We start from the raw sequence: 121,896 nt of genomic DNA, 5'->3' as shown, positions 1-121,896 counted from the left end.
AAAGTACAGATCAATGAATCATTTATAAGAGAATGTCAGTTACTCTATTTTGATTTGTTGTACTATGTAATAAAATTAAAACTAATATATGTAGCTGATACTAAGACTCTGAAAATTAAATAATTAGTTTGTAAGTAATTTAAAACTCTTATTTAAATAATGATCAATTTACAAGGGATGTAACTACATTGTTGAAATACCTAAGGTGGTGATATGTAACAACTGAATGCAATGAGTGAACCTTAAGTAGATCCTGATTAAACTTAAAACACTCTTGGCTGTTTAACCTCAAGGCAGTCAATAGGATGAAGGAAGTTATATCCCAAGTATGTGACTATCTCTTTTGTTGTTCTTCTCTTGTGACTCTGAGTCTGAATTCCCCAAAGAACAAATTCCTAGGGAGGACTGGATTATATCCATTTTGGGAAATCTCTATAATTTTCGACTTGTAAGACCTATCTGCATTTTATGTGTGTGTGATTTGAGGGTGTTATCAATGTTAAAAAAAATACTTACATTAACACTTACATTAACACTATTATGCCCATTTTACAGGTGATAATGAAGCATGGTAGCAATCACCTCTGGTAAAAACTGCTGTTTAATTTTTAACCCTGCTGTTCTGGCTTCTGTACTTATTTGCTTGCTAAAATAACAGAGAAGTTATTTTGATTTTCTGAACTTATATAAATCATCTCATTCAACTGAATACCCCATTGATTGTGGTTTTACTGGTCTTTCAAAACACTTTCCTCTGCACCTCGAGACCAGGACAGCACAATTGCTTTAATTGCTTCTGGGGCTCCAGAAAATGTGTTTCCATTGACTCAGTGGCCCCAAGACCTGAAACTATAATTAATCTTTGTACATAACTAACTTGCTTATTTTAGCTTCTGTAACAAACTGCTTTTGCAAACCAGGTTCCTCATTCCAAACCTCAAGATGTAATCAATACCTTTGTGATATTTGCCTTTATAAGCCTGATGTTATGGCCAGTTGGGGCTTCGAGATTTGGAGAGCATTTGCCCCCTCGTAGCCGCTGGCTCTGAAATAAATGTGGCTCCTTAATTCGACTTCTTGAGGCGTCCTTGTGTGATACGAGGGGTACAATACAACAACACAACTGAGGCTTAGAGGGGTTAATCAATTTGCTTAAAGTCACATAACTAATAAGTGGCAGAGCATTTCGATTTAAATCCAGGCAGTTTAGCTCCACAGGTGGTCTTAAACATTAAATAACACACATTTCAAAGGAGTATGTCTAAAGCACAAAAAGCAGAGGTAAGATATAAAAAAACAAAACGAGCTCTCTAAGGTGATGGAATTTGATACATTCTCTTTTTTTTTTTCATCAAAAATTATTTCGCCATAGTTGTTTCAGACCATACATGCAGGTACAAAATAAAACTGTTGATGGTCAAAACCATCCCGTTTGCTTCCCGTATCTCTGTGTTCTCCAGTCTTCTTGGAGTGGCTTCACTCACTTCTTGGTTTCAGTTCATGTCCTCACCCCTGTTGTCTCTCTCCCTGTTTTTCTTCCCAGCAGGGATCCCCTTTCCCCGGAGCCCTCCACGTTCTCCTGGCCACACTCAGCCTCCCAGCCTAGCTCGCCGGAGCTTTTTACTTCGCTTGCCTCCCCTTCCCCTTGGAAACTCCCCCCTCGGGGGACCCAGACCGAAACGCGGGAGCTGGGGAACCGGCCAGGAAAGCTGCCTCCGCAGTGTTTACCAGGCCGCCAACGCGTCCCCCGAGCCCTGCCCCCAGCTCCGCAAAGCTTCCTGGAAATGTCCGCGTTATCACTTCCCCCCTGCGGCTGGGGGCTGGGAGCGGGCGGGCCTCTCCGCCCCCGGCTCCCGGGGCGCCGCCGCCCGCAGTCCTCGCGCAGCCCGGCCATGAGAGTCCTCGGCGGGAGCTGCGGGGCGCTGCTGGCGTGCCTCGCCCTCGCCTTCCCCGTCTCGGAGGCAAACTGTGAGTAATCAATAGCGTCTTGTCTGCTTCTGTCCCCAGCGATGCCAGCCGAGCCGCCAGCCTTGCTCGAGTTTGTTTTCCAGGGCTGCAGCCTCCTAGAAACTTTCCAAGCCCCGACAGCCCCGGCGGATGGAAGCAGCCGTGGGTCTAGCGGGCAGCGGAATGGTGGGGCAGGGTCGGTATTTGCTCTGCGCTGGGAACCCCGTGTTGCTGCCCAAAGGACCGAGGGAAGGAGCCGAGTCACGCCAAGTGTTAAAGAAGAAGTTAGAACATCTACCCATTTGCCCCCAGCAGCTGAATTCCCGGTCAGAGGACAGGGATGAGCACAGTCCAGCATAAAAGTAGGGGAAAAGGCATCCCACTGTCTTCCCTTTGTACCCGCGCCTGTCCCCAACTCGCACCCCCTGCTGCAGCCTTACCCCACTTTTGCAATTTCTGGACTTTGAGCTTGGTTTGCTTATTTCAACATCGACAAACGAATTGTTGTAGGTGAGTTAAATTTTGCATAGCAGTTGGCACATATTATCTGACCTTGAAATCAAAAGGACTGTTAAACATCGCATTTCTTAGATCATTTTGTACTGGGGATATTTGACACTGAGTGCCACTGATCTGAAGTCCTGGCAGGAGTTTTTCGTCTTTATCTTTGTATGTCTAGTTCTTTAGGTTCCCGTGCCTGGACTCAAGGCACAATATTGAGTTTTCTCTGAAAAATATATGAGGTGTATTAAGGCATTTAGAACATTTCCGGTGTCACTTAACTCATTTCTTTTCTAAAGTGTAAGCATGTTCATTGATTAAAAATGCTTACTTGTACTGTTTTTATTCTCAGGAAATGACATGGGAGAGATAAACTATGAATTAAAAATAACTTTTAGGTTGCGTAAAGCTCTAATATAAAAACTTCAAAGAAGTAATTTCAGGAGAATTAAATAGGAATTTACTAACATTCCACTAGTTTTTATTACTGCTCGTGATGAATGGAATATTTTAACGTTCTAATTTAGAGGCTAAAACATTATTTGTTGATTTTATATTAAAGAGCTACAATAGCAGAACTTCAACACTCATACCCCTATCATCACTACTAGTAAGCCTGCCTGTGGACCATAGGCACTTCCTTATTACCTATGTAGGCCGTTAGGACAATCAGATATTCGTTTGTTAATTAGTGCTTTGGAGAAGAGAAAGAGGCAAAATGACTAGCCACACTACCTGCTTGTCATCACAGGAATTTTCTCAGCCCTTTCTTTTTATAGAGATTGTTATATTTTCACTGAATCTAGGCAGAGTTAAAAGTGTGTGTGTGCGTGTGTGTGCGCGCACATTATATGTAGGTATTCAAACCATATGTATGGAGAAATACAAGTGTTATGTATAGATACTGTTAGATAAATTCTACCAGGTTACATATAAAGGCCCTATAATCTCTTAATTTAAAAAAATAGGATAGTTTTCCCTGGCCAAGTAGCTCAGTTGGTTAGAGCATCAGCCAGATACATCAAGATTGTGTGTTCAATCCCTGATCAGGGAACATACATGAATCAATCAATGAATGCATACATAAGTGGAATAATAAATCAATGTTTCTCTCTCTCTTCCTCTGCCCCCTCCCTCCTTTCCTCTCTCTGTAAATTTCGATCAATAAAAAATTGTTTAAAAGTTTAATTGGATTGAAAATTATCTCGGTTTACTGATGAGAAAACTGTGATACAGGTGGAATTATTTTACTCTTTAAGATTTTAAATTTGAAATAGAATTAGAACTCTAAATATTTGATTTATAATTCATGTTTAGTCCATAGAACTATAGTTGATATTTAAAGAAAATCAAATCACAGGTTTAGTTTTGAGAGAGTGAGAAATCATCCAGTTCAACCTCTTTGTTTTAACAATAAATTGTTCAGAGATGTTAACTGACTTTCCAGACATTTCTAGACCATATGCAGAGAGAGAGATTTAAAAGATATACTGTATACATATTTTGTCATTTCTCCGTAAGGGTTGTGGTGAAGAGAACTAGAAGAAAGGGGAGTCCCGTTTTGGCTGTGCTAATTTGGCCCTACGGAGACTTCCACTTCTGGATGGATGCAGTCCACCCTAGACATTATGGACTCATATTTTCCTTCTCTGTTTTACTCTTTACTAACTATTACTTTCATTGTTTATCCATCTTTGTCTTTACTTGAAGTCCCTTTATTTCAGAGTCCAAAATGTTGCACTGATGGAGAGATTTTATCAAGGTTAGGTTAGAGTTGGGGTTGGTGCTAGAAAACTTAGAAGCAATTTCTGGTATGCAACAGCACCCTATGCCATATTCTCTTACCACTAATTATATGTAAGGAAACATAGTAATATTTTTCATAATAGACCTTTTCTGTCCACCAAGTTATAGATAAACTAGATAAACTAGAGGCCCGGTGCATGAAATTCATGAACTTGTTGGGGGGTCCCCTCAGCCCGGCCTGTGCCCTCTTGCAGTCCCAGACCCCTTGCTCCTTACTGCCTGCCTGCTCGCTGCTCCTTAGCACTGCTGTGGAGGTGGGAGAGGCTGGCTTCTGGCTGAGCAGCGCTCCCACTGTGGGAGTGCACTGACCACCAGGGGGCAGCTCCTGTGTTGAGCATCTGCGCTCTGGTGGTCAGTGCGCATCATAGCAACCAGTCATTCCACAGTTCGGTTGATTTGCATATTAAGTTTTTATTATATAGGATGTTCTTTATGCATAGGTAATTTTCAAAATATTATGAGAAAAAATGTAAGAAGCCTGGTAATACATATATCAGTATTCTTTATTTACAAGTAACAGCAATGATAAGGGAAGAAGAAAGAAATGGAGGGAGGAGGGGAGGAAGAGAAGGGAAGGAAGGGAAAGAAGGAAGGGGAGGGAAGAAAATATAAGGGGAAGGAAGGGGGAAAGAAAAGAGAAGAAAGAGAAAGGAAAAAGGAAGGAAGGAAAAAAGGAGCCAAATGGATTTATTGGAAGGTTACTGAATGGCATGCTGAATAAACAGGTTTAGGGAAGCCAGGGACTGGGCATTTAGGTGTTCCATACAGTGGGAACTCCCGTGCTCACTATGTTAGGATCTGCCACCATATGACTCCTAACTGCCTTCTAGTCCTGTGTGTCTCTACTCATGATTGAAATTCCTACTCATGATTGAGAGTCTCATCATTTGGGCTTAGCTTATTTCTGGAATCCTGTGATTGACACCTCACTAGAATCAGGTAGAGCCTGGACAGCTCCCACAATGCTGGGAAGGAAGCAGAAACAGGAGAAGTCTACACGTTCTAATTATACCCTGTGCAACATACACATATGACCTTCTTTCTATTAACACTATCTGAAAGTATTTCAAATACTTGCACATATTTATAATATCATGTAAATAAGTAATGTACAACAAAGTACCTCCTGTTGAATAGGTTTTAGTCATCATAACCAGAGAGGAAGGTTCAAGACTGCCACTTCCTACTTTAGTATCCTTGGGTGATGTCCGTGCCTCCTCTAGTTCTGTCACAATCCCCTATCAATGTGGTCTGCTTTATGGACAAAATGATACATTGTAGTATACCGACACATATTATATGCCAAAATGTAATAATAAAAAAGAGGGGAATACAGGTACTGGCTTTAGGGATTGGCTGTCTCTCTTGGTTATAAGCTTGAATTGATATTTATGAGGGACTTCATCCTTCACTACTCAATTCATATCTCTCTTCCTCTCAGGGAATTCCTCATGCTTGGGCTTTTGTCTGCTCCATGACCCTTCAGGAAGAATCTGAGCCCTGTTGTTCCTACCTGTGGAAGGCTGTATTCATCTCTTCTTTTAGAATTTCTACTGTTTACCATAGTTATCCTGGAGGAGTAGCACTCTTAACCCTGATTTATATGTGGTAACAACACTATTTTGCCTCGATTACTGTCACTCCAGAACAATCCTCTTTTCTTTTTTTTCAATGAGAGTAAGGAATTTTAACTGGCCATAACGCAGGTTCAGCTTCTAATTCAGTAGAAAATATATTAAGTCCCTCGTGAATGTATTCCTCCCTGGTTCGCCAACTTCTAGATGAACAGAACCCAGTTATGAAGGAAGAAAGAAAGAAATTCAAGAATAGGTCTTTGAATTAGTTTCTTAGGTCTGTTGGAACAAAGTACACAACCCTCACCCTAGCTGGTTTGGCTCAATGGGTAGAGCGTCAGCCTGCAGACTGAAGGGTCCCAGGTTCAATTCCAGTCCAGGACACATGCCGGGTTGCGGGCTCAATCCCCAGTAGGGGTCATGGAGGAGGCAGCCGATCAATGATTCTCTCTCATCATTGATGTTTCTATCTCTTCTCCCTTCCTCTCTCTGAAATCAATAATCTTACCTAATAATAGACAAACATGTAAATCGACCGTCCCTCCACCACGCTCACAGCCAATCAGGAGAGTATGCAAATTAACCCAACAAAGATGGCGGTTAATTTGCATACATAGGCACGAAGCAGCAGAGTGAAGGTTGAAGGCTCCAGCCGGAGCAGCGAAGGCCTGGGTCCCGGGTGCTGGAGGAAAACCGGTGCCGGCAGCCAGGGGAAGGGAAGGCCTATTGCACGAATCTCTTCATGCAACAGGCCTCTAGTAATAATAATAATAAAAAGTACCACAACCTGGGTAACTTAAACAACAGAATTCATTCTCTCACAGTTTTGGAGGCTAGAAATCTAACATCAAGATTTTATCGGAAAGGGGACCTGGCCCTGAGCTGGTCTGCTGGTAGTGTGTGGGTTTTTGACTTCATGCAGGAAAAATTTCACAATATGGGTCCAGGTGATTTTTAGAGAACATTTATTAAAGCTGGGGACAGTGAAACAAGGAAGGGCCTAGGATAGAAGAAACAACAGGAGAGAGACTAGGCGGGGAAATGAGCCTCGGCTGGGCTTCTTTGCTCACTAAGAAGTCAGAAAAGGGGATGGTGGGGACAGGTTCAGGGGGTTAGCCTGGAATGAGCTGAGGACTAGGAGGGAGAATCTGTTCCATGCTTCTCTTCTACCTTCTGGTTTCAAAAGACATTCCCCCTATCGTCACATCATCTTTGCTCTGCACATGTCTGTCTCTGTTCCACATTTCCTCTCTTGATTAACAACACAGTCATAGTAGATTAGCAACTACCCTTATGACCTTGTCTTTCCTTGTCATCTGCATAGTTCCTATTTCAGATACGGTCAGGTTCACAAGTACTGGGGAATTAGGACTTCACTGTCTTTATAGGGGACACAGTTGAAACCATAATAGTCAGTAATCATGACAAGAACCATATTTTTCCATGTATAAGATGCCCCTCCCCCCCAATTTTCCAACCCAAATTAAGAAATCAATATTTTAAACATAAAACAGAACACATTTTTATTTATTTATCTTCTTATTTTTTGACATCTTTATGGGCTCAGAATGCTCAGGTCCCTGTTGCATCTGCACACTCTCCACCTCCACCTCCAATTGTGGCATCAGCTGACGTCAGTAACAATAAGGCTTGCGATTAGAGGAAGTCTGTTTGACCAGTTATGGGCAGCTACGCACCTGTGTGGCTCCCTCCTTGGCTGACTTCCGTGTATAAGATGCCCCTCGATTTTCAGTCTAACTATTTTAGAAAAAAAATAGCATCTTATACACGGAAAATTATGGTACTTATGTCTTTCTACCTTCATTTCTGACCTGTGTATTTTGGCTTACGGGAAAAGAGCACCATATATGAATGATTGCTAGTATTGAGAAGGTACTACATTTTTTTTCTTTTCTTTTTTTTTTTTTAGCCACAGTGGAAGATAGTGTTGTATCACAAAAGGCAGTGACTGAGTCCTCACTAATTGGTCAGTCTCTCATTCCCTGAGGCTACCTCCTTTAAGGTATTAGAGTATACAATAATGAAAACCACCATAATCATCCCATTCACTTATTTCTTTAATAAGTTAATTCCTTAGTTAAAGGTAATTTTGTGTGGTTTAGCATAAAGCATTGAATTAGTCTACCAATAGTGGTACTGATAGAAAAATTTAACCCAAATACAGAATAAATGCCTCTATCTCTGAGCACAAATTGCTGTTCCTTCCTGACAGAAAAGCCCTAACTAATCAACCATCCACTAGGTACCTGGTTGGATTTTATAATACATCCAGGGCTGAGTCTCATCTGAAGCTCTTCTAGGCTCACTGGCTGTTGGCAGAACTCATTTCTGGCAGCTGTAGGACAGACACCCTCAGACCCGGAGGCCTCCCCCCATCTGACCATCTCTTTAAGGCAGGTTGCTTCTGAAAGGTAAACCAGAGGCTCTGCTGCTACTCCTTGACTCTCACTTCTCTTTCTGATGTGGCATATGAGGCTCATGATCAGGAGGATTCCAGAGGATTTCCTCCAACGGACCTTTCCCTGCCTCTCTTCTCAAAGGGGGTCACTCTCTATCCTCTCTTCCCTGTGGTCTTTCCCCATACAAGTCCTCCTGTTTGGAAGACTTCCCTTTTACAGTCCTCCCCCAAGCATCCCACGTGATCTGTCTAAAGGCTTCTCATACTTTAGGATACTTTATGAGATTTTGTTCTTTTTTTAAAGAATCATGGATTGGCATGTGATCCAGCTTTCTAGGATAATTATCTCCCTATTTATATTAAAGGATGATTTAGAAAATTGACCGTTTTCTTGATTGCTATTTTTGAATACTGTATTTCAAATATATTTGGGGCATTTATTTATTTATTTATTTATTTTACTCTTGCTTTAATGGTAATTTTATTCAAGGAATAAACAGAAGTACTCTGTCTCTATCTACTATCTATCTATCTATCTATCTATCATCTATCTATCTATTTATACATTTTTGCTTTCTTTAGAGTCCTCTGATTCTTAGAATTAACAAAGGAGCAAATTAGCACTTAGTAAATAATATCTGTTACAAGCATTAAACTATTTTAAAATTTTCATAATCTTTTATTACTTTGGATAAGATATGCTATAATATTTTTAATAACACTTTAGTAACACTTTAATCTCCAAATCTTCAAATCTCCAAATCCTAGTAGTTTAGCAAAATAAGAGTTAATTTCTTTCTTTTTTAAAAAATTAATATATTTTTATTGCTTTCTGAGAGGAAGGGTGAGAGAGATAGAAACATCATCATGAGAGTAGATCATTGCTTGGCTACCTCCTGCATGCCCCCTTCTGGGGATTGAGCCTGAAACCCAGGTATATGCCCTTGACCAGAATGCCCCTGCAACCGGGGCATGGGCCTTTGACCGGAATCAAACCTGGGACCCTTCAATCCACAGACCGACGCTCTATCCACTGAGCCAAACAGGCTAGGGCAAGAGTTTATTTCTTAATTGTGTAAAGTCCAATTTGGTTTTTGTAAATCTCTTCCATCTTTAGTTATACTGTCTGGTACACATGACCTCGAATGTCCCTGCAAGAAAAGAGAGCAATAGAGGAGATGTATGTGTTCTTTACGGTCTTAGCATGGAAGTGACAAAACTCACTCCTGCTTAGAGTTCAGATAGCCACATCCCAAGGCAGAACATGGAGTATTTGGTCAGCATTGTTTCTGTTACAAACATTTTTCTTCTAAGGTTAAGATGTTAAGATTATGGTTTCTTTATCTAAGAGAGGTGCAGATACTTATTGCCTATTTAAATTTGGTCATATATATTCCAAAGTGTGAGGTTGTTGCAACTACATGAAAAAAAATTTGTGATAGAGGGCACAATTCACTATGCCTATTTTGACATAACACCTGGGGACTTAGTAAAATGATATTGAGTTGGTTGCTATTGTAGCAGGATGAAAAATAATATGGTAATAGCTGGCATTGAAATTAGTCCTCTGGTAAGAACTGCTATTATTTTAGAAATTACCTTCAACAATGGCTTTACATTTAGAAAGTGAAGTTCTGAAAACACGATCTATAACTTTGCTACTCAAGCGGAGCCCATGGACCAGCAGCAGCAGCATTTCCTAGGAGCTTATTGGAAATGTATCTCTGGCCCCACTCCAGACCTGCTGATTCAGAATATGCATTTTAACAAGACCCTCAGGCAACTCCTCCCCACACTTAAAGTTTGAATCATGTGGTCTGTAAGGGGATAGCAGGGCAGATAGATAAATGGTTCTGTGTAAGAAGTGAACAGATTGCATGGGTGGCAGTAGCGGGCAACCAGGGAGCGAGAAGGGGAAGGGATGTCAGAGAAGGGAGGAAAGAAGCTGAGCCACAGAGAATGCAGCTGGCGTGGAAGGTCTCCCGTCAGAGATTATTCGATGCCAGGTGGACAAAGGATTTTAGGAACTGGCATTTCTAGGTCTCAACTTTAAGTGTCAAAAGTTGCTTTAAATGTAAACTGCAACTCTTCCCACCTGCCGCCTGCCTCCAGGGCTTCTTCAGAAGAGGTTGATTTTGCCCTAGCTGGTTTGACTCAGCGGATAGAGTGTCGGTCTGCGGACTGGAGGGTCCTGGGTTCGATTCTGGTCAAGGGCACATACCTTGATTGCAGGCTCCTCCCGAGCCTGGGCCCTGTGTTTCTCTCACATCGATATTTCTCTCTGTCTTTCCCTCTTCCACTCTCTGTAAAAATCAATGGAAAAATACACTTGGGTGAGGATTAAAAAAAAAAAAGAGGTTGATTTCCACATCTAGGTTGATTAAGAATAAAGAGAAGAGAGTAGTGAGATGAAGGGCTTAGGGAAGGCTAACACACAAAGCCAACAGTGACCATAAAAAAACCACAGCTCCAAAAGATTGCAGATGTCTTGAGAGAAATTGTATCAAGTAGGGAATTCTTGTTTTATGTTACCATTCAGTGAATTAAAACAGGCAGGATGATATCTGACATTAGCAAAACTAAATTATCTTCTTAAAAAATATACTTTTATTGATTCCACAGAGGAAGAGAGAGGGAGAGCGAGATAGAAACATCAATGATGAGAGAATCATTGATCGGCTGCTTCCTGCATGCCCCCCACTGGGGATTGAGCCTGAAACCAGGGTATGTGCCCTTATCAGGAATTCAAAGGTGACCTTCTCGTTCATAGGTTGATGTTCAACCACTGAGCCATGCTGGCCAGGAAGTAAAACTAAAGTATCTTTAAATTTGCCACATTCTGTATACATATATATACATATATATCAAGTCATGTTGTACATCTGAAATTAGAAAATGTTATATGTCAATTATATCTCAAAAAAAGGAATAATCTCTGCATAACAAAAAAAGATTCCAAGGAAATGGCTAATATTTTAATAGTAGAAAGTAGAGTTATAATGCTTTTTTAATTACTGGCTTCCTTTTTTAAAGAGATTTTTTAACTTATTTTTTTAGAGAGAGAAGAAAGGAGAGGGAGAGAGAGAAACACTGATGTGCGTGCCATCCCCACCCTCCAACTTCACATCACCCCACCTCCTGGGGAAGTGCCCTGATCAGGAATCAAACCAGCAACCTTTCTGTGCATGGGACAACTCTCAAGCAACTGAGCCACACTGGCCAGGGCTATTACTTGTTTACTTAAAAAAAATATAATAAATTGTTATTAACTCTAGTATGGGGACAACCCCTTTATTTAAGAGGTTTATTCATATTATACTAGATGCCGGGTACACGAAATTTGTGCACGGTGGGGAGGGGTCCCTCAGCCCGGCCTGCACTCTCTCCAATCCTGGACCCCTTGGGGGATGTCTGACTGCTGGTGTAGGCCTGATCCTGTAGTCAGACATTCTTCTTGCAATCCGGGACCACTGGCTCCTAACCGCTCGCCTGCCAGCCTGATTGCCCCCAACTGCCCTCCCCTGCAGGCCTGGTCGCCCCCAACTGCCCTCCCCTGCAGGCCTGGTCACCTGCAACTGCACTCCCCTGCTGGCCATCTTGTGACCATATGGGGGCGGCCATCTTGTGCGAGGGTGTGATGGTCAATTTGCATATTACCTCTTTATTATATAGAATAATAAAAGCATAGTATGCAAATTGCCCTCTAGACCGGGAGTTCTTCTGAGAGTTTGATCAGGGGGTGGGGCTGGCCAGGGGAAGGGAAGAAGGCACAGGCAGGTGGCCGGGGGAAGGGAGGGAGTACTTGGCCGGCTGCTGCTAGCCACTAGGGACCCTACCAGTGCATGAATTTTGTATACTGGACCTCTAATTATTAATAAATGCTTTACAACATTTGACATTGTTGAAATTTATCTTTTTGAAATTAACCTCCTTTTATATCTATAAGCATTATATTTTTCAAATTTTCTTTCTCTACATATGTAATACTAAATCTGTTTCTATTGTTTGTTTTCTTAAAAATATATTTTATTGACTTTTTACAGAAAGGATGGGAGAAGGATAGAGAGTTAGAAACATTGATGAGAGAGAAACATCTATCAGCTGCCTCCTGCACGTCCCCTACTGGGGATGTGCCCGCAACCAAGGTACATGCCCTTGACTGGAATCGAACCCGGGATCCTTCAGTCCGTAGGCCGATGCTCTATCCACTGAGCCAAACTGATCAGGGCTGCTTCTGTTGTTTTGATGATCTCTGCTTCTCCTTAAATATTAGTTTCCTGAGGTTCTATTTTGACATTCTGTTCTCATTGGTCAGTAGCTTAAACTACTAACTACTAGTATATTCTACTGATTCCTAACATTTTTATTATTTATTTATTTATTTATTAGGGTAATTTATTTTTAAATTCTGCAAGACTTTTGTCTTTATTTTATTTTATTTTTTTAAAATATATTTTATTGATTTTTTACAGAGAGGAAGGGAGAGGGATAGAGAGTTAGAAACATCGATGAGAGAGAAACATCGTTCAGCTGCCTCTTGCACACTCCCCACTGGGGATGTGCCCGCAACCCAGGTACATGCCTTTGACTGGAATTGAACCCGGGACCCTTCAGTCCGCAGGCCGACCCTCTATCCACTGAGCCAAACTGGTCAGACTGTTGTCTTTATTTTAATCTTTCATTCCAGTAATCCTTGCTTAATATAATCTTACTTGGGAACTCTCTGATGCTATGGTTCTCAACCTGTGGGTCGCGGCCCTTTCACAGGGGTCGCCTAAGACCATCCTGCATATCAGATATTTACATTACGATTCATAACAGTAGCAACATTACAGTTATAAAGTAGCAACGAAAATAATTTTATGGTTGGGTCACAACATGAGGAATTGTATTTAAAGGGCCAGAACGTTGAGAACCACTGCTCTAATGTATCTTATAAGGACACTAATTCATTAGAATCTGGGCCCCACCTTTATGATCTCATTTAACCTTAATTACTTCTTTAGAGTCCCATCTCCAAATATAGCCACACTGGGGATTATGGCTTCCACATATGAATTTCTGGAAGAAGCAAACATTCAGTTCATAATGACCATCAAGTAGAACACAAATGCTTATTTTCTTATTTCATTACTATGGAAGAAAACAAGTACATTTTATATTTTGTCTGGGTGGTTGTTTTTTTTTAAGTGGCCCTGAGTTTCTATATGTTACATGCATCTTTCCTTATAACTTGTTTTATTTTCCTTGACTCCTTATCCCAGTCATTTTCTCTCCTTTTCTTAATAGGTTATCATTTTATTCCATTGTTATTTAGACTGTCTCATATTCCATTGTTATTTAGCCTTTTGGAATGTCAACAAGGAATTCTGAGAGGCTGACAGAAATTGTATTGAATTATAAACACTTACTCAATGATATACCAATATGCCAAGTAATCTCACATTCACATCTGCACTTACAAATATATATATATATATATCCTAAGAGTCAGAAGGGAAGCCATTGAGATCTACAGTCTTTCTAAGCCTGTAAGTATACTTCAGATTTGCTTATTGTGGAGATCTGGGAGGTATTGCAAGAAGTGGGATATTGTAGCACTAGGCCAAAAATTTCATTGTTGCCTTAAAAAAATGTCCAAAAACAATTTGCCTGTTGCTTCATAAATACACACACAGGCCAGTGAACTAATGATATAATTGATGGCATCCTAAAAAAATAGGTCAAATAGAACAAAAAACAAAACATTTCCTGTGCTGTAAACTCTTGGTACATGACATCAAAATCACATGGTATTTTGGTCTCCCAGAGTGTAGCAAATAGAAAAGACATGAGGACTGCCTGCCGGAATATCTTACTGCACGTCATAAAAGAGACCTCCCACGACAGCCTCAGAAAGTATAGCCAGTTGGCAATGTAGTAGTTGAGAGAAGAAAAGACAAGGCTATAGAAAATTCCTCTTCATACCTTGCAATAATCTGACCTCTTACGAAGTACAGTAATTTATCATTTACTGAGAGCAAACAGATCAAATAAAAAAGATGGTCCATAGAATTACTTCCTGAGTAATAAAAAGCTACCTGTTCTGTCTTCTGAGTAAAATGTACTGCTTCCTCTCTTTGTGGCTAAATGAAAGGTAATAATCTTGAGGAAACAATGGCAGAATGTTTGATTTATTCTTTTTTCCCCCCTTAGACTGAGGCAGTAAATTAAACATTTAATTAAATCTTGGAGTAAGGAGAGGTCCATTTCACTTCTGTTGTGACTGAACAGTTTAGGCATTGTTTCCCTATTCATCCATTGATCTGACCCAGAATGGAGGTCAATGGCCACAGGTTTGTTTGTGTGTTTGTTTTTTAATGTCAGCAATGGCTTTCCTATTTCTAAATAAACGACAGCCCTCACTCCTTCCAATCCAAATGTTTTAGAACTCACCTTTATGAGTGAAGCATATAATTCCTAGATTATTTCATCTTCTTTTCCAGCTTTATATCCGTATCTTTTATGATCTTTGAATACCTTAAAGTGAGCCTATTTATTGCTCACGCCTTTTGAAGGACAGAGGCATAGTTCACCTTTTCTTACATTTTTCTTACCATTAGCATAATAACATTTGGGGAATCAGTGTTCAGCAACATAGTGCTCAGTATGAAAAAAAAGGTGAAATTTAGAGAAAAGCAAGGGTAATACCTTTCTTTAAATTTTTTAAAATTGATGTATATTGTACATACAGACATAGCATTTCTTTCTGAAGGCTAATAAAAGTTTTTCTGAAAGTTCACAATAATTATATAGGCTGATGAATGCCCAAGTAAAAATCTGTCTTTGGAGTTTTCTTAATATTTGCAACCTTCACTTTTATAAATATCCCCTCAATTGAAAATCTTCTGTAGTAGTTTATTTATTTAAAAAATTAAATTATAGTTAATTAATATGTGATAACTTAAAATTTGTAATACTAGGTATATTGTCACATGTTTTCCTATCACTATTAACTAAAGGTTTTTCTATATTAACATGCAATTATATATTTTTTCAGGCTTTAACTAAGGAAAACATGCCATTTTAACAGTTGAGACATTAGAGGTACAATTATATCTCAAATTATTATCTAGTTGTTCTGTTTGTACTTTGAAAGCCATTTTCCCTGAACCCATCCCACACTGAAGCAGAAACAAAGATTCAAAGATTTTGATAACTCAAATGCTAGGCAAAGATTCTCTTCTCAAAACAAACACACAGAAAAACAATAACAAAAAACAAAGATTCTCTTCTCAGACACATTATTTTAGGGGCAGTTTTTAATTTTTGGGATGCCAGATAATGAGGGCCTGGGGAAAGGAATGACAGAAGCAAAACTAAAAAAGAGATGACCTTTTGGAGGGAGGAATGTACAAATAGTCGTTTCAAGGACAAGAGAGCAGAATGGAAGTGATTCAGAGGATGAGCTATCCTCCATCTGCTACCTCCTCTTCTTCTGACTGATCAGTTTTGGGCAACCTGCAGACTTATGGTCCTGACCCACCTGAACACAGGGTAGCAAACTTGGACAACCAAGTGCGAAAGGGGCCTGAAGAAAGGAGCTCCCCTTGACCAAGGTTCAACTGAATTGAACAGTGAGGAATTTTCCTGTGAGTAAAGGCATTACTAACTCCACTATCCTTATTACGGATGCTTAAGTGACGCATCTGTAATATGCTTAATGATAAATTACTTTTTTGGAGATAAACTTGTGCTGGAAAAAACACACAAAGATTTGTTCCCACAGAAAATATTGAACCTGTGAAGGCTGTGACCATTTCAAAAGAGAATTCCGGTTAGTGTTTGAACAATGATTATGTTATTGACATAGTTGTTCAACTGGCTGTGGTCATTTTTTGGAGAAGGGGTGACCCAGATAAGTTAAAAAAAGAAGCTTATTCAGTTATGCTTCTAATCTTGAAAGACTCATAACTAAACATTACAACCTAAAAGTTTGAATCTCAATGTCGCACTTTTCAAGCAACATAGTTGGTTTTAACAAGGATTTTCTTGAAAAACTTCTGCATTTAAAGAAGTGAAGCAAACGATTTAAGACCGTGTGGTAATGCAAAAAGAGAACAGGTTTTGGAGGCAGGCTTGGCTTTGTTCTCAGCTCTGTGAACTTGATAAAATTAAACTCAACTTCAGTTGATTTTTAGTTCCTGTGTAATATGGGAAAATTATTAGTTGTGATTAGGATTAAAGGAGATTAAAACAAAACAGCATTTATCTGCTTATATGCCATGGCTATCATGATGATATTTAATGGAACTTTTTGGACATTACTGCAGGCCAGTAGGTTGGGTGTTTTGGGGCTTATAGATTGAACCAGCTGTTAAAAGCATGTCTAACCACATATTATTCTCATCCTACAGTTTTGTAGTTTTTAGTTTGGATCTGTGATATCATATTTATACCTTTTGACAAGGAATAGTAGACTCCTTTACAAACACACTCTGTTGGAGGGGTTTATTTTATAAAGGACAGTAAATGTCTTATTTACCGTAAGCTATCAAACGTGTCCACTCCACAACCACATAATTTCTTTTCCTTTTTTAAATTAAGTACATTGTGGGTGTTTGAGTGACAGCATGCATAGAAGAAAGAGCACTGGACTAGGAGGATGGGGATAACTTCATTTATTTATTTATTTTTAAAATATGTATTGTTGAGAGTATTAAAGATGTTCCCTCTTCACCTGGTTCCAACCCTGCCCCAGGCCTTCACCACCCTATTGTTTGTGTCCATAGGTAATCCATATATGCACACAAGATCCTTGGTTAATCCCTCCTGCCCCCCCCTCCCTTCCCTCTGAGATTCCTTAGCCTGCTCTGTGCTTCCATGCCCCTGATTCTATTTTATTCACCAGTTTATTTGTTCATTACATTTCTTGTTCATTTATTTTGATTTTTAGATTCAAATGTTGATAAATATGTATTTATTGCCATTTTATTGTTCATATTTTTTTATCTTCTTCTTCTTCCACTTCTTAAAGAATACCCTTCAACATTTCACATAATACTGGTTTGGTGATGATGAACTTCTTTAGCTCTCTCTTGTCCATGAAGCTCTTTATCTGACTTTCAATTCTTTTTTTTTTTTTTACATTTATTTTTAAATGTGTTTTTTTTTATTATTGATAGTATTACAGATATCTCCCATTTCCCTCCCCCCTTATCCCCTTCCCCCGAGCCCTTACCTACCCCCCAAGTCTTCACCACCGTATTGCCCATGTCCATGGGCTATGTATATAACTATATAAGTTCTTTGGTTTGTCTCTTCTTATCCTCCTAATCCCACATTGAGATATGTCAGTCTGTTCCATGCCTCCCTGCTTGGGGTCTTATTTTGTTGGTCAATTCCTTTTGTTCATTAGATTCCACAAATAAGTGAGATCATGTGATATTTGTCTTTCTCAGTTTGGTTTATTTCGCTTAGCATAATATTTTCCTGGTCCATCCATGCTGTCCCAAAGGGTAAGAGATTCCTCTTTTTTTTACAGCTGCATAGTATTCCATAGTATAAATGTCCCATAAGCTTTTTTATTCATTCATCCACTGATGGGCACTTGGGCTGTTTCCAAATCTTAGCTATTGTAGATAATCCAATTTTTTTGATTGGTGTTTTAGGGTTTTTAGGAAATATTCCCAGAAGTGGGATTGCTGGGTCAAACAAAAGTTTAATTTGACCTTCAATTCTAAATGATAGCTCTGCTGGGTAGAGTAATCTTGGTTGAAGTTCTTTGCTATCCATCAATTTGAATATTTCTTGCCAATTTCTTTTGGCCTGCAAAGTTTCTATTGAGAATTCAGATGACAGTCATATGGGTGCTTCCTTATAGGTAACTAACTGCTTTTCTCTTGCTGCTTTTTAAAAAAATATGTTATTATTGATTTCAGAGAAGAAGGGAGAGAGAGAGAGAGAGAGAGAGAGCGAGAAACATCAATGATGAGAGAGAATCATTGATCAGCTGCCTCCTGCACGCCCCCTACTGGGCTTTGAGCCCGCAACTGGGTATGTGCCCTTGATCAGAATCGAACCCGGGACCCTTCAGTCTGCAGGCCGATGCTCTATCCACTGAGCCTGCTAGGGCTTCTCGTGCTTCTTTTAAGATTCTCTCTTTGTCTTTAACCTTTGGCATTTTAAATATGATGTGTCTTGGTGTAGGCCTCTTTGGGTTCTTCTTGTTTGGGACTCTGTGCTTCCTGGACTTGAAAGTCTATTTCTTTCACCAGGGGAAGTTTTCTGTTATTATTTCTTCAAATAGGTTGTCAATATCTTGCTCTCTCTCTTCTCCTTTTGGCATCCCTATAATTTGAATGTTGGTATACTTGAAGTTGTCCCAGAGGCTCCTTATATTCACTTCAATTTTTGGATTATTTTTTCTTTTTGCTCTTCTGATTGTGTGTTTTTTGCGTCTTCATATTCCAAATTGTTTATTTGATTCTCAGAATCCTCTACTCTACTGTTGAATCCCTGTAAATTATTCTTTATTTCAGTTAGTGTATGCTTAATTTCTGAGTGGTTCTTTGTCATGTCTTTGAAATTCTCACTAAGATTCTTGAAAATCTCACTAAGTCCCATAAAGCTCTCATTAAGATCCTTGAGCAACCTTATAACCGTTGTTTTGAATTCTGTACTAGTAGTTTGCTTGCTTCCATTTCTTTCATTTGTGACGTGTTTCTTTGTCTCCACATTTTGGCTGATTTTCTGTGTCTTTCTATGTATTGGGTAGAGCTACTATGTCTCCTGGAATTGGTAGAGTTGGCCCTGTGTAGTAGGGGGCCCAGTAGGGTCCAGTAGCTCAGTCTCCCCAGTCATCTGAGCTGGGCCCTCTAGTTGCACCCCTGTGTGGGTGTGTGTACATTCTTGTTGTAGTTGAGCCTTGATTGTTGTTGGCATCACTGGGATGAATTGACCTCCAGGCCAATTGGCTGTGAGAACCAGCTGCAACTACAGCAGAAGAGCTGCTGTGCAGAAGACACCCATATGGGGCAGGACTTTCTTCAGTGGGGCTTTGGTGCTCACTGAATCTGCCTATAGAGTATGTCACGTGTGGATGTGTAGAGTTGTAATCTGGTATTGTCTGAAGCTGTCCACCGGGTGCATTGTCTCTTGTGTCTTCAGGGAGGTGCAAAGTCAACCACTGCCTGGGGCATCTAGCAGGAGCTACAGAGAGATCTGCAGATTCCTCCTATTTGTATTGGGTTTGGAAGTGGCCAGGTGAAGCCCAGCTGTGAAGCAAGGCAGGCTGGTGCTGGTGCTGGGTCTTGGGCCTCTTATTGATAGGTTTGGGGCATGCTGAAGCCAGCTGCTGCTTGTTTGAGAGGTTTTTTAAAAGAGTGAAGGCTGAGCTGAGACAGGCCACTCATATGGAAAAGACTCTGCAAACAGCTTGGGTGGGCTGCAAATTGGATGGGGCAGGGTCTCAGGGAATCACCAGGGTGGAGTGAACAGTGTGGGCCATGCTTCTGGAAACTCAGATATAGCTGTCAGTCAGCTCTGCAATGGGGAGGTCCCAGCACAGGAACAATAACTCCTGTGAGTACCCCAATCTGGGAGAATGCTTCCCCCAAGTTCCTTCCCCGATGCCAGACAATCCAGTTCCTCCCCATATGTCCCTGGACTCCCCAATGCAACCCCCCAGTGCTGGAGGAATCAGGACCCTGTAAGTTTATGCGCCAACCCTTTAAGAGGAACTCTGTGAGGCTCTATAGCCTCAGCTTCACTCAGCGTCCCAAACCCTGATGGTTTTTACAGCCTGGCTCCCAGGCACTGAGGCAGCCAGGCAGGGGGCCCAGTCCCAATCGATCGATCCACAGGCGGGATGGTGGAGCAGATTTTTGTGTAACAGATTTTGTTTCTTGAAGTGGAGTTTGAGGTCTTCGATGGGCTTACAAAAATAGGTCTTAGGTTGTAGTTCCTGTGGGGACTCACAAGAATCAGGTTAAATTTGAGATAAGTGAGCCCAACTGGCTATCACTGTGAGCTTTACTGGAGTTGGGGTGCTTAGTAGGATCTGATGTGGGCCCTTCTGTCTGGTTGTAGTTGGGATCAAGACAATTGTATTTCATTTTGTAAGGTCCAAGAGACGTCCTCTGTGGTGTAGGAGGGAGTTTAGGGGCTGAGGGAGGTTGGGGAACAGGTTTTTCTCTAATTATAAGACTCCAGTGAGTGCTATTAGTTCAGCTTTTTGGGCCCAAGTAGTGGGAGACAGGGGTTTTGCCTCTTGTTTCCTGAAGACTGTTAATGGCATACCTAGCCCTTCTGACCCCATCCTTTATAATAAAAGGCTAATATGCAAATTGTTCGACTGGGAGTTCAACTGCTCGCTATGACATCTGCTGACCCCCGGGGGCAGCATGGAACATGGTGGGCATCGGCGATGTGACACTGGCAATGGGCGGCAGTAGAGGCACTGCCAGCCCCAAAGGGCCACAACAAGAGTGGGATCGTGGCGGGATGGTGGAGCAGATGAGCGGGCAGCACCAGGCCAAGGTGGGTGCAGGTGGGGGCCCAATCGCCCCTCCAATTGCCCCGCAGATGGTGACCAGCGGCAGCAGTTGGGGACGGGGTCACCTCCCGGCTCCAAGGCGCTGAGGCAGCCAGGAAGGGAGCCCAGCCGCAATTGATCGACCCACAGGCGGGATGGTGGAGCAGGTGAGGGGGTGGCACCAGGCCATGGTGGAGTGCCAGGCAGGGCTGCAAGGCTGGGGGTGCAAGCTTGGGCTGTGAGCTTGGGGGCACGACCTGGGGCCCGATCCCCGCAGGCCACCCCAAGGGATCCCACCGTGCACAAATTCGTGTACCAGGCCTCTAGTCTTGTATAAAACTTCTGCCATCTATAAACTATTCTGCTTCAAGATGAGGTAAAAGTTCATCTTTTATGTCAAGCCTGCTTGAATGTAATTGTTCAATAGTTTCTATGGATTGGGGTGTGACTTGTTTTTCTGTATTTATTGGTAGGAGGGTGGCAGGACTAAAAGTTTGGAAGACCTTCAAGTTAATGCAAGAGATTTGAGGAGGAAAGCCTGACATTTACTTAGCCTTCCCCTGTGAGCTATTGAGAGCCCTTTATTTCTGCTGTGGGTAGTGAGATTGGCACCAGGTGTTAGCCCCATGGGGTCAGACTGGACCTGGGTTCAGCAACCTTGTCCTTGAGTTCTGGCTAGGAAAGTACTATTCACAATCGAGATTCAAACCATAAGAGAACATTTATTTGGAAAATCACAAGAGGTAAAAGAAGTAATTTGTAGAAGAAATGAGCTTAAACAAGTTATAGAGGCAAAGGAAGGGCCCTTGGAGCTTAGAAGTCAGCTATATGATGCAGATAGTTCCCTCCAATCTGTTGCTTGATGTTGAATTTTGTTATGTAATTTTTGTTGTTATTCAACTATTTAAAAATTTTTTTCTTTGCCTTCTGTTTTTTTCTTGCATAGTCTTTATATGATGCCATTAAATATTTTTAAACAATAAAATAAGTGTTATAATACCAAATAGGAAAATGTAATACATTAGTCATTTTAATTATATTAATTAATGAGATTAGCCAAAGTATAATCTATACTAATAAAAGGGTAATATGCTAATTAGACTGGGAGACCTTCTGGGAGACCGGCCAGGGAGAGCAGTTGGGGGCCATCAGGCCAGCCAGGGAGGGCAGTTGGGAGCCATGAGGTCGGCAGGGGAGGGCAATTGGGAGCCATGAGGTTGGCAAGGTAGGGCAGTTGGGGGCGATCAGGCTGGCGGGGGGGGGCAGTTGGGGGCGAGCAGGCTGGCGGGGGGGGGGTAGTTGGGGGTGAGCAGGCTGGCAGGCAGAGTGGTTAGGGGCAATTGGGCAGGCAGGCAGGTGAGTGGTTAGGAGCCAGCGGTCCCAGATTGTGAGAGGAATGTAACCAGAGTCAGATATCCCCTGAGGGGTCCCAGATTAGAGAGGGTGCAGGCCAGGCTGAGGGATGCACCCCCCCCCCCCCCCCCCGCCCCATGCACTAGTAAACCTACTGATTACTAGTACTATATATATATATATATATATATATATATATATATATATATATTAGTTATATATAATGAAATAAAACATGTACCTAAAACTAATACAGTGTTATATATCAATCATATCTCAAACTGGAAATGACAACTAAAGAAATTCCCAACATTTTAAATAACTTTGTAAAAATTAATCTTTTTCACATATTCAAGTGTCACAGATAGTGTTGCCTGATTTTATAAAATCTTGACTCATAGTTGGTTAAAGAACATGTTTTATTAATTTAATTATGGAAGTTTTAAAATGAAAATATAAACCAGTAATGACTGCTGAGGTGGTGAGAAGTGATCATATGTTTTATAAGTATTTATTTATTTACTTATTTTTAATCCTCAGCTGAGGATATTTTTCCATTGATTTTTAGAGAGAGTGGAAAAGAGAGGGAAGACAGAAGTATCAGTGTGAGAGAAACACATTGGTTGCCTCCTGCACACACCCCAACCAGGGCCCAGGTCAGGGAGGAGCCTGCAACCAAGATGTGCCCTTGACCAGAATCGAAACTAGGACCCTTCAGTTCAGGCTGATGCTCCATCCATTGAGCCAAACTGGCTAGGGCTGTTTTATAAGTCCGAAAGAGAAAGCTGAGAGGATTTTGTGATGATGTAGAATTGGGTTTTGAGGTAGGGGGAGAGGGGAAGGGGGAATGAAGGATTATTTCAAGATATTTTGTCTGAGCTCTAGAAATTACCATCAATTGAGAGGTCAAGTGGAGGCAGTCAGATGGAGTGTGGAAATTAGAAGTTCACTTTTATGATGCCATATTTGAGATTTTTGGTCATCCAAGAGATGTCCAGTAGCCAATTGGACATATGATCTGAAGTGAGGAGGGAGGCTCTAGCTAGAGATATAATGTATCATTAGGATAGAGCCATGAAACCTCAGATAACCAATATTTACAGATCAGTAAAAGGGGTCTGGGTCTGGTCAATGAGATACAAGAATAATGAAAACTACCTTATGACCTGTAAGTTAGGTTTAAATATTGTACCCACGAAGCACTAATCAAGGCTGTCAAATAATACTTGTAGGTCATGGAAGATGAGGACTGATAATTAACCTTTAGAGTTCGTATCAGGATCTTGATAAAAGCAGCATGGTTAGAGTCACACAGAAAAGCCCGATTGGTGTGAGTGTGAAAGAATGGGAGGACAGCTGTGTCAAGTGGAGCAAAGAAATGGGAGCATTTCTGATATGATTGAAATGCCTGTCATTAGAGGATGAAGAAGGCCATAGAGGGCATGCTAGGATTAGTCTCTGTGGATTCTAGAGTCTTCTGTATGGGCTTGCTTTTACCATGAATTTTTATCTTCCTGTTTGTATGAATAATTGTGTTAGCCTGTTAAATATATTTTAAGTAGCTGATTGGACTATACTTCTGCTTTAGTGATCATGTGAGTTTTTCATTAAAATTAAGAAAGTGGCTTTCAAGATGAGATATGGGATAGCTATGACTTTTTACATAGTCATTTCAGCAGGATGCTATTTCCAATGTAGTTATAAGATAAACAGAAGTATCATCTGGTATGTATGACCTCCAGCATGAGCATGAAAAATTTGTGTAGATCATTATACTAATGCTATAGTTGGACACCAAACCTATTCTTTGAGTTGTTATCAAAGTGCTATATATCTGCACTTTTTTTTCAGTTCAACCGTACTGATTTTAAATGTCATACAATTCGAAGGCAGAAAATGATTCTAATTATCAGTAGAGGCCTGCTGCATGGATTTGTGCACCAGTGGGGTTCTTCGGCCTGGCCTATAGGGATTGGGCCAAAACTGGCTCTTTAACATCTCCAAAGGGGTCCTGGATTTCGAGAGGGCACAGGCCAGGACGAGGGACCCCACTGGGGAGAGACCACAGGAGGGCTCCAGGACATTTCTGGCCCGTCTCGCCCAGTCCCAATCGGCTGGACCCCAGCAGCAAGTTAACTTACTGGTTGGAGCATCTGCCCCCTGGTGGTCAGTGCATGTTATAACGACTGGTCCAATGATTGAATGTATGGTCGAACACTTAGCATATTAGGCTTTTATTATATAGGATTGTTTAAAAAATAATGTATTTTAGGTGGAGAAATGAAATATTTCTTTATATAAACTTATTTTTTTTCCTTCAGTTTTGTCAAAGCAACATGCTTCACAAGTTCTGGTTAGGAAACGCCGAGCAAATCATCCCTTTGAAGAAGTCAAACCGGGTAATCTTGAAAGAGAGTGCATTGAAGAACTGTGCAATAAAGAAGAAGCCAGGGAGATCTTTGAAAATTACCCTGAAACGGTAAGAGCTCATGACAACATTAGCACAGCTAGTCATACAATTATAGACAGAACAGTTCCAGCTTGAGTCTGTGTTCCTCTGTTCCTTTTTAATGTTAAGTGATTGTGTATATATCACATTTCACATGTAACCATTGAAGTATTTCAGAAGGAAATACCTTCAAAGGAAGGTGGACTAGTCAGGAAGACACTATTGCCAAAAGCAATGTGCTCTAACCAATCTATAATTTAATTATAAATTAAATACTACCAGCAAATAGTATCAACCTCATGGTTTGTAAATACTTTCTTCCAACCATAACTTGGTAATATGGGGTAGGGAGGGAAGACATCTTAAATATAATGTGTGTGCCTGTTTGTGTGCGCACATGTACAGACATGGGTGGGTACCAACATGTGATTGCATTGTTATCACTATACTTAATTAAATATCTCCAGGCATTTTTAACCAGCCTTTAATCTAGAGCTGGTCAGAGTACATAATAGGTACTCTGTGAAACCTTACTGAAGAATTCACTCAGGTCCTAGCCGGTTTGGCTTGGTGGATAGAGCGTCGGCTTGTGGACTGAAGGGTCCCAGGTTCGATTCCAGTCAAGAGCATGTACCTTGGTTGTGGGCACATCTCCAGTGGGGGGTGTGTAGGAGGCAGCCGATCGATGTTTCTCTCTCATTTATGTTTCTAACTCTCTGTCTCTCTCCCTCTCAGTAAAAAATCAATAAAATATATTTAAAAAAAGAAAAAAAAAAAAGAATTCTCTCAACACTGTATTTCCTGAGTATATTTTGATTTATTCCATAAATCCTTGAGAACTTTCCTGAGCCATTTTATATCATCAGTCATTCCTAGGGTTAGAATTTACATCTTAGTGTATTAATTTTTCCAAGTTAGTTTACAAAAATCTAACCATAGACATCCCTAAATATGCAGAAATACAACCTTATCTTTAGTCCTCTTATTTCCCAGGCCAGGATATTCTCCAAAATATACTGCAGGTGGCAGTATAAATAGTGCCTCTAAGAATTCAAGTTTGATAACCTTCATGGTCACCTCAGATATTTTCTTTTCTGAGATGAACTATATAACCAAAAGGAAATGAGGAAGAACATATATACAAAGGCCCTCCTTTACCTCTCCCATGGCTCTTAGGACCATGAGATAATGAGGAAGAATCATCTCTACAGTTGGAGAACTTGTCCAAGACAGTAATAAGTTGTGTTCTCTTTAATTCTTTTACCTCCACCTACCTTTATAGGTTCAAAAGGAATTTTTTCCAAGGTACCTAAAGATTCAATTTTAATACTCTCTGGGATTGAAGCAAAATGTTTCTCTTAATTCTGTTGCTTTTGTGGATAAGCACTTGGCAAGAGAAAAATATTTTCTTCCACACAATATATAGAGTATTCTTATTTTTTAGGAAATAGATACACACACCTTTATTTTTATTATAGAAATTTAAAATATATACCAAAATACAGAAAACAATATAATAAACCCCAATATACCTTCCCTTCACTTCAACAATGATCAGTAATCTACCATACTTGTTTTACCCGTTTTCTACTATGCCCACTCTAATTTTGTTTTGTTTGCTGGAACGTTTTAAAGCAAGTGTGCATGGCTGAGATATCACATTGCATCACTCATACATAAATACTTGATTATGTTAGCATCTGAGTAGCAAATAGGGAGTGAGGCCAAAGACCATAATGGAGTGAAGGAAAGATAGTGGGGAAGGGAACTCATGAATGTTTTTTCTCTCCTCCACTCATTCTGATGGAGGTCTCATTGACAAAAGAGAAAGATATGACAGACAAAAGAAGAAATGGGAGAAATAAAAGGAAAGAAAAACATTTGTTACTGCTTCTCACTTCCATCCCGCCTCATCCACTCACTGTCCACGTCCCTAATACCCTAATTCACATTCCCAATCTCTACCCCATTGTTTACCTCCCCATTATCCCTAATACGTTCCTTTCAGCAATCACATAATCTCCTTTTGAACCCATTCATTGTTGCTTATCCTCCTGGCTTCTGTTCTGTAGAAGACACTGCTGTCTGAAATACTTGATGGGAGATCCTATCCTTATAAACTAGTAGATGTGTTGTGTAGGTTTATATGTGAGAGAAAGAAACAGTGAAGACTTTTGACTCTGTGTTGGATGCAGTTATAGTTTGCACTTCCTTACGTTTTTGTGTAGAAACACTGATTTCTCATGGGGTGTTCTTGTGCTTCTAATGTTACACATTAGATATATTATGGCTTAAGAAGGCTTTTGTGAACCAGCCTGAGAACCTTACCATTAGAAATCATTTTTAAAATTTTCTCTCTCTGGTGAAGTATATTTCTTAGTCCAAATTACTGATTTACAGACAAACTTTTGGTACATAGCCAATTAATAAGTAAGGTATTACTTGTACTCATGATGCTAAAAGATAAATGTCCACTTCAATTCAGTTCAGATGATGTCAGTGTTATTCAACATTGGATCTGGTATGTGAAATCGGCATGGCATGAAATGTGTCAAATGGTTATCTGATCTCTATGGGAACAATAAAGGACTTAGAAAAAGGGGACATATATGATTATATTTGATAGCTTCAATAGAACCTGTTTTCAGATTAGAAATTTTTGAAGCGTAATTTAATAGATCAATATTGCCTTAAGACTCAGCATCTGATTAGCTGAATGTTATTAGTTATCTACTCCTAGTATGTTTTGCTATAGAAAAAAATCTTATAATGTGGAGAGGACAATTGTATGTAACTTATTTGCATCTTTAAAAAGATATATATTTAAAGTTTTTCGCCTTCACCATTTATTCCCCCTATACCCTCCTCCACATTCACCTACACCCCTCCCCTCCTCTCTCTACATATTTGCATCTTTAAAGTAAAAACACATTTCAAAATTGTTTTAACTCTATAGTGAAATTTAACTTTCTAAGATAACTTATTTATTTTTCTTTCTTTCTAGGAGTATTTTTATCCAAAATATTTAGGTAAGTTCAAAGGCTTTTATTCACGTAATTCTAGAAATGGAAGGGAGTTAGATATGATCAAGTCTAGTCCTCTACTTGTATATGTCATCCAATACAATTTCATTGGCCTTGGGAGGAAGATTCCATTCTACATGCAATATTGCTGTTCTTTTATTAAAGTTATGTAGAAAAATTTTAGAATTGTCCTTTAATTACCATGTGGAATTTGACTTTTAGTTTTTTCAACTTCCTGTCTTTCTCATAGAGTCATTGGGCTAATACTAAGTTATATTTAGGTCCTGGGTTATCTTTTAATGACAGAAAATATCTCTGAAAGAAAAACTCCCCAGAGCTGTGGCATAAATAATTATTGAAATGATTAACAACGTCTCTCTTGGCAACATCACTTTATCATTTCCTCCAGCATCTCTCTCCATGTTTTGCTTTGGTACACAATTCTGGACTTCCCAGGAGTGAGGTCATTTCCGTACCCAAACAGTTGAGATGATTTCAACTAAATATCAATTACAGATAACTAGGTTTCGGTTTGCTTTAAGGAAATATGAGAACATGTGTATTAATATTACTTGGGATAGTTGTTAGCATTTCTCAGCAATGAAAGTCGAGTATAATTTTCTCACCTCTTTCTGATGGGATTCTCTGTAGGTCGAGCCCACAAAGGTGAGCTCTTGTCCTCTTTAGACTCAGATTACTCCCCATTGGTGCCTCTTTCCAACCCACTCTCATCCCCGCCAACGTGAGCTTTGAGCCCTGTGAAAAAGAAAAATGAATCTTCCTTAAAAAAAAAAAAAAAGGTAGAAATGTACTCTGGTACACATGAATTACTATGTAGCTTAAAATTTATTGATATAATTTTGCGAATAACTTTCTATTACTCTATTTGAGGGTTTAATTGTAGTTTAGAGCTTTACTTTTTGTTTGTTTTTGAATACCCATGCACAGACTCCAGAGACCATGTTTAGAATGGGTATATATCTTCTTTTCCCCCTTTGCTCGGGAGCCTGATATTGAAATGATGGTATGTGCTTATATCTTCCCTTCAGGACAATTAACAATTAGGAGCCTAAGACCACTGTGTAGAAGACCCTTTTAGGACCAAGCGCTCTTTTTCATAGTCCTGAAGCAGTTACTCTTTCATTTATGAGTGTCCACAATGGTCTGACTCACTTTCTTTTTTTTTTTGGTAATCCTCACCCAAGGATATTTTTCCTTTGGTTTTTAGAGAGACTGGAAAGGGCAGAGAAAGGCACAGAGAGAGAAACATCACTGTGAGAGAATCACATCAATTGGTTGCTTCCTGTATACGTGATAGAGCCTGCAACCGAGGTACATGCCCTTGACCAGAATTGAACCCGGTACCCTTCAGTCCGTGGGCCGAAGCTCTATTCACTGAGCCAAACCGGCTAGGGCTATACATGACTCACTTTCTAAAGCAAAAACTACAGGTTTGTACTGTTAAAGTGGAGAAAAGATAGAATAATAAGACTATTTCAGCTTCTCAATTTTATGTAGAAATTTGATTATGTTATAATTAAAACAGATAATATTTGAATATTAAAAAGTTACAAGCTTGCATTAAAAAACATAGTGTTAATCTCTATTTCTTAAGTCTGTGTATTGAAACTGTTTCTGTAGGTGTCTAAACTCTAGAAAATATATACATTTGATCACAGAGTATATTTTGATAAAGATAAATAAGATTTTAATAGAATATTATGTGTTTTGGAGGAGTTCCTTAGGTAAAACATTTTTCCTTTATTTTCCTTTTATTTTTCTCAACTTCCTCTTTGCTGGCTCAACCCAACTTTCTCTTCTCTTTACCTGTCTTATTTGGCAGCATGGTGGAAAAGCTAAGTATCAAATAAAAAAATAAGTAAGTAAGATGTAGGCTCTAGTTAAAGACCTAAATCATTTCTACTGTGTTAGGTTATGCAAGTTACTTAACTTTTTAGCTTCTGTATTTAAATGTACACTATATTTTTTAACTTCAGAGCTGTTGGGAATACCAAATAAGTACATTTATGGAGATACACTTTTTATTTTGTTAATTTTTTTAAATGTAAAGTATTATCATTTAACCAACCCATATATGAAATAAAATATATTCTTATTATGGTTTATTTTTTTAATTCAAATTTCATATTTTGGACCTTATTTATACACAGGCATATGTGATTAATTCCACTGTTGAAGACAGAAAAGAAATGCTCTAAGTTTAACTTTTCTGTCATTTGATTTATATATTTTGTAGGCCAGATTTTTCTACTTGATAAAAAAACTTTAAAATCCTATCCATGGTAATCCTAACAGTAATTTTACTAATTACCTCAGTCCATGCATAGAGCTCCTTACCGTGAGGTAAGAACACCCAAGAGATCAGATCACTAATAACCCAGACTCTTTGGGCAGTGTTTAGATTTGCAGTTTCAGGGGTTCAGAAAGCACTTCAATCTATCCACATATCCCATTACTGCATTTAAAACATAGAATTTGGACAGAAATGCTCTGTTTGTTGTTTTTATATTTATTTTTTTCTCAGGTTATTTTTTAGATTTTTTAAAATTAATTTTTAGAGAGAGGAGGGGAGAGGGAGAGAGAGATAGAAATATCCATGAGAGAGAAACATCATGGATCGGCTGCCTCCTGCACACCCCCTACTGGGGACTGAGCCCCAAACCCGAGCATGTGCCCTGACCCGGAATGGAACATGACCTCTTGGTTCCTGGGTTGGTGCTCAACCACTGAGTCACAGCAGCTGGGCAATGCTCTGGGTTTTCAAGTTGTGTTCTTTTCCTTAGAAAATAGAATAAATAACTCTACCAGATATATTGACCTTTAAAATATCACCTGATAGAGTGGAAGATTCTATTAATGGGAGAGAAACTTTTTGGGAAGAATGCTAAATTCTGAGGCTAAATATAAACATTAGAAATTATTTTTAATTTCTAGTTCTTACCAAGTTGGTGAATTAGCCCAGACTGCCGACTTCCCTTAAAATCATCTCAAGGGAAACATTAGCATTCCAGGCACTAATAATCTACACTAATAAAAGAGAAACATGGTAATTGGCGTACTACCACTACCCTTTTCATTGGCTAATCAGTGAGTATATGCAAATTAACTGTCAGCCAAGATGGTGGCCGGCAGCCAGGCAGCTGGAAGCGAACATGAGGCTTGCTTGCTGCAGACTCAAACATTCCCCGCCTCACTTGCTGGCCTCTGAGCTACAACTCTAAGTAACTATGTACTATGTTGCAAATAAGAAGGTAAACAAAACCCCAGAGACCAGCTTTCATTCAGCCGGGCTTTAGCAACATTGTATCGATGTTTTCAGCGGCGAGGACTCAGAGCTAAAGCTGGCCCAGAATTAAAAAAAAAAAAAAAAAAGAAAACAAGGAGCAGTTGGAAGCTTTAGTCACTCGCTTCCGGAAAACAGCCCTCAGCCCCTCACCCAGCCTGGCCAGGCACCCCAGTGGGGACCCCCACCCTGATCCAGGACACCCTTCAGGGCAAACCAGCCAGCCCCCACCCGTGCACCAGGCCTCTATCCTATATAGTAAAAGGGTAATATGCCTCCCGGCACCGGGATCAGTGGAGCAGCGAGGCTCCCGGCACCGGGATCAGAGTGACAGAGGGCAGCGCCCAAACCCCCTGATCGCCCTGCAGCTCTGTGTGTGACAGGGGGCGGGGCCACAACCTCCCTATCCACCCTGCTCTGTTCGTGACAGGGGAAGGCGCCCCAACCCCCTGATCAGCCCTGCTCTGTGCCTGATAGGGGGAGCTCCCCAATCCCCTGATTGCCCTGCGGCTCTGTGTTTGACAGGGTGCAGCGCACCAAACCCCTGATTGGCCCTGCTCTTTGCGTGACAGGGGGCAACGTCCCAACCCCCTGATCGGCCCTGCTCTGTGCATGACAGGGGGTGGCGCCGCAACCTCCCCATCGACCCTGCCTTGAGTGTGACAGGGGGCGGTGCCCCAACCCCCCAATCGGCCCTACCCTGAGTGTGACTAAGGGTGGCATCGCAACCTCCCAATCCGCCCTGCTCTGTGCATGACGGGGCGGCGCCTCAACTCCCCAGTCGGCCCTGCTCTGAGCCTGACCAAGGGCTGCACCTAGGGATTGGGCCTGCCCTCTGCCACCTGGGAGCAGGCCTAAGCCAGCAGGTCATTATCTCCCGAGGGGTCCCAGACTGCGAGAGGGCACTGGCCGAGCTGCCCCGCCCCCCCCCCCCCCAAGTGCACAAATTTTTGTGCACCGGGCCTCTAGTAACACAATAAAACTTTAAAACAAAAACAAGAAATATGAGAAACCCATGGGTAGACTAAAGACTGGTTTGACCTAGCATGGGGATCAGGGTGCTGACTGCTGATGCAGCAGTTGGAGGACAGATCAGAATACTTAAAATAATGATCTAAACATTCCAATCAAGAAAAGCTTTTGAAGGTAAACCCTGAGTAACAAGGAATAAGGAAATAATAAAAATAGGGACAGAAATAAGTTAAATGGAAAACAAAAGAGAGATTAACAAAAACAGTATATCTTTCTTTGAAAAGTATAAATTAGACTGACCTCTTGTAAGAATAATCAAAGAAAAAGAAAGAGGGCATGCCAAAACAAAGTGGAGGATAAAAATGGGAAATACTGGAAACTCCCAATATAGATGAGATTTATAATAAAATAAAGATCATCATAAAATAAAATATTACAAATAGCTATACCAAAATATATTTAGAAACTGGATAAAATGGACACATTCTTAGAAATATATAAACATCTATAATTTTACATGAAGAAATAGAGAACTTAATTTTATAAATGAGAACTAAATAAGTTAACCTCCTCCCCACTTAAAGCTTTCTCCTTTGTATTCCCCCAAATCCAAACCCAGATGTTATATGAGTGAGTTCTTCTACATTTAAAATTGTCCTAGAAGCTGAAACCAGTTTGGCTCAGTGGATAGAGTGTCGGCCTGCGGACTGAAAGGTCCCAGGTTCGATTCCGGTCAAGGGCATGTACCTGGGTTGAGGGCACATCCCCAGTGGAAGATGTGCAGGAGGCAGCTGATCGATGTTTCTCTCTCATCGACGTTTCTAACTCTCTATCTCTCTCCCTTCCTCTCTGTAAAAAATCAATAAAATATATAAAAAAATAAAATAAAAAAATAAAATAAAATAAAATAAAATTGTCCTAGAAAATAGAAAAATAGAAAAAGATCTATGTTGTGAGTTTATTCTAAAGGACTGGTGCGGATCTTGATTCCAAAATCAGATCAGGACAACACAAGAAAATAAAAATATAATTCCTTTTCATTTATGAATTAATTCTAAGTAAAATTACATCCAATCTGATGTAAACTATATTAAAAATAATGTCATGGTAAAGTAGATTTTATTCCAGAAATTCAAGGAGGTTTAACATCAGAAAATCCATTAATGTAATTCTCCACATAAATAGTTTATTAGTACCTCAATTCATACAGAAAAAGTAGTTGATAAACTTCAACACTTAATTATGATAAAAAAAACTTTTGGCAAACTACAATTACTAGTATAGGAGAACTTTCTGAGCTTTGTAAAGGTTATATATAGAATAACCATGTAATTTATCTTTCAAATTTTGATATTTTGTTTAGTTCTAATATTACACTAGATAAATGCCAAGTAAAAAAGAATAAATAGGACTCTCCTGGGTAAATTGGCATGTACAGTAATGCTAATGATATACACACAACATGAGAGAAAGAAAGAATGGAAGGATGGAAGGATGGAATAAGAGAAGGAAGAAGCCGAAACCGGTTTGGCTCGGTGGATAGAGTGTCGGCCTGTGGACTGAAAGGTCCCGGGTTCGATTCCGGTCAAAGGGCATGTACCTTGGTTGCGGGCATATCCCCAGTGGGAGATGTGCAGGAGGCAGCTGGTCGATGTTTCTCTCTCATCGATGTTTCTAACTCTCTATCTCTCTCCCTTCCTCTCTGTAAAAAATCAATAAAATATATTTAAAAAAAAAAAAAAAAAAAAAAGAGAAGGAAGAAAAGGAAGGAAAAATAAGAACAAAACATTATACTTAATGGGTAAACTTTAGATATAGTCTCTTTATGATTGATAGCAAAAATAGAAGCACTTCAGGTTACAGATAACTCAAGGAAAGAAAAGTAAGAATAGTATAGATCATGAGGCAAAATCTATGACTATCATTATTTGTAATTGATATGATGATATATTGCTAGGAAAAAACATTATCCACAGACAAAATGTTAGAACATATAAGACATATTAGATAGTTCTGAGTCTACCCCATAAAAAATCAGTAGTTGTTCTTCATACAAACAACTAGTAGCCCTGCACACGAATCTGTGCCCCCCTCATAGCTTGCTGCCCTGTCCCCTCCTGTAGTTCTCTGCTGCCCGTTTGTAGCCAATAGCTCGCTGCTGCCCTCCTGTAGCTCTCCGCCAGCTGCCCTGCCCTCCTGTAGCTCCCCCTGCCCCCCCACACCCCCCTCATAGCTTGCTGCCCTGCCCCCTCCTGTAGCTCTCCTCCACCTGCTTGTAGCTCGCTGCCCCACCCTCCTGCTGATTTGTGATCTGGTCGTATGTAACGGCCATTTGCATATTACATCTTTATTATATAGGATAGTCCAGTAAAAAATAAAAAGTTGATACCATTCACAATAGCAGAAAATCCAATAGAATATCTACAAATATCTTAAGAATATATAAAACCGCTAGAGGGAAAATTTTAACTCAACTTAAGGTCATAGAAGATGAACTGAAATCATAGAAAAATATTTCATGTTCTTGAATTGAGTGATGCAGCAGCAGTGGGGTGATGGGGGCGGCACCTTCCCCTGATCAGCCAGGTCGCCTCTGGCAGAGGGAGGCTTAGGCTGCGGGCCGAGGTAGAGATGGTTAGGGGCAATCCAGCTGGCAGGGGCCAAGGTAGGGGTGATCAGGTCGGCAGGGGGCAAGGTTGGGGCAATCAGGCTGGCAGGGGGGCAAGGTAGGGGTGATCAGGCCGGCAGGGGGGCAGTTAGGGGCAGTCAAACTGGCAGGCAGGCAGAGGCAGTTAGGGGCGATCAGGCAGGCAGGCAGGCAAGAGTTTAGGAGCCAGTGGTCCTAGATTGCTAGAGGGATGTCCATCTGCCAGTTTAGGCCCGATCCCTGCAGGCAGTCGAACATCCCCTGAGGGGTCCCAGGGATTGGAGAGGGTGCAGCCGGGCTGAGGGACCCCCCCCCATGCATGAATTTTGTGCACCAGGCCTCTAGTTAATAATACAATGCTATAGAAACAAAACCACTTGCTATTGTCAAAGGAACATGTAGACTAATGAACTTAAAGAGTTTAGAAACATCCATTTATATATGGAACCTAATATTTGGTAAAGATGATACCATATGTCACCTTGAATTGTTTAGAAGATCATGTTGGAAAGACTGGCTAACTATAATCAGAAAAATAAATCTGGGTTCCTAACTATCACCAAATGAAAAGATGGATCATAGGTGAAATAAAAATACACACTAATGTTAAAATAAAGTAAAACAATTGAAACGAAACAAAAACTATATGAGAATATCTTTATGATCAATGGCATGGAACAAAAAAACCTCAAATGCACAAACCATAAGGCAAAATAATTGGTAAATTTGATTATAATAAAATTAAGGACTTCTCTTAAAAGACAAAAGGGATATGATTAAGAGACAGGTAAGAGAATGAGATGATATTATAAATGTTTAAAGTTTTGCAAACCTACATGAACAATGGATAAGTGCCAAAAGAAAAATGGTTACAAAATAATAAAAAATTTTTATTTATTTTTTAAATATTTACTTATTTATTTAGTGTTAATCCTCACCTGAGGATATTTTTCCATTAATTTTTAGAGAGAGTGGAAGGGTGAGGGACACATCAATTGGTTGCCTCCCACATGTGCTGGACAAGGGCTGGAGATCGAGCCTGCAACCGGGGTCTGTGCCCTTGACTGGAATCAAACGAGGACCCTTCAGTCCACAAGACAATGCTCTGTCCATTGAGCCAAACCAGCTAGGGAAGAAACCCCAATTAAAAAAAAAAATGAGATATGCTCTATCTCACTGGAAATCAGAAAAACAATGAGATGTCACTTTATTACCCACTAGAGGCCTGGTGCACAAAATTCAGGCATGGATAGGGTCCCTAGGCCTGGTCAGTGATCAGGGCTGATCGGGGCCTTCTGGCTGCCAGCTGGAGCCTCCCTTCCCCCGCTGCTGGCCAGGGCCTTCATTTGTTCTGTGCTGCCCCCTGGTGGTGAGCACACATCATAGTGAGCGATTGAATTCCCAGTTGAACTCCCAAGGGGACACTTTACATATTAGCCATTATATATATATATATATATATATATATATATATATATATATGTATTAGAGACCCGATGCACAATATTTGTGGAAGAGTAGGCCTTCCTTCCTTCCCCCGGCTGCTGGCACCAGCTTCCCTCTGGCACCCGGGTGTGGGCATCCGTTGCAGCCCTGGCTTTGTCTGGAAGTTCATTCAGAAGGACGTTGGTCTAATTAGCATATTACAATTTTATTATTATAGATATATATTCTGGCTATAATTAGAAAGCCAGAATATGAAAATTCTTATGCTATGATGGTGGGAGTGCACCTCTGGAGAGCCCCTAAGTTCATGCCTAGCTAATGATCCTGCAATTCCAGAAACCCTTTGGAATCTATTTCATAGAAATTTCTTATTCATGTGCTAACGAGACATGCATGAAGACATACCCATTGCAGTGCTGCTTATAGTGGTGGGAAATTGGAAGCAATCTGAGTATTGCAGATAGAAAGGATTTTTAAAATGGTGATTGCATGCCATGAGTAATATTTAGTAGTTAGGAGCAATAAATTATATATAATAGCGTGGATAGATCATCTACATAATAAAAGAGAAACATGGTAATTAGCGTACTACCGCTACCCTTTTTATTGGCTAATCAGTGAGTATATGCAAATTAACGGTCAGCCAAGATGGCGGCCGGCAGCCAGGCAGCTGGAAGCGAACATGAGGCTTGCTTGCTGCGGACTCCAACATTCCCCGCCTGTCTTGCCGGCCTCTGAGCTGGCAGTTTGAAACATTCTAACAAATATAGAAGCTAAACAAAACCCCAGAAAGCAGCTTTCAGATCTCAGAGCTGGAGTTATACATTGTTTCGATTATAGAACACAAACAAACCAGTGGAAGCCTCAGAGCTAGAGCCAGAGTTAAAGCTGGCCCAGAATAAAATTAAAAAAAGAGAAAAAAAAGGAGTGGTTGGGAGCTTCAGTCAACAACTGCCAGCCTGAAAGCAGCCCTCAGCCCCTCACCCAGGCTGGCCAGGCACCCCAGTGGGGACCCCCACCCTGAAGGGTGTGTGACCAGCTGCAAACAGCCATCATCCCCTCATCCAGGCTGGCCAGGCACCCCAGTGGGGACCCCCACCCTGACCCAGGACACCCTTCAGGGCAAACCAGCCAGCCCCCACCCATGCACCAGGCCTCTATCCTATATAGTAAAAGGGTAATATGCCAGCACTGGGATCAGGGGAGCTGCGAGGCCTTCTGGCACCAGATCAGCATGAGAGGGGGCAGCACCCAAACCCCCTGATCGCCCTGTGGCTCTGTGTGTGACAGGGTGCGGCGCCCCAACCCCCCACCCCCCCAAAGGCCCCGCTGTGTGTGTCACAGGGTAGAGCCATAACCTCCCCATCGGCCCTGCCCTGAGTGTGACAGTGGCGGCGCCCCAAAACCCTGATTGGCCCTGCTCTGTGGGTGACAGGGGGCGGTGCCCTAACTCCCCTATCGGCCCTACTCTGTGTGTGACAGGGGGGAGCTCCCCAAACCCCTGATGGGCCCTGCTCTGTGCGTGACAGGGGGGAGCTCCTCAACCCCCTGATGGGCCCTGCTCTGTGCATGACAGGGGGGAGCGCCCAACCCCCTGATGGGCCCTGCTCTGTGCATGACAGGGGGCAGCGCCCCAACCCCCTGATTGGCCCTGCTCTGTGCGTGACAGGGGGTGGTGCCGCAACCTCCCCATTGACCCTGCCTTGAGTGTGACGGGGGCAGTGCCCCAACCCCCCAATCGGCCCTACCCTGAGCGTGACTGAGGGTGGCATTGCAACTTCCCAATCCGCCCTGCTCTGTGCATGACAGGGGGCGGCGCCCCAACTCCCCAATCAGCCCTGCTCTGAGCCCTACCAGGGGCTGCACCTAGGGATTGGGCCTGCCCTTTGCCACCCAGGAGCAGGCCTAAGCCAGCAGGTTGTTATCTCCTGAGGGGTCCCAGACTGCGAGAGGACACAGGCCGGGCTGAGGGACCACCCCCCCCCCCCCCCCAGTGCACAAATTTTTGTGCACCGGGCCTCTAGTAAAAATATAATGCTAAAGAAGAAATATCAGAAAACATGATACATATTACACAACCATTTATAGAAATGAAAATTCATGTACATAAAATTATAAATCTATATTTTATAAGAACACATACAAATAAAAAATGCATGTTAATTAATTAGAATGATTGCATAAGGAGTGATTGGGAGTGGAAATGGAGATAAAAAGCTGCAAGCAACAGGCTTTTTAAAGACAAATAATAGTAATGTATCATCAAGAGGGGAGTATGAATAACAGTTTTCCACTTAATAAACACTTAGATTTTTATGTGATGGCATCTTCTGTGATATAAAGACAGAAAGATGCAAACGTAGTTTCTCAAAAGAAAAATTTGCCAGACTCTGGTTCCACTACAATCCCAATAAAACTTTTGTTTAGGGAAGTTTGAACTATTTTTTAAAATTGACCATTTCAGACAAGTAGTTCAGTGGTGCCTATATCAGGTGGTAAAAGAGAATCAAATAATTTGGTCCCTAATAATATTAATGAGGAAAAAGGTGAATAGAGGGTGTGTGTAGGAATTTTTATAGTCTAGACCAGTGTTTGGCAAACTGCGGCTCGGCAAACCGTGGCTCGAGAGCCACATGTGGCTCTTTGGCCCCTTGAGTGTGGCTCTTCCACAAAATACTGGCTCTTCCACAAAATACCGACTTCTGCGCATGGGCCACAAAGTTTCAATCGCACTGTACCTGTGCACCCGCACGTGGCATTTTGTGGAAGAGCCACACTCAAGGGGCCAAAGAGCCGCATGTGGCTCGCAAGCCGCGGTTTGCCGACCACGGGTCTAGACCAAGTGTAATCATCAGGGTCCTTATACAGGGAGGCAGGAGATTAGAGTAGGTAGCAGATTACATAACAATGAAGCAAAAGTTGGTAGTGATGTGAAGGTAGGCCTACTGGTACAAGCCAAGGAATGCAGGTGGCTTCTAAAATCTGAAAAAAGGCAAGGAAATCAATTCTCCCTTGAAGTCTCCGGAAGGGATGCAGCCCGGCTGAGACTGTAATTTTAGACTTCTGGTTCCTATAGCTGTAAGAGAATAAACTTACGTTGATTTAAGCACTAAGGTTATGGTAATTTGTCACAGCAGCAGTAAGATACTAATGTACATATTGACTTCAAATGGAGCCTCTGAATCAATCTGTTATACATTGTACCTTCCACAAATGGCTGCAGAAATATCTCCCATCACACATACTCTTCTGCAATACCTCTTGCCACTTCCCATTCACTACATGGAGCCCATGCTTGCCACCTCTCCCCCTTGAATCTGTGTGGAACCTGGGACTGCTTCGATCAATAGAATGGTGGAAGTGACAAAATCCCTCCTAGTTGGCCTGGCAACTTCCACTTTTTCCTCTTGAAAAGCTAGCTACCCTGAAAGAAGTGCCATGTTAGAACCAGCATGCTAAGAGAAACTCAACCACATGGAGCAGCCCTGCAGCATGATATGCCATATGGAGAGAGAGAGAGCGATGCCAAGGAGCCTGAGCTGTCGGACATGTGAATGAAAAGCTATCTGGGAGGTGGATCCTCCAGGATGTGCAGCAGAGACAAACAACCCAACACTTTCTAAATATTTGACCCACAAATTCATGACTAAAGTAGAATAATTATTTTAAGCTACCAATTTTAGGGTTTGTTTCTCAGCAAAAGATAATCAAATCCACCTTTTTAGTAAGTTGATGACTATCCGCAGTGAAGTGATATACTGTTGTTTTCGGTGGCTATTAAAGAACGTGTTGTTGGCACAAAGTGACCCCTAGTTACTTTAAAGACTGTAAGTATTTTATCTCTATTTTTTCAGCTGTTATTTCTGCCAGATTGCCATATGTAATTTCATAGAGTTATAGTGAGGAACAAAATGAATGCTTTGCTTTGTACTATTGAGGCATTAGGCAAATACTATTAGGTTAGTCTCTATGCAACATTGGAACAATTGGAAGTTGTTGACAGCAACCAGAAACACTAACTAATTCTATTGACTTAATTACAGACACTTTCTAAATCAGGCTCTGATCTACAGATTTGAGGATAACTGTATAGGTCTTTGCTATAGAGATTTTTGTGTGACAATAAATCTCTTTGAAAATCCAAGAACGTTTTCACTTCTGGCTTTAAGGTTCTTTTCCAAAGAGAACTTTCATAAACCTACTAGAGGCCTGGTGCACAGATTCGTGCACCAGTGGGGTCCCTCAGCCTGGCCTGTGCCCTCTCACAATCTGGGACTCCTCAGGGGATGTTGAACTGCTGGTTTCAGCCTGATCCCCACAGGCCAGGCTGAGGGACCCCACTGCACCGGGGCCTCTAGTATGCATATAAGATCTTTGGTTAATCTCTTCCTGCCCTCCCTCCTTCCCACTTCCCTCTGAGATTCATCAGCCTGTTTCATGTTTCCATGCCTGTTTATTGAGCGTCTGCCCCCTGGTGGTCATTGCACATCACAGGTAATGATCAAATGGTCAAATGGTCGCTTAGGCTTTTATATGTATAGATTTGTCGTGAATCTGTATTTTTGCAATCTTGCTTTGAATGCTGAATCTGTAAGTCCACAGGAATATAAATATTGTGCCTCTTTGCATAATTTCTACCATGATTTCAGATCATGTGAGCATGCCCACTCTAAAAAGATTACATTTGTTTGTATTTACAGCCTGTCTTGGCTCCTTCCGAGCTGGATTATTCACTGCTGTACGTCAGTCAACTAATGCCTACTCTGATCTAAGGAGCTGTGTCAAGGGTAAATACCTCTATAACCAATTTAAAAACAAAACCAAACAAAAACCTGCGAAAAGTACACCCATGTAAATATGTTTAAAAATTAACAAATGAACCCTTGAAGGTTATGCCCAACAAGGAGGTTGGCTCAAAATGCATTTGAAAGCATGCTTGTCTTATGTAAATGCTACTGTTTTATTAAAAATGAATTTTTCACCTGATGTTTATTGAACTGTCTGCCTTGTTTACTAAGCTTTAGGTCATGGATTTCAGAATTTTATTCCCAACAGCTTTATTTTGTCTGTCGTTGCATAATCATGTAATATGACCAAATGTTACAGTTGATTAATAGATCAAAATTGAGCCAAGTTATTCTCCTAACTATTGGCATCAATAACATAAGTGTGGAAAATGTTATGATCCCAAATTAGCTTTCTCCCTCTGAAGTTCACATAGAGTCTAGTGATAATCCTGGTACTTTATCTATCTCTGATTTACCAGTTTCCTGAGAGTCATAGAGAAAAAGGTGAAATTGCAAGAAGTTGAAAATGCAAGATTGGAATGTTTGTCCAATGAATATTTTACATGCAGCATTGACAATATCAAGATATTTATCTGCATTTTCTCTAATATAAAGTTAGTTATAGTTACATAAGTATAAAACTGTTTGAATACATATATTTAATTCACACTTTATCTGTTTTTTAATTTACCAAAGGACAGGAAAGTAATTTGATAACAATTTCTGATTGGTCTTTCTATTATTTTAATTCCTAATTTATTACTATTTTACAAAACAACTTGAACTTATGAGTACATTTAAAAAAATGTGGTAATTAAGTTTCAGCTAGGTTTAAAGTGTTTTTCTTTGCAAGAAACAGAATTTTCCTCTAGCTAACCTGAGCAGAGGGGGCTGTTTGGGAAGTATGGAAGGAACTCGCTGAGTTGACTAGGAAGGCTGGAGAAGCAGGCGTGGAAATGTGTAGGAACCTAGGGACCCTGCCGTGTCCCGTGAGGAGAGAGAAACCACAAATGACTAAAGAAACAAATGGGCATGTCATTAAGATGGTGATAAAGTGCTCTGACATTTTATGAAGAAAATTCCTTCCCCTAAGGATCACAGTACTCTGCTACCTTTTCTTAAATGTCTGAAAACCATTATTTCATGTATTTTGACAGAGTTCTATTTATCTAAGGCAGGAGGATAAATCTGGTCTCTGTTATTCCATTTTAGCCCAAATTGGAAGTCCCCAATTTTTTTTCTATTAATATTGAGAGTAGTTTTATGTGTCCTGTATATCTCATGGAACTGTTTTAATGGTCAAGTATGGTAATATATATGAAAAAATATCTAAATTACAGTTATAAAATACTGCATATATTTGCAAATATAAGAGTAGTTTCCTTTTGCAAAATAAAAAGATTGTCTAATCGACTCAATATTTTATGAAAAAGTATTATTTGAAAGAAGGATTTACAATTTTTTGTTTATTTATTATAGGCTTTATGCACAGGACTTCTTTTTTAAAATTTTTTCTTTATTGATTAAGGTATTACATATGTGTCCTTATCCTCCCATTGTTCCCCCACCCCCCAGCTCATGCCCTCACCCCCCTGGTGTCTGTGTCCATTGGTTAGGCTTATATGCATGCATACAGGTCCTTTGGTTGATCTCTCCCCCTTACCCCACCCTCCCCTGCCTTCCCTCTGAGGTTTGATGGTCTGATCGATGCTTCTCTGTGTCTGGATCTGTTTTTGTTCATCAGTTTATGTTGTTCATTATATTCCACAAATGAGTGAGATCATGTGATATTTATCTTTCTCTGAATGGCTTATTTCGCTTAGCATAATGCTCTCCAGTTCTATCCATGCTGTTGCAAATGGTAAGAATTCCTTCTTTTTTATCACAGCGTAGTATTCCATTGTGTAAATGAACCACAATTTTTTAATCCATTCATCTGCTGATGGGCACTTAGGCTGTTTCCTAATCTTAGTTATGGTAAATTGCATGCACAGGATTTTTATCAAAAGGTATATCATTTTATTTACTATGGCATGTGGTAAAAATTAACTAGATGTCTATTTCCTTTAGCCATTCCAGACCAGTGCAACCCTCTTCCATGCAATGAAGATGGATACCTGAGCTGCAAAGATGGCCAGGCTACATTCACTTGCAAGTGTAAATCAGGTTGGCAAGGAGAGAAGTGTGAATTTGGTATGTATGATATACCCATTTGGCTTATCTGGATCAACCCCTGAGAAATTTTCTGAAGGCTCTATCACTTTAATAATAATTTATGTTCTGGTTTTTAGATATAAATGAATGCAAAAATCCCTCAAACATAAATGGAGGTTGCAGTCAGATTTGTGATAATACACCTGGAAGTTACCAATGTTCTTGTAAAAGTGGTTTTGTTCTACTTTCAAATAAAAAGGACTGCAAAGGTAAGAGAAAGAAGGTAGAATAAGAAGATATTTACCATGTGAGAGCAAAATTCAGTTAGAGAAATTTCCCCAGGAAATTCTTGGAAAACTCTCTGGTTATAAGCTGTTATAATAAATATACATTACTATGCACTTTGAAGCCTTTCGATATTATGGGACTACCTTTTAATTTTTTATAGGCTATTTATTGTTTTCCTATTGTATTTAATATTTATAGAATATTTTTTATTGCATATGTATGTGTGCACACACATGATCACATTTTAAAAATAATTTCATTATGCCCTGGTCAGGTGGTTCAGTTGGTTGGAGCATTGTCCTGTACATCAAAAGATTTCGGGTTCAACCCCCTATCAGGGTGTGTACGGGAAGCAACTGATCCTTGTTTCTCTCTCTTGCATTGTTGTTTCTCTCTCTCTCTCTCTCAAAATAAAACATATCTTTAGATGAGGATTAAAAAAAAATAAAAAATAATTTTGTTATATGGTGATAAAGTGAAGTTTCAGTGCAAGTCCTTGCATACTACAGTGCTTGCAAAATTGTTGTTTATACTTTCTTTGACAGACACTATAATATTATTTCCTTTATTCCAATGAGATAAACAACTATACGAAAAAATCCAACACAATGCTTATTTCCTTGTCAGAAATATCTCCTTAATTTCCAATATAAACCCTTCATCATTCTTACACCTCATTTCCTGTTGGAAATTTGGGGAAAATGAAGCACGGACTTTCTTTCTTTATTTTACATCTAAGAGCACATCATTTGTCATTAGTCTTGTTTTTTTCTGTTTTTTGTTTTTTTTAAATCTCAGACTTTAATGATTCCTGTCAATTTAGCTTTATAACAGTCATTTTGCTATAGTATATTTCTTTTTTTCTTTATGCTTCTCTGTTCCCCGAGTTTTGACTTTTTTTTATCTCTGCATGTCTTTTCCATTAGACTACTTTAACTGCTGTAACTAAATCTTCAAGTGTAATTGGTAGGTATGTGGATGACTAAAAAGGGAAATTTCCAGCCTGAAGTTCAATTTTGCCTTAAGAAACTATAAGTTTTTCTTTCTTCCCCTTCCTTCCTTCCTTCCTTCCTTCCTTCCTTCCTTCCTTCCTTCCTTCCTTCCTTCCTTCCTCCTCCTTCCCTCTCTCTCTTTCTTTTACTACTCCTCTACCGCCTCTGTCTCTTTTTGCTGCAAGGTAAAAAAAAAAATTAGTAAATTAAAATGTAAAGTTTTCTCCATTCATATTTGCTTTGGTAAATATACCAAATTGAATTCATAGTCAAGGAAAGGTCTGCCCCTCAATGCACTGTAGTGTTTGGTGGGGTATAGTTTACTATAATATTATTTAAAGTGCAGTTCAATGACTAAAGTGAAGTGTATCAACTAACAGTTTCTTCTAATCATATACCTAGTTTGTAACCATATATCTTTCTTATTTGCCTATATGAAAGTCTGTTTGAGGTTTAAACATTTAGAATACCAGTATCATTAGAACATCAGTTATAGAAAACCATCATAATGCAAGATACCATATGCATGCCATAAACAAATAGTACCCATTCATACACTACATTAAAAAACTTAAATAATTAAGGTAGTCCCATAATGTCTGTTCTTCTAAAGAATTTGTGGCATATTTTTCATTAAAAGTTATTTAATCCTTATACACTGAAGTTATACATGTGCATGTAAATTATCACAAAAAGTACTCATAAATAAGAAGGTCCTGATTGACCAGAACATATGGTCTTATGTACTTCATTTGCATAGCTTTTTATCCATGACATCTAATTAATAGAGTACAGAACTCTGAGAAGAATGTGTATACAACTATTACAATAAGGCCTTTGTCAACATGTGGATATGCTTGGATCAAGTTGCCAGGAAATGTCTAAACAATTCAAGAACAAAACTTTTCATCAGTCATTAGATGTTAGTGTAGAGTCATAAAATCAATGAGCTATAACCTGAACTCATATGATTTAAATAATTCCTTGCAATTTTTCTCAGGCCAAATAATTTAGGCATATGTTTTTACTTTCTTTTAAAAATATTAAATATTTTATTTTGAAGTAATATAGATTCACATGCTGTTGTAAGAAATAATAAAAAGAGATCCCATGAACCCTTTGCCCAGTTCTCCCTAATTGTAACATTTTACAAAACTATAGTACATTATCACACCCAGGATACTGACACTTATGGAGTCAAGATACAGGGAAATTCCCTTACCACAGGGATTGATTCTATTATATTTGTGCATGTCATTTTGTACATGTCATTTTATTATTATTATTTTTTTATCCTCACCCTAGAAGTGAGGATATTTTTTCTGATTTTTAGAGAGAGTGGAAGGAGTGGGGGAGGGAGAGAGAGAGAGAAACATTGGTTGCCTGCCATGTGTGCCCTAATGTGGGTGGGAGAGAAGGGGGGTGGGGACCAGACCTACAACCCAGGTACATGCCCTTGACCAGGAATCTACCTGCGACCCTCTGGTGCACAGGCCCATGACCTAACCATTGAGCAACGCTGACCAGTGTGCATGTCTTTTAAAATAGAATAATGTCTGAAATGTTGCTTATTAGTCTGTGGAAAAGTTAAACTCCCAGCTTTTAAAAAATACATATTTTTATTGATTTCAGAGAAGAAGGGAGAGGGAGAGAGAGATAGAAACATCAATGGTGAAAGAGAATCATTGATAATCTGCCTCCTGCATGCCCCCCACTGGGGATCGAGCCACAACCTGGGCATGTGCCCTTAATCAGAATTGAACTTGGGACCCTTCAGTCTGTAGGCCAATGCTTTATCCACTGAGCCAAACCAGCTAGGGCAACTCCCAACATTTTAAAGTAGAAAGTATATTTTTCATTCTAAACTTGCCTTCAGAGAGTACAAATGAGAAAAGTTCACTTATAATTATGTCTCCATTGAATTATTTCTATCACTTTTTTTTCTTTCTTTTTTTTTAAAAACATATTTTATTGATTTTTTGAGAGGAAGGGTGAGGGATAGAGAGTTAGAAACATCGATGAGAGAGAAACATCAATCAGCTGCCTCCCGCACACCCCCTACTGGGGATATGCCCGCAATCAAGGTACACGCCCTTGAACGGAATCAAACCTGGGACCCTTCAGTCCACAGGCCGACGCTCTGTCCACCAAGCCAAACCAGTTAGGACCACTTTTTTTTTCTTTGTTTTTACAGGTTCTTATCTAGTAGCTAATTGCAATCAATACGTTGTCTCCTACTCTACTATGTAATGTAATAAACACATCTGAAATTTCAGGAATATTAATTTAGCATTAAAATTTGTATTGGATTAACTGCAGCTTTATAAATACTTTGAGACTGTATTCAATCTCACTTTAAATTTGAGTCACTCTTGAATATTTTAGGCAACAATAATGATATGCAGTTTAGCTATTTTTTTTCCAAGGGAAAAACATAAGACTGATAAGCCATCTCATATTTGTTTTTTATATTTGTGATAATGCAGATTGTATATACTTTTAAGACCATATTTCAGAAACATGTATTTAGAAACACATATGAATAATATGGTGGCTCTGGCTGGTGTGGCTCAGTTGGTTGGGTTCCATCCCATTCAATGAAAGGTTGCTTGTTTGATTCCTGGTCAGGGCACATGCCTGGGTTGCAGGCTCAATCCCCAGTAGGGGGCATGCAGGAAGCAGCCGATGTTTCGCTCTCACATTGATGTTTCTCTCTTCATCTTCATCTCCTTCTCCCTCTCTCTCTAAAAATCAATTATATATATATATATATATATTTTAAAAGAAATGTTTATGGTAAATCCTTTATCCCATTTATTTTCATACTGTAGCTTGGTAGATAAGACAATAAATAAAGCCCTGTCTTTCATTTACATAACTACACATTGCAAACATCAATCAAATTCTCTGTGCTTGCATAAAGATATAATATTTAGTGAACTAAAACATGATGATAGATTTAATATTTTGTTATTCTCAGGCCACTCTGTTATCTTATTTCATATATTAAACCAGATTCAGGAAACACAGATCAAGGGTTTTTTGCTAGCTTGGTATGGGAAAAATGTCTTTTAATATATTGGTTTCATTTATAGATGTGGATGAATGCTCTGTGAAGCCAGGCATTTGTGGCACAGCTGTGTGCAAGAACACCCCAGGAGACTTTGAATGTGAATGTGCTGAAGGTTACAGATACAATCCCACATCAAAGTCTTGTGAAGGTAGAGTTGTGGTCATGTCATTGTTGATGGTGGAGAGGGTGGGTTTGAACCCTGATTTGGTATTAGAAGCATTGGTTCTGTTTGACATCAACAATCAGATTTTCTAAGATGGTCAAATCCATCTTAGTTTGTTCAATTGAATAATCATTGGCTTCCTTCCAAAGTAAAAATATGCAAGACACATGGTCTTTAGGTTTAGTGTTAGTACTCCAGTGGGCCCCCGAAGCTAAATATGGATTAGAGACCTCCCAATGTACGATAAAAGCAAAATAAACATATTCTCACATCACTTAAATAATATTCAAAGATAAAAGGAGTTTCAAGCTGGAAGGAATAACACACACATACAAAAAGAAAAAAAAGACAAGTTTAAAAATCACGTGGGAGTTACTTACAACAAGGGTGGTTAGAAACCTTCAGTTCTATACCAAGCTTATCAATGATTTTTGTGTGTGTAAGTTTTATTTATTATAAAATAAGAAATGACAAAGTTCTATTATAAGTAAATGCATATGAAAGAAAAAAATTAATTATAACCAAATGATAGCTAAGTTCTAGAAATGAGAGAGTACTGATTAGTAATGTCAGTGCCTGTGGATTAGGAAGAGCCCTTGGACTTGTTGCTGCTTCATTTGGCCACAGCAGTGCTGCCATGTGTGCCTCAGGTAGCTTGGACGTCATAGTGGATTATTATTTTTTTATTTTTTATCATGGATATATACAAATTATCTCACATCCTCCTTTAAATTTTTTGAAGTTTCAAAATGAATTTAATACCATGACTAAAACTAATGAAATGAATAGCAGTTTTTGACAAACTATATTTGAGATACAATGTGGTCATTTAACCTTTTTTAAGTGTACAGTTCAGTGGCATTAATTACATTTTACATAGATATGCAGCCATGGCCATTATCTGTTCTAAGACAACTTCACCACCCCAAAGAGAACTCTGTAGCCCTCCCCCAACCCCTGAACCTCTAATCTACTTTCTCTCTACAAATATCCCTAATCAATAATAATTTCAGAATAGGGTTTTTTCAGCTACATATACTTCTCTTGAGATTTTGAGGCCTTATCTCTTCGTGCATGCACCAAAAATATCTGCTTGTTCTGACACACATACGTCATTTCTACTCTCTCACCACTTCAGATAGAAATTACTATAGTAAACCATAACCATTTGTAGATGGTAATTAGTTCACTTCATCATCTATATTGTAGTTTTATTCCATGAACAACAATTAAGAAACAAAATAACAGATTTATATGACATATAATATTTTATTACTTTAATCATATAATATTTTAATGGTATTGAGGGATCACTAATATTGGGGTTTTGTTTTAAACTGTTGTGTGCTATAATAGCATTTATGAATTTGGGAATTTTCAAAGATATCATTGGTTCATTCATTGAAAAGGTCAGGATCTTAGTAGCTCTGGATCTTAGTAGTGGGCTTTAGCTAAAGCATATTTTTACAACTTTTCAAGAATGACTTTCTCAAAATATGAAATGGGGACAGGGATCAATATACAAGATTTCACAATATGGGAGGTCATATAGCACAGTGAGTTTTTAATAAAAATAAGAAGAAATACAGGTATGCCCTTTAATTTATTGCCTCTATTAATCATTGCATCATGAAGAGTCAAATGTTTTTGATATTATCATTTAGTTCTCAATTACATTGACCTTCAATTAAAAGGGACCTTTTCATCCCTATCTTCCCATCCTCCCCTTCCTTCTCCTCCCCTCTACTTTCCCTTCTTTATCTTCAAAGCAATGGATAGGAAGGTAGTCTCAATGGAATTATATAATCAGAAATGCCAACTAACTTGAGACTCTTGGTCTTTTTGCCTTCAAATTCAAAACCAGGAAATTAGTATACTTGTTATATTTTTGTTAAGTATTAATTAATAAAATTTAAATATTAAATTTGTTGTTTCCAGTGTGTAAATAAAAAGAAATTAAACTTGTGACTCATTTAAATTTTCATGCAAGTGTTTAAATGTAATTTGATGTCAGAAATTTCTTTCATTATTGTCATTGATATCGCAAACTAAAATCAGAATACTTCTTCTGTTGGGTTGAGCATTTAGAAGATATTAAGATTTATGTTCTCTTTTTCTCTAGATGTGGATGAATGCTCTGAGAACATGTGTGCTCAACTTTGTGTCAATTACCCTGGAGGTTATTCTTGTTACTGTGATGGGAAGAAAGGATTCAAACTTGCCCAAGATCAGAAAAGTTGTGAGGTAACATTTTGCAATGCTAAACTTACCATCTCTTTTCTAAAATAAGAGATCCAGGTACTTTTTTCCACAGAGCTGAGATAAGTCAGGAAAATACAGATGTTCTACAATAATTTCTGTAGTTCCATCTAGGCTCTGAGTCACAATCTATTTACTAATTATGGATGTGTAAAGTTGTAAACAATTAGGAATAATTAGTGGCTGGGTAAAAATAAAAGCTGCAGGGTCACAGTTCAGAGAGTACAGCATGTACATTTACAAAATACAAAATATATGCTTATTTAAGAAACTTAAGGAAAGCTGAGGTTTATACTGGTCTTTGTGAGAAAAAGAATCTTCCATAGAAACTTTAATGAAAACATTTCTCAGTGTCCACTTTTCTTTATTCACCATTCTGACAACTTTGATCAAGCCTTAGGCATGCTAGTACTTTCAAGAGTTGTCATAAAGTCTTGGGTGGAAACATTGTCAGACTAGAAGATTTAGTGGGACTTACATATATCAAAATTCAGAGAGTTTGATTTTGTTAATCTGTATCTCTTAAATTTGCTTTTAGTTACTCAGATTTAACACATAATTGACTCAGAAATTGAATGTTGGGGGTAGGTTCTAGTTTTTCCTTTATTGAGATGAATAGATCAATCTCTGAAGCAGTTTTTTTAAAAACAAGGATCATGTGTTAATGATCCTTAGTCCAATTATTGTATCTTCTTTACTTTTTTTCAAGTAAAAGTGAAATTTATATGATTCTGAGGCAAACAGTAAAGAGACAAAAATCCTGCCGTAGCTGGTTTGGCTCAATAGATAGAGCATCAGCCTGCAGACTGAAAGGTCCCAGGTTCGATTCTGGCCAAGGGCACATGCCTGGGTTGCTGACTTGATCCCCAGTAGGGGGTGTGCAGGAGGCAGCCAATCAATGATTCTCACCATTGATGTTTCTATCTCTTTTTCCCTCTCCTTTTCTCTCTAAAATCAATAAAATATATTTTTTAAAAAAAGAGACAAAAATCCTTAATAATGATTTAATCATATGTACACACATACCTCTTTATCCTCAAGACAAAGCTTAAGTACCCCCAAAATGTAACATTCAATATTATTCTACCTATTTGATAAAGGAAGATAAGGTAAGATAGTTGCCTATGTACTGACTTTAATAGTACAGTACTTAATTGAAATGCCATGCTGTGTGAATGTCTATTTTGTAACTTAGTCTCTTATGATTTAAGTATTTGTTGTAGTTAAACATCACCATCTGCCTCAGAATAGATTTATTAAAGTTCTAAGATGAAATTAAATGTTATCTGGACCTAGATTTAATACAGTGCTATGTACATAATTCCTTCCAAAATAGCCATTTATAAGACTTTCCATTTTAATGTTTATTTTTATTTTTAGGAAAAAAAAGTACTTAATTTCAGATTTAATGATTCTAAATCACTGTTTTGTAGCTTCCTTGGAGACTATGATGACATCTCATTTCCATTTATTCCATCCAGGTTTTTCAGTATTCCCTTTGCTACCTAGATAGCATAGTTTTTGCACAGAAATTTTTTGCTTAATAATGAATGAGTGAATAAATGAGGTCCTATTTATTGGTACATTAATTTTCCCACCTACTTCTGACTCTAAATAAAAATTATTTTCAGACATAATTCATGGAAGGTCTGATACCTGTATCAGTTAAATAAGGGATCACTTGTTACTAGAGGAAAAAGTTTGTGTTTTTGGACTGTGATTTATAAAGGAAAATATTAAAGACAAAAATAGAAAGCCATGCACATTGAACAAAATTTTAAAAAACACGTATTTTGGGGGGTTCCACTGCTAGACTAGACAAGGAAGTAAAGGTTATTGCTTTATTATTACCAGGGTGTCTTTAATTCATTTTAGTGTATCATGGAGGATACATTTGACAAGAACACTAGGAATCAGAGAAAGGATGCATAATCTGACAAAAAACAAGCAGTTAACTATAGGTTTTGTTTGTTTTCTTTTCTCCAGGCTGTTCCAGTGTGCCTTTCCTTGAACCTTGAGAAAAATTATGAACTCCTTTACTTGGCAGAGCAGTTCGTAGGGGTTGTTTTATATCTAAAATTTCGCTTACCGGATTTTATCAGGTAAGGTACCACTGTCAATGATAATTTCTAGCAGTAGGCAGGTTAGAACAGAAGAAGGAGGGGACTACAAAAGTTTGAAATGTATGAAATTGCATTATAAATAAGATGATTTAGGTATATTATCATTCAGATGACTTGGGGAACCATAAAGTTAATTTGCCTCTTCACACATGTAATTTTCATGCTAGAACCAATTTGGATCATTCTAGGCTGGCCTTCCTAGTGATCCTTCAGTCTTCCTTCTTTCTTTTCTTTTCTTTTCTTTTCTTTTCTTTTCTTTTCTTTTCTTTTCTTTCTTTCTTTCTACCTACCTACCTACCTATACATATGTATTTATTCTTTGACAAACATTGAAGTCATCCTGTACATGTAGTTTTGTAATCTGCTTTTTTCCAAATACCAGTTCACTATAAGCATTCTTCCCAATATAAATATTTCTACAGAATAATTTTAAAAAAATCTTTATTGTTGAGAGTATTACAGATGTCCCTCTTTTTTTCCCCCATTGTCCCCTTCCACCCAGTTCCTGCCCCACCCCAGGCCTTTGCCACCCAATTGTCAGTGACTATAGGTAATACATATATGCAGATAAGATCTTTGCTTAATATCTTCCCAATCCCCTACCCCTTTCCTTCTGAGAATCTTCAGTCTGTTCCATTCCCATGACTCAGATTTTATTTTATTCACCAGTTTATTTATTTACTTAAATCAAATTTAAGTTCATTAGATTCCTTGTTCATTTATTTTGATTTTTAGATTCAATTGCCGATATATATGTTTTTATTGTCATTTTATTGTTATACTAGAGGCCTGATGCATGAAATTCGTGCAAGAGTAGGCCTTCCTTCCCCCAGCTGCCAGCACCGGCTTCCCTCTGGCACCCAGGACCTGGGCTTCCCTCTGGCACCTGGGACCCAGGCTTCCCTCTGGCCACCAGCAGGCACCCAGGACCTGGGCTTCCCTTGCAGCCCCAGCTTTTTGGAACGTCGTCCAAAGGACATCCGGTCTAATTAGCATATTATGCTTTTATTATATAGGATTTTTTTTCTTTATTGATTAAGGCAGGGGTCCTCAAGCTTTTTAAACAGGGGGCCAATTCACTGTCCCTCAGACCATTGGAGGGCCGGACTATAGTTTAAAAAAAAACTATGAACAAATTCCTATGCACACTGCACATATCTTATTTTGAAGTAAAAAAAACAAAACGGGAACAAATACAATATTTGTATTTGCATGTGGCCCGCGGGCTGTAGTTTGAGGACCCCCGGATTAAGGTATTACATATGTGTCCTTACTCTCCCATTGCCCCCCAACCCCTGCACTCATGCCCTCACCCTCCTGGTGTCTGTGTGGATTTTTTATCTTTTTCTTCTCTTCTTCTTCTTAAAGAATACCCTTCAACATTTCATGTATTACTGTTTTGGTGGTGATGAACTCCTTTAGCTTTTTCTTGTCTGTGAGGCTCTTTATCTCACCCTCAATTCTAAATGATAGCTTTGCTGGGTAGAGTGATCTTGCTTGTAGGTCCCTGCTATTCATCACTTTGAATATTTCTTGCCACTCCCTTCTGGCCTGCATAATTTCTGTTGAGAAATCGGCTGACAGTCGTATGGGTACTCCCTTGCAGGTAACTAACTGCTTTTTTTCTTGCTGCTTTTAAGCCTCTCTCTTTGTCTTTAGGCCTTGATATTTTAATTATGATGTGTCTTGATGTGGGCCTCTTTGATTTCCTCTTATTTGGGGTTCTCTGTGCTTACTGGACTTGTAAGTCTATTTCTTTTACCAGGTAGGGGAAGTTTTGTCATTATTTTTTCAAATAGGTTTTCAATATCTTGCTCTCTTCTCATTCTGGCACCCCCATAATTTGAATGTTGGTACACTTGCAGTTGTCCCAGAGGCTCCTTACACTATCTTCATATTTTTGGATTCTTTTTTCTTTTTGCTCTTCTGATTGGGTGTTTTTGCTCTCTCATATTTCAAATCGTTGATTTGATTCTCAGAATCCTCTACTCTACTATTGAATCCCTGTCAATTATTCTTTATTTCAGTTAGTATATGCTTAATTTCTGAATGGTCCTTTTCCATGTTTTTGGCTTCTCACTAAGATCTTTGAAAGTCTCACTAAGTCCCTTGAAGGTCTCATGAAAATCCTTGAGTAACCTTATAACCATGGTTTTGAACTCTGTATCTAGTAGTTTGCTTTCTTCCATTTGTGACATGTTTCTTTGTCTCCGCATTTTGGCTATTTCCCTGTGTTTGTTTGTATGTATTGTGTAGAACTGCTATTTCTCCTGGAGTTGGTAGAGTGGCTTTGTGTAGTAGGTGTCCTATAGGGCCCAGTGGCTCAGGCTTCCCAGTCACCTGATGTAAGCCCTCTAGTTGAACCCCTTTGTGTGCTGTGTGCACAGTCTTGTTGTAGTTGAGACTTGATTGCTATTGGCATCACTGGGAGAAATTGACCACCAGGCCAATTGGCTATGAGAACCAGTTGCAACTACAGCAGAAGAGCTGCTGTAGGAAACACCCCTATGGAGCAGGACTTGCTTCTGTGGGGCTTTGGTGCAAATTGAGTCTTCCCCTTGAGTGTGTTGCTTGTGGATGTGTAGAGTTGTAATCTGGTATGGTCTGAAGCTGTCCACTGGGTGTATTGTCTCTTGGGTCTCCAGGAAGGTGCATTGTCAGCAGAGAGATCTTCAGATTCCTCCTATTTGTATCAGGTTTGGAAGTGCCCAGGTGAGGCCCAGCTGTGAAGCAAGGCAGGCTGGTGCTGGTGCTGGGTCTTAGAGTTATACACTCTTTGAAAAAATGAAATTGGAGGTTTGTTGGAATAATGTAAAGAAAACATGTTTAGACTGGCTATAGAGTCCAAATTTTAAAATATTTTAATTAAATAAGCATGGTGACCTAGAATTTAATTCATTACATATGAGTGATTATTCATTAACTATAAATTCATAGAAATCTTTGCATTAAGAATCATTGAAAGATGATTCCCTGATGTAATTGTGCTCCTTCAACACTCATTTTCCACTATGACCTGGTTTTCCCCTTTAATATCTCAGAGCAAATAGTATTGTCTGATGAGATAGACTGGAGACAGTATTCCTTGCTATGCAAATAATGAGAATGACAGAGAAAAAAGTAATGTTTGCATACTTTCAGGCATGTTCAGGGGTATTGCTTTCTCAGAGACAATTCATAATAGCTTGGGCTCTAACAGTGGATCAAATTGGCCAAATAATTATTTTTCCTGGTATTATTTATTTAATTAGTTACTTAGTTTAGCTTTTTATTGAGATATAATATGTACAGAAATGGACATGTCTGAAATGTGCAGCTTGATGAATTTTTTATGAACCTCACCAACACGAAGAACAAGCTAGCGCTTTATTACTTTATTTTTTTTGCAAATCCCTCCTGTTGTTTCCTGTAATCAGATACTCTACCCAAAAGTACAGATTCACTATTTTTTTACTCTATAATACTTCTGACAAAGAATGAATTGTTCCCCAATGTGATGAATCAGCATATTGATGTATTTCAGAAAGAAAACATACAGGACAGGACTCAGAATTACTGGTTTAGCATGATTTTACAAAGAGAAGGAAATTATCTCCATAATAGGATCAAGTTATGGAAAATTCTGAGCATACACAGATTAAGGTTTTGGCAAGATAACACATGCTTTGCGTCAGCAAGATGTGATGAGTGTGAAAAAAAATGGAAACACTTATTCTAAGCAAAATTCTTTTTCTTATAAAATAATTTGGGTTCAGTGAATTTCTACTACATTGCTATCCATTCAACACACTTTACTTCACATTTACATCTTTAGAATATTTCCTATCACCTTTTCTTTGTTCCATTTGAGGTAGATTTGTGCCCCGTTGCAAATGGTGCCTGTGTTGTTATTACTGCTGTATGTGGGGATAAGGTGTGTATTCCTTACTTTATTTCGCAATTATTTGAAATCCTAACTTTTTAAGTTAAATTATCTTTATTTTAACTAATCATTATACAAGTACTTTTCTATTCCCTTTTGTCTTTTTTCAGTCATTTTGATTTGCTGGTCCCTTGGAAACTTTATTGCTGATTCTCATTAGAAAATGTCCTATGGGCACTGAATCAATACGTGTTATTTAAAAATATAGCATACTTAAGATTTTTCCTCCCTTGTGGTACCTACATATATGTCCAGAGTCTTTAATAGTCATTGCCAGAGCTCTGATACCCCAGAACACATGGCTAGACTTTATCTGTTTTTTTGAAGGTAAAATTGATATATGACATAATATGTCTCAGGCGTACAACATTATCTATAATAATAAAAGCGTAATATGCTAATTAGACTGGACATCCTTCCAGACAACCTTCTGGATGAAGCCAAGGCTGCGAGGGAAGCCTGGGTCCTGGGTGCCAGAGGGAAGCTGGTGCTGGCAGCCAGGGGAAGGAAAGCCTACTCTTGCACAATTTTGTGCATCGGGCCTCTAGTAATTTGATATTTGTATATATTACAAAGTGATCACCACAAAAAATCTAGTTATTGTCTTTCACCATAAAATTGACCCCTGCAGACTTCTCACTCACTCCCCACCCAATTCTCCTCTGGTACCACCAACCTGTCCTTAATTATATGTTTGAGTTTGTTTTTGCTCATTTTTGTTGTTATTGTTTGTTTGTTTTAGATTCCACATATGAGTGAAATTTTGCAGTATTAGTCTTTCTCCATCTAACTTACTTCACTCCATTTGTTTTGTCTCAAATGGCAAGATTTAATTCTTTTTATGGCTGGGTAGTGGTCCGTTGTGTGTGTGTACCACATTTTCTTTATCCATTCATCCATCAGACACTTAAGTTGTTTTGTTTTTTATATCTTAGCTATTGTAAATAATGCTTCAGTGAACATAGGGGTGCATTTATCTTTTCAAATTAATGTTTTGTATTCTTTGAATAAATACACAGCAGTGGAATTGCTGGATCATATGGTGACTTTCTTCTTAAATTTTTGAGGAATCTTTATACTGTTTTCCATAATGGTGTGCTAATTTACATTCCTACCATCAGTCTATGAGGGTTCTCTTTTCTCCACATCTTCTCCAACATTTGTTGTTTCTTGTCTTTTTGATAATAGGCATTCTAACAGGTAGGAGGTGATATCTCATTGTGGTTTTGATTTGCATTTTTCTAATAATTGGTGAAGCTGAACATCTTTTTATGTGCCTGTTGGCTCTCAGTATGTCTTTGGAAAATACATAGTCAGATTTTCTGCCCATTTTTTAAAGTCGGTTGATTTTTGTGGTTGTTGAGTTTTGTGAATTATTTGCATATTCTAATATTAATCCCTACTTGGATGTATAGTTTGCAAATATCTTCTCCAGTTCAATAGGTTGCATTTTCATCTTGATGATGGTTTCCTTTGCTTTGTAGAAGTTTTTTAGTTTGATCTGGTCCCATTTGTTTATTTGAACTTCTGTTTTCCTTTCCTTTGGAGTCGATTCACAAAAACATTGCTAAGACACATGTCAAGAAGCTTACCTGCTATTTTTCTTCTGCATATTTTATGGCTTTAGGTCTTTAATCCATTTTGATTTAATTTTTGTGTATGGTGTGAGATAGTGGTCTAGTTTCATTGTTTTCCAGGGGGCTATCCAATTTTCCCAGCACCGCTTATTGAAAAGTCTGTCCTTTCTCCATTGTATGTTTTTGACTTCTTTTTCATGAATTAGTTATCCATAAATGTGTGGGATTATTTCTGGACTCTCAATTCTGTTCCATTGATCTGTCTATATTTATGCCAATATCATACCATTCCGATTACTATAGCTTTGCTGTATAGTTTGAAATCAGGAAGTGTGACATCTCCAGCTCTGTTCTTTCTCTAGCTTGCTTTAGCTATTGGGGAAGTTCTGTGGTTCCATACAAATTTTAAAATTATTTATTTTACTTTAGTGAAAAAATGCCATTGGAATTTTTTGTGGCTGGGATTTGAGGAGACAGCTCATGGGGACTGAATAGGTGGTTCCCCCTGCCCAGATGACCGTGGGGGTACCCAGGTATGGAACTGGACAGTGCCCTTCAAAAGGGGCTAAAAGGGGAGAGACTCTGTGGAATGGGAAAGGGTGGGCTGTGGACCAGGCAGGTAGAGAGGGAGAGAAAGAGGACCGACAGAGATGGAGAAGAGAAGGTTCTGAGGGATGGGAGAGACAGAGAGTTCCAGTGGGAGGAAGCGGAGGGAGCCAGGGGGAGAGGGAGAATGACCAAAGGACAGAAAAACAGAGAAGGGAGAGAAAAACTGAGAGGGGAGAAAGGGGAAGAACCAGAGAGAGAGAGACAGAGATTGAGAGACAGAGGTTGAAAGAGAGAGAGAGAGAGAGAGAGAGAGAGAGAGAGAGAGAACAGAGATAGAGAGAGAGAGAGCACACTGGAGGGGGTTTAGACAGAGACAGACACAGGGAGACACCTAGAGACAGAGGTGGGTGGAGAAAGAGGAAAGAAAACAAAACCAGCCCCAGTGAGAGATGAGAACAGTTGAGTGGTCAGGAGAAGGAGGATTGTGGAGGGCCAGACCCTTCTGCCTTGGGAGAGAGGGCCCTGTCGCTGGAGGGCGGAGCCATTGGAATTTTAATAGGGATTGTACTGAATCAGTAGATTGCCTTGAGTAGTATGGATATTTTAACAATAATAATTCTTCCAGTCAATCAGCACAAAATGTTTTTCCATTTATTTGTGTCTTCTTCAGTTTCTTTTATCAGCGCCTTATACTTTTCAGTGTATAGGTATTTCACCTCCTTAGGTAAATTAATTCCTAGGTACACGTATTTTATTCTTTTTGATAACATTGTTAATGAAATTGTTTTCTTAATTTCTCTTTCTGATAGTTTGTTATTAGCATATAGAAACACTACAGATTTCTGTACATTAATTTTGTTTCCTGCAGCTTTGTTGAACATTTTATTAGTTCTAACAGTTTTTTGGTGGAGTCTTTGGGGTTTTCTATATATATGCCATTTCCAAATAGTGAGTTTTACTTCTTCCTTTTTGACTTGGATACCTTTTATTTCTTTCTCTAGTCTAATAAAAGTGGCAAGAGTGGGCATTCTTGTCTTGTTTCTGCTTTCACTTTCCCAATTGAGTATTGTTGTTAGCTGTTGGTATGTCATATGGCCTTTATTATGTTGAGCTATGTTTTTCTCTATACCCACATTGTTGAGAGTTTTTACCATAAATGGATGTTGAATATTATCAAATATTTTTTCTGTTTCTATGGGGATAATATATGATTTTTATTCTTCATTTTGTTAATGTGGTATATCACATTGATTGATTTGTGGATGTTGGATCATCCTTACATCCCTGGAATAAATTCTACCTGATCATGCTATATGATCCTTTCAATGTATTGTTGTATTTGGTTTGCTAATATTAGACTATATCTTTTAAAATTTTTTACCATGTAATCTAGTATAGTGATTTATGCTATTAGAGTTTGGGAGACGCTTTGAAATCAAGCTAATAGATAAATTTTAAAGCTTTTGACTTTACTTTTTCTACCACACATGAAAGCTTAACTGTGTTTGCAATCATTCAGATGCTGAGTGATTCCTTCCTGACACATATGAAATCATAGGGAGAATATATGCTTTTTGATGGATAAACCAATCATGAAATTGTAATATCTTTCACTAACCACTTACAGATACGGCAATAAAAGAATCTTAATCAGATTATATAGTGTATAAAAGGTTCCAGAAGAGATTCAATATGTCTAATATTTGTACATGTGCCTTAATTCCAACATTTGAAAGAGTGCCTTCAAAACAAATGCCAAAAAAAGATGAAAAATTACCAAAGTATCTGTTCTCTGGGGGAAAAAAAAGACTCCAATAATAAGCAAGAAAATTTAATAACTTGATTTTAAACACACATGGAGCCAGAGATAATGCACCAACAATCTAATTCTGCCCTTTTCTTTTATTAATTCCAGGGACGGAAATAGTTGACTCAACATACTGCTTTTTGCCAGTACAAGAAAAAAAAGAATAATACATTGAGCCTTCCATGTTCTCATTATTAAGGCTCTCTCTTTGTCTGTTATTTAGATTTTCAGCCACATTTGATTTCCGGACATATGATTCCGAAGGTGTTATCCTGTTTACAGAAGCTCTTGACCACTCAGCTTGGCTCCTGATTGCACTTCGTGACGGAAAGCTTGAAATTCAGTTTAAGAATGAACATACAACCCAAGTCACAACTGGAGGCAAAGTTATTAATAATGGTCTATGGCATATGGTATGTTGTTCAGATTTCATAAAGAATCTGTCCACTTTGATACAGTTTGTATAAAATCATTAATAATTTATTTTTATTAGGTTTAGTGGTACCAAACCTAAGTGGATTTGGTTTTAATCTGATGTTATATGAAGTATATTCTATGTACTGCAAATCCATGAAACAGTCTGAGGAAGGATAACCTCACTTAATATATTTAAGATTTCTCATAACTGAAGTTATTTCCAGTTATTTGCCTGACCTTGTCTGTCTTTAGCTTCTTACCCCTTTTAGTGTCTGTCACTGGGTGAATAGTTCAGAGATTATTAGCTGGCAAACTAGTTTATGTAAAGACACCACTGATCACGGACAGGTATACTGGATAGCCAACAATTTTTTTTTAAATGTAAAGAATTACACTTAGGAACAAAATCAAATTTACTTCAGCTTTAAATATTAGCATATAGATAATCAGTTTGTACAGTTTACATTAGCTGGTAGCAATCAGAGTGCCTAAAAACTAGCATTTTTAGATAATCCCTAATCATGAGCCTGCATTTTAATAATCAATAACATTTTAATCAACTGGATCATAGTGGAGATTTTCTTTGAGAAGGGATTACTGCAAGTCTATAGTGAGGAGAATTCTTTTCTGCAATAGAACCAATCATTACTTCCAGGAGAGGATAGCTAAGATCAGCTTCACCTTAGAATGTGGTACCCCAAAGAGGAACTTTCTGTGCCTGTGGGAGCTGATGAGAAGTCCATGTGGCGATGCTATATGAAGTCATCACTAAATCATTTCATTCCGTTATTTACCCACTCATGCACTCAGATATTCAATAAACGTAAGGTGAGCACTTTCAAAGTGCTAAGTTCCTAAGAACTGGTCTTTCTTACTCTTGAACTTAGCACCTCACAATTTAGTAGTTGATGTTGCCTTATGAATTAGTTGTCCATATCTGTGTGGGTTTATGGACTAATGCAATGTAATGTGAAATATGCTACAGTAGAAGGAGTGATAAAATCAGTTGAGCACAAATGTGGTTCACCAAAGAAGGGCTTTCTGTCCTTTGATAGCCATAGATTTTGGGCTCCTAACTCTAAAAGAATACTGTCTGCACAGGTTTAGATGCAACTGTCAGAAAAATCACTAAAATTTTCTGACTTTGTATGCTCTCATTAGATGCTTTGCTACTATGTCTCTCCTATTACCCCTGTATCAAGAGCAGTTTATGAATCTAGCTAAAGGATATATTTTACTGCCTAATGTCCCAGACACATATCTCAAATCACTAAAATCACTTTCAGCAAGAGGACAAACATTTCCCCCAATGAGTTTATACAAATAGAAAATAGCTGTTTGGAGGAGAATTTTGATAAATGTCTAAGTAGAATATATTATGTATAAGGAAGAAGGTAAATATTTACCTATGAGATTAACAACATGAGTTGTAGATTGTATTTATTTTTTAAAATTTTATTTATAAAAGGGGACTTAATATATGGTGACAGAAGAAGATTTGACTTTGGTGGTGGCCACACAGATCTTATATCATAGAAATCTACACCTGAAAACTATATGATCCTATTAACCAACGTCACCCCATAAATTTAATACAAGAATCAAGAAAACAGAAGGGAAATATTTAAAAACAAACAAAAAATTGTCAATGAATCATACTGTTGAAGGCAAGATTAATGGTTGGATGTAAGGCAGCAATTCAGTTTAATGCATTTTGTCCCCTATGTTTATGATCCTTGTTTAAAAGAAAGTATTTAATGTATATGCATGTTTCAATTAAAACATTTTAATTAAATTATTCCTTTATAAACAATGCAATTTTATATAAAAATAAAATGTAAGAACTATAAACAAGTCAGAGAAAAACTTTAATCTGGTAATAAATTTGGTATTGGTAGTTTTTATTAAATTCTTAATTCAATATTTTAATAATTTATGAATTCCTCCTCACCATATAAGTAGGATTTTTTTCTCACTCTATATCTTTTGTTTTAAAAAATTACTACGTGCTATTTTACCAGCTTATAATTTTGATGGTTTATTAATAAATTATACTATTTTGCTGAACAAATTTATTCAGCACAGAAATTATTTGAAATAAATATTTTAAGTTAGTAGAGTATTTACTATAAAATGACCATTTCACTAATTTTAAATTATTTAAAAATTTAAAGTAAAATACTTTAAAAATAAATCAAAATTGAAATGCATGACAATTATTTTATAATTCAGCTAAAGTGAATAGAATGTGTAATTATTAAGTACTTAGAATGACTATAATGCAAATAAATAAATATTGAATGTTTAGAATGATTATTATATCTCATATTTGAGTTTAATCCTAATATTGGTTGGAAATCTATAATTTATATAATAATTTCATTCATTTAGCAAAATATTTATTGCACTTTATGTGATATTCTGTCTAGGTGGTGAGGATGCAACAGTGAATAAAATAAAATCACTGCTCTTATGGATCTTTCATTCTAGTAGTGGTGAGATGAAAACCACAAATACAGAAATAAATAGATATGTCAGATATAATAATGAATGCTATGAGGAAAAAGAGAAGGCCAGGCAATAGAGAATGATGATGGTGAATGTGCAAATGGAATCAGGAAAGCTATCTCTGATTAGATTACATTTGACCAAATATTTGAGGCAAAAGTCATGAGAAATATATGGGGAAAGATGATTCTGTGCCATATGAACAGCAAGTACAGAGTCTTAGGCAAGAGGATGTGTTTGAGGAATAACACAAAGGTCAGTCTAGATGCAGTGGAGTGAGACAGAAAGAGAGCATGTAGAAAATGAGGTTAGAAATATGATCTGGAATAACATCATGTAGGGTTGGAGAACATAGTGAGTACTTGGATTTTTTTTTTTTTTAATATGGAACGCTTCACGAATTTGCGTGTCATCCTTTGCGCAGGGGCCATGCTAATCTTCTCTGTATCGTTCCAATTTTAGTATATGTGCTGCCGAAGCGAGCACAAGGACTTGGATTTTATGCTAAGTAGAAAGATATTTGATGATCTTGAGACATGACATAATCTAATTTGCATTTTTAAAGATAATCTTGATTAGGTCCTCATGGCTTTGTGGAAACTAGATAATAGAGAATAAGGGTAGAATAGGACATGGAGCCAGGAGATCATTGCAATAACCTAGAAGAGAGAAGATAGTAGTTTTGGCTGGAGTATTGATCGTGTGAGTGGTGAGAAGTGATCTGATTCTGGGTATATTTTTAAGGTCAAGCCTTCAAGGTACATATAAACTTTCAAATATTTAGCATAAAGAGTGGGTTAAAGGCCATGAAATTGAGTATATCAACTGGCGGTTCTAAACTCTCTCATCCATTGCCCAAATATTTATAATGTTCTTTTACTATCCTATAATGAAATGCATCAATAATGAAAACCACCTTCACATATCCCTAATAGAAACCAATAGAATGCTTCAATTATTATATACATGAAGGAAAGCAATTTATAAGAATTTATATTTCAATTTGTAAATGTTCAATACAAGTATAATACTTGTCAAATCTTGCTCCTATACATAGAATAATGAATAATGTGGAAGCTATAAATGAAGACTTATGCTGAGCATTGTACTGGCAGCTCAAATACCATAACTGCATAAATGGGGTTGCCATCAGTAATAGTAATGTACTGGCAACTCAAATACCATAACTGCATAAATGGGGTTTCCATCAGTAATAGTAATTTAATCCTTAAATTATTTGGATGGTTTATTAATAAATTAATTGCTCCTCTACATAGAATAATGAATAATATGTAATTATATATGTGTTTTCCGATGGTCTTAGGCGACCCCTGTGAATATTATCCCAAATATGAGATATAATAATCATTCTAAACAATCAATATTAATTGACAAGTATAATACTTGTCAAATTTTGCTCCTATACATATAATAATGAATAATGTGGAAGCTATAAATGAAGACATGCTGAGTATTGTACTGGCAACTCAAATACCATAACTGCATAAATGGGGTTGCCATCAGTAATAGTAATTTTCCAAAATGGTTAAAATTCTTGTCAAAGAACCAGACAAAACAAACATTAACCTATCTTTGGTTTGCAAGACTTACATTCTTGAAAAATTCAATAAATGCTAAAATAGTACAATGAATATTTTGTGTTTATATATACACAAACTTAAATAATTATAAGCATGAGTATGCCCTACAACAATGGTTCTCAACTTTCCTAATGCTGCGACCCTTTAATACAGTTCCTCATGTTGTGGTGACCCCCAACCATAAAATTATTTTCATTGCTACTTCATAACTGTAATTTTGCTACTGTTATGAATCGTAATATAAATATCGATATTTGGGATGTATTTTCATTGTTACAAATTGAACATAATTAAGATTAAACACAAAAACAATATGTAATTATATATGTGTTTTCCGATGGCCTTAGGCGACCCCTGTGAAAGGGTCGTTTGACCCCCAAAGGGGTCGCAGCCCACAGGTTGGCGACCCACAGGTTGAGAACCGCTGCCCTACAAGAATATCCAGTATGGTTATTTAGAAGGTTTGCAAGATATTGGATTTTTTGTTATTTATTTTGCACAATTATCCTTCATATTACAATGTCAGCATACTTCCTACTCCTTGTGACAACTAAAAGTACCCCCTCCACCCCACATTTTCCAAATGCTCTAGAGTGGAGCATAGAGTTCCCATTTAGAAATACTTGCGCGGCTAAAGGAAAAAGGTCAGGAAGCTGAGCTCTGGGCTTATAGAGATTGAGAAGAAGAGGAGGATCTAGCAAGGAGACTGAGAGGAAATCATAAGGCAGAAGAACCAAGGTTATTAGGAACATGTCCGTCCCACCCCCCCCACCCTTTTTTTTTTTTTTTAAAGAAATGTCTTTCAAAGAGGGAATAGTCATTAGGGCAAAGTGACATGATTAGCTATATATATTTTTTTTCCTTTATTGATTAAGGTATTACAAATGTGTCCTTCCTTATCCCCCCATTGTTCCCCTATACCCCCACTCATGCCCTCACCCCCCCTCCCCGTGTCTGTATCCATTGGTTATGCTTATATGCATGCATACAAGTCCTTTGGTTGATCTCTCCCCCTTAGCCTCACCCTCTCCTGCCTTCCCTCTGAGATTTGAGCATCGATCGATGCTTCTCTGTCTCTAGATCTATTTTTTGATTAGCTATATTAAGGAGAGAGTGTACACTGCCTAAATCTGTACATGCTACCAAATTTATTTTGCTTTAGAGCATAGGTTTTCTTTCTATAGTGGTGTTTTAATATGCCTTTTGTTTGGCCTCCATTAATAATTAGTAAATGAAAAATTTGCATGTTGAATGATACAGTTTTACATGAGATTGCAACAATGGTTCTTTGGATTGCCTTTATAGGATTTCTTAATTGTTGTTTACCATTACTACCAACCTTTATTTTAGAACCCACACTACTTTCAAAATTGGAAAAAAAGTTAAAATTTCATGTTTTGGGCTTCCTAATGATCTCAATTACTTTGGAATTTTGAAACAAAATATTATTTTTTGTGTAATAACCAGAATGATGGATGTACTGATTTCTCGTAATTTATATGAAGAATTTATTTACATTATTGATTCTTTATGTGTACTATAATACAATTGTCAAGTAAGAACACAAACATTTTCTAAGATTTTGTAGAGTGACTCACTTTTTAAAAACTATCCATTTCATGACATACTGGCTTGAAGGATACATATTTTAATTGGATGTTTAAATTTAACAGAATAACATTGATTTTTTTAAACTTTAAAATACAGTCATTTAATTTTTAATCATGTACTATTCATTTAAAACACATTTTTATCACCTTTATAATCAGTTGACATTTCAAGTGTATTGGGGCAAATTAGGAAAACTATTTACTGGAATATTAACAGGATTATTCAAAATTAGTATTTAATATGACATTCAAGGATGTTTGGTTGTTTGATAATCTCTGTCTTTTTAATTGTAGGTCTCTGTGGAAGAATTAGAACACAGTATTAGCGTGAAAATAGCTAGAGAAGCCATAATGAATATAAATAAACCGGAGAGCCTTTTTAAGTCTACAAGTGGATTTGTAGAAACCAAAGTATACTTTGCAGGCTTACCTCGGATACTGAGGAATACACTCATTAAGCCGGTAAGGATCCAAGCTTTTTACATTCGTTCATCAGGGATGAATTCCTTTTGTTTGTAATAGATTTGAAAAGATATTGCCAAAGTCTAAAGAAGTTATTTTATCGAACATACCAACTGTGACAACTTGAATTGAACATGGAAAAATAACATTAGTGGCCCTTGAAGTTATATTAAGAAAACAGAAAAATGAGTGTAGTGTTTTTGAGCCCATTTAACCTCCAGCAATTTTATTATTTTTAAATTTTATTTTGGCACCAGAACTTGGAAAACATTTATTAGCCATGATAGGGAAAGTTCTCACTATGCATTATAAAAAGGACAGCCATATAGCAACTGTTACAAAAATGAAATAAGGTGAACATTTTTAACAAACTGAACTATTTTCTTAAAGATACTTCCTCTACTGTCAGAGATCTTGAAAGGCCTCCTGGTCAGTCATTGGAAGCAATGCTTCACGTAATTGATAAGCTTGTCTTCCACTTTGGGAAGAGAACCACCTTTTTCTATTCCTGCTTGCAGTGAAATAGAAAATTTTAAATTCTTAAGCTTTAATTCATGGCTAACATCATAATTGTACATGGCCATTAAACATAAAACTACATATATTTGAATCCCAAAATACATTATTTTATAAAGTCAATTAAAGAGCTTTCTTAGGTCTACTTTAGAACTTAAATTTGGGAGATAAGAATGGCATATAAGGTGGAACTTTTTTATTTAAGAAATCTTTACTAGGAGTATGACTGCAGCGTGTCATAAATTGAAGTTACATACAGTAGATGATTTTCTGAATATGATGTTTATCTAATAACTGTGGAATAGGTTTCATGAAGGAGACTAATCACTGTCCTTGGAGAGTTTTAAATATTTCATCTGTATTCATGGATCTGCCAATTGCACCTGCTGATTTAACTTAAATATTTACTATTTTATATCTATCTTTCACTCATGGCAATTCACAGTTACCTTAAGTTAAGATTTCTGTAATACGATATAAAACCTGAATTAGTTAACCCATGTCAGAGTGAATATATCTGTTCTTTGAAATTGATAAATCCAGACATTTTAACAATAAAATAAATTATTCAAAAAGAATCAACTATTTATGATATGGCCACCACATATCTTCAGTCTGACTGGCTGCCATGGTGAGGCTAAAGAATGGAAACACGTGAGGTCCTCTCATTGCATTTACCACACAGGTCTGTCTTGCCAATGCTTGAGTCTGATGGCAAGACAAATCTGTGTAGTAAATGCAATTAGCGAAAAATAGAAACCAGCATAGACCCCAGGGCCACGACTAGACACATATATGGAACTTGAGAGCAGGACAGTTACCCCTGCATGCCATAGAAGAGGCATGTAGGGCTTGAGGTATTAGAAATTATTCTGATCTTAATGGAAGCCTGTGATGGCATAAACTCACTACCTGGAAAAGACTATCCTTCTGATAGTCTTTTCTTTGATGTCATTTAAAAAATATTTTTAATATCTTGAATTTTATCTAAAATTTTCTTTTCAAAGTGTTCTTTAGATGGATAGTCTTTTCCAGGTAAAGTGAGTTTATGTCATCACAGGCCTCCATTAAGATACTAATAATTTTGAACCTCAAGCCCTACATGCCTCTTCTATGGCATTCAGGAGTAACTTTCCTGCTCTCAAGTTCCATATATGTGTCTAGCTGTGGCCCTGGGCTCTATGCTGGTTTCTATTTTTCTCTAATTGCATTTACTACACAGATTTGTCTTGCCATCAGACTCAAGCATTGGCAAGACAGACCTGTGTGGTAAATGCAAAAAGAAAAGATTTTCCCTCTAAGTGAAAACCTGTTTCTATAATCAGTTAAGCCACTATCAGTCTGACAAGTTAAAAATGCACTCCTTGACGTATATTCTATTTTGTTAGATTAATCCTCGTCTAGATGGATGTATGCGAGGCTGGAATTTGATGAATCAAGGAACTGCAAGAGTAGATGAAATTATTCAAGAAAGACAAAATAAGCATTGTTTTATCACTGTGGAGAAAGGTTCCTACTATCCTGGTTCTGGAGTTGCTCAATTTAGCATAGATTATAGTAAGTGATTTCCCATTTTATCTCTCTTTTCTCATTAATGACTAAATTTATTCATTGACAAATAGCAGTAATTCCTTCATTAAACATTATGAGTGCCTACTTTTTTGCCAGGCATAGTATTAAGCTTATTCATATTATTATATACTTGTTATAAAGATTTCCCCAACATATTGAGGGAAAAAAGAAGTTGAATATGCCTATGTTATTATTTAAAGATTATTAGCACATAGCCTGATTAATTTTGGGTAAATTCAATTGAAACTTCAACAATTTCTCAGTTGCATTGAGTCTACTAATTAATATAATTAAAAGGATGCATCTTCATTTCTAGTATTTTTCATTTGCTTCTTTCTTAAAATGTTTACCTCTCATGAAATTTCTTTTCTGTTCATACATGTTGTCCCATCTTTTCCAATGAGCCTTCAACATATTAATTATGATTTTTTAAAATTCCCTGTCTGATAGGTCCAATGTCTGTGTCATATCCAAACCTGATCGTGTTGATTGCATTGTCTCTTGACCATATGTTGCTTTTTTCATTCTTTCTTCCACATCACATAATTTTTGTTTTAAAGGTGGGCATCTTATGCAGAACAGCAGAGACTGAGATAAATAGCATTTAGATCTGGAAATGAGCACACCTCCGCTTTTGTTAGGCTCTTTACTGAGGGATGATGAATCAATCTACTCAAGTGTTGAGCAGCTTAGGTTTTGTTGTTTCTGTGACTACTTTTCAAATTCCTTTAATGTTATCTTGTGCTTAGGGTAGCAGTTGGTAATCCAGAGGGTTTTTTTTTTTAATTCTGTATGTTGAAAGTATTACATATGTCTCTTTCCCCCTCCCCCCGCAAGTGACCTCTCCTAGCCTCCTCCCACTTCCCAGCATAGGCCCTCACCCCCCTATTGTCTGTGTCCATTGGTTATGCTTATATGCATCCATACAAGTCTTTTGGTTGATCTCTTACCCTGTCCCCCTCCACCTTCCCCTGCCTTCCCTCTGAAGTTGACAGTCTGTTGGATGCTTCTATGTCTCTATTTTTGTTCATCAGTTTATGTTGTTCATTATATTCCACAAATTAGTGATATCATGTGATACTTATCTTTCTCTGACTGGCTTATTTTGCTTAGCATAATGCTCTCCAGATCCATCCATGCTGTTGCAAATAGCAAGAGGTTGTTTTTTTTTTTTTTTTACAGCAGTGTAGTATTCCATTGTGTAGAAGTACCACTGTTTTTTAATCCACTCATCTGCTGATGGGTACTTAGACGGTTTCCATATCTTAGCTATTGTAAATTGTGCTGCTATGAACATAGGAGTGCATGTATCCTTTCTGATTGGTGTTTCTGATTTCTTGGCTATAGTTCTAGAAGTGGGATTAATGGGTCAAATGGGAGTTCCATTTTTAACTTTTTGAGGAAACTCCATACTGTTTTCCACAGTGGCTGCACCAGTCTGCATTCCCACCTGCAGTGCACGAGGGTTCCTTTTTCTCTGCATCCTCACCAGTACTTGTCTTTTGTTGATTTGTTGATGATAGCCAGTCTGACAGGTGTGAGATGATACCTCATTGTCATTTTGATTTGCATCTCTCTGATGATTAGTGACTTTGAGCATTTTTTCATATGTCTCTTGGCCTTCTGTATGTCCACTTTCAAAAAGTGTCTATTTAGGTCCGTTGCCCATTTTTTGATTGGATTGTTATCTTCCTTTTGTTAAGTTGTATGAGTTCCCTATAAATTTTGGAGATTAAACCCTTATCGGATATAACATTGGCAAATATGCTCTCTCATGCAATGGGCTCTCATTGTTTTGTTGATGGTTTCTTTTGCTGTGCAGAAGCTTTTTATTTTGATGTAGTCCCATTTGTTTATTTTTTTCTTAGTTTCCATTGTCTTAGGAGCTGTATCGGTGAAGAAATTGCTTCGGCATATGTCTGAGATTTTGTTGCCTTTGGATTCCTCTAGTATTTTTATGGTTTCCTGTCTTACATTTAAGTCCTTTATCCATTTTGAGTTTATTTTTGTGTATGGTGTGAGTTGGGGGTCTATTTTTATTTTTTTGCATGTATCTGTCCAATTTCCCCAACACCATTTATTAAAGAGACTGTCTTGACTCCATTGTATGCTCTTGCCTTCTTTGTCAAATATTAATTGAACATAATGGCTTGGGTTGATTTCTGGGTTCTCTGTTATTTTTCATTGGTCTATATGTCTGTTCTTATGCCAGTACCAGGCAATTTTGAGCACAGTGGCTGTGTAATATAGCTTGGTATCTGGTATTGTGATCCCTCCAACTTTGTTCTTCTTTCTCAGGATTGCTGTGGCTATTAGGGGTCTTTTTTATTCCATATAAATTTTTGGAGAGTTTGTTCTAGGTCTGTGAAATATTCCATTGGTATTTTAATGGGGATTGCATTGAATCTATAGATTGCTTTGGGTAGTATGGACATTTTAATGATATTGATTTTACCAATCCATGAACATGGTATATTCTTCCACTTGTTTATATCTTCCTCTATCTCTTTTTCAATGTCCTATAGTTTTCCCAGTCTTTTACCTCTTTAATTAAGTTTATTCCTAGGTATCTTAATTTTTTTTTGTTGCAATGGATTTTTTAGTTTCTCTTTCTGTGAGATCATTATTGGTTTATAAAAATGCCATAGACTTCTGGGTGTTAATTTTGTATCCTGCTATGTTGCTGAAGAGGATTTTTCTTAATAGCTTATTTGTCCTAAGGTTTAGGTATTCTCTCTCTCTCTCTTTCTCTCTCTCTCTCTAACATATATTTTTATTGATTTCAGAGAGGAAGAGAGAAGGAGAGAGAGAGAGAAACATCAATGATGAGTGAGAATCATTGATCAGCTGCCTCCTACATGCCCCCTCTTGGGGATCAAGCCTGCAACCTGACAGGGAATTGAACCATGACCTCCTGGGTCATAGGTTGATGCTCAACCACTAAGCCAGTTTGGGCCAGGCTAGGTATTTTCCTTATGATCATCATCAAGAAAGTGTCTCTGCATGGTCTTGCCTCACCCAGCAGAGTGTTCTTACTCATTCCTTAATATTTGCTAGCCGCTTAGAGGGGTTGGGGGGTTGCAGGTTGGAGATGGGAGGAGTATTCTCTATTATTCTGGTACAGATTCAGTCTTAGTGTTACCGGGGAGATGACGAAACCTCGGGTCTTGTCTTCTTCTTTTTTTTTTTTTTTTTTAATATATTTTATTGATTTTTCACAGAGAGGAAGGGAGAGAGATAGAGAGTTAGAAACATCGATGAGAGAGAAACATCGATCAGCTGCCTCTTGCACACCCCCTACTGGGGATGTGCCCGCAACCCAGGTACATGCCCTTGACCGGAATCGAACCCGGGACCTTTCAGTCCGCAGGCCGACGCTCTATCCACTGAGCCAAACCGGTTTCGGCGGGTCTTGTCTTCTTGAAGGAAATATTTCAATCGAGAGACAAAGTGTAGCAAAGTAAGTAAGAATTTACTGGCTGCAGCAAAAATATACTTAGGACAGTAAAACAAAGAAGGGCATAAAGAAGCAATAGGAAAGCCTACGCCGGGATGCTTTGGCTCACTGAGAAGTCAGAGAAAAGAGGGCTTGGAGACAGGGCTTGGCGGTTAGGCCTGGACGAACTGCTGCCGCCTATTGCTCCCGTGGTTGCAAGACTTGTGGGACCCTTAGAAGAAAGGAGGGCGAAGGGAATAGTGCATGTGTACTCCCCTGGAGGGGCGGGTGGAGGGGAGTGTGCTTTCTGAGTAAGTCCATGTGCTTTACTTAAAGGAGAAAGCACTGGGTCCTTCATTCTGAGCATACTTATCTCTCTCTTGCAGGTGGAAATCTTAGGGGAGGTCTCAGGGGAAGGTCTCAATAGAATATTCATCAGCTTTCCAGGTGTGCCCTGTCATGGTTTGGTATCCACTGATTGGTTGGTGCCACGGCAGGGGGTCATTAGTCAATGTAGCTGGTCCATAGCATCACTTGTCTGGTTTAGCTGCTTTTTTGGGTCTGGAGTTGAAATTCAACTGAGGCCTAGATGTTATCTTTAGGAAGGAAAAGGTTGCTCGGGGGCGGTGGTGGTGGGGGGGCGGTATTCTAAACTTGCATGACCAGCAATATACTAGGGGAGGAAAGGTTACCCTGGGGATGAGGTTCTTTTTCCCCCCCAGTTTTGCTCCTTGTTAGGCATCTAGGGCTTTCTGGTCTGGTGAGTTTCTGTACCTGGCCCATCATCCTTGCTCTGCTCATGTTTGTCTAACTGCCTATATAACATTGGGTGAGTGTTGTATTCCTGGGGCTCAGGATTGGACTTTTCATTGTCTATCTCCTTCATAGCAGTGGGGAGATGTCTAGGATTCAGGTATTTTTCTGTTTCTCCTTCATGGTAGATTGTTTTTGTTTTCTTGTTTCCTTTCTATAATCTGTAGGTACATGGGTCTTCATATGTGTCCTAATGGTGACAGGTTTTTGACTTTTCCCCCATGCTTTATAGCTTTAGTTGTGTGGAAGACACAGAGAATGATCTGGGTGGGACTTTGTGCCTTTCCTGCTGGTTGCTGCTTTTCTTTCCTAGGCCTGCACTAGGAAAAAGGCACTCTTTAAACTCTTTCTCTGCCCCCAGTTTTTCTCTTGAGCACCCAGTAAGGTCTGTGTAGAAAGCCTGTGAATGGGTATGAATTTATAGTGTTTCTGCAGTTCCCAGAGCTTATTTATCACACCAGCTCCCACTAAGACTTTAGCAAGTTGTTAAAATTTTACCTAGTTCTAGAACCAAGATGACGGCATAGGTAAATACCAGTACTCACTGCCTCCCACAACCACATCGAAATTACAACTAAAATACAGAACAGCCATCATTCAGAACTGCCTGAAATCTGACTGAATGGAAGTCCTACAACTAGAGAAGTAAAGAAGAAAGCACATTGAGACTGGTAGGAAGGGCAAAGGCGTGGACTGGCTTGGTCCGACACCCATGTGTAGCATGTTTTTAATCAGGAGGGATATCTAGGCTTCAGAGGCCTCCAGTGGTGAGCAAGCCCCACACCAGACTCCTCAGCCCAGGGTTCCAGTGCTGGAAGAGAAGCCCCCCCCCGAAACTTCAGCTATAAAAACCAGCAGGGATTATGGCTGAGTGACAGGGAGACTGCTGGAGTCCCAGGCAATTTCTTTTAAAGGGAAGCACATGGACTTACTCAGACTCACTCCCTCTGAGCTCCAGTGCTTGAGGCAGTGGCTTGGGAGGATCCAGGGACATACGGGAGGAATTGGATTGTCTGGCATCAGATCAAGAACTTGGGGACAGCTTTCTCCCAGACAGGGGTCCTTGCAGGGGTCATTGTTCCTATGCTGAGACCTCCCCCTGACTGGCAGGCACCATATCCAAGTCTCCACCAACCTGGCTCACACTGTTTGCTCCACTATGGTGATTCCCTGAGATACCACCCCACTCACTTTGCAGCCCCAAGCTGTTTGCAGCAGCTATTCCATATGAATAGCCTGTCCTGGATCAGGCTTCAGACTTTCCTAAAATATCACAAATAGGCATCAGCTGGCATTAGCGTGCCTCATACCTCTCAATAAGAGGACCCAAGCCCAGCACTAGCAGCAGCCTGCCTTGCTTAACAGCTGGGTTCTCCTGGGCACTTCTAAGGCCAACACAAGTAGCAGCCATCTGCAGATCACTCTGTAGCTCCCGATAAGTGGCCCCAGGCAGGGCACAGGCAGTGGCTGGCTTTGCACCTCCAAAAGGGCCCCAGAGCCAATGTACCTGGTGGACAGTTTCAGACCATGCCAGATTACAGCTTTACACATCCACCAGCAACACACTCAAGGGGCAAACTCAGTGAGCACCAAAGCCCCACTGAAGCAAGTCCTGCTCCATAGGGGTGTCTCCTGCATAGCAACTCTTCTGCTGTAGTTGCAGCTGGTCCTCACAGACAATTGGCCTGGGGGTCAGTTCCTCCAATTGGCCTGGGGGTCAATTCCACCAACAACAATCAAGGCTCAACTACAATAAAACTGTGCACAAAGCTGACACTGGTGTGCACATAGAGTGCCCATCTCAGGTGACTGGGGAGGATGAGCCACTGGGTCCTACAGGACACCTGCTACAGAAGGCCACTCTTCCAGTTCCAGGAGACATAGCAGCTCTACCTAATACATAGAAACAGACATAGGGAAGCAGCCAAAATGCGGAGACAAAGAAACGTGTCACAAATGAAATAACAGAAGACATCTCCAGAAAAAGAACTAAATGAAATGGAAATAAGCAAACTACTAGATACAGAGTTCCAAACAATAGTTAATAAGGATGCTGAAGGATCTGAAGGAGAGCTTCAAGGGTCGCAGTGAGAATTTCAAGGAAATTAGTGAGAACACCAAAGACATGAAAAAAGATCAGTCAGAAATGAAGGATACACGAATTGAAATGAAGAATAATTGATAGGGAATCAACAGTAGAGTAGAGGATGCAATTTGGAATATGAGGAAGCAAAAAATATGTAATCAGAAGAGCAAAAAGAAAAAAAATCCAAAAATATGAAGAGAGTGTAAGGAGCCTCTGGGACAACTTCAAGCATACTGTCACTCACATCATGGGGGTATCAGAAGGAGGAGAGAGAGGGGAAGATATTGAAAACCTATTTGAAGAAATAATGACAGAAAACTTCCCCTACCTAGTGAAAGAAATAGACTTACAAGTATAGAAGCACAGAGAGTCCCATACAAGAGAAACCCAAAGAGGCCCACATCAAGACACATCATATTTAAAATGCCAAAGGATAAAGACAAAGAGAGAATCTTAAAAGCAGCAAGAGAAAAGCAGTTAGTTACCTACAGGGAGTGCCCATAGAACTGTCAGCCAATTTCTCAACAGAAACTTTGCAGCCCAAAAGAGAGTGGCAAGAAATATTCAAAGTGATGAATAGCAAGGACCTACAGCCAAGTTCACCCTCCCCAGGAAAGCTATCATTTACAATTGAAGGTAAGATAGAGTTTCACAAAAAAAAAAAAAAGCTAATGGAGTTCATCACCACTAAACCAGTATTACATGAAATGTTGAACGCTAATCTTTAAGAAGAAGGAGAAGGAGAAGAAAAGATAAAAAAATCAATAAATACATATCTATCAACAATTGAATCTAAAAATAATAAACGAACGGGGAATCTAGTGAACAAAATAAATTATGAATAAAGTAGAACCAGAGTCATGGAAACATGGAATAAACTGACAAATCTCAGAGGGTAGGATGATTGGAGGGCGGAAAGAGATTAACCAAAAAACATATGCATATATGCAGTACCTATGAACACAAACAGTAGGGTAGTAAAGGCCTGTGACCCAGCGTGAACCAAGTGGATGGGGGGCAATGGGAGAAAAAAGGGCAACATCTGTAATAGTCTCAACAATAAAGATAAAAACATTTTTTTAAGCTAAATTCTTCTTACCAAATTGTATAGTCTGTAGTGTTTGCCTTGGGTAAGTGAGTACTCTCATCCTGTCCCTCCTTGGAAGCACCTGTCTTTCATTAGGTTTCTAATTAGTTGCTCTGCCAAGACAAGTTGTGATTATGTAGATAATTGGGCTCTTGATGTTGTAAGGGCGGGGACAGTGCTCTTTCCAGTTTTCTACAGACTTGCCAGACTGATCCCAAGCTTTTACCTTTGCAAATAATTCCTCCATGAGTATCCTTGGGCATACATCCTTGTACCTTTATGTAATTAAGTCTTTAGGATATTCTCAGATTATTTCTCTCAGAGGTTATGCAAATGTACTTCTTACTGTTTGATCAGATTCTCTTCCAAAGATTTTTGTCAATTTCTACTTCTACCAACAGAAAAAACAGGGTTATACTTGAGATTTCTTTTCAATTGGAGAATTCATAAATTAAATCTTATACATAGTTTTAAATAGTATTATCCCAATTTTTACTAAAGTTGAGTATCTCTCCATATGGTATATCTTAATTATTTTATTGGGTTCTTTGTCTTTTTCTGTTTTATGAGTTCCGTATTTGAGCTACTAAGAGTTTACATTATAAAGTTAGTCTCAATCTGATATCTCTGCTTTAAGAAAACATTATATTTTAATTGTGTTTATTTTCAATTTGAAAAAGACTTACTATAGTTTTACGGAAGAGCCTTATACCAATACTTTCTGTTTCTTTTTTTTTAAACATAAATTAATACAGAGCTTTAAACTTTTATTTCTGTTCTGTAAATAAAGACTTGTTGTTGTTGTTAATCCTCACCCGACGATATTTTTGCACTGATTTTTAGAGAGATTAGAAGGCAGAGGGAGAGACAGAGAGAAAGAAACATTGATGGGAGAGAGACACATCGATTGGTTGCCTCCTGCACATGCCTGGACCAGGCCAGGGACTGAGCCTGCAACTAAGGTATGTGTCCTTGACTGAATCAAACTGATGACCTTTCAATTTGGGCTCTATCCACTGAGCCAAACTGGCTAGGGCTAAAGGATTTTTTTTTTTAATATTTAAAGTGGATTGGTGACTGAATACAGGAAAATAATTGGCCTACAACAATTTGTTGAATTGAGAAAAAAATTCAGAAAAAGAGGAAAATAAGAATTATATTGTATCTGAAAAAAAGAACTTTAATAAGTAATTAGTTTTTTATGGGTAATTTGAAAGAGATCTACTTTTAAATTAATATTTAATTTTACATTGTAGTTTCTGAGCATTTGCACGTTCATTTTAGTTTGACTTTGTTATTGCCTTAAATTTACTTAATTCAAAATGATTATATAAAAAGTATTTTCTCTTGGGGGGAATTAGACTATTATAATGAAAAAATATAATAGCATTAGATGTGGCTAAATGGAAGAACATGTTGTCAAAGGAAAATTATTTTCTCCATTCACATTCATCCTTTCAAAGCCCCTAAGTGGTATTTGAGTTATTGTTATATTTTACTTTATTAAATGAGGAAGACTGCATTCAGATTGTGAACTAATATTTTTAGGAATCAAACAATTTTGGAAACATTAATCCAACAAATATGTGTTGAGTGACTTCTGCGGAAAACACAATGATGGTAGAGACATGTATCGCAGTGTGGTAGGCAACTGACCTAGTAATTAAGAAAAAGAATGTTAGGTATTATGCAAGAGAATAACAGAAGAGTCTCTATCAAATGTCAAAGTTAGCTGTTGACTTAAGAGTATCTCTCTATTATCAAACTACCCAACTCCCCTATGCATAGAAATCATATTTTTCCTTTCTATTGCTCTAACCTCACCTCTTTATGGATGGGAAGTGGTGATGTTGTAATGACAGCTATGCCCAAATTTGCCCTCAGATATTACAGTAAAGTTGTTGAATTTCCTTCTAAATGTGTACTTTAAAATATGACCACCCTGAGATTTGAGCATTGGTGAATATGCAAAGCAGAAGGAAGAGCTCTTAAAGAGCAAGCAGGGAAAATTCATGATAATCCTAAATGCCACGGTCCAGAATTCCACTCTGGGAAGAACAGAAAGATGGGGTTTTGTTTATGTGTTTCTTGCCTGCATTAATTTTTCTCTGTGTTTTGTTTTGCCTAGGTTATATAGGTCATTGAGCAGGAAGAACTAAAATCTCTAGTATTACACAAAAATGGCTTTGAATAGTAATGAGATTATAATAATTCCTTCTGCTGTACTTTGATCCTAATTTTTGTTTGTTTGTTTAAACAGATAATATATCAAACCCTGATGCTTGGCATGTAAATGTGGTTTTGAATATTCGTCCATCCACGGGCACTGGCGTTATGTTTGCCTTGGTTTCAGGTGACACGGTGCCCTTTGCCTTGTCCTTGGTGGACTCCTCCTCTGAGAAGCTTCAGGTAACTTTATTCTAACCCTTTATGATCCGTGTTTTTTGTTTTTCTTTTTAAATATATTTTTATTGATTTCAGAGAGGAAGGGAGAGGGAGAGAGAGATAGAAACATCAATAAATAGAGAGGATCATTGATCTGTTGCCTCCTGCATGCCCCACACTGGGGAATGAGCCTGCAACCTGGGCATGTGCCCTGACCAGGAATCAAACCATGTCCTCCTGGTTCATAGGTCAACGTTCAACCACTGAGCCATGCCGGCCGGGCTATGATCCTTGCTTTTTCTTTAAATCTGTAAAATGAATATAATAGCAGTCTTTACCTCAAAATGCTATTCTAATGATTAAATGAGATAACTGATGTGAAGTATTTGATACAATCTCTAGCACATCATTAAGGACTCAATAGATATTCATTATTGTTACTTTTTTGCTGGCTTATTTCTGAGGTCTGAACCCAGAAGTAAGGGTGAGAAATTGAAAAGCTTTATTGCATCTGTAGCTAAGATTAAGCAGACTCACACACAGGCTGCTTGGAGCCTTTCCAGAGTACATAGGGATCCACCCTTATTCAGAATTTTGGAGGAATCATGGGAATTAGTCTGTACTGGCACAATAGAAGTGAGTCTGACTACAATCTGCTCTCAGCTATTCAGTGCCTAATTATAATGCTTGTGTTTTCTGGCACACGTAATCTTTTCTCCCACGAGTAAATTAGGAAAGACTAGAGAAAACTAAAAGCAGTTCACGTGGCTTCTTGCTGGCAACTCTGGTTTAAAATTAGGAGGCAGAACAGGAAAAACGCTGCTTCAAAGGAAACATGAGACTTATCAGAAGATCTGTATTATTCCACTTTCTATTAGAGGCTGATAGCTCTGTTCTCATGTTACCCACTGTGGATTCCAACAAGCTACAGCAAGAAGCTTACATTTGTGCCAAGGTTGGCGTGGATGCTCTCTGGAGCTTTTAGAAAGAGATATGTAATTGAATAATGTCTGTAGTAATAAAAAGGTGTTGTTTGCAACTTAAAAGATGACCTGGAGGAGTTTCTGGTAGTCAACTGTAAGCAACCTGAAAAGATCCTGCTGAGTTTTTATCTCTAATCTACCACCACAGGAGCTTACCATACTGGGATCACAGCTTTTTGTTTGCTTGGTTTTTTGTTTGTTTGTTTGTTTTTAATAAACAAAATGGAATTCCTATCTTTAACATTACGTTCATGCTCCTGCTGACCATGCCTTTGATATTTATGTCATCTCTTTGCCATTTGTCTCCATGGCTCCCTGTTTTGGCATGTCAGATTGCTTTCTCAGGATCTGTGTACTTTGTTTTATAATATTATTCCACACACTACTGATCATTCTGGAACATCTTTTCAGCTGACCATCTTTAAGTCTAAACGAGTTCAAGGGTCTGGAACATGTAACACAGTAACAGATCTTCTTGAGTAACCTGTATTTGAGATGTATAGACTTAACATAAGCATCTTGGATTCCTGAGTAGGCACTTCAGACTCTCTCTGCCATCTGGGAAGCATGCATCTAGAACTGCATCTCCCTAGTTTTGATTTTATTTTCTCTCTTCACATTAACATTTCCTCTGTACCCAAATAAGCTATATGCATAAATCACACTCCACAAGTTGAGTACTTTTGTGTATCAGTAGTTTGAAAAGTTCAGCAAAGTAAATACATTTTTCCTTTTGAGAATCATCTGTTAAATACTCTGTAACTTACTGCTGGTGATCCCTGTTGTTTCTCTCTCCTGGTTTACTCATTTACTTTTCCCCAAGTCTATAAGATTGCTTAGGTGATACAAAAATCTCTTCAGTCTTGCTAAAGTACTTCAAATTTTCCAAGTCTTTTTTCCTAACAAATAGTGTGTATATATATGCAAGTCTTGAAGTGAGGAAGGTTCATAAATAGAAAAACATTGCTTAAGACACTACCTTAGGTTCTTGTTGTTGGTATCACAACTCTGATGGTTTATTGAATTTTCAGAAGTCACCATACATTTACATCTTAGCTAAACCTGAAGTTTATAAAACTAATGTATATTCTAAAATTATGATTATTACCAGAGGCCCGTTGCACAAAATTCTTGCATGGCTAGGGTCCCTAGGCCTGGCCAGAGATCAGGGCTGATTGGGGCCTTCCTTCCCCAGCTGCCAGCAGGGTCTTCCTTCATTCCGTACCACCCCCGATGGTCAGCGATCAAACTCCTGGTCTCCCAAACTCCCGTGGGGACACTTTGCATATTAGCCTTTTATATAGAGAGATAATAATTAGTAATGTTTTCCTTTATATTTGGAAGCTCTATCATACATTTTTTTCTCATTGAAATTCAGTTTTTGAGTTTGAAAAACCCTAAATCACTCTTAAGTAGTATTACCATCAGTACTTGCTTATACTGAGTCTGCCTGTTCTTTAGGATATCCTGGTATCTGTTGAAAATACGGTGATATACCGGATAGAGGCCTTAAGTCTGTGTTCCAGTCAACAATCTCATCTGGAATTCAGAATCAACAGAACAAATCTGGAGCTGGTGACTCCACTTAAATATGACATCATCTACTCTGAAGATCTTCAAAGAGAATTTGGCATCTTGGACAAAGCAATGAAAGGAAAAGTAGCCACTTACCTGGGTGGCCTTCCAGGTATCTGCTTTTTCTTCAGTTTTAAAAAGTGTATTTTTAATCACAGTGATAGTTGTTAGGTAGTCACCAAAGGAGGAACGCATGAGGCCAAAGTGGTGAGGGATTATGAATTTATTAGGTCGTCTGGATAACAGATGGGCTGAGCCCCAAAATGATGCCAGCACCCAAATACAGGGAGTCAGAGATTTTTAAAGGACTCTAGGCGGGTTTTTTTCCTGGGCAGAGTATTCTCTGTGCAGGTCCAGATCCTGGGAAAGTCCAGAAGGGAGAGAGAATGGCCTTAGCAAGTGGAATGTGGTCTAAGGGGAAGGGAATGTGCATTCTGAAGTGGCCTAAAGGTCAGTTCCCAGGGGAGGGGTAGTGATTCAATTATTTGATCAAACCTAACAATAGTATTTTAAATACGTAATTTTAGTAAAAGGACATCGGAGGGGAAAACAGAATTCCTGTATCCATTATTCTTTTCCTCATGGTTTGAATTGACATTTTATTGTACATTTTTGTTTATTTTTTTAAATATGAACTGAAACTAACCACATTTTGCCTCATTTAGCTATCCTAGCCAGAAAGAATTTATTATTTCATTTCATCCTCATAATAGTCTTGTGAATTCAATATTTATTCTTCAATTCATCCATTCTTCACCCAGTATTTCTCAAGAATCTACATCCTGGCACTAGGAATACAGTAATAAACAGATATGATCCCTGCTATTAAGGGTTTTACAGTCTAGTGGCAGAGGCAGACATTAAGCAAGTAATTAGAAAAATTTTAAAAGATAAAATTGTCCTAACTTCAGTCTCCTTCCATTACCATTTATTCCCCCTTTAACCTCTTCTACCTCTCCCCACCCAAGATATAAATCTGGTATTTGAAGGATTAAAATAATTTAATCAGGTGGTGGGGGTGGGGATTAGCATTAATATGCAAATAAAATGGTCTATGTGCTGGAAAAATGGGAAGGGGTTGACATGCTTGAGGAATATAGAGATCAGCATGGTGAAAGCATACTGAACAGGGGGATGGCAGTGCAGGAAGAGGCTCTGAACTGGGTGGGGGTAGCGGGGAATTAGGAGGTTTGTAGTCCTGGGACAGGGTCCTGAGTCTAATTTTAAGAGCTATGAAAATCATTGCAAAGTTTTAGACAAGCAAGTTGTATATCGTCAATATAGCACCCTGTATAATGAGTGGAGATGGACAGATGGGAGGCAAAAAAGATGAGTTGGGGGCTCCTGAAGTAGTCCAGATGAAGGCACAGTATTAATAACAGCAGCAACAACCGTACTACCTGCTCATAGTGCTTCAAATGTATCCACTCACTGAATCTTCAAAATAGTTTTGTCAAGTAGGTACTCTTATTACCCCATTTTACAGATGAGGATGCTGTTGAACCACAGTGATTGCAGTGGAGATGGTATACAGTGGTTAGATTGGGGGATGTATAAGATAAATGAAATTAATAGGATTTAATGATTACTGGGGTAGGATCTCCTAGGCATCCGGCATGAGCAGTAGCATGGGTGGGGATTTCACACCAAGATGGAAAAAACTGGAGGCAAAGCAGGTTCATCTTTAACTTAATATTAGAAAATACGAAATTGGCATAAATATTTTACTTTAAATGGCAAAAAAAAAAAAAAAATTTGAGGCAGAAAGTTCTTTAAAATAATTTTCAAATACCTTTTCAGGTTACTCTTATGGGGAGAATTCTGAGTTTGATGTTTGGACTTTAGTAACCGTCATTCCATTACTTTAACTGATCAGGATCTTCATTTCCCATATATGGAATTTATATCTGGGTTTTGGAGGAATAGAAATAAATAGGCTCTAACAGTTATAGATAAATAGACAGATAAAGATAGCTATGTAAAGTTGGTTGATTATTAGGAAGTTAGTTAAGTTAGCATGGTTAATTATTAGGAATTATAATTAGAGTTCAAATGAGTAAATTCTACATTGAAACCCACTACTACCTCGTTCACAAATTATTTGAATGCAGTTTTCAAAAGAATTGAAATTATGAAAACTTCAGTGGTTCCAGGACTTTGGCAACAGCACTGAAGACTGACTTCAGGCGAGATGGGTTTAGAAAAAAGAGGAAAAATTAAGGGGAACTGAAAATTGAGATATTAAGAGTGTATGTAAACTGTGGGATGGGTAAATTATAACTGCTATGCAAAATAGGCATATTAAATTGCATGTTATGAATTAAAAATCAGGGAAAATTGATCATTCTGAGGTATTTTTATAATAGTGGCATAATCCATAGTGCTCAACCACATTTAAAAGGGTTTCTTAATACATACAAGCCCACAGAAAAGTGTATTGTCAAGTTAGAGTACAAAATTTAAAGCATATATGTATATATGTACATACATATATACATATATATGTGTGTATGTATGTGTATATATATGTGTGTGTATATATATATTTGCTTAAGGTACTGAGGAAGAAGAGTAAGGACTGAGAATATCTATTGGGAATTAAGATTCATGGAGTGGAGATGCCAAAAAAAACAACAGATAGATAGATGTTTTTACCGTGAACTGTAGTTCTTAGGAATCCAAGGATGTTACCTACGTATTAAATTTGATAAAGAGAGTGAAAGTATAGAAAGCCCCAGAGGCCATAAACTATTCACTGGAGCATCATTAAAATTGTTATTTTTTAGAACCAAATATTACATAAAAGTAAATTCCCTATCATGATCTGCCAGTGTGTGCTCAGCAAGAAACTATTTCTTTGGAAAATAAAGAAATTTGCTTTAATTCCAGTAATAATAAAAGAAACATATTTATCATGGCATCTAAAAAAGATTTCTAAGTAACTATAATTTAGAGTTGATTTAACAGTACTTAAACTGTTGCTCGGATTTAAAGAGACAATAATGAAGTTCCACATTATAAGTAAGAATGTGCTCATTTCTCCCAAGTGTGTTTATCTTAGGTTTGGGTGGAACTGATTGTGTTTATGAAATGAAAGGAACTCATGTATGCCGAGTTCAGTGCTATGCATGGTGCCTTATACACACAGACTCTCTTATATAAATTTATTAAATAGAATTGCATTATTAACTTTTCCCTTAGGGGTAGAATTTGGTTGGAAATGGGAAGTTTGAGTGATTCCTCTAAGTGTAAGCAAATAAGATGGTAAACGTCTTGGACTAATTGTTTTAATATTCTCTCTTACAGTTGTTCCATTCAGTGCCACGCCAGTGACTGCCTTTTTTAATGGCTGCATGGAAGTGAATGTGAATGGTGTACAGCTGGATCTGGATGAAGCCGTTTCTAAACACAATGATATCAGAGCACACACATGTCCATCAGTTTTGGAAAACAAAAAGAGCCCTTAAGTCATCTTTAGTCTGCTGATAACATCTTTTTCCTGGGTGTAGTTATACTTACATTTCAATAATAGTTGAAGGGTTTTACTTATGATGGGCAGACCTTAATTATGTTATGGTACTTTGTTTGACCTTCTTGGAATTTTAAAAAGGTCCTTTTTTGAGAAAACAAGATTCTCTTGTGATATAAATCACATTAAAAAGTTCTTACCTCTGTTGCTGTCTAGAAATTAAATAATGAAAAAACATAAGAAAGTTAATTTGAATTTTTGCTACAAATGACATTTCTTCATTTTTATGTTTGTAAAGGTAAATTTTAATTGTGTCATCAGGAACTAGTGTCTAAATATCTAGTTTTCTTGGAAGGCAAGGAAGTAAACCTAAACAAAGGTTCATGAGACTGAGTACTATTGATTATAGCAGATACTGTTTTGTTTTTGTTTCTTCCTAATGAAAGCAGAAGAGACAGTGGCCTATTAATTTGAATTGAGTGGGAGGCCTTACAGCTTTATTCCAAAACAACTCCTCAGGGGCACCAGCTTCGGCTTCACGTTTCTTTCACTGGCGTCACATTTGAACCAGTAGTTTTACTGAATTAGAGAACAAGTGGACACATTTTCAGACAGCAGCCCATGAATCTTATCAGTTACTTATTGGATTCCACGAGGATGAGCTACCAGATTGTGCTGGGATGGGTGTGGAAACTGGGAGTGGGTACATTCTTTAAATTTGACTGTGCTGGTCACACAAGCTCCAGATTAGAAAAAGTAGAACTTAATGATGGAAAGAATGAATGATTCCAACTTTAATTACCGGAATAAGTTGCCAGAATGTGACTGTTTATTGAAGGATAAAGGGAACTATGAAAACTAAAATAGATTTTAATGAAAGAGTAACAACAGAGGGACATAGTTACTATTGTGTCTTTGGAGAAAGTAGTTCTATCACTCCTAAACCTGTGATTCACATTAAGAATGTATCTTATGTCTCATTGACAGTTTTAGAGAATAAACTATTTTTTCCCACTAGAGGTATTTTATATCATGTAAAACATAATAAATTGCTGTATATTTTTAAAATTTATATGAATGATATCTATAGTCTATCAACTCTTTGAACAGAACATAAAATTATAGACCTGGCCAGGTAGCTCAGTTGGTTAGAACATTGTCCTAATACCCTAAGGTTGTGGGATTGATCCCTGGTCAGGGCACAATACACCAGTCAACCAATGAATGCATAAACATGTGGAACAACAAATCTCTCTTTTTCTCTCAACAATCAATAAATTTTTAAAAATTGCTTAAATAATATAAAATTACATAGTATGCATGTAACTCTTCATGCAGCACAGTAGTTCTTTAGTTCAAAGATAGATAAAGCTCAAATATCTGATGAATAGTTATGGCTGCATTGTACACACTGGAGCTGAGAAAGGAAGAAAAGCAAAAGTCACATGTATTAAGTATTTGCCAGAAATTGTGCTAGACCATCTTAATGGATGTAATTTTTCTCCCAATTACTATCATGTACTGTGGGGAATAAATTTCAGCAAGCAACTACTGATGATTACTTCGGTGTAAAAAAACTAAGGAAGTGGAGTGGTGGCCTGTGTGGCTCAGTAAGTTGGAGCGTCCTCCCAGGGGCGCACACCAGAGGCAACCGGTGGATGTTTCTCTCTTCCTATCTCTCTCTTTAAAATTAGTAAAACATATCCTTGGGTGAGGATTTAAAAACAAATAAGGAACTAGAAAAACAAAGTATATGAAGAGAAAAAAAGAATGGAAGAAAGGGAAAAATGAATCTTTTTTGAGAGGGGAGCTCTCTGATTCTCATTTAACTATGCCCCACTACACTGAACTATACAGATCAATTCCACATTTGTCATTAGAAATAGAACCTTCCAACGTGCAGTAATCTTCTTAGAGGCTCCATGTACTTATTTATAAATTTCATCTATCTTTGAGATGGACTCACATGTGGCTTAGAGAGAGAAGGTGTCTAGACCTCAGGCTAAGAATCTTTCCTTTGACCTTTGATCTTGATGTTTGCCAAGAAACACAGATTCCTAATTTCAAAGAGAACTGTGGTACTGAACATTATGCAAGACAGGTTGTAGATTGCCAGCTTGCTGATTTAATACATTGGAAAGTATAGATCTGCCGCAGCATGCCCAGGCGCAATGTTCCTGAAAGCATTTGTGACTCATCCGAAGGGGAGCATTTAGATACAGCAGGTGTGATGACTAACAAGGATGAGATTTCATATCTGCGGGAAGGCATGGCCGGGAAGCCCAGGAGGACCCTGATAGAATTCTTGGTTCAGTTCAGGGAAGACGGTGCTTAGTTCAGATACTCTAGAATTCCTTCATTCTGTCTTAAGTGGTCACTTGAGCTTCAAAATATTTTGCAATGGATATGAAAATCTGTTAAAGGAAACAAAAGATAGTATTTCAAATATAGGAAAAAAATGAAATTTGTATGCCTTGATTTGTTTTTTTCATTTTTATGCAGAGATTAAAAAATATAAAGCTATATGTTGCTTAGCAAAGATTTTTAAGATACCCTATATGTAGGATGATTGATTAAAAAAACAAACCTAATCACTTTTCGGAGTATATGTTCTTAATTGAGGAATGAAATTGTATTTCAGATTTGTGATGCCAGGAACATGAACAAACTAAAAGTTACTGTGCAGTTGTCAGAAATAATAAATCCAGCTTTTTATGAAAAAAAGAGAACAGTGGTTTATATTTGGTGCTATTTGAGCTTTGTGTCATGAAAAAATCCAAGTGACAGAGTCATTACATTGTCCCCTAGAACTTACTATTTTCAGACAGGTTATGGATCAGTAATAATAATGGTTTGTGAGAACAAAGTTACTAACCTTGGTTTTCCTGTCTGAAGTTTTAATTCCTGTATCAATCCCTGTGAGTCTTATAAAGTATTTCCAATTATCTTTTCATTCTGAAACTGGTGTTATTGATGGGGAAAATTTTTTTGGAGGGTATGTTTGTTTAATAATAGACATTTCTTTGGGAAACCCCTTAAGCTTTTAATCTCTACAGTCAGTACAAAAGACTGGGATATTGGAGGTAATTTTATTTATTTATTTAACCCTCACTGAAGGATATTTTTTCCATTGATTTTTATTTTTTTTGTAATTAGCTAGTTATTATTTTAAATCTTTATTGTTGAAAGTATTACATATGTCACCTTTTTTTCTCCCATTGACTCCTTATAGCCCACCCCCGCCCCCATCCCAGGCTTTACCACCTTATTGTCTGTGTCCATGGGCTATGCATATACGCGTACAAGTTCTTTGGTTGATCTCTTCCCTCCACCTACCCACCCACCTCTGCCTTCCCTCAGACATTCATCAGTCTGTTCCATGCTTCTGTGTCTCTGGATCTATTTTGTTTATTTTATTCATTAGATTCCACATAAGAGTGACATCATGTGATACTTGTCTTTCTCCATGCTGTATCAAAGGATAAGAGAGCCTTCTTTTTTACTGTTGCATAATATTCCATGGTGTAAATGTACCACAGCTTTTTTATCCACTCACCTACTGATGGGCACTTGGGCAGTTTCTAGATCTTAGCTGTTGTAAATTGTGCTGCTATGAACATAGGGGTGCATACATTTTTTCTAATTAGTGTTTCTGGTTTCTTAGGATATATTCCTTGACGTGGGATCACTGGGTCAAATGGCAGTTCCATATTTAGTTTTTTAAGGAAACTCCATACTATTTTCCATAATGGTTGCACCAGTCTGCATTCCCACCACCAGTGTATAGGGTTCCCTTTTCTTCACATCTTAGCCAGCACTTGTCGTTTGTTGATACTAGCCATTCTGACAGGTATGAGGTGATACTTCATTGCTATTTTAATTTGCATCTTTCTGATGATCAGTGACTTTGAGCATTTCTTCATATGTCTCTCGGCCATCTATATGTCCCCTTTGTAGAAGTGTCTGTTTAGGTCCTTTGCCCATTTTTTAAATTGGATTGTCTTCCTTTTGTTAAGTTGTATGAGTTCCTTATGTATTTTGGATATTAATCATTTATCGGATGTATTATTGCCAAATATGTTCTCCCACATAGGGGACTCCTAAAATTTCTTGATGTTGCTATTGATGATATGGATTTTGGAAAAGATAGGGTCACTAAAACCTTTAGAGCAGTGGTTCCCAACTTTTTGGCCCTTTAAATCCAGTTCCTCATGTTGTGACCCCATAAAATTATTTTCGTTGCTACTTCATAACTGTAATGTTGCTACTGTTATGAATTGTAATGTAAATATCTGATATGCAGGATGGTCTTAGGCAACCCCTGTGAAAGGGCTGTTCGACCGCCAAAGGGGTCGCGATCCACAGGTTGAGAACCACTGCTCTAGAGACAAGCGTGAAAAATTTCTAATTCATTTATTTAGCAACAAATATTATTGAGTAATTACTCTGCGTAAGGTAGAATGTCTGAAGAGCTAAAGGTTACAAAGCAGGTTCTTTCAGGTTGTACTAAGAAATGGAGGCAATACAACTTTTGATCATTGCTTCTACATTAGAGTAGTATGTTCCTTACAAACAGATTGATTTGACAGTGATATTACACATGGGTTACTATTATCAGGTTTCAAGCTTTCACAGAGAATTTATATTTGAAAATTGGGCTTTCTTCAGTGGAAGAGACATTGGTCAAAGCTTCATCCAGTGATGTACTTGGGTCCACTCCTAGCTCTTGGCTATCTTGTGTTCATGTTTGTAGAGTATGACAGTGAAGGGCAGTTTCATGGATCAGCATCCTATGCGGTTTTCTGGGACATATTAATATAAACACTGCAAGGTCTGATTACAAATCAGATTGATACCATGAAAAGACTGAATCAAGATAATGTGAAGCTAAGAAAGTCAGAAGTGGAATGAACTGAGTATGGAGTGGTTTGGAACAAGTAATACCCTGAGGCTGTGAGGCATATCCTGAGCCACAGCAACTACTTCTGCAATGCTGCAGACCTGCCATGGTATAGCAATTACCTTGTGGATAAGAGTAGCATCCAGTGAACTTACAGACTCACTTCTGTGTCCTGCAACTACTTTCCACAGCAAGCCCACTCCAAAGATGACAGTAGTTTTATATGAGAAATTGTACAATACAATTTGTAGTTTACTGGTAAGAAATCTTTCCTGCTAAAGTTTCAAATGGTGGAATCTGAAATCTTATTCTGTAACTAGAGGCCCAGTTGGGGGTGATAGGGCCGGCAGGGGAGCAGTTAGGTGTCAACCAGGCCAGCAGGGGAGTGGTTAGGGGGCGATGAGGCAGGCAGGCAGAAGCAGTTAGGAGCAATCAGGCAGGCAGGCAAGCGAGCGGTTAGGAGCCAGCAGTCCTGGATTGTGAGAGGGATGTCCGACTGCCCGTTTAGGCCCAATCTCTAAACCGGCAGTCAAACATCTCCCAAGGGGTCTCAGATTGGAGAGGGTGAAGGCCAGGCTGAAGGACAAACCCCCCCCCCCCTGCACGAATTTCATGCACCAGGCCTCTAGTAATCATATAATTGGAACTCTGGGCTAGATACTGTCCTAGGAAAAAGTGAAGAAAATGCTGTAGTCCTGCCACCAACATTTTTACAGTCTAGGGCAGTGGTCGGCAAACTCATTAGTCAATGGAGCCAAATATCAACAGTACTTCTTCAAAATAGACTCGACCAGGCCGAAAACCAACTTCTGCGCATGGGCCATGAAGTTTCAATTGCACTGTACGCGCGCCCGCATGTGGTGTTTTGTGGAAGAGCCACACTCAAGGGGCCAAAGAGCCGCATGTCGCTCGCGAGCCGCAGTTTGCCGACCACAGGTCTAGGGAATAGAAGACAAATGGACAAGTAATTAAAACATGAGCTTGAGTTTGATAAGTGGTGCAGCAGAGAAATAAACATTTTAGGAGGTTATGTGGAGGAATAAATGGATTACAAATGGAAGCTTAGTGAAGTAGGCCCTTTTTGAATTAGGCCCAATAAGATAGGAATTTCCATTAGTTTCTCTGCTTCCAAGTCCTGTTGCCCACAATGTTTCCAGATGATCTCTCACACAAAGATCATATTTCACTATAATCCCCATAACCTCCTTTGTTTATCTATTGATTATTGCCTGAAGTACATATGATTAATTGGGCTTTCAAGGGCTGTCATCATTAAACCAGTGGATCTTGACCCAAGATGCTTACCAGATTCACTGGCCCCATCCTAGACAACTAAATCAGAAGATTCCCATGGGTAACTAAGTAATAAGCCACAGATCCAGCCTCTGGGTTACTCTCTAGTCCAGCAATTTTCTTTTTTAAAAAAATTCTTTATTGTTTATAGTATTACATATAGTATTACACATGTCTCCTTTTGCCCCCATTGACCTCTCCCCGGCCACCCCCACCCCCCAGCACATGCCCTCACCCCCCTGGTGTCTGTGTCCATTGGTTAGGCTTGTATGCACGCATACAAGTCCTTTGGTTGATCTCTCCCTTCCCTCCACCCTCCCCTACCTTCCCTCTGAGGTTTGATGGTCCGATCGATGCTTCTCTGTCTCTGGATCTGTTGTTGTTCATCAGTTTATGTTGTTCATTATATTCCACAAATGAGTGAGATCATGTGATATTTATCTTTTTCTGACTGGCTTATTTCACTTAGCATAATGCTCTCCATGTCCATCCATGCTGTTGTGAATGGTAAGAGTTCTTTCTTTTTCACAGCAACATAGTATTCTCTAGCCCAGCAATTTTCAACCAAGAATTTTTAAAACATGCAATGCCTGACTAGTCAGGGGCACTGACCTCTTTTTCCTTAGTTTGTCAAATAAAAAAATGACAACAGTCAACACAACAATAGCTATCCAGTTGAAGTATAGTAATCTCCATCTTGGCTAAAAACTGCTGTTAAAATTTTAACCCGCCGAAACCGGTTTGGCTCAGTGGATAGAGCGTCGGCCTGCGGACTGAAAGGTCCCGGGTTCGATTCCGGTCAAGGGCATGTACCTGGGTTGCGGGCACATCCCCAGTGGGGAGTGTGCAGGAGGCAGCTGATTGATGTTTCTCTCTCATCGATGTTTCTAGCTCTCTATCTCTCTCCCTTCCTCTCTGTCAAAAATCAATAAAATATATTTAAAAAAAAAAAATTTTAACCCTGCTATTCTGGCTTCTGTAAAAATTTGCTTCCTTAAATAATAAGGGAAATAAGGCTACTCCCCATTCCAGAGAGGCCATAAACTATGCCCCAGACAGAGTTGTCAGTGCTGCCGCCAGGCCAGGCCTTGAGATATGGTCTCACCGTCCTGTCCCAGCAAACAGAACTTTTTCTCAGAAGGTCCGGAAGTCTCATTCCAAATTTGGAGACAAAGAGCTGAAAAGCATATAAATTGAAAAGACTTCCACCATATTGGGCCCCAGAATTTGAGAAGCAAGTGTTCCTCTGGGCCCGCTAGCGCTAGTGAAAATGAACAGGACTCCAAATAAATTTGGCTTATTGATTAAGGCGTCTTCTGATTTACAATATAGCACAGTGTGAACCATAAATATATAGGTCATATAATAGAGTTGCATCTTATTGGTCATGTCATATAATAAAGTTGTGTCTGATTGGTTAATTCTTGGTACTGAAATCCTTATAAATATGTCTAGGCACCTGATTTTTAAAAAGTCACTTTGGAGAAAAAAGGATAGGTAACTACTGTTATTTGTAGATCAATCAAAATTATACCATTTTTTTTGTCAGATTAGCAAAAAATACAATTTATTTTTTGGTATGCTGCAGAATTTTAGTAATTTATGTGTGTCATCAGAAAAAAGGTTGAAAATCACTGCTCTAGCCTCATGTATTCCCTTCCCCATTCCTTTTGTCTCCTGTGTGCATATGTACACACACACACACACACACACACACACACACACACACACCAGAAGGGCAGACAAAGCATGAAATTGAGTGAAAAATAGAAATAAAGGAAAGGATACAGAGGAACAGGTGTGTGTGCATGTGTGTGTGTGTGTGTGTGTACAAAACCAGGAGAGAAAAAGACAATGAAGAAAAAGTATATGAAAACAAAGATTCACTGAGAGATTTGGTAAGATACAAAATAAATAATGAAGTGGAAGAAAGAGAAGAAACAAAGACTACAAAAGATACTGGATGAATAGGATAAGATAGAAATAGAGAAAAATTCAAAAGGAAATGAAATATCTACTTCCCTGTAGTCACTTAAATAAGAGTAGATAGAGACAAATTGAGATACCCACAGAAAAAGAGAGATTAAAAGGGGACAGAGATGATGAAATAGGGACAGATATTTTAAAGACAAGCCAAAGAATGAAAGAAAAAGGAAAGAAAAAAAAGGGAGAGAGAAACAGAAAAAAAAGACCAAATAAGCATGAAAATAGAGAAAAATATTAGGTAGAGGAAAGGAGGATGAGCCAAATATAGAGAAGGGAAGAGTGAGATGGAAAGAAACAACAAATACAAATGGAAAGAAAGAAGGAAAGAGCTCCAGAAGGAAAACAGCAAGGAGAGGCAGACATAGAATTATATAAAAAGGGGAATATGTCTGGAAGAGGAAAGCGGGAACAAGAATAAAATAATAAAAATTAAAATGAAAAAAATATGGATGGAGAATTAGACAAAGAGACTGAGGAAAAGAAAGTAAAGGAGAGAAGTATAGAGGGGGGCAAGGTAGTTTCACAGTTGTGAGTATTACAAACACAGTTTATTCTCATATTACTTAGTTTTTACATTATTTTCCATATGAACAACTATAAACCCACTTTTGCCCCACCCTGTACAGAGAGAGGCAGGAAGAAGAGGTTGTTCAGCTAGTTTATCCAAGGTGAGGCTGGCAACCACAAGGACATAATGGGATGGCGTTCCATGCCCTGAGGTGGCGCCCTTGGCCAAGTAGCTGCTGAGAGTGTACAGTCAGTGTTCCTGGAATCAGTCATCAGGGAAGTCCCTGTAGGAGCTGATAGTTCAAAATCCAGGTGCCAGGGGTTTAGTTTATTCTAAAGGCTGTGAGGGGAGGATCTGTTTCAGGAAAAGGGTAAAGTTTTGAAACCTTGAAAGATGTATTGATGCTATCTGTTTTCACCATTCCAATTTTCGCCAACATCACTAGAACATACATTCAGATTTATTATGATGCAAGATCAGAAGTGCTGTTCAGTTAAGCACTCATGTTAATGTTCATTGAACAAAAGACATAGATTCTGACTCATAAATTATGTGAGGGGGAAGGTAAAGAACCTAGAAAATAATTATCTAACGTAAGTAATGTAGATGCATTTCCTCTGAAAGCAATAAAATATCTTTGCTGCTTCCTGCAGAAAGGACTTTAAGGCATTGATATATTGTGGTTCTTCTACATAATATTTAGATAGTGTGGTTTAGAAAGTAAAAAAAAAAAATACTCTAGAATTTTATATTCAACTTTGCCCCCATTTGTAAATCATAAATTTATGCAAATAAAAATTATTTTCCATAATCTAGTCAATTATATATGCAGTTATTATTCAATGCTTTGTTCTGTGATTTTTTTTTTAAATTTTTAAAACCCCTGTTATTATATACAAATATAAGACCTCTTTGGGTAGGCAGGATGGGAGATACTAAATAACTCAAATATTAAATAAGAAAAAAATCAGTTTTAACTAATAAAGCCGTTTCTGAAAGTAGTTTCTATCTAAAGAAAGTTTGCCTGAGTAGAAACTGGAAAATATCAGGCTATGAGATCTAGAAAAGTGGTCTGATGGCCATGCTGAGGTAAAGTCAGGAGAAGAACATATATTTCAAAATTTTCCTAGGGATTCTCTATTCATGGGACTACTCTGTAATACTTCAAACATAAGACATATTTAGCTCTACTAATTGCATAATAAAGTGTACCATACTCAAGTACACTTAGGGCTGAGAAAACAAGCTGAAAATATTTATTATGAGCTGTTCCAAATTCAATAATATGATTAGATGCTTTCCATTTTTATTCTTAACTTAGATTTAAACGTAGCACTTTGGATCCACTTTCCTGCCACTTATGCTTTCAGTTTAGTACAGAAGAAAAACCCACGGGAACTAGGGACACATGTGGCAACTTGCTATAAGCCCTCAGTTCCTTTCCCTGCCTTTTTACTCACCTGCAAAATTCTCCAGTCATAGGAGAATGTGTAAATCCTCACTTCAGACAAAAGAGAGGTGGATCCTGTTCTTAAACTCACTTTAAACACAGACTACTTCCTTGGCTATTCATTGCTTTGTTTTAATCTCAAGTTCTCTACAGGGTTTCCAAGGCCCTTCATAATCTTTCCCTTCCTCCTGTCCCCAGACATCATCTCTACCTCTTTAGATCAGTTACTCATGGCCCTTCATTGGTTACCATTTAATCCACTTGTCTTCATCTGCTTTGGCCTGTGATTTTCGTTTGACTCATGGAGCCCTCCCCACCTTTATTCACCTTGTAACATTTGTAGATATTTTCATGTATATTGTTCATTTATGATGTGTCTTTCCATAGGCTGTAATTTTCATGAAAGAAGAGGCATTATCTGTACCCCAGTAGCTGGCACTTAATAAGCTATACATATTTGTTAAATAAATAAATAAATTCTATTGTTTACATGCACTGGCTTTACTTCCTCTCCAGCTAGGTTGCAAACATTTATGTACATGGAAAATACCTCTTATTCTTTTTATCCAGAGCTGCTTCCGGACAACCTCATTGCCTCCTACAATACCATTGACTTCATGGATACTTAATAAACCTAGGCTCATTAAAATCTGGAGGCACTAGTGAAAATCAAAGAGAGCACGAGGAATACGGTAAACAGGAATGAGGCGTGAACGTTTTAGTAAGCACTGTTCCAGCAGGCCGAGATGAGCTGTGTTATGCTTCGCCTTCTGCTGGTCCAGAAGAGAGAATAATTCTACAGTGAAGAGCAGAACATTTGCAGCAGATAAAGGGAAACACTGAAGGTGTCTGTGTTCTGTCTGGAAAGAACAAGAGTGAGGGGCTGTCCCTACTCAAGTCCACAGCATGATGGCTTGGGGTAAAAGGCCTTGCACTATAAAGGGACATTACAATGTAAGGAAGATATAGACATGCAAAGACTCATCCTGCTTTTCTCCTCATTCTTGGAATTTCATGTCCCAGGCTAACCAGATGACTCTTATTACTGAAGAGCAGCCCACATCCACAAATCTTGGCAGGACTGTCTCACAGGAAATCCTCAACTTTTATATCAACCTGGACATGTGATTTTTTTTCCCCCCAAATACTCTTGCAAAGGAGTGTTTCATCATGACTTTGACATCCTTGGGAATAACTCAAATGAATTCTACTCAGTTGCAAAGAAAAAAATCATCTCCAATTATTTACATTTAACAGACCTATTTTTCCCCTTCTGACATGAAAGCCCACTATCCAACTACATTTCTGGAGGTACATTTTATATTCTTGCCTGCAATTCTGCCTTTGTCTCTGTCTGCCTTTGATGATAAACCCACATTTCAGTTGTAATTTGTTTCATGTCAGTAAAGTTAAAACAGAACTGTAACGCATTTGGCGGAACATGTTACGGTGTTTGGGAATCCTGCTCTCTTCCTTCCTATTGTCTCGTACTGACTGCTTGCAGCTTTCCAGGCCCTCACTGCTGCTCACTACTTTTTTCTTTAATTGAAGTAAGATTCACATAACGTGTAATTTGCCATTTTAAAGCTTACCCAGCGATGGGCCCCTTCTCACCCCTCTCCCCCCACAGAGGGGAAGCAGCAGCGTTTCCCCTGACCAGGGCTTCTCCTGGCCCATTTCTCCAGCTTCTTGGTGTCCTCTGCCACCAAATATTTTGGGAATTTGTTACCTTTTCTCAATTACTACTGCAGGGCTGCTGCCCTAGGCTCACAGTCTCTCTCACCAGACTCACCGCATTTGCCTTTCAAATGTCTTTCTGCCTCAAACTTTCCATTTCCTTATATTCATCCTCTTTTTTTGTTATTATTTATATTTTGAAAATAAAGATCCATCAAGTTATTTTTGTACCTTACAACGGTCTTTGGCTGTCCGCTGCCGAGAGGAGGAAGTTCAAACTCATTTTCTGCTTGCCTGGGTTTCCATCGCTGTTTCTTCTATGCACTCCACAGTTCATCCCTGTGCATGCACTTATTTCCCGAACACATTCATTTCCTCAGCAGCTACTGTATAACAGGCATTGTGATGAGTGCTGAGGACAGGACAATAAATGCACCGGTGCGAGCTTCTGCTGTCAAGCAGCTTCAGTGGAAGCTTCCACTGGTTTGGTCGTGCATATGCATAGAATCAATAAGGACTAAATCATGTTACAACATGATTGTAAGTTCCCTCTTCATGAGCAAGACTCACAGATTCCTCATAGTGGGAACCTCAGAATGAAATACAGTGCCCGAGTCATAATAAAACATTTAGTTCAGGCACACTGTGCTGAATTGGGTTTTAATTATTTAGCATAATAATGAATATGTAATCAGTGACAGATGCTCTGTGTTTAGTGATCTGTAAATGTGGTTCAAATTAACGGATGGAAGTACAAATAATAAAAAACACGGTAATGTAGATTACAATTAAGTTTTGTATTATTTTCATTAATTTCTATGATATCTCAGTTTATCTTAATGATTGAAAATGTACATTCTTATTTTTCTGATTTTCCCTAAGGTGGGCATTTTTTATTGTATGGTCTATCCCTGAGCAGTGGTCCTTGATATACAGCTTCAGTGGGACAAAGCCATATCTAAATTCCTATTTTCAACCAAGACAATCAAGAACTATTCCTCATCTTTAACATTATTCAGTGGCTTAGGTTCTATCTAGCTAATTTTCTTAAAAAAATAACCATTGTAGAGTGAGAAAGCATTTGGTATGTTCTTCTGCCTGTTGTCTAATTGTACTAATTCAGTTCAGAGACCAGAGCATTTAAGCTTGTTTGGAAGTTCTTACAGGAAACCAGATAAAGGTTTATAATCGCCCATAGAGGAGCTGTGTGCATATTCTGCAAAACTGGACAAGGCATGAAGCGGACCATGTATACATGCTCTTTACTCCTCATGAGTCCTCAGTCCTCTTCCATTAAAACCATAAACCTTAGAGAGGACTTCTGAAAAGGAAGTGAGGCTGGGCCACTGGCATAGTGGAATGAGCACTGATTAGGAAACAGGAACGTTGGTTGGCACACTGGGGGAAGAGTTGTGGACACAGGTTAAGATGGCATGATTCAGAAGAAATGCCTTGGACTTTGCTAGCAAAGATCTAGGTTCTCCATCCAGGTTACCATCCTTGTGACTGTGAGTGAATTATTGCTTCTTGAGTTTCAGTTTGGGGATCTTTAAGATGGGAATAAAAAACATTTCAAAGAGCGACTATGACAAATCAATGAGATTTAAATACAATGCCTGGTATATAATAGGTATTTATTAAATACTAGAAGCCTGGTGCACAAAATTCGTGCACGGGGGCGGGGGTGTCTCTCAGCCTGGCCTGCACCCTCTCCAATTTGGGACCCCTTGGAGGATGTCTGAATGCCAACTTAGGCCAGATCCCAGAGGGATCCAGCCTAAACTGGCAGTCTGACATCCCTCTCACAATCCAGGACTGCTGGCTCCTAACTGCTCATCTGCCTGCCTGCCTGATTTCCCCCTAACTGCTCCCCTGCTGGCCTGGTCACCCCCAACTGCCCTCCCCTGCTGGCCTAATAACCTCCAACTGCTCTCCCCTGCCAGCTTGATCTCATCCCCAACTGCCCTCCTTGCTGGCCTGATTGCCCCCAACTGCCCTCCCCTGCTGGCCTGGTTGCCCCCAACTGCCCTCCCCTCCTGGCCTGTTGGCCCCCAACTGCCCTCCCCTGCCAGCCTGATCACCCACAACTGCCATCCCCTGCTGGTCATCTTGTGGAGGCCATCTTGTGATGGTCATCTTGTGGTGGCCATCTTGTGATGACGTTGCGCGTGACGCCACCTAGGCTTTTATTATATAGGATTATCTAGCTTTTAAAAAGTGATGATAATATTGTATTAAATCACAGTTAATAGAAAAGTTATGTTAAATTAGTCTAATCAATAAAACTACCAATGACCAAGTTGTGATTTTGGTCTTCTGAAAATGGCTTACTTATTAAAATTTTTTCTTTATGTTTTATTCTTGCTAAGCTTTTTCTGAACTCAAAGACAAATACATTATGCGTCCAGGATATGCCTCTCTGTTAATCAAGGTTTCCCCACTTTGCTTCTCTAGATTAAGACTCTAAGAATAAGTTTCCTTAATTCTTCCTCCAGATATTTCCTGTAGCTTGAACTTGTGTGGTATCTGCCCACACTATGGACCTTTTCTCTTAAAAGAGGAGAACATTCTTAAAAGTGTGGATCCTGGCAGTCATTTGTATATTTTATAATTCTACTGATCCTACCCAATATCATTACCTTTTTCTCCCAATATATTCCGGGCCAATTAGATTCACATCTATTCGACACTTGAATGGTACTGAGAGAAAAGTAATCTGGTTTATCACTATAAAGAGTTTTGTAATTGTTTTAAAGCTGTGAAGTCATCCTTTTCTATTAAAGCTCATAGAATAAACTGCTTTTATGTAAAACTACTGTAAAAGTTATAAAATGTGGAAAGTTACTATGTTAAATGGAAAGAAATTTTAAATTGAGACCCAAAAAGTTATGTTGAATTAACAATTTATGTACAGTAAAGCAAAGTCAGATGTGTGCAAAGAAAAAATAAAATAATCATGTAGAGAGAAGCAGATAGTTCATGAGGCTCTGAAGGTCCAGAGAGAGCTGGATAATCTGGTCTAGTTCCTCAATGAGGTTTGGATGCATATATTTTGTTTGTATGAAATAGCTTTTGTCTTAGGTTGGGTTCTCCAGACTAAGGGGACATTAAGCAAGGTATCTATTTGTGTTGGGTCAATTTCTTCCAAATAAAGGGACCTTAGGCAAGGGATTCATATGCAAAAGAGGGAAGATTAGAAGTAAGGGTACTATTTCAAGCAAGGGTGGTGACAGCCAGTTACAATGCACTGTCTGTCCTGACTCAAGGCAAAGTTGCTGGGCGTTCACACTACCTCACCAACCAGTCATTGGCTTGTGGCTGCAATGGTGGTTATAAACTCTTAAGCGCTTCCTGCTCTCTGCTTATGCTGGCAAAGGTGCTTCACTAGCTCAAAGCCCCCTTTTAAAAATCATGAAAGGAGTGGCCTCCAGAGCTGTGAGAGAATAAATTTCTGTTGTTAGCCACTAAGTTTTTGGTAAATTGTTGCAATGTGGCCATAAGAAACTAATACAGAACCTACACGTATTTTTCTTAAAATTTAAAAATAATCAAACAAAAGTACTCTATCAACTGTTACACAATTTTCTAAATGCTTAATTTCAATTTCTATAACTAATCCCATCATGGTTTTTGGATTGCTCTTTGAGTAGCACCTCTCTCTCTCTCTCTCTCTCTCTCTCTCTCTCTCACACACAGACACACACACACACACACACACATTTATATATTTCAGAGCGGAAGGGAGATGGAGGGAGAGAGACAGAAACATCAATGATGAGAGAGAATCATCTATTAACTGCCTCCTGCAGGCCCCTCAACTGGGGATCGAGCCCACAACTTGGGCATGTGCCCCAACTGGAATTGAACTGTGACCTTCTGGTTTATAGGTTGATGATCAACCACTGAGCTACGCTTGCCAGCCACCTCCCCCCTTTTAAAAATTGTTTGATTTGATTTTGTTGCTAAACACTGATCTGCAGAAGCAAAGGGGATGTGTCTGATATTCACTGGTGTTTTCCTTAGCACTCAGCACAGACTAGGGAACACTATATACTTATATTCAAACAATGAATGCCACTTCTTTGCTTAATCTAAAATGAGTTTCTGTTATTTGCAGTCAAAAGAACAGTTGACTAAGATTGCTTCCAGTCTTTGTTCTTCCTAATAGAACAGATATGTATCTGTGAAGAAGCTGACCAATACTCCTTTGATGTTACCATGGCCAGAGCTTCTGGACACCCTTCATCTCCTTTATGGGGATTGAAGATTCAGGAGACTTTTGATTTGTAGCCTTCCCATCAGCAGCTGCCCCTGCCACTCCTGTTGAACCAGTTTCTGGGATTGTCAGACAGTTAAATAACTTGTTAACCGGTCTTAACTAGTGGCCCATCCCCTAACTATTAAGTCCTTTAACTGTGTCAAGATTTCATTAGGCTTTCTACGTGTTTTATTACTGTATGTCTAGTTACTGGGTTTGTTTTATTTTCCATAATAGACACTCATAACCAAAATAATTGTGTTTATATAATCTTTGGGTTAAATAAGCTCTATGTCTACTCAATACATTTTTTCTTTCTTCATTAGGATATGTATTTACTAAGTTATTTTTCTTTTTCTTTGATATACAGATATACTTCTTTTCTACTAAAAGTGATCAGAACAAACTTATTTACATAAAACTATCATAAACTCATGAACCTGTTATAGAAAGTCACTATATTAAATAGAACATATAGAAGTAGTGACAGTTTATAACCCCAAATTTAGATTTATAGGTATGTTCTTTCTGGTTTTACATCTGTTGATAATTTTATATCTTTTAAATGTAATAAGAAATTTGCAGTTGGTGTTCAATAGAGAACAGAAAAGTAAATTAGAAATTTGTTCCACAAAGTTGACTGGTGTATTTAAATTTTATAATCTGAGCTCTGGCTGGGTAGTTCAGTTGGTTAGAGCTTTGTCCTGATACACTAATGTTGTGGGTTTGATCCCCGGTCAGGGTACATACAAGAATCAACCAATGAATGCATAAATAAGTGGAACAACAAATTGATGTTTCTCTCTCTCTAAAAAGTTAAATTTTATAAATTTGAAAGCACTTGGAATTTTAAAAAATAATATATAAATCAGTATAGTTTAAATGACCAAATTTCTCTCTTTTTATTCTCAATTAAAGGGAACAATTTCATCAGCTCATTTAATGCTTTATAAAGTAAGAGAAATCATTAACAGAATTGTACTTCTCCATAGGTTTTACCATGTTTAAATTTTAGTAATGTTTTATACCTGAAAGAAATTTAAGGATTTATAAAAATAACTTTTGTATTTAAATCCTGAATCACTCTTTTACCAACTTGTGTTTTTGATTTCTGTGTTTAGACCTTGAGAGAAAAAAATTTTACTTTTAAAATATCAATCTGCATAATACCCTCCAGGTCAGAAATACTAGTAAGCCAGTCAGGGAAAGACAAGAATCACATGATCTCACTCAAAGTTGGAATCTAAAAAACAAAATAAACTGATGAACAAAATAGATCCAGAGACATGGAACAGACTGTGGAAACTCAGAGGGAAGGTGAGTGGGTGGGTGGGAAGAGATCAACAAAAGAACTTATATGTATACTATTCATAACCCATGGACACAGACAATAGTGTGGTGAAGGCCTGGGGTGGGGGAGGGAGCAGGCTAGAAGGGGTCAGTGGGGAAAAAAAGGGTACATCTGTATTACTTTCAACAATAAAGATAAATTAAAAAAATAAAAATGGCTTCAAACACACACACATACACACAACACACACTCTGTTAAAATAACCTCATTGCCATTATGAATTGAATGATTATACCCATCCCTCAGTATTAGAGATGATATTGAAAATTAAGTAGAATAAAGGAACAAAAGTTTTGCTTTGTACTTTTGAAAATAGATGCACATGAGCCGAAACCGGTTTGGCTCAGTGGATAGAGCGTGGCCTGTGGACTGAAGGGTCCCAGGTTCGATTCCGGTCAAGGGCATGTACACCTTGGTTCCGGGCATATCCCCAGTGGGGGATGTGCAGGAGGAAGCTGATTGATGTTTCTCTCTCATCAATGTTTCTGACGCTCTATCTCTCTCCCTTCCTCTCTGTAAAAAATCAATAAAATATATTTAAAAAAAGAGAAAATAGATGCACATGATTTAAATGAGAAAAGAACAATGTCATGCTGTGTGTTTATATATAAATTGCTCTGATTTGCTCCATATGTGCACTTAAACGTGTCTATCCATGTACCCAGATTTTTTTAGTTAGATAAAAAGGTCACTATGTTATATCATTTTGACTGTAACTTGTGATTTTGGAAATAATTATAGAAATAATACAACTTTGAACTGTTGATAGGCCTTTTATATAAGATGCCCAAATATTAAACAGTTTTGAAGTGGGAAGAACTATTTGCTGCCTCAGGTCTTCTCAGCTGTGTTGGCTTGGTTCTGACTTCAAACAAGCACCATCTGAGCCTGCTGGTAAGTCAGTGCCTGGGCTTAGGTCTGTGCAATGAGGTGACCACAGCTAACTCTTTCTAGGCGCTTTTTGATAAGATGAAGGTTCTCAGCTTGAACTAAATCCACCAAATAGCACATTCTTTCTCTTTTGGGACTTTTCAGACTTTCAAATCAACGGGTATGTGTTTGGCTGACCACACGATGGCGCCATATGAAAGCCTTACAATAAAAGCAAGAAAGAAAGCTTTTCAGACTGTATAATGTAACAACCCAAATTATCCACTTAAAACGTGAACGTGACCCAATCCAGTTCTCTTATTCCACAGAACATGTTCATATTTAAAATATTGTCAATGTATGCTGTTTATATTGAGGTTCTCTGCTCCCCACCACATACATAGGATTGTTAGTAATCAGGGATAGCAGGTAGATGTTAAAGGCATTGTTGTTTTGGTTTTATTTTTAGTAAATGATCAGAGGCATTAATAATAGGGAGGAAAACAGTAGCATTAACTCTTTATCAACCTATAACTCTTGCAAACCTCATTATTTCATTTTCATAAGTTTTTTTTCTCTTGTATTATTAATTCTCAGGACATTCACCAGAGGTAAGTAATAAACTAAGTAGTTATTATTTTCAAAATGAACAATATGTTGCCTAGATATTAAAATTTAAAGATAGGTGATAAATAATAAAAGTTACCATTTAGAAGGGGATAATTTTGAGACCAATGTTAGCACCCTTATCCACCAAACTGAAATAGAACCATGGTTAGGAGTATACATATTTTATTTTAGTTATTTATTTATTTTTTAATCATTTAAAAAATTTTCAATTACAATTGACATACATTATTATATTAGTTTCAGGTATACACCCCAGTGATTAGACATTACATAACTTATTAAGTGATCATCCCAGTAAATCTCGCACTCAATCTGACACTATACATAGTTATTAGAATATTATTATCTATACTAGAGGCCCGGTGCACAACATTCGTGCACTCGGAGGTGGTGGGTCCTCAGCCCAGCCTGTGCCCTTTCACAGTCTGGGAGCCCTTGGGGGAAGTCCGACTGATGGCTTAGGCTGCTGCAGAGGTGGGAGAGGCTCCCACCACCGCCACTACACTTGCCAGCCATCAGCCTGGCTTCTGGCTGAGCAGCACTCCCCCTGTGGAAGCGCACTGAACACCAGGGGACAGCTCCTGCATTGAGCATCTGCCTCCTGGTGGTCAGTGTGCATCATAGCAACCGGTCATTCTGCCGTTCAGTTGATTTGCATATTACCCTTTTATTATATAGGACTCCCTATGTGTACTTTACATCCCTATGACTATTCTGTGACAACAAATTTGTACTTCTTAATCCCTTCATCTTTTTCACCCATCCCTCCAGATCCCTCCTATCTGACAACTGTCAAAATGTTCTCTGTATCTATAAGCCTGTTTCTATTCTGCTTGTTCATTTATTTTGTTTTTTTAGATTTAATTGTTGATATATATGTATTCATTGTCATTTTATTGTTCATTTTTTAATCTTATTTTTTCCTTCTTCTTCTTAAAGAAGACCCTTTAACATTTCATATAATATTGATTTGGTGGTGATGAACCTCAGCTTTTTCTTGTCTGGGAAGCTCTTTATCTGTCCTTCTATTTAAAATGATAGCTTTTCTGGGTAGAATAATCTTGTTTGCAGATTCTTGCTTTTTATCACTTTGAATATTTCTTGCCAATCCCTTCTGGCCTGAAGAGTTTCTGTTGAGAAATTAGCTGACAATGTTAAGGGAACTCCTTTATGGGTAAATGCTTTTCTCTTGCTTCTTTTAAGATTTCTCTGGGTATTTAACAATTTGCATTTTAATTATGATGTATTTTGGTAGGGGCCTCTTGGATTCATCTTATTTGGGATTCTTTGTGCTTCCTGGACTTGTATGTTTACTTCCTTCACTAAGTTAGGGAAATTTTCTGTCATTATTTCTTCAAATATGTTTTCAATATCTTGCTCTCTCTCTTCTCTTTCCAGTACCCCCATGATGCACATATTGGTATGCTCAAAGTTGTCCTAGAGGGTCCTTACACTACTCTCATTTTTTTTTTCATTCCTTTTTTTTTTTTTTTACTGTTCTGACTAGGTGTTTTTTTCTTCCTTATATTTTAAATTGCTGATTTGATTCTTGGCTTCATATATTCTACTATTGATTCCCTGTAAATTATCCTTCATTTCAGTTAGTATATCTTTCATTTCTGACTGGTTCTTTTTATGCTGTTGAAGTTCTCACTAATTTCATTGAGCATCTTTATAACCAGTGTTTTGAACTCTGCATCTAGTAGGTTGCTTGTCTCCATTTTATTTTATTCTTTTTCTGGAGTTTTGTTTTGTTCTTCCATTTGTGACATGTTTCTTTGTCTTCTCATTTTGGCAGCCTCCCTGTGTTTGTTTCTGTGTATTGGGTAGAGCTGCTACATCTCCCAGACTTGGTAGAGTGGCCTAATGTAGTAGGTGTTCTGTAGGGCCCAGTGGCACAGCCTCCCCAATCACCCAGGCTGGGCACTCAAGGTGCATTACCCATGTGGGCTGTGTAAACCCTCCAGTTGTAGTTGAGCCTTGATTGTTATTGACATGTCAATGGGAAGGATTTACCCTCCAGCTGATTAGCTGCAAGGACTGGCTGTGACCGTCAACCACCATGGAGGATCAGCTGTGCAGGGGCCTACCTCACAGAGCAGGATTTACTTCAGTGGGGCTCTGGTGCCCACTGAGTCCACCCATTAAGTAACGTGCTTGATGGATGGGTGGTGCTTCAACATGGTCTAAAGTTGTCTACAGGGCCTGCTGGCTCTGGAGCCTCCTGGGAGGTATAGGCCAAAGTTAGCCACCACCTGGGTTGTGCTAGGGACCACCGACATGAGCTACAAATAGACCTGTAGATAGTTGCTGCTTGTGCTGGCCTTGGAGAGGCCAAGCTGCCAACCTCTAGTGCCAGACCTAGGACACTTAAGGAGAGGTATGGGGCATCCTAAGACCAGATCTGTTTGTGTGAGAGATATTAGGAAAGTCTGAAGCCTGAGCTAAGACAGGCCATTTGTATGGAAAAGCTACTAGAAACATCTTGGGTGGGCTGGCAAGTTGGGTGGGGTGGAGTTTCAGGGAATTTCCAGGGCTGGGAAAACATTATGAGCCAGGTTGATGGAGACTCAGATATGGTACCTGCCTCCCAGCTCAACAAAGGAACAATGGTCTGTGCCAGCACTTCTGTCTGGAAAAAAGCTGCCAAATAATTTAGTTGCTCCTCACATGTCCCTGCTTCCTTTTGAGTTGTTGCTTCAGCATTGGAGCTTAGAGGGAGTGAGTCTGAGTAATTTTGTGCACTGGCCCTTTAAGAGGAACTGCCTGGGACTCCAGCAGTCTCCTTGCCACCCAGCTACAATACCTGCTGGTTTTAAAGCCAGAAGTTATGGGGACTTCTCTTCCTGGCATTGGAACCCTGGGCTGGTGGGCCTGTTGTGGGGCTGCGACCAATCACTCCTTATGGCAGACCTCTGCAGCCGAGACATCCCTCAGATTTTTATCCCCAATACATGGGTGTGGGACCAGCCCTGTCAGTGCCTCCACCCCTCCTACCAGTCTCAATGTGGCTTCTTCTTTAATACCCTAGTTGTAGGACTTCCATCCATTCAGATTTCAGGTAGTTCTGAATGATGGTGTTTTGCTGTTTAGTTCCAATTTTGAGTGGTTGTGGGAGGAGGTGAGTACTGTGTTTACCTATGCCACCATCTTGACCAGAAGTCGAGAATACATATTTTAAAAAGAGAAGTGAGACCATAGAAAGTGAGATGAATTTGATTGTTTATATTACATTTAAGCCTCATATTTTTTTTCTATTTACAAAATGTAGGTGAAAAAAAGAAAAAGCCATTCCTATTATTCATACATTTTCATGTGACACCTTATTTCTTTTAATTGTTGTATTTTCAAGCACCTTATTTGTTTGAGGTTTTAAAAATGCATTAGTCAACCCAGCCTGCAGTATAATCTCACTGTTTGTGAGTTCATTCTATTATGGAGGTAATTATACTAGTCCATTTAGGTTGCCCTTTGATTAATAGAAATTCCAAACTTCTATATAATCTCTATACACAATCTTGCTTGTCTTGATTATTTTTACTTATTTCCTCAGCCTTCTTGGATGATAGAAGTCAATCACTGATTCGAATTCCTCTAATAATTTTTCCCCTAAATCTTCCCATGTGTAACTAAGCACAGAACTTCTGGTTGTCTTGTGGATGCTTCTGAGAATAGACAACTATTGACCTGTTTCCCTTTATTAATTTATTTGGATGTGTAAACTCTAGTATGTACACAGTCACAGAGGATGTCTATTTAAAGAAAAGCTTGTCTATTCTGATTTCATCCTTTGGATAAATCCATTCTTTGTTGTTAGGCTTACTGACTTAAATCACTTTGAGTGCAGATCATCAAAGCTATAGAGAAAGGACTCATATAACAAATTGCACTTTTTTTTCTCACCTCTTTTATCCTTCTCTTTTCTTCCTCATTCTTTATTTTCTCTCTTTCTCTTCTTCTCTCTCCTCCCTTATTCTTAAATTTGGAATTCTAGGTTATCAAAACCAGACAAGAACAACATGGAATCAGAGGTGTGGGGTGGGGGGGGAACACAACTTTCAAATTACAACCTCAAGAGACACAGTAATAAACATCAATCTGAAGTTATTTTGGATTAGATTACATAGTTTTTATAAGTACATGCAAACCAAATGTAAATAAACTTATGACCCACTTATTGATCTTGGAAGTTACAACTAACTTCTTCAACACTGCTCAATCTATCATGACATTTCTCTGTCCTCAGCATGAAAGATTATCCCTATTAAAAGTAACATCAATATTTTCATTTCTATAGCTTTAAATACAGAGCCAAAATAAACATTTGTGAACTGTTGCTTCATCCTGTCATCCTCATCTATTCAGCCACAATAATTATACTACTGTAACCAGCCTGGATTCTCCTGTAGCTCTAATTCTAAAGTGACCCACGTTTCTATGATGAATATGTGTTTTTATGGAGCGGGCTTCATTTCCTCTTCCTCACGATTGGGTGGTTGTGTTTCCTCTCTGGATGAATTAGAGCAGTGTATTTGAGATTATATTTCATTAGTTTTATTGCTGCTTGTTAAAGTTTTATTATCCTCTCTGCGTTATATTTCAGGATGGCAACTCTTGCCAGCAGTGCTAAGTGACTTGATATATATGAATCATAACTCTGTGACCTAAGCATATGATGTCTGAAAATATAATGGTGTCTTAGACGTGATACTCTGTAATGCTATTAAACATATGCATTCACAGAATAAGCAAATATGCTTAAAATACTTTTAAGCTATTTAAAATTAAGGAACTCTTTTTCAAATTTTTTTTTTTATCCCAGTTAAAGTACTTCACATTTCTCTTAAGAGGCAAGTGGTATACAATAAGTTTTAAATAATAATTCATTCACTGTGTATGGTTTTCATTTATTTCATGTCATTGTTATCGACTACTCAATTATAATTCAATTAGAGGCCCGATGCATGAAATTTCGTGCAAAAGCAGGCCTTCCTTCCCTTGGCTACCAGCAGGCACCTTGGGACCTGGGCTGCTTCCCTCCTCCTGCTATCCACAGGCACCCAGGACACAGGTTGGCTTCCCTCTGGCCCCGGCTTTGTCAGGAAGGATGTCCGGAATGATGTCTGGTCTAATTAGCATATTACCCTTTTATTATTATAGACTAGAGGCCTGTTGCACAAAATCTGTTCACTGGGGTGGCCTGTGCCCTCTCACAGTCTGGGAGCCCCACAATGGATCGCCCCAAAGAGGTAGGCCCTGCCTACCCAGCCAGGGCTCCGTGATGGATCACCCCTGCAGAGGGAGACCTCAGCCCACCGGTCAGTGGCCTGGGCCTCCCTCTTTGGGGTGATCGTGGAGCTCCCCGATTGATCAATTGCCCTGCCAGCTGGTAGACTGGGCCTCTCTCTTCAGGGAGATCATGGGGTGACGGCCAAACCCCTGACCAATAGCATTGTACCTGCCTTGGCTGGCCTGGCACCAGTGAGTGTCATAGAGTAGTCATCTGGATGGTGTTCTGTCGATTTGCATATTACATTTTTATTATTATAGATAACTAGAGGCCCGGTGCACAAAAATTTGTGCACTCGGGGGTCCCTCAGCCCAGCCTGTGCCCTCTCGCAGTCTGGGACCCCTCGGGGGAAGTCCACCTGCTGGCTTAAGCCTGCTCCCTGGGGGATTGTGCCCAAGCTGGCAGTGATACATCCCTTGGGGGATGTCCACTTGCCAGCAGGCCTAAGCTGCAGTTGAACATCCACAGAGCTGCTGAGGAGGCAGGAGAGGCTCCCACCATCGCCGCTGTGATGCCGTCAGCCTGGCTTGTGGCTGAGCAGAGCTCCCCCTGTGGGAGTGCATGACTACCAGGGGGCAGCTCCTGCATTGAGCATCTGCCCCCTGGTGGTCAGTGTGTGTCATAGTGACCAGTCATTCCCAGTTGTTCTGCTGTTAGGGTCAATTTGCACATTACCGCCCTAACGGGTTTGGCTCAGTGGATAGAGCGTTGGCCTGTGGACTGAAGGGTCCCAGGTTCGATTCTCGTCAAGGGCATGTACTCTGGTTGCGTACATATCCCCAGTAGGGGGTGTGCAGGAGGCAGCTGATTGAAGTTTCGCTTTCATCGATGTTTCTAACTCTCTATCCCTCTCCCTTCCTCTCTGTAAAAAATCAATAAAATATATTTGGAAAAAAAAATTGCATGTGCACATTACCCTTTTATTATATAGGATAGAAGCCTGGTGCATGGGTGGGAGCTAGCTGGTTTGCCCTGAAGGGTTTCCCGGATCAGGGTGGGCAGGGGACCCCCAGCTCCCTACGATCACCCACGCCGCCCCTGTTCATGATCACTGGCTCTGCCCATGCTCACGCCTAACACCTCTGGCCAAGGCATTAGGCCTGGGCAAGGGACCCCCAGCTCCCCACCATCGTCAACTCGGCCCCTGCTCCCTGCAATTGACCGTTCTGCCCTAATGTCTCTCGCCCAGGCATTAGGCATGGGCAGGGGACCCACAGCTCTCCAAGGGACCTCCTGCTCCACCCCTTCCCAGGCCTAACGCCTGTGGCCAAGGCATTAGGCCTGGGCAGGGGACCCCAAGCTCCCACCATCAGCGACTCTGCCCCTGCTCCCCATGATCGCTGGCACCACCCCTGCCCAGCTGCAGCCGCCCCCCGATTGTGGTCTCCACCCCTGCCCGGGCCTTACGCCTCTGGCCGAGGCATTAGGCCCGGGCAGGGAACCCCCCCAGCTGCAGCCGCCCCCGGATCGTGGGCTCCGCCCCTGCCCGGGCCTAACGCCTCTGGCAGTGGCGTTAGGCCCGGGCAGCGGGGACCCCCAGCTGCAGCCGCCCCTGCCCGGCTGCAGCTGCCCCCTGATCTTGGGCTCCACCCCTGCCCAGGCCTTATGCCTCTGGCCGTGGTGTTAGGCCCGGCAGCGGGACCCGCAGCTGCAGCAGCCCCGGATCGCCCGCTCCACCCCTGCCCAGCTCCACCCCTGCCCAGCTCCCATTGCTGGCTCCACCCCTACTTCCTGCTATCACTGGCCAGTGCGGCAAAGGGGCAGGATTCTCCGATCATGGCTGGGGGCCGCCTTTGCCCTGCCCCCCACTCTTAGCTCCCCCCTGGGTTTCTGATCACTGTCAGTGCCAGGGGGCTTCTTCCGTGCTTTCCCTTTTGCCTCCCTGCATTGTGCCTACATATGCAAATTAACCGCCATCTTTGTTGGCAGTTAACCGCCATCTTGGCTGGTGATTAATTTGCATATCTCGCTAATTAGCCAATGAAAAGGGTAGCAGTCATACGCTAATTACCATGTTTCTCTTTTATTAGTGTAGATATCTTTTAAGCAATCTAGCACTTGGGTAAAATCTGAAACTTGGTGCTCCTTAGGTTGATGTCTCTTCACTCAGCTGAATAAATAGTTAAGTGGATATAAAGCATAGCTACACATCACATAATTATAGTAGTACTAGACAGGGCGAGGGTTGAATAGGAGGTATGTTGGAATATTCTAACATTTTCTAGCATGATTCTAACCCCTACTCCTCTGAACTCTCTATACTGTATTTTCTTGTTATGTAAATGAGATTAAGTATAGCATTCCCTGATACATTTAGAGTTATTAAAATGTGTGCAATATTATCATAGAGAGCATGATTTAAATAAACTACCTGAAATTGGACTCCTTAAAGCAAATTTGCTTAAATAATTTTTGTTTTGTTTTTCAGAAAAAAGTAATGTTTTAATTTTTTAGTAAAGAGATTGTCATATGCAATCACCATCAATAATTTAGTTTTTAGAAGGAGGATGATTCATTTCTGGATATTTATCAAGGTTTTAGTATGTGCCAAAGGGTACCTTAAATTGTGTTTAACACATTGTTATTTTTGTATCATTTCACTTTATGCAATTGAAACTAGTGATTCATATAAATATCTCTAGTTAGCTAGATGTTCACTACCAATAACATAAAATTCTTTGAATATTTTAGACAAAAAGGAATGTATTCCTTATTTTTATAGTATTTTTCTTTCTTGGTAGTACTCTAACATTTAAAAATTAAATAAAATTTGATTAATTGTGAAATTGAACTTTTTCTTACTCATTAAAAGCAAAACAGGGCAAAATCAAAGTCTGTGGGGGAAAAAAAGAGGCAAGGTGGAAATGTCAGTTCACTAGTTCTTGGAGCAGCCATAAATTCCACGCCTGTTTCCGGTGAGTGGCAATGCAGAAAGCCACAAGTCTGAGAGCACTGTGTCTCCACGCTTCTTCTCAGGTGCCAGGAAAGCATTTGGCATCTCCAAGGTTAGAGGACTCCTCAGGTCTCTGTGGTTTGACATGCAGTTTCCCACTGATTTCAAAAGCCCAAGGGATCATGAAAGAGAAAACTTCCTGAGAATTTTAATTGTTTTCTGAAGAGCCTGGAGTTTGAGAACAAAATATAACATAATAACAGTAAATTGTTTTGAAACTAAATATTTACATGTGATGGGAACAAAAAAGAAACTTAATGTGTGCAAGCTTTCCCATCTCCACATTTGGCCCTTCTTTTCTCCTTGCCCCTCACCTCCAAGGAGAATTCTTTCAGTTCCTTGATTTCTTAGATGCTGCTGCTTTGAGTCAATGGGGCGGGGGGGAGAGGAGGGGACGAGAGAGGATGGGATATTTACTTTGGGAAGAGATAAAAGAATAGTGATAGAAGGAAAGAGAGAGGAAGGAAAAACAAAAACCCTCATGGGATGGTGGGCTGAGTAGAGTGTTTGGTTGGAAGTTGAGAGTATCAGAGAGAGATTTTTAGGACTTGCTGCTATCCATGTGGGGAATGTTAAGAGTTAGACAGATGGGCAGAATTGCTATTTAAGAGGATTTGTGGTTTTAAAAGTATATTTTCATACTGTTGCCATTTTTTAAAAGGACGTCTTTAAATAATTTGAATGTCTTTTAATCCCTTCTGGTTTCTCTATTGTGTTTCTTTAACAATATGTCTGCGTTGAGCCTGGACTGGATGGGCCTGGCTGTTCTTGGGTTACTTTTTATTTCCAGAAGACATCCGGCTGCCAAATGTAGGAAACTCCTGTGTTCATTTTGCTTATTTTCTCCTGGGAGCTTGCATCTTTCCGGGAGTGCAAGGATGGATGATACTTACTCTTCACCTTGATATTCTGGTGGTTCTCAACCTTCTGGCCCTTTAAAAACAGTTCCTCATGTTGTGACCCAACCATAAAATTATTTTGTTGCTACTTCATAACTGTAATGTTGCTACTGTGATGAATCATAATGTAAATATCTGATATGCAGGATGGTCTTAGGCGACCCCTGTGAAAGGGTCGTTCGACCGCCAAAGGGGTCTCGACCCACAGGTTGAGAACCGCTATTAATCTAGGCCCCTTCACCAGACTTGTCGTTTTCTAGTGTCCTAGGAGTAAGTTCAAGTTAATGAATTAGAAGACTCTGGGCAGAGTTAGGAAAATTTTTGGTGCATGTGGGAAAGTGAGCCTATAAGAAATGCTGTGGAAGGAGGTTTGACTCAGTGTCTCTGACTTGAACTTTATTTCTCAAAGAAGCTGAAAATTGGAGACTCCTAGGGATGGCACTGAAAACTTCACTCAGAATATCCATTGCTCTGTGTGTCTGTGTTGAAAGAAGAGAGGCTGTGGTCAAAATAATTAAAAATGTTAGTGATTGTGCTTTTCCCAGTAGCAGAAATGGTAGCAGCAATCTTGTCCTGTGGTCACTTTTCATGTTGTTTAGGCATTAACACCACCTTCATTTTCTTCTGGTGGTCACCGAAATGACTGAGAATTCAACACAGTCAAAGCCAAAGGCAAGCTTTTCTCTCATGAGATTTCCCCCCCAGACTTACTTTGGCATTGTTCCCCCGGGTTGGAATTTAGAAATAATCTTTTATTTTCATCTTTGCTCTTGTCCAATCTTTCATGACAGATAGTTTTTTCCTTTTTAATGTTTTTCAGACCCTGATTGTTGCCAATGATAATATTTTACTCAAGTTGTTTCTCCAAATGGGGACGCCTGCCCCCTTCTTTCTATCCCATCCTTTTAAGAACAAAAGCGAATCTCCTGCCTTGGAGCAGTGTCTGCTCCTCACTCTAATGCTCAGGCCTTTCCCTTCTCCATATGTGCTTAGCGATTACTTTATTGCTGTGGGAACGATTGTGGGGGGTGTTAAAACGCATTATTTCATGTGTATCTGTCCTATATGCTTATTGAGTCTGTAAGCTATAAAAATTACCCTGCTTGCTTTATTTCCTTAATTACTGCGTGATCCTCGAGTATCCCTTTGAATACATATGAAGTGCAGGATGTGTAATAAATTCTCATTACCTGTTGAGTTTTCTTAGAGAAACAAAGCTTTGCTTGTATAATTCAGGGTAAGAGATGCAATGGACAGTTCACTGGGCCAGGGGGGAAACAATACAGTCCTACTCAAACGTTCCCTCAGAAGTTCCCCCTGAAGCAGCGGTGAGTATCCAGGTAGCTGAGGTGTAGCCTGAAGCAGCTGGGTCATGTATGTTTGATGTCTCTGGTTTAATCCTAAACATTGGGGGGATTGTTCTCATCGCTATGTTTTCAGTATTTGTTTTAATATAAAAACAATGTTTTAAATTACATATAGTAGTTTAACAATTTCTTTTCTGATTCTGTCTCCCAAATCTTGCTATGAAATAGATGGTTCAGGAAAGTTTGTCGGATTAATGGTATTTCTCATCCTTTGAAAGATAACTTAGTTTGAGATTTTAGAAATTTGCTGATAATGAGACTGGCAGTATGTAGAAAATGAATGATATATTAATAACTATAAAAAAACAGTGGGGAATTCTCACTTAAGTAAATTTGTATATATTTTCACTTACTGATATTGTAAATATAGTAACAGATTTAAAATTTGAAACCTTTGTTTGGATCATAATAATTCATGTTTATTCAATTGCAATTTCAGTATATATCTCTAAAATATAAGATCTAATTTCAAAAAGTGTTCTATAAGAGATTAGTTTTACTTCTAAAGAGATCTATATGAACTTAATGTTTGAAGGCAATGTTTCTTAATCATTAAAAAAAATGAAAACTTGTATTAGGTTAGAGGTTGTACTAGAATGTTAATATCAAAACTGATTTGTACAAATGACACATACATCAAGGGCAGCTTTCTCTCGGAGGCGCTCGAAGCGATTGCCTGAGCCTCTGAGGGCAGGACTGAGAGCAGCCATACTGCTCGCTCCACCCGCTCTGTTGATCCCCTGGGACCCTGCCCCGCCCAAGCCCTGCATGGAGGCTTTTGCATATGAAAGGCCGGGCCCTTTGTAATCTGAAAATTACTTAACAAACTGCAGCTGGCCCAAGGCCCCAGGGCAACTTGCATTGCTTTATAGCTGGCTTCTGCTGGGTAGCCTCAGGCAGAGGCTAGATTAGCACCTCCTTAGATGCAAGAGCCAGTGTACCCAGTGGTCAGAGTGGGACCATCCAATTATAACTCCTCAGATCAACAAGGGACACACTCAGGGGGCAAACTCAGTGAGCACCAAAGCCCCACTGAAGCAAGTCTTGCCCCATAAGGGTGTCTTCAGCACAGAAGTTCTCCCACCGTAGACACAGCTGATTCGCACAGCCAATTGGCCTGGAGGTCAATTCCTCCCAGTGATACCTACAACAATCAAGGCTTAACTACAACAAGACTGTGCACAAAGACCACAAAGGGGTGCACCCAGAGTGTCTACCTCAGGTAATTGGAGAGGCTGAGTCACTGGGCCCTATAGGACTCTTAGCACAGAAAGCCACTCTATCGACACAGCGAAGCATAAAAAATGCGGAGACAAAGAAACAGGGCACAAATGACAGAAATGGAGGAAAGCAAACTACTGGATATAGAGTTCAAAACCACAATTTTAAGGTTTTTCAAGAATTTTCTAGAAACCGCGTAAACTTAATGAGACCCTCAAGAAATCTAGTGAGACCCTTGATATTGTGATAAAGGACCAACTAGAAATTAAGCATACACTGACTGAAATAAAGAATATTATACAGACTCCCAACAGCAGACCAGAGGATCGCAAGAATCAAGTCAAAGATTTGAAATACGAAGAAGCAAAAAACACCCAACCAGAAAAGCAAAATGAAAAAAGAATCCAAAAATATGAAGATAGTGTAAGGAGCCTCTGGGACAGCCTCAAGTGTACCGACATCCGAATTATAGGGGTGCCAGAAGAAGAGAGAGAACAAGATATTGAAAACCTATTTGAAGAAATAATGACAGAAAACTTCCCCTACCTGGTGAAAGAAATAGACTTACAAGTCCAGAAAGTGCAGAGAACTCCAAACAAAAGGAATCCAAAGAGGACCACACCAAGACACATCATAATTAAAATGCCAAGAGCAAAAGACAAAGAGAGAATCTTAAAAGCAGCAAGAGAAAGACAGTCAATTACCTACAAGGGAGTACCCATACGACTGTCAGCTGATTTCTCAACAGAAACTTTGCAGGCCAGAAGGGAGTGGCAAGAAATATTCAAAGTGATGAATACCAAGAACCTACAACCAAGATTACTTTATCCAGCAAAGCTATCATTCAGATTTGAAGGTCAGATAAAGAGCTTCACAGATAAGGAAAAGCTAAAGGGGTTCATCACCACTAAACCAGTATTATATGAAATGCTGAAAGGTATCTTTTAAGAAGAGGAAGAAGAAGAAAAAGGTAAAGATACAAATTATGAACAACAAATACACATCTATCAACAAGCGAATCTAAAAATTAAGTGAATAAATAATCTGATGATCAGAATAAACTGGTGATTATAATAGAATAAGGGGCATAGAAAGGGAGTAGATTTGACTATTCTTGGGGGCGAAAGGGGTGTGGGGATGTGGGAAGAGACTGGACAAAAATCGTGCACCTATGGATGAGGACAGTGGCTGGGGGGTGAGGGTGGAGGGTGGGAGGGGAACCGGGTGGAGGGGAGCTATGGGGGGAAAAAAGAGGAACAACTGTAACAATCTGAACAATAAAGATTTAATTAAAAAAAACTGATTTGTACAAATGACACATACATATGCTCAAATGATTTAATTGTATGCATAAAATATTACACATTTGCATTTTAATTATTTATAACATTAACATAAATAATTGAATAAAATATTAAAATTATTTAAGTAAATATATTAATATTATGCAAAATTAATTATAAAATTAATTATTGATATTATGTTTCTAATCTCATCTATTTTTTTTCTATTTGTAAATATGTTTGCAATTATTTTGGTTATGGCACAATTGCAAACAAAATGAAATATTATTAAAATATTAAATATATTAAAATGAACACAACAAAATGCAACATTAAAAATATAACCAACATAACCCACTTGAGAATAGCATATTAATGACCTGTATTTTTTAAAAATGTATTTAATTATGTAAATGTGATACTCATATTTATTGTAGATTATCCCTTGGCATGCTGGTAATCTGAACATTTTCTTTCCTTAAATTCCACTCAGTACACTGTTTCTGTCAAACATTTTCCCCCTATTTGTACATTGAAAGATATGTGGAAAATTTATTAGACTTTCACATTTTTTTGGCTATAAAAATTAGGTTAAAAATGTCTAATTGTATGTGGTTCCAATTTTCCAAAGCTCTACAGTTGTTATTTGCATATTTTTGGATGGGGCAGCTGGTACTGAGAAGGTATAAGTAAGTCTCATAATTTCAATTTCAGAAAGACAGACAAGGCCAGACTTGATGCTGTCTGTAGACCCCTAATCCTGCTCTTCACACCAAGTGCTTTCAGAACATAGCCTGTTAAAGTTACTTTAATTCAGGGGGAATATGAGTTTTTTCATAAATATTTGCTGCACTTGATCAATGCTTAAGGCTATATTTAACCACACTGGTATCATTTCAGTCAAAATGGTCATAATGATGAGATTTGGGTGGGGGTGAGGAGAAGGAAGTATGGCATCAAGGCAGTTATCTTTATAATTCAACTACGGAGAGAATTAACCACTCTATTTACAATTTCACGTGCATTATTTTGTTTGTTTATAAATTGCCTCCTTTAGATAAGATTTTGAGGTAGCTAGATTTTTTCCCCCAGATACTAAGATATTCTTAAATCTAAAATCTGAAGTATTTTGGGAATAACAGTTCCCCAATGTTTCTTATTCTTTGTATACATTAGTTCTTTGAGATAAAAGTTCAAAGTTGCTTTTTGAGACTGATAAAATATCCTGCAGTATAAAAGTTTTCTGAAGATTTAGGTTGCTTTCCTAAAATCAAAGTATATATATGTTTATATATTTTTTTATTTAGATATGTATATATTAAAAGATATGTATTTAAAATACCTTAGAAATTGAAATAAATAATTTAAAACAATTCATCCTCCAACAGCCAATCACTAATACTTATTGAAGTCCTGTCTGGGCTTGATCTGTTGAGATTCCTCAGTTGATTTAAAATGGGGCCTTGGCTTTTCTTGGTCAAATGTCACAAGAACACTTTAGGGATGTTTGCAGAGTATTTGTCTTCCCAGCTCATCAGACTAGCAAACAAAAAGCCCAATTAAGCACTCTATCCTTATTCATTCTTTTATTTTTTTTTAAATAGTGTTATGCCTAATTCATAATTGAAATTTTCAGTGAATAAAAATTATAAATTTGAAAGAATGGGGAGTTATAAGGTGCTTAAGATCTCTATTTACTTTTCCCCAAAGCTTCGTCCAGCACTAGGCTGTTTCCAAATTCTGTTAGCTGCAAGTGTAAAGTTTGTAACTATAAATGTAAAAGTGGTACTATAAAGATTTTATGTATTTTATGATAAATAGTATTGTCTATTTTCTTTACAAACTCAGTGACCTCATTTTTATAGTTTCTTTGTAATATAAGGCAGTGGGTGCTCAACCTTGACTGCATGTTAAAATCACCTGGGGAACTTTTAAAATACAGCGATTCCCCAGCCATCATAGATGTTCTTTCTTAATTGGACTAGGGAAGAGTTCTGGCATCTGTATATCATAAAAGCCCATAGAGTGATTTATTTGAATTATTTGGAACAGTCCCATCACTGGGCATATTCATATATCCTGTGTGGATAGTTACATAGCATATGTTTTAGAAAAGCTCCCCCACCAGTTCTAATCATGAAGTAGACCCCAGTGTGTAACACAAGTTCCTCCATGTGTTTTGTTCTGCTGTCCACTGCAGGTCTTTGGAAAAATAACGTTGGCGGGAGTTTGGTTTATTCAGCCACATAAAAATTAGTCAGTGTCAGCAAACCATCTCCGTACTTCCTGGCATATTGACACTCTAGTTTGATTTGTTGCTATGGACAACCTAGCGGGGTGGAAACAGTGCTGGCGCTGGGTCACCAATGTAGAGAAGATGCTGGGAAGGAGAAGAGTCCGCTTCGTAATTGTACCAAGAGTTGATCCTGTGTCTATTTTTTCACTAGTGTCTCAACATTTTATTTAGAAAGCTGTTCCTATTGGGTGACTAAGTACATGAGAACTTTGTCACTGATTGTGACTAAAACCGATCACTTTGGACATTCAAATCTTATTGTTTCTACCAATATATGATTAATCTGATTTTTTTCAATAGTAATTTGCAATAATAAAGAGATTCTGAGAAAAAAGGTTATTTCTTTTTCATATTGGGCTCAGCACTTGTGTACAGATGAGAACATGTGTGGGTAATTTTGTGTGTCAGCTTGACTGGGCCATGGTGCCCAGATATTTGGTCAAACATTATTCTGGAAGTTTCTGTGAAGGCATATTTTTTTAATATTAACATTTAAATTGGTGGGCATTGAGTAAAGCACATAATAATCTGGGTGGGTCTCATGAGCTGAAGGCCTTCATAGAACAGAGACTGACCTCCCCCAAACAAGAAGGAACTCTGCCAACAGAGAGCCTTGGGACTGAAATTGCAAGACCCTGGGTCTCAAATCTGCTAGCCCACCTTTCAGATTTTGGACTTACCAAGTCTCAACCGTCATGTCAGCCAATTTCTTAAATAAGGAAGAGACATAAAGAAAGAAAAAGAGAAGCAAACAAAATACCTAACTATATTTATATCTATACTTCCAGATGGTTCTGTTTTTCTGGAGAACCCCAACTAACACAGGCCATACTTAAGATGTGGACAATATGATAGTTACTATGGACTCACATGCCCCAAATTCTGATCACTGGACCAGCAATATGAGCATTCATGGGAACCTGTTCTAAATACAAACCCTTGAGCCTTATCCCAGATCTACTCATTCAGAAACTCTGTGGTGTAGCTAGCAATCTTTATTTTAGCAAGTCCTCTCAGTAATTCTAATGCACACTAAAGATTAAGAACAACTGTTAAAAGTCATAGAAATTTTGAAAATTAGCATCGCTTATTTATCTCTAACCTCATTGTGACTATATTTTCTAGAGGTGGCCCATTTCGGTAAGATGGAACGCAGATTGGTGGTTCTTAAACTTGGCCACACATTGGAATAACCTGGGAAGTCTTTAAATATTCTAATGCCTGGGCTGTAGCCTACACCAATTATAAGTACTTCTAACAACTGCCCTGGTGATGCCAGTGCGCAGCAAGTTTGAGAAGCAGTGGCATAGCTAAAGAAGCTTCATGTCCTGATGGGAATAGAGAAAATAGTTATAGTGTCATACAGTGAAAATGTCCTCTGAGTAACTGTAAAGTACCAAATATCCTATATAATAAAAGGGTAATATGCAAACTGACCCTAATAGGAGAAAGACTGGGAATGACTGGTCACTATGACACACACTGACCACCAGGGGGCAGACGCTCGATGCAGGAGCTGCCCTCTGGTGGTTAGTGCACTCCCACATGGGGGAGCTCTGCTCAGCCACAAGCCAGGCTGATGGCTGCCAGTATAGCGGTGGTGGTGGGAGCCTCTCCCACCTCCTCAGCAGCACTAAGGATGTCAGACTGCAGCTTAGGTCTCCTCCCCACAGGCAAGTGGACATCCCCCGAGGGCTCCCAGGCTGCCAGAGGGCTGTCTGATTGCCAGCTTAGGCCCAATCCCCCGGGGAGTGGACCTAAGCCAGCAGGTGGTGTTCCTCCGAGGGCTCCCAGACTGCGAGAGGGCACAGGCTGGGCTGAGGGACACCCCCCTCCCCCGAGTGCAGATTTTTGTGCACTGGGCCTCTAGTAGCAATATAACTAACATAAATTTTTTTAGTTTTACAAATACATATGAACTCATTTAATTCTCATAACAACTTTGTACTTATCTTCCTTTTGCAATTTAGGCAACTGAAGTGAAGAAAGTTAAGTGACTTGGTAAAAGGTACGGAAAGCGTCAGGACAGGAACTTGACTGAAGCCCTCTGGCTCCAGTGCTCTTGCTCTATTATTACCCACCACTACCTTGCACATGGCAGGTCATGGCACTGAAAACAGCTGGCTCATCACTTGAGGAATGCTTGCATTTGCCATTCTTGCTAATTGGCTCTTAGTGATCTCCACAAGCATTAGAAGACATAGTTAACCAAAGGCCAGAATATAAGTCACCACTCATTAACAACTGAATGAAATTGGACTCTGGGTAAATAGAAAAAAATCTAAAAAATATGAAAAGCTTTTTATGTTAAGCCCAGAGAAAGAAAAAGAAAAAAAAATGAGCAGGTTCTGGTTGGTGAAAAGGAATTGTCCTCTCTATTCATGTTATTAGCCTAGTATTGGCCTAGTGCAGTGGTCGGCAAACTCATTAGTCAACAAAGCCAAATATCAACAGTACGACGATTGAAATTTCTTTTGAGAGCCAAATTTTTTAAACTTAAACTATATAGGTAGGTATATTGTTATTAACTTAATTAGAGTACTCCTAAGGCTTAGGAAGAACCACACTCAAGGGGCCTAGTGTCTTCATTAATGGAGTCATATAGTATCATCAGGGATGTATTTGTGTGGAGAAAAACACAACACATTTTCAGAAAGGATTTTTGTTTTGTTTTGTTTTGTTGCTGCTGAATCTTTTAATCTGGTTTCCACATTGGTAGTTGAGACAGGGACCTCACTCAAGAAGGTTTTTAATCAGTTCTTGCATGCTCTCACTCATGATGTGTTGTATATGATGCAAAGAAAAATACTGTATTTGCATTATATGCTTGTTAAATGTTGGGACTTTCTAAATACAATATCCATTGAATCTATTTAATGTTCACTATATTAATTAAGTCTGAAACTTTTTCTGTTTTATCATCTACACATAATTAAATTTGGGGTTACAGTACCATTTACAGATTCCCTCTGACAGGATTTTAATTCAACTTGCCAGTATCAGGGTCTAATTTTGGGAAGGAAGCAAAAAAATATATCAAAGGCATAGCTGAAGAACAGCTACAGTGACTTCTTTGTGGACGTCAAACACCAATCTGACTGATTTCGGGAGTTAACACGATCTTTTTGTTACTTGAGAATTGTAATACAGTGGTGATTGTTTGATTTCACAATATGGATCTGTCTTAAACATAATGGCAGGCTATCTGTGTTGCTGGGTGGTAAGAATGTGCCGAGTAATTCCCTTCCAGTGAAAGGAAAACTCACAGACATGAAGCTTGGTACATACATATCCTATCTAGTGACTTCGTCTCAAGCTCAGGGAGAATGACAACCCTTTTCTCAGTTTAGAGATGCACTCAGTGCTTATTTACCAGTATATTACGGGTGTAAAACTTACACTTTGAAACATCCTTTAAGCACTTTAGAACATTTGGATATATGCTTTATTTTGGTTTTATTAAAGTAAGAGAGCTTCTGAAGAAATTGATTGGTG

At 38.8% G+C, this 121,896-nt stretch overlaps 1 protein-coding gene and 1 non-coding gene across 2 annotated transcripts; one reads left to right on the top strand and one right to left on the bottom strand.

The window, feature by feature from the left end:
- Positions 1-1,859: 1,859 nt before the first annotated feature.
- On the top strand, positions 1,860-85,237 carry PROS1 (protein S). The gene is made up of 15 exons (XM_070406037.1): positions 1,860-1,968; positions 24,436-24,593; positions 27,568-27,592; positions 40,656-40,742; positions 42,813-42,935; positions 43,034-43,165; positions 47,272-47,397; positions 49,535-49,656; positions 51,658-51,773; positions 59,873-60,062; positions 66,080-66,247; positions 68,152-68,320; positions 78,018-78,166; positions 80,587-80,812; positions 84,007-85,237. Exons 1-15 carry the CDS (start codon positions 1,893-1,895, stop codon positions 84,165-84,167), a joined length of 2,028 nt encoding a protein of 675 aa, XP_070262138.1. The 5' UTR covers positions 1,860-1,892; the 3' UTR covers positions 84,168-85,237.
- Positions 62,953-63,060, bottom strand: LOC139004500 (U6 spliceosomal RNA). The gene has a single exon (XR_011470382.1). It is a non-coding gene; the product is annotated as a U6 spliceosomal RNA (small nuclear RNA).
- Positions 85,238-121,896: the final 36,659 nt, after the last annotated feature.

The sequence above is a fragment of the Myotis yumanensis genome, unplaced genomic scaffold, assembly GCF_028538775.1.
Source record: "Myotis yumanensis isolate MYYU_CA2020_CCGP unplaced genomic scaffold, mMyoYum1.0.hap1 SCAF_2, whole genome shotgun sequence".
NCBI lineage: Eukaryota > Metazoa > Chordata > Mammalia > Chiroptera > Vespertilionidae > Myotis > Myotis yumanensis.
The sequence above is the reverse complement of the archived record's forward strand: the minus strand, read 5'-3'. Positions and strand labels throughout refer to the sequence as shown.

Coding starts and splice junctions, on each gene's coding strand:
- PROS1 (XM_070406037.1), top strand. CDS start 1,893: ATGAGAGTCCTCGGCGGGAGCTGCGGGGCGCTGCTGGCGTGCCTCGCC. Junction 47,398..49,534: donor CACATCAAAGTCTTGTGAAG/GTAGAGTTGTGG, acceptor CTTTTTCTCTAG/ATGTGGATGAATGCTCTGAG. Junction 51,774..59,872: donor CGCTTACCGGATTTTATCAG/GTAAGGTACCAC, acceptor TCTGTTATTTAG/ATTTTCAGCCACATTTGATT.